The sequence below is a fragment of the Myiozetetes cayanensis genome, unplaced genomic scaffold (assembly GCF_022539395.1).
Source record: "Myiozetetes cayanensis isolate MyiCay16 unplaced genomic scaffold, myiCay2020 scf4, whole genome shotgun sequence".
Classification (NCBI taxonomy): Eukaryota; Metazoa; Chordata; class Aves; order Passeriformes; family Tyrannidae; genus Myiozetetes; species Myiozetetes cayanensis.
Genome location: NW_026087631.1, coordinates 58,458,572 through 58,602,750, shown reverse-complemented (window position 1 = coordinate 58,602,750; position 144,179 = coordinate 58,458,572).

Sequence of the window (144,179 nt, the reverse complement as noted above, 5' to 3'; positions counted from 1 at the left end):
TAAATTTTTTTTTAGTAAACACTAATTTCTCAAGACATTTTAAAACAATCTATAATTAAGAGCCAGTGCCCATGGAATAGAATATTATCATAGGTTAATTGCCTCCTGCTGGTTCATGAATGCGGAAGTGTTTGTTTTCCAAGCAGCAGGTGCTGATCCTCTGACGGTGTTCTATTATATAGAATGACTATAGTGCACTGCAGATTTAAACATTTTATCTGATGGGTATGGGTGCACTGGTGTGACAGATACTGTACTATGTTTGACCCAATGCAGTTTTACAACGTGAAAAGGCCTCTCTCCAGGTCCTAGATTAATTACTGATTATGAATGGACCGTGTTATTTGATTGGGCTATCTGAAGAGTACTTGTTTTGATGTTTCCATTCTTTCCTTCCAGTCCATTTCTCACAAAAACCCAGTAAAAGTTAAACTTCTAGGAATTTATAAGCATTTCCACAAAGCAGTTCCAGCTCGTTTTTGGAAAGGGTTGGGAAACAAGAAAAGAAAAATAAGAAGTATATCCCCTAAAAAGAAAACAAGGATTAATAAAATTATATGTTACTGAGATTGCTTGAGGGGAAACAGTCTGTGTGCAGCATGAGCTTTACTTTAAATCTTGCCTTCATTACGATTCCCAAAATCGGTCAGTGCCACGTTAATAGGAGTGAAGCGAGAGGAGTGGTCTGTGCAATCTTACCTGTTTTTTTTTCTTTTTTCATGTATATATACCTGAGATTCAAGTGTCAAAAATAAGTGGTGAAGAAAAAATATGGGCTTATGCAACTGTCAGTCTGATAACCAGGTGAATATATCTTCTAATACAAGGTATATCACTGACACCTTCTATCACCCTGAAGACTTCATTGCTCTGTCTCCCTGTTTGGACTGTGGTTGTAGTTCATTAACATTTGTACAAAATTTCAAGGTTCAAGGAAAAATATCATTAGCAATAGTTTTTTTAATATAGTAGGAAAAAAAAACTGGACAACAGTTACAGGGGAAAGAAGTCCTCTTAGATACTGGGCGCTGAACATGGAAACAAATCATCTCAGAGGATACCTTTGCAGAAAAAATGCCATGAATATTTTTTTAATCTTACAGAACAGGAACTGTAAGTGAATGGTAATGCTGTGAACTATTAGCATGATTAGGCAAGCAATGATTATGAAATTTCATAGTTAATGGGCTCTCCTTATACCTTTTTGATATGAATACTGTTACAGATGCTGCAAAAACTCTTTCAGTAATAAAGGGTAAACTATCATAGCAACTGAATATTCTTTTGGTTCTGAAATACCTTTCCTCTTTGTCACAATCCCTCACTCCTTTGGAAAACTTTTTGAATCAGCTCAGGTTCTGAGAGTTTCCTTTGAAAGATATTTTTGAGTAGAAGTTTAAATTCTTTATCAAAATGTGGGCAATTCACTATTTCCGATGTTGAACACTATTTGGCCTGCATTAAATTAATTAAAAAATACTCCGTTTTTCTACTAGGAGAAGGAGAGAGTGTATAAGAAAGCAGGAAATGATCTTTACACATCAGTCTCTCTTAGGGAATAATTTAATGCTAAGATTGCTGACCAGGCTGCAGCTATAATGAGCTTTTATTAACTTTTCTATTAGTGCTTCCATTCTTCGTCTAGTAAGATCCCCTCCCTTCATATGGCAGCAATCCCAGGTGGATGACCATGCAGAAAAGAGTCATTTTTGCACAGCTAATAAATGTGGAAATAAGAAAATGCTTTCCCTGAAGCTTAGCAGCATTGTCTGGAAATATATCCTTTGCACACACTATTTCCAAATGTCTGGGAACATTATGAAATCTGGGTTCACATCAGTTAAAGTTTAAGGGTCTATTATAGATTAGGAAGGAGTTGGGCTGTTGCTATGGGATCACAGTCCACAGTTAGAGGTGCAGTAACACTTTTGGTGTTTGTTAACAGCATCTTTCTGAAAATGCTATGAAACTAATGGCTTGGTGAGATCTTATGCCATTATTACTCTGGTGCATCAGTATTGCTAAAAGCTACTCTAGACTGAGGCTATCAGGAGCAGGAGCATGACTGAACCTAGGTTTCTGGTGAGACAAAAACTTTGTCTTCCTTCTCATCCAAGCAAAATAACTTCATGGTTTTTTATGGCCAGTAAGTTCAAAGGCAGGAGATGAATTCTGTGGAGAGGTGTGGAAAGATCTAATTCATTCCTGAAAAAACAATGAAGCTCATGGGAGAGTTATTCCAGTTTAAGATAACTTATGTTTTGTACTACAGATTGCAGAGAAAAAAACCCGTGTACCTAAATACCCTGGATATTAGCCAGAATGTTCTCCCAGAAATACCTCTTCAATAGGAGTGAATGAGAAGGCAAGACGAGCCACAGAGAGTGTGCAAGTTGTACAGGAAGCAGGGTAAGATGTGCCAGTATAAATGGCTAAAGAAAACTTGAAGCTGAACCTCACAGCTAAGCACAAGTCTGCTAAATCCTCCTGGGAAGATCTCACCCACATCTCTGGCACTTCCATAGCAGATAACCTAAGTTGACATTCACCTTGGCTGCATTACAGAAGTAATATTTTCAGCCGAACAAATTGTTGTTGAACAGCAGCCGTATTGGATTACTCATGCTTTCCATTAGCCGGCATGCATGTTTTCTTTTCCATAGCAGGCTTTTTTTTTTGTTTTAGTGCATACTAAGATACTCTTAGTCCCCCTTTCCACTGTTAGGTCTTGCTAGATTTACTTCCAAAACAGTCAGTTCACTTACAGTACTTTGACTGGAAGCAAATCATCATTTTGTAAAGCTGTTTTGTAAGTGTGTAAGAAGTAATTGTGGGGAAAAGTTATTGCTCCTGTAACTTTGCCTTCTAGTTTTTTTAACTTTATAGAGAAAATGAGGGCTTCATGGTTATTGATACAACTCTAGTAGGACCAGCCTCTCTCCATCCTGGCCTACAACAGACAAAAGCCTAGATATGAACCAGAAGAATTGCAAAATGTTTGCACAATGGGAACTTTACTTATAATAGCATCAAAATTATTGGATTATTAAATTGAATAAGGAATCATTCAGTTGCCCAGCTGACCCTGGAAAAAATGTTTAGCGAGAAGGGCAGGATGGTTTGCACCAACATTAACCTCCCAAAAAACTGTCAGTCAACAATGTTTTTCTCTCTTCTCCTGAGAAACAGGATTCATCACACTTCCTGAGTCAGTGGTGTTTAAAATATAAACAAATTAAATGAAAAAACAATAGGTGTTTTTCTACAAAGAGGCTATTCATTTGTGCTTGGCTTTTCAAAAAAAACCCCAAAAAACCAAAAAAACCACCAACCTTACAAAATGTCTAACTACTAACCTGTGTAAAAACATCCTTATGTAAGGGAATATCTATTTTTTTTCCCATCAACTTGCAGCTTTTGATTGGTCTACTTCTCAATCAGCTTGGTGGGTAAAAAGTCATAAATCTATCTACTTCATTGTACTCTGATTTTTGTGACACTTCCTCCTTTCAATCAGTGTCTTAGTCTACGAGTAGTTTAAAATTAGTGGACCCATGTGCATAGTAAGGCGATAATGTGCTAGGCAGATGATAGGATTTGTGCTTTTGTCAGTCCTATCAACTGCAGACAGGTACTGGTGAAAGAATGCAGAATTACAACTCTGAAATTTGTTTCCCAGTTGCAACCATTTTATAATCAGAACAGTAATACAAATATAACACCCTACACTGAAAACACCTAACAAAAGTTCCTACATAATCCCATGCTGTACCTTTGAATATTAATATGCTCTCTTTCATCCAAACAACCTCAGTCTCACAAACACTGGTGAACAATGCTTTTATTTTCATGTGTTAGGAACAGCCCAGGGCTTCATTCAGCTGGTTCTTGTTTAGGATATAATGCCTTTGTCACTAAATGAAAATTGCCTACTACTATCAGTTCATCCACTGTATATAAACGTAAGCAGAGGGACAAACACAAATGAGAACAACCCACATCCAAGCTTTGGGTTGGTGGCTGGAATTTTCACTTGATTGCAAGAAAAACTCATGACGCATTTTTCAGTTCTCCTCTATCTAGCAGTGAATTTGAACCCTTCAACCTTGCTGTAAAGCCTCAGTTCATGATGTAAAAGGTCATTAGAAACTCTTATTCTTACAGAAGAACAATACATCTTGGTGAATAGTCCTAGGAGAAGCAGGAACCTTGCTCCAGGTAACGAGGACCTGTCTCAGATGTTTTTCCTGTAGCTGGCCAAGTATTCATTTTACTACAAGGGTCTGGAAGTGTATCAGCACGGGTTGTTCAGCACTTTCTATTCTGTCTTCTCACTGATTACCATTTCTGCTTTCCTGGTTGAAGGGAGTCTGTCAGTCTGTGAGTATTCTTGTGTGGAGGCTTAGTGCCAGGCTTGACTGTGGATGTGTCATAGGGGTGTGCATCAGAGTGCCAGCAACTGGAGAGACTGGGGTGTCTGCATGTTGTCTGGGTGTGTATGTCAGTGTATTCAGTTGCTAGCAAACATCAAGCTGGATTAGTGGTAAATAGGGTAAGAGGTTTGGGAGCTGTGTATTGGGGTGGGACTACTTGTGGTCTGGGTACCATTGAGACCAGAAGCCCTGAGAGTTGTTTACTCTTTTACAGCTACTTCAGAGACCAGGGGTCTGAGCTGGTTAATAGTAGGTTCCACCAGTCTGAACGAACTACCAGCGACAGTTGTTTGTGTCTGTATGAGAGTGCATGAAGCAACTGGGAGGCAATTGGGTTCAGAGGTACCGCAGATGTAGGTCTAAGGCCAGTTACTGTAGGGACCTGTACTGAATATGTAAACATATATGCATATTGAATATATATATGCTTATATATTTATATATTTTCCACTAACAGACTTTCACACTGATCAGTAACAGAGGGAACAGGATGAGAATGTTAATGCTGTCTATGTTTTCGTAAATGCCTTTTCTATCAGTGAGGCTGGCCATGTGTTCTTGTATGCATGTATTGTGCTATGTCTAAGTGTCACCCTTCCTACTTGCTTGCTCTGAGGACAAAGATATTCCTCACCCTTGTTAGCCTGCTAGAATCAGCAGCTTTCAATGCACACTAGCAAAACCTTACACTGTTAGAACATAGACATATGGACCTTGAAGTAAGATCCTTGCCATATTACTTTTGGGAACGCTGAGGCAGAAAAAGGAAACATAAACCAATTTATCTGGTGGGCCAAAGGCAGATCATCTGTGGTTTTGAACTGCTGGAAAAGTGAGAGTCACCACTCAAAGGCAGTGAATAAAACAGAACATTCTCTGAACTCAGGATGCTGTAGGTGAAGAGGAGTGGAGAAGAACTGTAGGAGTTAACAGGGGATCTGTTAGCTCACTGGAAGAGGGGATTGACTTGGGAAACTTTTGAGTGTGGCCTTGAAGATAAGTAAGTTTTACACACAGGCTAATTGGAGATTGAGGACGGACAGTGAGTCCGTAGATTTGGTATGTGAGAACCACAGCCTTGTCCTTGGGCATCTCCAGGTGTCTCACAATTGCTGCCAAGTGTATCAGTACTGATGAGTGGCCAATTAGGATGTTGTTGCTGCTTGCTACTTGCTTGCTACTTGTTTGCTGCTTGCTTGCTGCTTTTGAAAATGATATAAAAGGAGCTGGGATTCAATAAAGAAGAGGCCTTTTCTTATGTTGCCTTGAATCAGTCTTCTTGTGTGTTTCTTATTGAACCATCACGACATGACAGTGACAAAGAACAAAAGCCGTCCAGCTCAAGCAGCAAGGTGTCTGTGAGGGGAAAGAAATTGTAAATGTCTAACACACCTCACTTCAGCAGGGAGAGATTAATATTTTGAGAAATAGTCAAAGTGAAGACATCACAAGTTTTGTGCTACTTGTCCCATATCAAATCAAAGAAACAAACAGAACCAGGACACTTCTCTTCAAGAGAGTGTCATATCTTAGGCTGGTAGGCTGTAACCCATAGGGTATAGTAAATACTATAATAATACATACTTTATCATGTCTTGTTCTATAACTGTCTTTCACACTGTATAGTTTTCCATTCTATCCTCTGCCTTGCTCCAAACCTAAATATAAATAAACCACATACTAAAGAAAGCCTTTGTAGCATTTAGCATTAAAGTCGTTAAGACAAACCACAGTGCAATTAAACTATTGTGTTGCTCGAGGTGCAGAACAACTTGGCATGTGGTTTTTCTTATACTTCACACTTAGCTTGTGTCAAGAAACAATGCCAAATGGCAACATATGAAGTCTGTGGATGATGGCTAAATATACCTTATTGTGGCTAGTCTACAGATCCTGCTTCCTTACTTCAAGCACCACAAAGCAAGCCAGAAGCTACGCAAAAGCAGGACGCCTGACTTGATTTCCTCTGCCTGACAAATCCTAGAGAGATTTCCATCCTGAGTTTGCTAGTTGGAGGGAAACTTATTAAGATTAGGAGCATTTTGAACTGGCACACATGGGATATGGTGGAGGAGACAGGAGATAAATCCTGATGTAAATTCTTTTACTGCTAGAGATAAATACTGTAACTGTTTGGAGACTGCCCTGCTGAGCATCACTGGATAGCTTTCTTTGAGTAAAAGCCACCTGGAAAATCTTCCTGACTCAGCTGGAGTATGAAAACAACTTGCCAGAACATCAGCTCAAGCTCAGCTAATTGCAATACTGGTTATTAAGCTATTAATGGAAACATGGAGAAGCGAAGTGAATGTGTCAGGAAGTGTAAGACAGGGGAGTTGGATGCTGCCTTCCCTTACTTTTGGTACAAAGGAATTGTATCATAAATTTCAGAGTGCCACATTTCTGCATTTTGTCTTTTTGTATATAGTGTATTTTAAAAAAATTGATATATATATAACTGAATACAAAATAATAATACTTAAGCTACATGTACATACATATGTGTATACTCTTCATGTGTCCACGCAAGAACAAGATCTAACAAACAGAAGTCTTCTGTGTAATTGCTTGCATTTCAGTAGAAATTGTTATGACATTATAATTCAATCACAACAAAATCAAGTTCGACTTTTTACTGTCATCCAAGTCTGCCTTAATGTGACAGGGACCACTGGAAACAGACATCCTCTTTGAAGGGAAACATGGCCCCTTCTATCTTCTGCATCAATATCCTGTGACTTGAAGAAGGCACACTATGATGACAGTAGCACCACAATTTTCTACTTTATATTTTTGAGGGGTTAAATGGCACTAAGGTTTTATCGTCCCAGGTCTCATTCTGTGTCTTAGTGATGACAAAGATGAGTTACCACTGTATGGAGAAAACAAGAAGTGGATAAAGTTCCTATTTGGGGAGAATTGTGCATACAGCCTGTCTTTTTTCTGGCTTTGGTTAGCAGGATCTTTGACAAGCATTTCAATTCTTCCCCATGCCTGTTTTGGAGCAAGTGAATTCCCCATATCATCATAAGTGGATTGTTGTAGTTGCTGGGACATATGTGTAAAAGTATCTATAATGAAAATAACTACACCTATATAACACATTAAAATAAAAGTCTGAGGAATAATGCTGTTCAATTAGCAGCAAACAGAAACCAAATGAAGATGATTAAATTTCTGTTTCTTCCTATGAAGGCAGACATTCCTATGCTTCAAATGAAGTGTTAAAAGGACTGAGAACACTTCAAGTGTTCTCTAAGGCTACTATGAGCTTTTAGAACAAAAGCTGTCTTAGGAAAGACAAGCTAGAATCTTTAATTAAGAATGAACTGGTATAATTTCCCAATAAATGGGAACAGAATGATATGCTGCTGTGTAGAACTAAATCATAGCGCTGGAAAACAGCTCTAGTTGTCTTAAGGGCAGATCCTGGGGAACAGAACTGTATAAGTTCATGAGTGCCTGTTCCCTGCAGTACTGCATTATTTGACCAGTTAGTGTTCAGAATGAGTCACAAGCCACTCTGTTTTAGGATACCTTTTAAGACTGAACATTTTAAAATCTGTGTGTAAGCGATGCATTCACTTCCACATTGTGTATATCAATAAAGCGTCCAACAACTTCATACTTACTTTATAAAGAATGGCAATTTTTTTATTTGAAAATGTTGCATAAAAGTATATTTCAGTGTTCAGAATTTGTTCAGACATAAATATTGTTAATTTTTTTCTTTCCCCTAAAAAATATCCCTGAAGTTCTTCTACTACTTTACTACTGGCCCATTTTTACAAATTTTTTTTCCACTTTTAATTAATTTTCTCTGACATAAAATATGCACACAGAAGTACACACAAGAATGAATTCACTTAGAAATCATATTCATTGTATTGTAGCTGAAATGAACTGCTCTAATATCACTTAAATGTTTTCTTGCACTGTAAATATCCTGAGCAAAATTTCCCATGAAAAGAACAAAAATTGGTATATGATAGATGAGTCCAGAACAGTAGTGATGTAAAAAACCCTTTATAACACTCCTGTCCACTGAGCCTTTCCTCTATACACCATACTGTCTCTAATAACAACTTTGAACACGAGATTTCTCAGCTGAAAGGCTCAATATTGTAGTAGGAAAAGGGTCACTGAGTCTGAACTACATCCAGCAAAGTCTAACTGCTTAACAAAGGCCTTTTGATGAAAGCTGTTTTCTGTATGCAACTGGATCCCTTTTCACTGCCTCTCTTCTTACCACCTGCTCAAAGAAATAGGACTCATGCACGATCTGAAAATAAAGAGTATCAAAATGTCACAATCCAGCACATCTACAAGTTTTGCAGATCTGTTGCTGCATAATGAAGGAATTCATATTATTTCAATAAGAAATCTGAAAATTTAATAAAAAATATAAGGGAAATCTTTTGTCAGTGGCAAAAATTTATAAAGTTTGTCATAAAGGTGTACTGAGATGTTGAAAATGTTATTTCCTTTAAAGCTGGATAGTCATTGCACAATAAGGCTACATTTTTAACATTTGAATTTGTAATAAACTGTTGAAAACATTTAGGGGGCAGGTAGGTTGTGATTGTAGTGTTTTAGGAGTCTGTGTGTTTGAGTTCAGTAATCAGACATTCTTGCTACATAGAAGAGAATATGATCCTGCACTGGAAGCATTCAGTGAGAAGTGAATGTTTTCATTAAAGAAATTCTGAGAACTGATTTATGGCCCTCCGGTTGCATCTCATACTGGAAACAGGAAACTCTACAAAAAAAGTTGCTTAATGGGAGTTCAGTATACTTTCCAAAGGGCCACCTAAAAAGTTTTCTTTTAAACTAAATAAATTTTGAACAATAACATTCATTTTAGCTGTTTTTCCCTGTTTTAGCTGCTTTGTGACTGTATTCCTGTATGACTATATTTAAGTTTCTGATAGAGCTTTCTGAAGACACAAACTCCTAATGAAAAGACAGATGCTAAACTGATATATCAGATATGTAGGAAAACACCTGGAAGTATCTGTATTTGCAATCTCAGTAAGGTCTGAAGATTTACCCATTAACTGAGATCCTGTTTTACTGAGTACTGTTTAAACACATTGCTGGTCTTTGGGTGGTTGCTAGTGGGGACTTAGATTTATATTAATCAAAGGTATTACAAGAAAATGGGTTTAAAAATGTATTCTAAATGGCCTAGAGATATGAAGAAGTGAAGTGAAAAGAAAACAAAAACAGAAACAAACCCACAAGAATTTGTAATATCTTACTTCAGAAGGAATTCTGTCATGTCTAAAGACAACCTACAACACCGTAATGAATTTTGTGTAACTGACAAAATTTGTTTCTCATGAGTAAGTATTTTGTGTGGAGTTATATAGTGAACTAGTTTGCATTTCCCTTTTCCGTATTAAGGTCTGCTTCTGAACAGTTTATCTTCCTAGTATATGTAAATGGACAGTGTGTCTGAAGTTGATAATGTGAATAAGAAAAAAATGGGAAATTTGCATATGTTTACAAATCTACATCCTGTCCAAAAACAAATTAGTTAAGCAAGATCTATAAACTGTGTTTTGCCTCCCTGAGGTATTCAGGTGAAATAAAAACTCAAGGTCTTGCTCCAAATGCTCACTCTATTTGGAGAAATTCAAAGATAGAACCAAGCTCCTCTGCTGTTTCTTTTCTGTATAACATACTAAACCAGTGCCTCGAATAAAAACACTCCTGCCTAGAGTGGGAGGAAAAAATTTGTGTTGACAGGGAATGAACCAGATAATTTTCAATGCAATATTCCAGAAAATATATCTATGGAACATATCCAGTTCCTATTTACTAACCAGAGAACTAGCTGCACCTGTTTATTATGACTGGTTGTGCCTGTTTGATAGTGTGGAATCATATTTGCATAAAGATAAAAGGGAAGGTGATAGATAACAGAGTTTTACCATGCTTTTACCATTAATTACAGGTCATTTCAGGGAAATTAGATATAATTTGTTAAAGAATTCTTTCCAGTAAATAGTAACTCTGATTTCACAATTACAAGACACTGCTTGCTGTGGTGATCAAGGTCGTACCTGAGGGGGTAGTATCCCTCACTAGACAGATCTAATGTTGCTGTGAAAGACAGATGTTTTACTAGATTTCAGCTATACCCTTTCCCACCTGCAAAGCCTTAACCACAGCAGATGGTAATGAGGATCAGGTGCTTTTTCCACTCTCCAGACAAGGAACTGGCTTGAGTGTTACTGCATGATGTCTGGGAGTCTTTCATTAGTCTCTGCAGATGGGCTTTGAGATTTGCCATAAGGTGTTTTTCAAACTGCTAATGTGGAAAGAAGCTCAGACCTGGAAGAAAGTTCAGTGGAAAAATCAGGTAAGGTCAGACAGAGAAAATGTCAGCATCCAAGCTCATGACAAACATATATGGTGGCTATGCATGGAGCAAGCAAACGATTCACAGTAAAAAAGGTACTTCACTAAGGGTGTGCAGATCCTTTTCATGCAGGGATCTGGGGCAGGGACCTCAATATAGAGAAAATAGCAATAAAGTAGCTATAAAAAGTGCTAGATATATATTGAAAAGATGTCATATTATTGACAGCTGCCAGATAAAGTCCAATTGAAGGGCCTTTATTTCCTTAAAGTTTGAAAGTTTGCTATTTATTCTGGAAAATAATGGATGCCTACAGTAAAGTTTATTTTTAATAAAATAACAGACTTTATTTTTGATTGCACCTACATAGTTCTAATTTTCTATTATGGAATATGGAAATTTGTTAAGGGGAATTCTTAACAGAGCAATTTCTCCCACTTTGTTCCTTTGCATTTCCATGAATTATTTTTGACATTCTCCACTCCCTGTAATTTATGACGGTTAAGGAGAAGTTAATAGTGGTTCTGAGAAGGGGAAAAAAAGAAACCTACTGAAAGGGAAAAGGAATGGGAAAAGGTCTACATTCTCAGGAGCAGCTTAGTTAATTATCTGACTCCTTCAGAGCCACCTGTGGCACATGACACTACCTCAGCAAAACAATTAGCATTTCTACACTGAGGGGAAAAAACAGGAATGGCCAAATACCAAAATGTTTGACACAGTGCTTAACTCTGAAGTCCAAGTTTAGTTCGAGCAGACCTGAAGGACTGCAGATATAGGGCTTGTTGTTTTCTCTTTGGTTTTAAAGATTACAATCTTGCCCTGAACCTACAGAGCGGGAGGACAGGAGAGTTTTGTGTAAGGTGGAGTTTAGAAAAGCTGTACTGTGGTGCAGTGCATGTAATGAATCTTATTGTGCTGTTCTGTTTATGAATCCTCCTGTACTGGACTCTGATACAGCAAAGAAGTGGAATGACCCTAGTTCTTTCTTTCCCTGCTCATTTGTTACTGACTTTACTCTCTTTTTGGGATGCTTGTGTAGTCCTTAGCCAAAAATTTCTTGGGCTATAATATATTTAAACCATTTGAAACCAACAAATCAATCTGCATATACAGTTTGAGCATTGTGGATCTACTTCTTTTTTTTTTTCCCATAAGTCAGTCAACCTCATCTTGATCCCTGGGAAGGTATGGAGCACCTACTCCTCGAAACCATTTCCAGGCACACAAAAGATGACAAAATGATGGGAAAATCATCAGTAGCATGACTTCCCACAGGGAAGTAATGACTGGCCAACTTTACAAACTTCCACAATGAAATGACTGGCCTAGTAGATGATAGGAAAACAGAGGATATTGGCTACATGACTTCAGTAAGGTTTTAACATGGTCACCCTTAAGATCCTCATAGACTAGTTCTTAATGTTGGGCTGAGTGAAGTCAGTGCTGTGGGTTGAAAACTGGCTGAATGTCCAGACCTGGAGAATGGTGATCAGTGGAACTAAGAGTAGTTGGAGGCCAGTAACAGTGGTGTAACCCAGGAGTCAATACTGGGTCCAGTTCTATAAAATATCTTATGTATCCTCAGCAAGTTTGCTGCTGACACGAAATTGGAAGGAGTAGCTGATCCTGCTCGCACCCAGAGGGACCTCAACAGCCTGGAGAAACGGGCCAACAGGAACATCATGAAATTGAGCAAGGAGAAGTGCAAGGTCTTGCCCCTGGGGAGGAATAAGCCAATACACTACTGTCTGCTGGGACTGCCCAGCTGGAGAGCAGCTTGGTAGAAAAGGACCTGAGGGTCCTGGTGTACCCAAAATGGAACATGAGCCAATAATGTGCCCTTACAGCAAAGATGGCATCCTCTCTAACATTAGGAGAAGTACTGCTGGGAGATTGAGGGAGGAGACCCTTCACTCCCCCTGTACTCAGCACGGGTAAGGCCTCATCTCAAATCCTTTCAGTTTAAGGCCCCCCACTACCTGAAAGACATTGAGGTACTGGAGCATGTCTAGAGAAGGGCAACAAAGCTGGCAAAGGGTCTGAAGCACAAGTCTTAAGAGAAGTTGCTGAGGTAACTGGGATGGTGTTACCTGGAGAAAAAGAGGGGAGAGACCTTTCCAGAGAGAGCTTTCTAGAACTACTTGGAAAAAGGTTGTGGCAAGGTGGGGTTCTTGTTACTTCTCCCAAGTAACAAGTGACAGGACAAGAAGAAACAGCCTCAGGTTGTGCCAGGAGAGGTTTAGAATGGATTAGGAAGTTTCTTGCTGAAAGGCTGGTCAGGCATTGGACAGGTTGCCCAGGGAAGTGGTGTAATCACCATGGCTGAAAATGTCCAAAATGTGTGTATATGTGGTACTTGGGGATATGTTTTAGTGGTGAATGTGGTGGTGCTGGATTGATGGTTGGGCTTGATGATCTTAGAGGTCTTTTTCAACTGTAATGAATCTACAATTCACCTCTCCTCAGCACTGGTGAAGCCACATCTGGAGTGCTAAGTTAATTTCTGGGCTCCTCAGTACAAGAGAGACATGGAGATTGTCTAGCAAAGAGCCACAAAGATCATGAAGGAACTGCAACATCTCTCCTTTGAGTAAAGGCTGAGAGGACTGAGAACTGCTCAGCCTGGAAAGAGGAGGCTAATCAGGGAAATTATTAGGTGTATAAACACCTAAATAGAGAATGCAAAGACAGAAACAGGCTGTTTAAAGTGACAGGACCAGAGGCAACAGGCACAAACTGAAACACAGGAAGTTCTCTGTGAACACCAGGAAGCACTTCTTTGCCCAGGTGATCAAGAACTTTTTGGAATTTCCATCACTGGAGATATTTGGAAACTCTCTGGACATGATCATGGACTACTTGCTCCAGGTGGTCCTGCTTGAACAGGGCAGTTGGAGCTGCTCGATCAAGGTAGATGATCTCCAGAGGTCCCTTTCAATATCAACCATTCTTCCGAATATGTAATTCCACAGTTCTGTGATTTTTACCTCATCCTTCCTCTCATCACTAACTTGTTCAAGTCACACAGCAGCCACTGCCTTCCTAGCAGCAGAAAAAATCCTAAACGAATACAAGTGTAGATGCTATTTATGTTAATGGTCTTTGGGACAGCACTTAACATTGAGAGGGAGGTCTAATTAAATGGTTTGTCCTTTCCTTCAGTGACCTCTGAATCAAACATTTTTGTACAGCCATTATAACTCCTTAAGCTCCAGCCAGCATACATTCTAGGACAAGAAAATCATAGAGTCAGCTGGGTTGGAAAAGGCCTCTGAGACCATGAAGTCCAGCCCTTGATCCACTACCACCGTGGTTAAAACATGTAATAGGAGCGCAATATATATACTATATATATACAAATACAAATCAGGCAGCAATCATATGTAACTGATTAATTAATCTTTTTCTGAGTTTTCAGGTAATTTTATTGTAACTATCTAAGATGGTGTTTTATTGTTTTGGGGGTGATTGGGCAAAATTATGCAATATGAAAATATTTTAGTGAGCAGAAAATGGAGGTACAGAAAGCTTAAAGGTTATGTTTTATCTAGATTTTAGGATATTAAAACATTTATCTACATGGTTAAACAACTAATGGTACACTTTTTAAATATTTCTGGTTGCCCCAATGCCTTTTTGGCAATTGAGAACTGACTCATAGATAACCAGCAAAAGACTGTGACAAAACAAACCCTGAAATGGGAAGAGGAATGCTCTCCACCTGAAGTGCTAATCCTTCTTTCCAGCCTGTTTGAAGGCTGCTTGAAACTCTGGTTCAATGGAGTTATTTTGGAAATCTTTACAGAATCTCTAGAACTTTTGTATAATAATTATAGATGTAGAACAAAACCGTGAACCACCTAGGCCCATCTTCTGTCTATAACAATTTCTAAGTGTCTTCATGAATGGCATAAATTACTTGCAAGGCACAAAAATATGAGACATTTTTAACCATTGGAGAAGTCTTTTCCTAATGCCAACTTATAATCAGTTTTTCACCAAGGCATGAGATTTTCTTGTCTCAGATACAGATGTATCTTGTGCTTGTATGGCAGTGACACCCCTGTGTCCAGGTTTCCTCCCACGGAGGCACAAAATCTATGTTATGTGTTCTTACCCCAGACAAAAATGAACTCCCCAAATCTTCAGTCAACAGCATAAAACACAATTACAAATATTCATACTACACCCAGTAGCTGATTTTCACAAGAAGGACTGATTATGCCCTGAGGTATCTTGCACCTGGACCTTCAAGGGTTTCCTTCTAAAACAAACACTGCAGCTGTTGAGAATAAATTCCACTTGTTCTCGTCATCGTTTCCTAATGCTTTCTTCCTCCAGTCTCTCCTGTTTGTTTTTTTAACTGCCTGTAATATATGTGAACACAAGGATAGATATGAAGCCCCTTATTATCTTCCTCTGGTGTCTTTGAGTAGGTTAAAATGAAAGAAATGGCATTGTGTGTCTATGTGTCTGTGTTTAAACCTCTACTGACTAAAAGTGAGAATATTGCAGTTTGCAATTATTCTCACTCATAAAAGAGATAAACAAATCTTTCTCATGATTTAGTGTCAGATTCATAATAATATTTTTGCTCTTTTTTTTTTCCTCATATACTTCATGTACATATACAGACCCAGCATGATCTGACCCTTGTGTCTTACTGCAAGTTTGGTAACTGACATCAGCCTCTAACAAAGTAACCAGTATTCCTTGTCCTCACATTCTGTTCTGTAATGTATGTAGTTTTTCTTCTTTTACTAATAAAACTTCTGTTGTACTATTTGCTATGTACCCATGTCTATCTGAAAACTAATGCACCGAATTTTAGTGTAGAGTGGTATTTCAAATGATGACTCCTTCTACAGTATCCATCTTTCCCTCAAAAAAATTTATGCAACTAGTGTTGTTTTTATTCTTTTTGCTCACTTTCCTGATGCTTGGAAAATGATGTAAGGTTTTGCATTTCTTCTCATGTGCTGGTTATGGCATTGAATTTTGCTGTTTGCAATTGCATGGGAACTTGTACCTGGTTAGTATTTTTCCCTGTGATGAGGAGCACATAAAGATTTTCCTTTTAGTAGTATTTTGAGGTTATTAAGAGTATTCAGTGTCAGAACTCTGTTGGCCTTCAGCTTTGGCCTCAGACAGATGACTGTCTTATATTGCTTAACTCTAGTTATTCCGGTAGCTATTTCAGAGCTGTTCCTTCCAAACTGCACTATTTAACCCTTCAGCTTCATCTGCTACTGCCACATATTTTCTTCTCTTTCTACCTTCTGTTTGACAGACTCTCACTCATAAGTGTTATATAACTTCTGACAAACCCATTTGTTACAGTTCCTAGCAACTCTGCAAGAGTTAAATGAAAAATCGGGGGAGAACTTGAAATTAAAAACTAATATACATATAAAATATATATATTAAATATAAATATATTACATCTATATATATTAGTTTTATATATATATAAATATAAAAACAAATACATCAGTCAAGGCTAGCTCTGAATAGATGTTGTCATCTTTTTTTACTGGGACTCTTGTTTGCAAATATAGATGGGAATGCAAGTCCTTTCTTGGTTCATCTGGTTCTTCGTAGCGTTAAGTGATCACTCACTGCTTAAGATACTTGCAGGAGCTAAGCTTTATTCTGGTGAGTGAAGGACTTCAGCTCTTTCTGAATAATGAAAACTGCTTTGACACTGCTTCCTCTGAGAAGCTTAACTGTGAGTGTACATCTCCAGCGTAAGAGAATATGCCACTCCCTGGTCTGTAAAAATTCTTTCAAGAGTTAGTGAGAAAGGTCATAATCCTCAATATATTACTGGAACCAAACTAAATAGAAGTTTGAATATGAGGAAATCATCTCCCAGCGTGAGAATAGAAGACTTTCAAAATAAAAATGATAATGATAATAGTAGTACTGATAATAACAGTAACAACAATAACAACTCTAAATTTTATTAAAAAAAACAGTTGGACATTTAGCTTTTGAAAGAGAAAAATTAATGTCAGAGGGATGTAGAACAGGTTTCTTTTTTAAAAAATTTTAAAAAAATATAAAAAACCCAAACAAAAACAAACCCAAAACTTTTCCACTTCCCACTGTGACCTAGAATGTAGGTCCCATACTTGTTGTGAATCAGTTTCCATAACCTTCAGAGTTTTGGTGACACTGCAGCCTCCTCCAGTCACCGACACGTTCTTTCTGTCACATCTGACTTGCATGGCTGCTGACTCAGCATTTCCCAGGGCACATTCCCTTCCCCTGCAGCTCCCGGAATACCCTCCCTTACTTTCTGGAGGGGCTCACCTGAATGTTTCTCCTAAAAGGAACATAGTGCAAACTGAGAAATAAACAAACTCAACCTACTGTCTACCACAGGCCCTTTGCCTATAGCTGTGAGAAGAGAAGCATAAAATCCACAGACACAGTGAGACAGTGAGTTACATCAGTGTTTCATTATTCTCTCTGAAGTCTACTTTTCTCTCCAGGCTGTGTTTGGTTTTTGTTTTAAGTCAAAGATTCATGAAATGTGCATTATCCAGTGTAAATTCAGTTTGGCCTTCAATCCACCTGCTGGATTACAAGCGTTACCTTTCCAAGTACACAGTTGTTTTTAATTACCCCTTCAGTGAAGCTGAACAAATGGCAGTCAGGTCAGACTATCCAGCATGGCTCATAAGTTTTATGACCTATGTTGTACACCACAACAATATGTCCAACCAGCTTTCACATAACAGCACACTAGCTCTCAGCCAGATACTGCTTTTACTCCAGATGGTCCTAACTGCACATCTTCTTGCATGGCTGTTGTGCAAATTAAATATCCACCAAGCAATGAACATAAGCTCCCATTACCATGGCTTTGTCCTAAATTTCAAACAGTGCTTGGCACTTTTCACCTGTAGCATACATGTACTGTGTCATGAGAAACTTAACACTGTCAATGAGAAAGGTAGTCTAAATATTTAGGGACTATGGTGAAAACAGCCTCCTATCTCTTCCACATGGGTTTACTGTGAAGGTAACAAAGACATAGGTTGCTCATACTTTTTTCCCAGCTCTGACATGTTTTGCTTTCAGATGTCTGAGACTTTTGAAGTTCTCTTTTCCACTCAACATACTTTCTCCATTTCTGTATTTTCATTTCTTGGTAAAGTTCTTATTATTTGTTTAGCGCCAATGGCTTAGGTGCATAAGTAGTGCTTCAACTGTTCATAGCAGAATGTTTAAGAACAACAGATGAGCAGGGTTACCAGCAGTTGCTATCTTTCAATCCAGATTTCCATTAGAAAAGTGGTTTTCAAAATTTCTATTTTTCATGTAAGAAGTGCTAATAGTGAAATTACTGCTCAAGAGTAAATGTCAATTAGACATAGGCAAAAGAAATCTTCAGGTTTTGCTTTCTTGAGAAAAAAAGGAAAAAAAGTGTGTGTGGGGGGGTAGGTGCATGGAAAGAGAAAGAAAAAAAAAAAGGAAGGGAGTTTCATTTCCTGCTAGTTCTCACAGCAAGGATCAGTGTTTCTTAGCAGTATGGCAATAGTGTCCAGAGACTGCAGTGAGGATCAGACTGTGCTGCTAGGCAATGCATGTGCAAGCAGGATACTGTCTGTTTTAAAACAGGGCCATAGGCAATCTCTAAGGTCTTCCCTTGAGGTCATTCTCTCAGTAATATATTTCAGAAATCAGGCTGTTGCTCCCTTCTAATATAGATATCCTGGTTTTTATCTCAAGGTTTTGGGACCTGGCTGAAGAGTCCCTGGCCCTCAGAGTCAAGGAGGCGAATGATGTCCCATCAGCCCTGATCTCAGAGCAGTAATAAAAATAAAAATGGCATATGAAGGTGACAGGGGAGAGGGATGGGAAGCAGGGAGGGAGAAGAAATATGTTGAATTAATTTACCATTGGGAGTTTTACCCACTGTTTACAGGGATGGTAAGGCAGTTAAAGGAAAAAATGCTGCAAGGTTCTAGACGGGGAAACCCACGGGAGCAAGACAGTCTGAAACAATCTTCCAAATCAGTATATGCAGAGGGCAGCAGAATGCTGAGCTTTTACTGTAATCAGTGTCAGCTGCAAGTTGTAACTTCATGCTATTAGTTACAATAGAGCATACTTCCGGAGTGTTACTGTTGTGTTGTTCTGTTGGCATTAAAATTTCCTCTTTTCCTTTTCCTCCTGCTCCACTCCAGCCCCCACTTTCTGAAACAGGATCAAGTTTCAAACTTGAAGTAGCTTGTGGTTTTAAGGGCCTCCTAAGGAATTCTCAGTGTGGACCCCCTCCAACTGCAAATGCTTCATCTATGAATGCAAACTTTATGGTATCAGCTCTAATGTTATGTCTTTTCAGAAAGGATTAAATCACTATTCAGTGGACAAATTGCCAGACAATTCCCCCTTGAGTAATTTGTGCCTCAGACAAGTAATGAGCCAAATGATTTGGAGAGAATCAGAAGGAACGTATAGTTTTAACACTTTGAATCAAAAACAAAGTTCAGTTTGAGGTTTGGGTTAGAGATGTACCCAAACCACTGCCCTTGCTAAAAATAACTCCACATTTTAGAGATATATGACGTAGGTTTTCATCTGATTTTGGGGTTTGGACTCATGTCAAGTTTGGTTTTTTGTCATGTCAGATGTGTTGATTTGAAGAAAAGTAGGGAACGTTACTTCTGTAAGCAGGGAAATTTAATGACACTTGTCAGTACACAAATCAGTGCAGGTGCATTTTTTTTTCTCCAATTCATTCTCAGAGACAGCAAAACTACTGTGAATCTGAGGAGAGAAGCAAAAAAAATTCTAATTGTGTCAATGGAAGAACTTTATAATAAATAATATTTATACAGCAACAGAGCTGAGCATCTAAATATTCTATCTTCCACTTAAAGTTTAAGTTACATGCACTAGTTGCTTTACAGGAGCAGGGTGTATGGCAGTCTGTTCTACATCCTGCTGAGTGGTAGAGGAATTCTGATTTGAATGGATATGAATACTACTTATCTGTCAACATGCTTTTGCAAGAAATACCAGAATGAACATTTGCAATGATGCAGACCTAAATCGTGGGGAACATATGCCTCACCATTTTAATATTCAGGTACAATAAAACCTCAGGATAGGTAGAACTTTGCCATATCATATCTTTACCTTGGAAACTGTCGGGTTTGGCAGCTGCCTCTTGCTGTTTCTGATACTTACATTAAATTAAAACAGTTGTTTTGCACCTTCAAGACAGAAAAGAAAGGTCAGTTTGACCAGTCTGAGACACTGCAGGTCAGAGTCTTTATGAGTGTCCAGAGTCTGGTTCTTGAGTTGGTTTTGAAGACATTAAGCACATTTTGAAAATCTTTCTTAGGCTATGCTAAGTTGAATACTGTCAGAAATACCTTTAGCTAGAAAGAAAACAATTTGTTGAGGCACTTCAATAATATGATACCGATGCACTCATTCATAAGGTAAAGAATTTTTCCCTGTGATAGGTTGCTTTTTATTGTAGGATAAGAACTTCTTGTGTCTAAAATCAACTATGTAGTTTTTGTATCTGTTTTTCTTCTAGACACATTCTTATACTGTAGCAGACATTAATAAGAAAAAAAGACAGAAACAACATGCATTTTGTTCAGTTTTTATCTGCGTAAACCCACCTGCAAAACAGTTTACACAAACCAAATGTCAAGAGAGAAATCAAGTAAATAGAATATTCATTTAAAAATTTACTTCAACTGTGTTGGAGTTCTGTTTTTTTGTTTTATTTTTTTAAACACAGAAAAATCCTTTTCTTGTTGCACATAAAATGTTGGTATATGGAGCAGACATGGAAAAAGAAAAGTAGATAGGTCTGCTGCAAAACCTGACTGGTTGAAGGGGCCAAAAACCCCACTAGTGTGGGGAATTCTCTTGGGAATAGCTTTTGAGTTGGCACACCTGCTAACAGTGGCTCAAAACTGGACAGGCAAGATGTATATATTCCTTCTTTTCAGTTGTTCTCCTACTTGGCTGACTTAATACGGAGGATTTGTGGAGGGATGTTTTTAATGGCAGGATTTCATATAGTAAGTATGTCATGCAGGAAACAAAATTTGGCATGTTGGCAAAGGCATTCAGCTCATCCAAATGAATGAAAGCCTGACATGACCAAGATGATGCTGTGTCTTACAATTTTATCTTAAAAACTTAAACTAATGCCCTGTTGTGAATGTTTCTAGGGATACAGTCTCTTTGCCATGCTCTAAAGGAAAGCTGAAAATGACAACTGTCAATGATATAAGAGTGAATTTTAAGTAAAGCAGAGTCCCATTTGACCCCCCCCTCAAATAGTTAACTATCATCAAAAGTTCCAAACTAAACTCTGAAACTTTCTGCATATGTTTGAAATACTCTATCCAAATGCCTACTGAAAAAACTTGTTTACAAAACTTTACAGCTGCTGTTTGGATTTCATAAGCCAGTTTATACCTACTGAGTAGATGTCATCATCCTATTAGTTAATTCTGAGTATTGTCCTAGTGAAGTGTTTTCATTCTTGCCTACTTTATATGCTGATACAAAATTGATTTTATCCTTTTTCCTGCAATTTTACATAGCAATATTCTAATTTCAAAATAGGCCTTTTGACAAGTCTCAAGATAATAACAAAAAATGAGCTTTAAATCTTCTGTTGTTCATGTTGCATTGTTCATTCTAGAAAGGATAACGTCATCAGCTTGTGTTTCACAACAAACAGCCTCTAAAAAAAACCTGAAAGGTTTTAAATTTTTCTCCATTTTTTAGGAGTGAAATTGGGAAGCTTGAAGGTGTTTAAACTGCTTTCAGTGCTTATCTGCTTGGTAGTGCCTTGGAGGCTTTTTTTTTTCATACCTCTTTGGTTACAGTAGTGGTAAAGCATGGAAATCAAGAGAGTTTCTGGGCAGGCTTATAAACACACTGGTATATTCTGTTTTGTCAGCAAGCTGTTGTAAATAGGGATGATTACATAGCTTACATAGTTCCTCTGTTACCCCTAGATTTGAAAAGGGACCAGGAAACCAGATTACCTTAAAATTAGAAAAATTAAAAGAAGATAGAAAATATTTATTTTGGATCAAATGTGTATTTCAGAATGTTGTACGAAAATAATATTTCACCTTCATTTTTCTATGCTAAATTTTGTAAGTTATTAATCTATTTTGCTTAGAAGAGTTTTTACTGGATTATGAATAGTTTCCCTTTTAAGTAAGTATATGTGTGTTTTTCCAGGAGGTTGTTAGTAAAATATGTAGTTAAGGCTTAGTTTGTAGCCAGAGAAGTATTACTTAATGCTCATTTCACTTAATTCAGTTGGCTGAAAATTCAATCATCATTCAAACATATAAAGCTAGATTTGACCCATTTACAAAGAGATGCCTTGAGTCCTGCTTGAGAGAAAGACCTGCACCATATGTGTGCTTGACAAACTGTAATGCAAGGTCAGTTGCTTAGATTTTTAGGGGGGAACAATTTTATACCTGAAACTGAAAAAGAACCCAAACCTTTGAAACCCAAAGCCCCTGTTTTCTTAATATCAGAACTTTTTCTAGTGACAGAAATTTTTGAAATAATTTGTTTAGATTCTCAACCAGATTTGGCTTTTGTATGTTATACCACCACTATATGAGGGCTAATTATAAAGAAAGACAAATGTCTGAGATTTTTTTAGTTTCCATTGCATTTAAAATTATCAATTAACTTTGTTCCAATTTAAAAGATGAACAGATTTGGAGATATTGGGACTCTGAATTGAATAAAACCCTTTTTGTTAGTTTTCCTTATAACACAGATCCTGAACCAGGCCAGCTGGCATGCTCTTATCTTGAAAGGTGTCTGCACATCTCTTGGAATGCCTGAATGCTCTATGGGTACAAATAAACACTTAGATCTATCACACACTGGTATCAAGCTCTGCCTCATCTTGTGGTCTGGCAGCTGTAGCACTTCCCCAACCTATCTCCCCACCCTGATTTGCTGAAATGCCTGAGGGATATCAAACTGCAGCAAGCCAGGTGCATCCACTGACTTGTGGATAGCGATGTGTGCGTTTTTTGTTGCTGCTGTTTTTGTAATGAGCTGTAGGTTAACTAGATGGAAATGATAAATTTTGTTTTAGGGGTCTACAGACATCTATAGCTATACCATCACTTTGAAGTGACTCTGCTTCCTAGTTAAAAATTTGCTTTTTCAGTGTGCCTTGACCATTCTCTCTTCCTCAAGAAGTGAAAACGCTGTGAGAGGTTCAATTTGCTCTTGCATTGTGATGTGTCTGGGAGGTTTAAAGGATCTGCTGCAGCCCTCTTCTAGGGGTCTTAGTGGTATTCCAGTTAGTCAATTAATTGTCAATTTGCCATTAATAAGGTGTTATTAGTGGATCAGTAAGAAAACCCCTAAACCAGATAACTTAACAATCAACTCGGAGTGTAGACATTTACTACACAGCTAACCTGAGTGTTTGGCATGCATATCTAACCTGAAGTAACACCCAGGATTCCAAATGTTCCCACAGTAAAACCCCACCTCTGATATCACAGCGCTGTTGCTTCTGCTCTTGATCTCTTTGGCCTTGAGGATATGGCATTTATCCTAAGACACCTCAGTATTTCTCCATGATCTTTACAGCAGTTCTTTCTGGAAGAACTGTGAAAAGTGAACTAGATGACCAAGACCACTTTAGAATGCTTGGACACACCAGTCTGTATAGCATAGCTGATACTATCAAACCTCCAGATGTGATTCTGAGAGTTTTCTAGAGGCATGATGCAAAGATAGATAGCAGTTGAATGCAGACTTTCTGGCTGTCCCTCACAGGGGAAACTAGTTGCCATAAAGTTAAGTGTTACAAATCCTCTTCCTTTCAGAAACCCTGCTTGGTGGCATATATTTTCACCTTGTTTTTTAATCACTCAAATCTATTCCAATGACTGCTGCAGAACCTGAAGAAGTTGGAGATACCAGACATTCTCTAAACAAAGAGTTGTTTGGTCTTGAAGTAGTTCCTGTTGAAAGTCACTATTTAGCTTAGATTTGAAATTCAACCCCACTGCCAAAGCTTCAACTTGTAAGGAAGCTTCTTACTACCTGCAGCAGGAAGTTGGAGAAGAGCTGTGGGAGGTGGTGAGGTGAAGAATGTTCTAAGAGCAAATATCACTGCAGAAATTTGAAGAAGGAACTTGGAAAAAAATGCAGATTGGTACTATTGGAGCACATCTTTTTGCCTCACTAGGGAAAGCAAGGAAGACTTACCAACCTGCTGTGGAAACCCTAAAGCCATGTTTGCACTGAATTAACACTTTGAATTAATAAAATTTCTATGTTTCCAAGGTGATCAAATCAACCAAATTTCCATTTATGACAAAACAAAAATAGACTTGTAAGAAGATTCTGAGAGAGAAGTGAGTCACTTCCTCCAAAAGGCTTTTCTACCTCTTGAATGAACATTGGTGAAGTTCAGTAACTATTGTATTGGGCAGTGTCAAGCAGCTGATTGGAGATACGAACTTGCACAAACTTATTTGGTGAAATCACTGATTACTTTTTTTATTATCATTATTCTGAAAAATTTGTAAGTCCTACAGTGATTGCTTTTGTAAGGAAGGCAGAAAATCAAAATATTTACCTATGTGATTTCATGTTGACAGTTTATTGTAGTGTATCATGGGAAGATGAGTTCCAAATCTTTTTAATGCTTTATTAATGAATTGCCTAGAAAATTATTCACTGAACTTTCATTTCTTTCGCTAATCTGCTGCTGCTAGTTCAACCTTTAACTCTTCGGATTCTCCCTTTGGGCAGACTAGTTCTTCAGTACATGAAATTGCATGGGGTGTTTCTTGTTGGCCATAGATTTTCTTTCTCTTCTCTAGCAGTAATCAGTGTATTACAAGCCTTGTTTCTCTTCTAGTTCCATGCTGCAACCTGTGATACTACAATCTATGGATATGTATGGATAATAGACTTTCCTTCTCAGTTAATTTTTTTCTTTTTGTTACATTTTTTTTTTCGGTATCTGTTTCTTCTTAACTGAGTGATTCTATACTGTTGAGGGTGATTGTCTTTTGAATAGCTTTTGTTATTAATTGTCTTAAATTAAATGATAATGAGATACACTACTCACATTTTAATTTTCTTCCCTGTAGAACTCAGTTCATACTCAAATCCAGTATAACAGCAAAATAATCACAACCTCAGTTTTCGCAGGTACTCTTGCAGGAAGTGCTCTCATAAGACTGAGTAGCAGTCTTGTCTTCTAGGTTTATCCCAACACATTAGCAACTGTGTGGGTCTTCCTGTCAAAGAGGACCACACCTACTTCTCTGCTGTTTCTTCTTCTTTATGCACGAAATTCTTGAGCAATTACAAACCTTTTCAAAAAAGAACCTTGTTTTTCTCTGTCCTTTCCACAGGACTTTTCTGTTTCTTGTGGCATTCTGCAGACCCCTGAGATTCAATTCACCTTTGATTTGAGTGATAATGCTTTCTAATAATTTCTGGCACAAAAGCTGTAAATAACGGACACACTCTCCACAGAGTGCCTCATTATCTCAACTTGCATTCATATGATGACTTTTATTTCAGACAATCAAACAGGCTTTTAAAATCCTAGTCCTACTTTATAAGAAAAAATGTTTCCCTACAACCAACACTAAAATGAGACCACCATCAGGATGGAATTTCGTCGTGAGAGGGGTATTGCAGTGACCATATAGAGGAAAAGAGGGCTTTGAATGCCCAGTTGAACCATTATACTTACACAAAGTGATGCAAGATTTTAAATTCATTTAGAGGAAAACAAGTCCCTTCATTTTTATGGTTGACCGTGGAAGAATAATTAAAAACTTTCAGGAATTCATATTATTGAAGAAATAATGACACCCCAGTGATATACTAATAACAGTAACTATTGAAGAAATGAGGACTGATTGAAGGAATTGAAGATGGAGTAACCTCATGAAGTTCAGCAAGGAGAAGTGCATTTGGGGAGGAACAACCCCTTGTGCCACTATATGCTGGGAAACACTCAGCTGGAGAGCAGTTTTGCAGAAGAGGACTTGGGAGTCCTGGTGGATCCCAAGTTGAACAGGAGCCAGAAATGTGCCCTGGCAACAAAGGCAGCAAATGGGATCTTGTGCTACAATAAAGTACTGCTAGCAGGTTGAGGGAGGTGATCCTTCTCCTCTCTTCAGCACTGGTGGGCCACACCTGGTGTACTGTATTCACTTATGGGCTCCCCAGTAAGAAGAGAGACATGGACATTGTGGAGACAGTCCAGCAAAGTGCCACAGAGATGGTAAAGGAACTGCAACATCTCTCCTATGAGAAAAAGCCAATATTTAATGATAACATTTAGGAAAGTCTTTTGGTTTAATCCTGCTCAGGGTTGAAGGGCTGAATGCCTTTGGTACTGTAGTTTGGCTGAAGAAAAGTACTTCTTGCATTTTTTTGTTCCATCAGTTGTACTCTGTTTCCACATTCTTTATTTGTTTTGATGCATATTGTACATGAAACAATTTTCTAATTCCTACAAAACCATAGTTCCTTTGAGTGAAGGAGCATCTTTGGTCAAGCTTTCTTTACTAGATTTCGGGGTAGCTTCGTACTGGATGATATTTTGCTACCACAGAAATGAAGGCAGCTTTAACTCTCAGAGTGCCCTTGCTGACCACTATGCATCTCTTGTCTCTGCCTCTCAGCACATATCTTATGCTGATGATACACAGTTAGATGATCTTCCCTTTCTGCAGCTTAAGAAATTTGAGAATATTGCAATTTTCTCTTACTTTTTTGTAAACTAGGCTGGGTGTGCTTTCAGCAAGACAGTCTTACTAGATATCACTTTGGATTCCTTAAACAAGAGACCTGATGTGCAAATACATTTCCATGATTTACACTTATACTTCTTATATATAGAATCATAGAATAGATTGGGTTGGAAAAGACCTCCAAGATCATCAAGTCCAACCCTTGATCCAACTCTAATTACTATATCATGGCACTAAGGGCCATGTCCAATCTCTTTTTAAAAACTTCCAGGGATGGTGAATCCACCACCTCTCCGGCCGGCCAAAGGGGACATAATGTATATGGTTTTGTTTGTTTTTTTTTTTGTTGTTGTTACCTCATGAACTGTTAAAGAGTAACAGATAATATTCAACTATATTACCTCATCTAACTGAAATCCTCGTAACTGATGTGAATGTGATTAAAGAAATTCCTTTCCCCTGAGGGTTTTGAGTGAGTTTGTTTCATTTTGCTGACTGATAAGCATTGTCATATTTGATCTAAGATCAAAAGTGTGGAGAGGGAAAGTAGAAGCAAAGCAGACTATTTTTTTTTTTTTAAACTGAGTATGTAATTCATAAGTTACATGAGTACAAATAATTATGCCTTTTCACACTTGTTGAGATGTGGAGATGTTTTATTCTTGGGGGATTTTGAACAAACAATTGCCACCACTGGGTTGGATTGCTTCAATTAGTGGCCTAGTTCCATATAAAGCACATAGCCTATAGGTAAAACTGACGGGAAGAGAAACATTAACTGATTTTTTTTAATTACAAGGGACATTCATTTTTCTACCCTGGCTGTATTCACAGTTATTTCTAAGCACTTTAAATCATGGATATAGACATATCTTTAAAAAGCTTCAAACAGAAATTAGAGATTTCCCCCTTTAAATTCACAAAATTTGTTTGCTTTTTTTCTTTGAAATCATTGTTTTCAATCCTGGTTAGGGATGGATAATAGGGGATAGTAACCATTTAAAATATATGGGCTAGATTCTCACATGGTGTCACTTTGCATTCATTTTTCATGGTAGAGGATCTGATTTTTATGACATTAAACCGACTGAAAGTAGTGGAATTATCCGACCTCATCAACTATGCCGGCTCAGAGTACATACAGTGGTGTTTCTGAAAACAAAGAAAAATACACAAACATAAATAGCCAAAAGGTTTGTAGTGCAGATGGATTGAGGAAGATGATCCAGTTACCTGTTTATATTGTAGTACTAAACACCATCATTTCAAGATAAGATTGTGAGCAGAGATTTTGTATCTTGACTGCTGTCTCCTTGCTTCAATGTAATTAATTATGACTACAATGATAGGACCTAGAGGCTTAAAAAAAAAAAAAAAAGTATCTCAAAATTGCTCTGAATTACTTGTTCTCCAGAAGAGAGACAGAGAACAGGACAGAGAGCAGACTCAGCTGCAATAAACAGCATGAACAGTGAAACAACAGCAGATGCCCCTGGTGTGATGAATGGACAGGGAACATGTGGTGAGGTCAGGAAGTGTACTTAAAGGAAATGAGATGAAGGCAAGGAAAAATGAAGGACAAGGTCAAATAAGAAGAGGATAGAGGGGCAGGTGTAACTAAGGAGAAAAGGAAAGGAGAGATGTGTCAAGCTGATCACTTTCTTATTATTCATGAGGGATCCTATCTGCACTTTTGCAGCCATTCTCCATAGACCTCTCCCCAGGGTGAGTTCTCTAAATCCAGTGGCATCTCTCCAAAATATTAAGGGTTATGGGAAGGAAGCTGAACCTTGTATTGACTGCTGCTCATTTATTCTTTTTTTCTCCCTAATTTTGCTGCTGCATCTTTCAACTAGTCATCTTATCTAATCATGAGTCTCAGCTTCTCCAGGTGTGAAAGCAGCTATCACATGAAGATGAAAAGTGCTACAGAAATGCTCAATCATTCTTGTTCATGTCAGACTTTGCAATGAAACTTGTTTCTCACTTGTCACCTGTCCGTGCTTGTTCTTCATAATCTTTTTAATGAATCTGGTATCATCAAACTGAGCTCTGAGATGAGCTCTGGAGTATATAATATCAGCCTTAAAGAACTGAAGGTGAGGATGACTCTATCAACTGAATGGTTTTTAACATTCATTGTTTTGGAGGGCCTTCTATGGCTACTGGTTGTAAGCTTTTGGCTAGACTAAGTAGTATGCAGCTACTGTTCCACCATCTAACTTTATCTGAAGCTACAATACAATTCAGATAAAAAAGACTTGGTAATTTTGAGATGGGTGAACAGCCTCTTAAGCTCTTTAAATTTTTCATTAAAATACTCATTGTTTAAAACTTCAGTCTTCTGGCACAAAAATAAAGTGGTAAAAGATTCCTACGTAAAAACTTATGGCAAAACCTTTCTATCTACAGGAAATAAATATACAATCACCCTACTGAACATGCCTATGATAAGCTGACACTTGAAAATTAATGAAATATGTCATTAATTACACAGCTTTGGAGAAACCTACATGTAAAGGCTTATACCTGGAAATATTTGTAAAAGTCCCTTTTTCTATTGTAGATGGGCTAAGGGGGTTTTTTGAGCATGATTTTTCTGTGAGACAAGTTCTCCACTACTAAAACTAAATTTAAAACTAAAGAAAAAGAAAGGCTTACTAATAGAGGAGTCATTGTAATTGCTGTGATTATTGGAATTTTCCAACCTCTTCGTCCTTCAGTTTGATATTATTCCTATGTTGGCCTCTGAATAACCCCAGACCGTATGTCAATGTATCTTTTTTCACTTCTCAACACAAATCATAGTAGTTATTGGATGAAAATTTTATACTGAAAAAACTTTAAACTTCCATTAAATTTTATGAAGTATGTTCCTTTACTTATCATAAACCATGTACTTAGCTGCCTAATCCTTAAATTCTGCTTATTTATTATGCAGGATCTGGGTTAAAAACTTAGTGATACTTTAATAAAAAATGTTTCAGTAACTTAAAAGTAACTTATAAAAAGTAACTTCAGTTATGTGAATTTTATAGTTTATTTGAAATGGTCCCAATAATCTTTAATTTTCTAGGATCGCAATGCACATTTGTCATTCATGATCTGCAACATACATTCAATAATTCAGAAATATAGCAGGTTTCAACATAATAAAATTTAGAAAGTACTGTCCAGCTGAATTAATGCTGTTCACTTCAAGTCACCTACTCTGGGTCAGCAGCAATAGTTTTCTGACACCGCAGTTGGTATGAAAAATATTAACTACATTGTTTCAAGGCTGAAGAAACTGTTTGAAAAACAGGATCTCCTGAACAATAGCAATTCCCTCCTTCCATTTACTGTGCCACCCATCTTACTTGGATGAATAACCTGTGCTTTTTAAAAAGACATTTTGTCTTTCATACCACACCTGTTATTGCTGGACTCAGATGTGCAGTGTTTCACTCATATGTTATTACTATTTGCATGATGACTTTGCATAGAGGATCATTCTCTGCACAGACAAAAGTTTTGTTGTTGGTTAGAAGATCATGCTCATCCCTATTTCTTTCATTTACTTTAATTTCATTAAGTACAGAAAAGTGAGAGAGTATGAGCCACTGGCAGTATCGTGTAACATCAGAAGTGGAGGCAAGACCAGCCCAAGTCCTGAGCACTGTCCCACTGTCCAGACATGACTTACAGTGATTAAAACCCTTCTGTGTTTTACTGCTGTTGGAGATATGAGGAGCAGTATATTTATTTCTCTCCATATAAACTATTCTTTCATCTTCAGAAATGTTTGGGGGATGACTCCTGAAAAGTATATTTAATGATTTTTCTCATTTTTTTTGTGCTGCATTTTTTGTTGCTGTCATGACTGCAGTTGCCATGTGGAAAAATAAGTCCACTGCTTGCTCTTGATGCTAGGTATTACCATACAAGTAACACAGCATCAGAATAAACATTTCACTGTTTTCATATTGTTAATTTTCTGCAGAGTCCTGAAAGTCTGTTGGAAATTTAAAACATGCAGATAATGAAAGTTGCTGTTTGTGTGCTGTTTTATCATGGCTGGGCTTCATGAACAAAGATTTGAGAAGGGCTTGCTACAAGCGCGCTGATGGCTATAAAGGCCAATGCGAGATAGACAAGTCCGGTTGCAGAAGGCACAGCAGAAAGACTCCCCAGGTGATATTGACAAGACACGATTCTTTCTGCGCTGTCTTTTCTCCTCGAGAGTGATCCTGCGTGTGTTCTCAAAAGCAGCAGCAGCGTTATAGATGTTGTGTCTCCAGGCCTCCCGATTGGAGGCCAGGGCAGACCAATGGTGGTGATCAATATGGCCAAGGCTGAGGGATTGTTTCAGGCAGTCCTTGTATCTCCTCTTCGGGGCTCCTCTCTTGTAGCAGCCAGTGGCAAGTTCCCCATAGAGCACGATCTTAGGGAGGCGGTAGTCCTGCATCCTGGAGACGTGCCCTGCCCAGCACAGCTGTGTTCTCAGCAGCACGGCCTCAATGCTCGTGACTGCTGCCTGTTCAAGGACAGACGTGTTGGTCACATAGTCAGTCCAGTGGATGTTTAGGATTGTATGGAGGCAGCGCTGATGGAAGCGTTCTCAGAGACGTAAGTGGTGCCGGTAAATGACCCATGATTCAGATCCATATAAAAGAGCAGACAGTACAATGGCTCTGTAAACACTGATCTTTGTACTTCTCTTCATGTGTTTGTTTTGCCACACTCTTTTATGGAGTTTATCGAAAGCTCTGCCTGCCTTTGCTAATCTGTTGTCTATTTCTGCATCAATCTTACCATCCGAGGAAATGATGATTCCCAGGTAATTAAATTGCTGAAGTGATTTAAGCTCTGTTTCACCAATATGGGGATGGTGGAAGACTTCCTGAGGTGCAGTCTGATATAAAACTTCTGTTTTCTTCAAGCTGACTTCCAGCCCAAAAAGCTCAGCAGCCTCTGCAAAGCAGGATGTTAAATGCTGCAGAGCTGATTCTGTGTGGGCAACGAGGGCAGCATCATCAGTGTAAAGTAGCTCATGGACAAGATAATTTAAGGTCTTAGTGTGGGCCTTCAGTCGCCTTAGGCTGAATAGGTTCCCATTCGTATGGTACCGAATGTAGATACCGTTGTCTTCATCGAGGTCTGCCGTGGCCCTTTGGAGCACCATGCTGAAGAAGACTGTGAATAAAGTTGGTGCAAGAACACAGCCTTGCTTCACACCTTTGGCTATTGGAAAGGGCTCAGAAAGTGCATCACCATATCTGACTTGACCGTGCTGGTCCTCATGAAGCGAGATGATCATTTTGAGGAACTTGAGAGGACATCCTAAACGTTCCAAAACCTGCCACAGACCTTTTCTGCTCACAGTGTCGAAAGCCTTGGTGAGATCAACAAAGGTAACATAGAGTCCTTTGTTCTGTTCCCTGTACTTCTCTTGCAGTTGTCTGAGAACAAATACCATGTCTGTGGTACCTCTGTTGGCTCAGAAACCACATTGGCTTTCAGGTAGAAGATCTTCTGCTATGGCGGCCAAGCACTCCATGCTAAGTTTCATGAATTTGTGGTGTGCTGCTGGGAACGAGGTGAACTGCCTTCAGACCTTTGTGATGCTGTCATCGTCACCTTGTACAAGAGGAAAGGAGATAAATCAGACTGCTCAAATTACTGAGGTATTACTCTGCTCTCCATTGCTGGTAAAATCCTTGCAAGAATTCTTTTGAACAGATTAATACCCGCCATAGCAGAAGATCTTCTACCTGAAAGCCAGTGTGGTTTCTGAGCCAACAGAGGTACCACAGACATGGTATTTGTGTGCTGTTTACTTCTTTTCTAAAACCCGATAAGATTTACTTTGTCTTAGACTCTGAATAGTCAGCTTGACTGCTCTTTTGTTGAAAATCTGTCGTGGTTCAAATGGAGAGCCAGTCTTGACCTGAAGCCTTTTTCTTTGTATATGCATTTTAAAATACTCATTATGATCAGTACTTAATAGTCAGGCCTTCTGCATTCAAAGTGGATTTAGCTTGTATTGCTGTTGAGTAATAGGCCACTGTGAAATGCTTCAAAACTAAGTTACCAGCAAAATTATTTTAAGCTAGAGGACTAAAAAAAAAAATCAGTCCAAGGTTTTTATAACAACAGCATGTTCCTTCTTCCTCATAAAGCAGGCAATGTCTCCAAGACCATTACTAAGCTGCCTCATGTGCATCTAGAAACATGAAGGCATCTGACAGGGTTGTCAAAAGCCTGAACCAATAAACTGCTTTTTCTGGGGCTCTCTGAGGATCTATGCATGTGTAGCTTGTGTGGAAGAGATTACGAAACTGAGGTCTTGGTCATCACAGCTTGCTGGGTACTCTACTCCAGGGCATCCATACGGTATTTGAGTTTTAAAAAATTATCCCACACTCACACTCTTCACCTATCAGTTAAAAAGTTTAGAAACCAACTGTAATAAATGTGATATCTTGCATTTTCTTGACTGTAATACTCAGATTAACCTTAATGAAAGCTTGAAGAAATAAATTAAACTTAAAAAAACATGTTTAGCATCAAAATTAAAACAATCAAACAAATTGCATCCTACTCTGTCCCCTTAAAGTATCTTCTGAGAAGAGCATTAATGCATGTCCTCAACTCTGAATGCTCGATGCCTATGCCCTATCTTCCGTTTTAAATAGCTAAATTGTGGGACTGAATTTTCACAGCAGGGAGAGAACCTTGTACAGTTTATAGACCAGAGATGCTGACTCCATGCAGAAACCTGGAATAAGCGTGCATTATTGATACAGCTGAGTTTCTCATCAATATGGGATGTACTGTATTGTTCAATTTAAATATAGATGTAACACTTAGCTGAAACAGGACTTGAGCACAACTTTTGAAAGTTGAGTGTTTCCACATATGTAAAAACTAAATGACTATGATTCAATTCACTGAAGGATATTTATACCTCAGAACTTACTGTCCTAAAAGTGCCTGTCCCATTGGAAATATGATTCAGATGCCCTGAACTGAATAAATATTTTCCTTTTTCCTGTGTAAAATATGAAACAAAAGACAACCGAAAACAACCTCATTAAAACAGTTCCTTTGTCCTTCTTTGACAAAGTGAATTGTAATGGTATGTAGCAGTTTCCCTACATAGGTGGTCTATTTTATGTACTAACCTCATGATGACTTCTGAGTTATTGATGGGTCTTGAGGATTTTTAATCTGCTGAAAATCAACATGTTGTGCAATGAGAGATATCAGGTTTTCAGTCTATTAGAGACTAAGTTTACAAGTGCAAGGGATTTCTTTCAAAAACATTGCTTTTCTTTGGTCATTTCCTCCTGTACTTGAGCTAGGTAAGTTTAACCAGGATGACTCCTCCATGCTGGGCAGTGTTCCCTTACTTGACCTTTCAGGAAGACACAAGTGGGTTTTCATGATCAGTTGCAGGGAGCTGATTTCATCAATGTGTGCATGGATGGTCTTTAAATATGCTCCAGGATGACTACCAGAGGTGCTTCTTTTTTTATTTAGTGGTCCTAGAATATTTTACTATTTTTTTATTGTAGGGTGAATGTCTCTGCATATATGAAGGCAGGCAAGAGAATTTTGGTGAGAAAAAATGGATACCATGGGACAGACCCTCAGCTGGCATGAATCATACCTGCTCTGCTGAAGTCACTGGAGACATACCAGCTTATTTCACAGAGGAAGCAGCCATGTGTTCTTTCTGACTTTCTTTTTTAGAAACATCTTTATAGAGTTGCAAATGTGTTTCATATCCTTGGTCCTGGGAGGAGAACAAGCCAATACTTGAGTATATTACAGCTTTTTCAATATAGTAATTTAATGGTGCCTGTTAATCAGCCAGTTAACTTGCATGGAAAGTCTTTACAAAGGAGAAAATAGAACTTTCAGTTGTTAGACTGTTAGACTGAGATTCTTTTTTTTTTTTTTTAATATACTTAGTGTCATTTTTTTTAGTGCCAAATAAAAACAAAGGCATTTTCCACCCTCTAAATCTTCTAAACTATCACTACCCGTAGTCTGAGACAGTTGTGAGAGAGGAGCTGAACTACTTCACGATCTAATGTGGTCTCTCTGAGGGCTGGGTCTGTCATTGCCCAGTGTTGCATTCATTAGTTTTTGGGCTGGTAGAGCTTGCTTATAGACACTTACTTACATTCCTACTACCTGTATAAGAAAACAATTTTTAATAGTAGATAGCAGAGACAGGATGGAAATGTTCTTGCTTGAACTGGTGCCACATGGCTGCATCAGCCCATTTAGGGGTGAGCCAGAGGCAGAAACTCCACAGCCTTTCATCAGTCTGCCATATTTATAGTTGATTGGCACAGAAATACTGCCAAATTAGCAATAAATGGGAGGAAAAAATATCCCTGAAGGTATGTTTCTGAAATTTGTTTTCCTTAGATCTAATAGGCCAGGGAGGACCACTATATTACACCATCTCACCTTCTGTACATCACAGGTCATTAAAACTTCATTAAGTTATCCCTACACATAACCCCAAAGCTGTCAAAGGGTTTAAGCGTTTCTGCAGTCTGAAGGAAGCAAGGGTGTTCAGAGAAGGAATATGAAGGCCCCTGGTACTGCTGACACCTGAAGCTCCAGACTTAGCAGTGCACTGTGTGTATGAAAGCGTTGTCCACACAACCTCAGAAGATGAACCAAACTCCACATAGAAAAGTAGGGTTTAAAAACTCTTGCAAAAATGGACCTATTGGTCCTTGTTGATCTAGGATCACAATAAATTCTCTCTTAATCTCTGTGGATATGAAGATGTTTCAGGTAAATGCCTGGGGAAAGGGTCATAATATAGCAGACCTATAGTATGTCTGCTAGGAAGAACTAGACTTTTTACCAAATGACAAAGCATGCCTGGACCATTAAACTGTCTTTGGCAAGGTTTAACATAATCTCCATAGTATGGGATGAACAGACTTGGAACACCACATTTGCACCCAAGTGATATTACAGGTCTTTCCCAGAACAAGTTACTGTGGTTGGACTATAAAAAAATCTCTGTTTATAGCTGTATTTGTACACCACGTGAAGGACAGAAACATGATTAGAATCTACAAGCCCTGTGAGGGAAGTCTCATCTGTTCTGATTTGCAGTCAGAAACAACATGTGCCTCTGCGCTGCCTTGATCTTTGCTAAGAAATCCTTCTCAGTGACATGTTATGCTCTTGCCTGCTTTCTTTCCCTTCCCCTGCTCCTCACTGGTTTTGAAGCCAGATCTGAATGTTCCTGTCAAGCTACCAGCCAAGCTGGAAACATTGATACTGTATGGAACAGTATCAGCATGGTTATGTATATGCAGACGTAAAACCAGAAAGGAAATAAAAAAAAAACCCCAAACTTCAACTGCATCACTTTTAATCATACACCTAGATTGCAGAAGTTGAAAATGGTCATGAACAGCACAAACCTAACCAAATCCTCTATGTGGGCAATAGTGTAGTGACACAAGGGCCACTTCAAATTAAGAAGTTTCTGCCAGTCCTTAGGCTGCTAAAAGAAAGTAGAGAAAAATGGATAGGGCACAGCTGGGTGACAAGTTGACCTGGGTGAAGAGGAGCTCATGTGAGATGATCAGCTGGTGAAGTAAATCTTAGTGATCCTTGCTTCTTTTCTCAGATAGCAGCACACTGAGTGACTACACCACAGTCCTTTCATAAGTATGGGATCAGATTGCCTTATTTCCTGCTATAGTCATCACACTTTATACTGCTTTTACACTGATGTTTATAACACACTACACATGTGCTCTTCAGAATCAAGTCCACAACATGCAATTATGAAACACCAGATATTGTGTTCAATATTGCCTCTTCCAGTATTTTACATTGCAGAATGTGAGCTTCTGCTTCTTTCCACATGAGAAAAGACCCAAACACAAACAACTCAAAGGAATTTATGTTTGTATTATTCTGTGAAAAACATATGTTGTAACTGATATACCAGACCCAATATGCCTGTTATTGTTCGACTTCTCACTGTAATATGGCCATTAGGTGGTAATTTGAATTTTAGTTCTCAAAAACTCATAAACCACTAATTAATTAAGGTGGTTATTTCTCAAAATAAAATAACTAAAGACTACTAAAATATCTGTAATGAGGAAAAAAGAGTGGTGTAACTTTCAAAGCTATGACAGTGCTCTATAACACTAATGAGTAAACACCAACTGATTACAAAAAGGACAGAAATACAGAGGGTTAACAGCTTTGAAATTAATAATGCATGTTAATCTCTAGGTAGGGTTTAATAATAATTTGATAATTATTTAATTTACAATAACTCTCCATATTAAATCTAATGAAATATTATGTTCCCTATTTAATATTTGTATCTTAAACTATGCTACTGGGAGTTGGGTAGCTAAAACCCTGTTCTTAACATTGAGACTACATAATCTGAATAGGAACCTTAATTAAGTATTAGCAAATGTATTTTACTTGGCATTAGAAGGAGAAAGACAAAGTCTTGGATCTGGACGGAAGCCTCAGATCTACTGGCAATGCTTTGGGGGAGGAAGGGCTGTGATTCATGCTTGATTTGTTTTGTTGGAATGAGGTGCAGCAGCTAAGTTTAGATACTTGTAGCTTGGGCCAAACTTTAAAAAAAATTGGGGGGTGGTATAGAATAAGACAGAGAGAGAGAGAGAAATCAATCAGCAGTTGACTTAGGTGTCATTCTCATGTCTGTGTCCTACTGCTTAACAATTCATTGTGGTTGTGAATAGTTTCTGGTTGCAGGTTGTATTCCTTTTCCCATCCATTGACATGTTAAATAGTCAGCAATAATATTAACTGGATGAACTTGATTCCTTTTCAATTACAGAGCGCGTAGAGTTTGAAAATCAAATACAAAGTTTAACATCTTAATCTAAACGTCTTTGTGTTTGTGAATCCCTTTTCCCTGTTTTTATTACCAGTTCAAGCTTACCAGTTCAGTTTTGGTAGAACCAGTAAAACAACGGGGTCATGATTGAATACAATGTTTATGCTAACACTGATGTGCTGCTCAGCTATGCCAGAATATTTAAGTACTCCTGTCTTTAGTCCAGCACTTCAAGTCCTGCTGTAATCAAGAAGCAGAGCATAGAAATGGGAAATGGATTCTGTATTGCTTCTTGCATTATCAGTTTACCAGTTCTACTTGATCTGATATTCCCTAATCAAAGTGGAAGAGCTATTGCAAAGTGCAGAATGCAAAGCCTGACTTTCTGATCTCAAAATCTGCCGTAATGGGAATTAAATTTGTCATTTCCTTGGGTTGCAGAACAACACAACTAAAAAGAAGGAATCCTGACAACCCTAATAGTCTTCTACATTTTAAAGACTTTTCTTATTTTGTATGCATTGCAGAAAACTCAGCAAACATTCTACTTTATTACTGTATTACTCTATTAGTGTAGTACATGAAAACATATGAGCCAAAAGTAATCAAGTATGTCAGTGAATGTGAGTACTAGCAAACCAAATTACCTCTGCAAAGTTCTTTACCAGATAAGGAATATCTTAATTTTTTTTATTTTCTTACATCTTGTTGATCTTTTATAATATGAGCAACAACAAAAAGCTAAATCATTTAAATTGCACAGTGATTAATTTCTGTAGCATGGAGTGATTTAAGCCCAGATGGAAATTAAGCATCATGCAGCCACTTGCTCAAACTCCCTCTCTCCTCAATCCAACCCAGTGGAATGGGGAGGAGAATGAAAGGAAAACTTTTAGGTTGAGGTAAGAACAGCTTAATAATCAAAAATGAAGTAAAAATACAACAATAATGTTAAATGATAATAAAAATTATACTAATGAATAAAAAACAAGTGATGCACAATATAATTGCTCACCACCCTCTGACCAATGTCAGATCCGTCTTTCCAAACTCAGATCAGCCTCCCTTCTGCATAACTCCCCACAGTTTAGATGTTCTGTGGTGTGGAATATCCCTTTGGTCAGTTTGAGTCACCTGCTCCAGATATACTCTTACAGTTTCTTTTCTGTACCTCCTCAGCGGCAGAGCAAGAGACAAGAGAAAAGTCTTTGACTTATAAATATAACTTAGAAAATATCATTATGTTATCAACACAATTCTCATTCCAAATCCAAAGCACACACTGTAACACCTACTGAGAAGAAATTAACTCCATCCTATCTGAAAACAGGACATTTTGTCACACTGAATCTTGTGAGAACACAAGGAAATACAGTAAGAAGTTTTTATCTTTATCCAAGGTAAAACAGTCATCATGCCAAGAAATTACAGAACAGAACAAAGAATTAGAGTGTTGCGATTTTTTTTCAACATGGGAAAAAACCTTTTGGTTGAATAAGAAAAACTCTATCTTCCAGACAGAGACTATACTCATCTCTCTTTTCCACTGCTAAAATGCCACGCAAAACTATTTCCAGCTACTTTGTTTTGACTTCCTGCTAAATGATAAAACCCAAAACCCAGTAAAATTACTCTTTTATGTAATAAAACATCTGCCAGGAGCAAAAATGTGCAAAGTGGATGAAATTAGCAAGCAGTCTTAGTAATTAAGAAGAGTAATAAAAATACCCTAGAGAAAATTGTTAAATTATTCCAGGTTAATAAGAAAAGCACATCTTTTTAATTTTATTTCTAAAACTTTGTAATGAATGCTGCTCAAACTCCTACAGAAATAAGTATGAAATTCCAATAAACCAAAGGTAGAGTATTTGACAAATGCAGTGAAAATATCTTCTAAATAACTTACAAAAAATATTGGCAGATTTTTTTTTTTTTGTAAATAACTAAGTGTCAAAGTAACTATTTCATGATACTATGATTTTTTCATTGGCCTTTGCAGAAGTAGTTATGTGTATTGTTCCTTCAGAAATCTTGGCCTGAAAATTATGAAACATTTTACAGGGTAATTGGGCTCAGCTTCATATTACTGCAATGCTGTACAGATAACATAAATTCATATTATAGATGGAGAAAATAGTTTAGTTGGGCTGGTCATCTAGCAATCCTGTATTAAAACTATGGCTAATTCTTTGTTCATAATATCAATTCTAGACTACGATGACTAGACCAGTTCATTAATATTTAATTGCTATATTGTTCTTGATTGATTATGAAGTAAGTAAATACAAATAGGACTTGACAATTTTACATGTTGAGTTTGTCGTAAGAAATATGCTAAAATGAAAAGAAAATGAGTACTAAGTTAAGAAGAATTATTTAAGAACATCAAAAACAACTGAGTAAAAAACCCAACATGCAAAACTCTTTTAATAATATTATTTCACTGCACATATCTAGTGCAGTGTCCTCTTAGTCAAAAGACAAAGTGAAGTGCCTTTCATGCCTTTTATGAACATTTTCTCTTTCAGTTGGGCATATTATTCTGAAGAAGCTTAAAATACTTTTAAGTGCAGTTTTTAAATACTGACATTAACACTTTCAGTTTCCTATTATTGATAATCATGCAACCATAAAATTATTTGGGTTGTAAAGGACCTTCAAAGACCTTCTAGTTCAAATCCCACTGCCATGGACAGGGACAACTTCTGCTAGACCAGGTTGCTCCAAACCTCACCAAATCTGGCCTTGAACACTTCCAAAATGGGCACTGTGGTGTTGTATTCCCTGCACACTCCCATGTCCCCTAACCCCCCACAGGCTGCACTATGATCTCAGAATCAGCAAATCTTTAAGCAGTGTATAAACACTTATTCACAACAGACATCCTGGGCAACCTGTTTCAGTGCCTCACCACCCTAAAAGTAAAGAATTCCTTCCTAGTATCTGACCTAAATTTATCCTCTTGCACTTTAAAACCATTATCACTTATTCTAACACTATCTGTCATATAAAAAGTAACTCTTCCTCTTTTTAATAAGCACCATTTAAGTACCAAAGGGCTTCAGTAAGGTCTCTCCAGAGCCTTCTGTTCTCTAGGTTGAACGACTGTTCCAGCTCTCTGATAAATTTTTGGCCCTCCTCTGGACAGGTCCATGTGTTTTACCTACTGAGGAATCCAAAGCTGGATGCTGCAAGTGGAGTCTCAAGAGAGCAAAATAAAGGGGCAGAATCACTTCCCACAAACTGCTGGCTTCTTTTGATACAGCCCAGAATAATATTGGTTTGCTGGGTGGCAAGTGCACATTGTCAGATGATGTCTCATTTTTGAATGGCCGATATCCTCACAGTGCTGCTCCTAATCCATTCAACTCCTTGTGATACTGGTGTTAGACCTAACCTAAAGTGCAGGACCTTGCACCGGGTCTTGTTGAATTTCATGAAGTTCACATGTGATGTGGTTTTACACTGATGTTTTCCAAATGATATTTCCAGATGATGTTTCCAATGTCAGGGCTAGGAGTTCACTGGAAAGTGTTTCGGCAACTTTTTTTCAGGAGTAGTCTGTTGGAATTGCTCTACTTAAAAGGTTTGGTTTTCAAACAGATTTTCCTTGCCAAAACCAGAAAAAATAATGCAAAAAAAAAAAAAAATCATTTCTGTTACCAGGTATGGTCCAGTCATGTTTATGAAGACTTGAAGACTGATCTAAATGTCATAAAAACTGATAGAAGCTTGTTGTCTCCTAACAGAGAAAATTTATCAGCCAATACTTCTCAGTCACTCTGCAGAGGACACCATTTTCCATAGTTTTCAGGAATGTACCTTCTCCTGTTGGTGTAGTACTTGTTGAGTGAAACAAGATTTTGCCAGGCATCTTCTGTCAGTCTGAAAAACCCTTCGTGTAAGAGTGGTCAATGAATGTAATCCAACCAGCAGGGATTCGGACGGATATTTTTGTTCTCTTTTGTTTGTGTGTGGTTTTTTGTTTGATTTTCTTGTTTGTTTTTGTGCTGGTGGTTTTTCCTCTATCATATGGGATTAAGAGATGTCCATTTTCCTGTCAGCTTCTTGTTTTTTGGAAAAGACTCCACCCCCTCCCTTCCCAGCCCCAGCTTCTTTTTACTTACTGAATGGCAACTTGCTTACTGTTTACAGATGTACCCTTGAGTAAGAACCTAAAGCAGCCCTGGGAGAGGATCTGAAGGTGTTACATGAGACACAAACCGCCTGGAATGGAGGGAAGAGTAGGAAGCAATCCCACCTCCAAAGTTAATGTGGGCTTCATGGAGAAATACTGCTTGCCTGAAGGGTCCTGCCTTGTACCACAAGAGCGAGAGCACTGATGTCAGACCAGGGTCATGTCCTTACTCCAGGGCTCTGGTTCTGCACAGCAGCATAAGCCCAATAACATTGATTTCTGAAGTATAATTTGAAAATAAGGTAATCATCCTGGTAAACCTCTAGTCTTTCTCCTTTAGTCTTGCATTGTCTTTCTTCTGCAAGCAGGTCCCAGAAGTTCTTTTTATCTTGGTCTTATGATAACACCTGGGAGCCAGTATGCTAGAGATGGCTTTCCTGTCCTGGCATGCTTGTGTGGTAATATTAATAATAATACAAGAAAACTAAGTGTGATATTATTAGGACTATTAAATTAATCTGATTTGAAAAGACAGTTTATCAGTTTTCACAAGACAAACAAAATAGGAAATAAAAGTATGCAGAAAAATTTGAGGGCATGTCTGAACTTTACTAAGCAGCACTGTCATCCCACTCATCGAGCAGGAAGCAAAAGAAATTAAAGAATGTTCTTCGTTTCCAAATTCCAGATTGACAGCTCTGCTTTTAGACATGTTTCAGTCTCCAGTTGTCTGGAAGGTGTTTTTTTTCTGTTTTAATATATAATTTTGCATAATCATGTAAGTAAAACTTTTTATGTTCAATATACACTTCAAATTTTCACTCTAGTAAGGTATGAAAAAAAAAATCAGAAATTCCTGGCTGTAGAAAAAGTTCAAAGTTCATCTCATAATCATAAGCAGACATCTCCCTCCCTCCCCTTCCTCCCTCATTCTCTCCCCCTCCTTCTCTCCACTTTTGTTTCTTTTTCTTCCCTCCCCCCTCACCGCAAAGTGGTCAGAATTAAGTATTCACTTTTTCTCTCTTCCTCTGGATGAGCTCTGATTTCATAATATGATAGTTTTATCAAGAAATAACAACTTTGATTTGGCGTAGAACTATACAATTTTATAAAATATAAAGTAATAATTTCAAAGTTTGGACTAAGGAAGGAAGGAATACTACAGCTTAGTGAAAGCATATGTTGCTTATGGGGACCTCACAACCACATTCAGATTCAGCTCTTGCCAAAGCACATTACATTGCTAGAACTCCTTTAAATTTCCCCAGTGAGGCTCATATGGCAGGATCCATGTTCCTGCTACACCGTATTAAGGAGGTTTCCAGGCCTTTCTTTACGTTTTTTCTTTATTTCTTTTATCAAATGATTATGCCATTTAGACATTCACAAATCAAGAACTCATTTTACCTTTCGGGTTTTTTTGAGAGCGTGATTCCTGAAAACAGAGTTTCTAGAAGGTGTGATAACATTTGAAAACACTTAATCACATATACAGACAAATTTCTGTTGAGCTCTGCTGGAATCTGATGGCTCTGTTTTATAGTGAGGCATACATAGTGTGTGTAAAGTATATCTGACCACATCAGAGCTTGAAATCTGAGTACAGCAGCAATGAAAGATCTAGAGCTGTTCAGAACTATCCAGGTTTAGTTCAGAAAGCATCTATAATTTTTATAAAGACCTACTTACAAATTTTTCTGCTGTTTTTGTAGGTACAGGCTACTTTAAAAACTAAGGAAGAAAAAGAAAAGATGTATGAATCCTTTTATTATTGTTATCTTAGACAAAACCTGTAAAAATAATAGATTTTTTTTTTTTCAATGAAGAATCCACAAATATTCTGAAAAGTTTTATTTTCTGGGAAGATTTTTTAGACATATTTTTTCCCCCTTATTAATAGTAGGGAATATTTAAGATCCAAATCTAACTGAAAGCTCAGAGGCCTCATTATTAATAGCACAATGTCAAAGCAGTGTGCCAGCTGACTGGGGACATATTTGACTCCATGCATGCTATGTGTATGCTTACACTAGCAGGATAAAAATAAAATAGACAGTACAATGAGAATGTCACTCTGATGAATCTGATGCAATTTTAGGTGGAAAACCTCTAAAGCTTTGAATGCACCTTTAATTCATCATAGATAATCTTTTGTTTGGGACTTACAATTCAAATCGAAGTCACATGCACCAAAACTTTATTCCACACTGATAACCCTCATAAGACCTGTCTTCTAGTCTTTTATAAAATTAAAAAAGATATTTGCAAAAGATCTACCTTAATCTAGAATTTTTGTATACTAATTTTTTCAAGTGCTATTTAATATGCTATTGAATTGCAGATCTATGCATTTCCTTCCCCATCACTGGCTGACAGAATAGAAATATATGGGAAAACTAAATGTTTTCTCAAAACATATAGTGCAAATGCTTCTGTTTCTCTAATGAAAAAGAGAGAGGAAAGAAGGACAAAATAATTTTTGCAGACTTTATGGACTCTTCCTATCCCAAAGGAGTTTGAGTTGGTCAAGCTATGAAAAGACAAAAGTCTTTGAGTTCTATATGGATGACAACTTGCAAGTCTTGTGGTTTTGCTGAGAGAAAACCTACCTTGCAGTGAAAACTACCAATTAGTTCTGCCTTTTGGCCTGCTTTTTATTTAGCAGTGGAGATGAGGAAGATGACCCTGCTCATGAAAAAAAGGTTAGAACTAGATGATCTTTAAGGTCACTTCCAACCCAAAGTCTTCTATGGTTCTGTGATTCTATGATTGTATAAGCATACAAATTTGCGATTATGCTATGTGTCAACTTAAAACCTCTTTTTTAGAGAGATTTACCCATAGGAAGGGCTTTTGGTGTCCCATTATCTTGGTAAAACCCAGTCTTTCTGAGTTTCCTGGGAAATAATCAAAAAAAGCTCATGTTCTTAACAGATATTTCACTGGATCATATGGACCCATGATGCAGACAGAAAACCCTGAAAAATTCACTTGACTCTACAAATATTACTGCTGGACTTTGGCAACAAGTCAGCAGTTGGGAAAGCTCTCACTGCATCATAATAAAGTCAATGTCACCACAACAATAAATGTTTACACCTTTTTTCATTTGGCAGTTTATTTTTGGTGTATCCAAAGGTGGATTTGCAGTGTTAAAATGAAAAATAACTTGCTATTAGAATTAAAATCCCAGCCTATTTAAGTTCAGGTTAGTAAGATGTATATTTTCATAATTTTAAGTGGCATTTTATAGAGGTTATGTTGAAGATCCATCCCACTCCATTCAGAAAATCAGCATATACAGTAGTTGCACTTAAAGGTGATCATTCTTGTGGAGTTTATCCTGCTTCTTGCAGTATTTGCCATCTTACATAAAGTTTTATGAAGCATTTCTGAAGTGGGATGAAGTTCAAGGTCACCTTTTATATGCAGCTTTCTAATTCATAAGCAAAAGTTTCTTGATACCTTTAACTCATAGGGAGGCAAAATACATACAGAGTCAAGAGTTAAAAGAATGACTAATTATTTTAGTAATTTGCAGCATACTTGAAGCCTTAATTTGAGGCATCTCATATTTTTTACCAAAGGTGACCCAGTAGAAGGGCAAAGTGCCTACCCTATATGAGTTCTGACTTTCTGAGATTTTCATTCAATGTTCTGTATCTTCAGCTGGAAGATAAAATATCAGAATGTTGAAAATATATATATACTGTATGTGTATATGCACTATATACTGTGTAATGGTGTATTCATGTTGAAAGAAAATTTTCTGGCAAGTCTGAGATCAAATATGTGAATTACAAAAAAGAACTATGAAATTACAAAATAAATAAGAAGAAATCCTAAATCCTGAATTTTCCACCAACATTCCTGCTCTGGAAACTCATCCAGTTGTCTAAAAGCCAACCTTTTTCTTTGCTAGTGTAGTCCAATAGCCCAGATACTAAGCAGTGTGCAACTAGAGCCAAGGTGTGAACATTTTATCAGTTATGTCTTAGCTAGAATATGGTTCATTCTCTAACAGAAATACAGTAAAGAAAAGACAATTTATAGACATAAGAAAATAAATTCGTATGAGGTCAGAATGCTTCCTATGCAAAGACCTGTTGAATTTTAAGTTACTATTTTATTTATATATTATTTGCATATTATTCTGACCGTGACCATGTTTTCAACACAGACCATATGTGGTTTAAAGAAATACTTCAATGTCACATATGTCTCTATTGAGAATGTAATTAATATCAAAGCAACTTACAATATAAGAGCTGAATCTTGCAGTACTGCTCTTTCAGTGCTGATGACGTGAATTACCGAGTTCAAGGACACTTTTACTTCTGCACCGACAGAAAATAAGCAGAATCCAGAATCCATGCTAGTGCTTTTTTCTTTACACTGACAAAAAACATACGGGTGGGAAAAACTTACACTCCAAATCAGTGTGGGTTAATATGACAATGTAAACACAATTTAAAACTCTCCTATAGCACCTTTGTCTGCAGCTTCTTACTAAAGAGTGAAATATACGGAGAAAGATTTCTGCTTTGGAAATTTTCAACTGACTTCCAAGTGATAGCAGAAATATTTCAAATATGAATTGCTCTCAGAGGAGGTACATTCTTGAGGTGTTCACAACTGCAGGGCACGTACACCTCTCATGAACATCAAGACAGACAGATTATTTATAACTGTGACCTTTGCTAACAGAAAACTTTTCATTTGCTAACAGAATTTCTCACAATGTGGATGTGTTGTTAAACTTACAAACAATAGAACCTGAGAAATAAGAAAGGATTTCAAATCAAACTCCACTTCCAATGTCCCGTATGACAACTCTTTTCTGTGGCATTGTAGTAATGGAGACTTTGTTGGCTTTAGAACCTTTTGAGAGGCAAAGCAGGATGCAGTTTTGAATAAATGCTGGAGTGTAAGTACAGAAGGAGCATCAGCACAGTCTGGGGAAGGTTACTTTCTAAAGACTATCCACATTGGTTCTACATACTTATAAACAGTCTAAATGAGATGTATAGTGACTGTCATTATAAGTGACTTTCTTCTCTGGGCAGCAAAGCTGATAGAATGGTGTGATTCACAGCAAATGTCCAAATGATGTCTTTTATGCTTAAACTTAGATGAAAAATTACATAGGTCTCTAGTGAACTTGAAAGGTTACTGACTGCACCAGACTTGGACCATGAAAAGTGTATAAACACCTGCTTAACTTTGAAAATAGTTCCAAACCACTCTTGCTCCAATTTAAATCCTGTGTAAAGGAATTGCTTGCAGATCATCTGCAATCTTTGTAACAGGAAACAGTCTGAAGAAATAAGAACTGGAACAAAGCCATGACAATTCTGGATGTTACCACAGATAAGAGCACATCCAACTGGCAATCAGTTTTAGAGCAGCCCAGCTACTCCACCAGTAGTAGCAGTTGGTTTCTGCTGCTGCTCTGCACTTCAATGTAAGAAAATTTAAATGACCATGTGGTTGCTTTTGTGTAAGGATAAGGGAGCAGCTTGCAAAGAGCAAAGGGAAGGGATGGAAAGGCTTACTGTTCTAGTAGATGGGATGGAAAAGCTTGCCGTGTCTTCCTATATTTTAGCCAACCACAACAAAAATTCAAGGACATAGTCATCCTGACCTTTATCTTTCTAATGGGATGTCTGTTGATTCTTTCCTGGGATCTATTTGGTATGCAGCCACAGATTTCTACATAAAAGTAGGGTGGCATTCGTGAAACTTGTACAAACATAAACAAGCCATGGTTGTTTCAGTTTTTTCTAACCCTTTCTACAAAGAGACTGATTTGTCACTTTGTCTATAATCATCAGAGCAAAATTTTTATTTATTAATCCTTTGAATTTTGAAGTAAGAGAGAAAATATCATAAAAAGCTACGGAGTATTGTTAAGGCCTATTTTATTTGACTTTAAGGAATTCAATGAACCCCAGTGATTCAAATTATTAATATTTCAATTTATAAGCATTTTAATTATTTTTTCTGAAATTGATATTATTTCCTAGACGTTACTACAGCTGTTAACCCTGATGAATATAGATAGCTTCATCACCTTTCCCATGGTTTCTATGACCAGCTGTCTCCACAGGAAGAAAAATATGTTAGTCTTCAATATTGTTAAAATCTGTTGTATGTACATTACCAATTTACAGTTCATGGAATTCAAAAAAAGCTGGATATTCAATAAGTGTTTGGTTTAATAAAAACCCCCCAATTCTTATTTGTCAGGAATTATCAGATAGTTCTATCTCAGGTATAATTGTGAGATTACCTTTATAAGCAAAGCTAATGAAGGAATCTCAGAAACAATTGATCATGGAGAGACTGGGCAAGAATTTAAGCCAAAGACCTCAGCCATAGGTACCTGCAGCTCTGTGTTTAGCGGTAATATTTTATTGACTGAAGAACACAAAATTTTTGATGGGATTTATCTATGACAGTCAATGGAATGTTTTGGGAAGACTGCAGTCAATATTCATGCCCACAAACCATGGATCTATTGAAATGCTAGTATTCATACCATTTGTTCGTAGGAAAGGGTTTGTAGCTCTTCCAGAATAGCTTCCAGTGAAATTAGTTTTGTTCAGGTAAGGATGCCAGAACCTGGCCACTTGTAGTCTGCATGATACTTAAGTGAGTTGGAAATGAATTTGCATGCATTTGCATATAAAAGTATTCCTGCGTGTAAGGAGTGAGATTTAGTTCTTGCGCTATGGCGTTGGATAACTTTTAGACAACACAACATTTAGTCAGTGCCTAATACTTTTTTTGCAGTAGTTTTTTAATTGTCTTTCATAACTTTAAGCAGTAACATTCTTTTGGTTAAACACTAAAGAGAACCTTTTATCACACAGAATTCATTGAACAGAAAACAAAGACCATACTGTAGATTGTATATAAGTCTTCATGTGAGAACTTTATATGCAGCTAAGCTGTGTTCACTATATTTGCTGTAGATTGCATAAGGTAAGAATGTGCATCTGGAAAAATTTACTGGTCTCTGAGCTGCATATTCTTAATTTGTGAAGCTTTACATAGAGGTGCAATGGTGGTTACTTGCTAGCAGCTGATATAATCTGCCAGTTCTGCATAAGTTTCCCCTCTGCTTTGTACTACGAGTCACTCTGCTCTATGACTCACACTTGCTGAACTTGAAATAGATCTTTTAAGAGAAGTAGTAGAAGATATGTTCAAACTTGAACATGTAAAGCAGAAGGAATAAAGGCTACTCTTTCCTTTTAGATTTTAGAAAGTTTTTCTTTGACTTCTGACATGGTAAAAATATAGTTATTAGTCTTTGCATTATATTAGTTTGATAAGGACTCTCAGTTCTGTACCTACAGGTTTGTGTACAGAGACCTTGCTTGACTGTACACTGTAGATATTACACTTGTGTATGTCTGTTTGTCTGTATGCACAACATACCCTGAATATATCTTGCCTATAGTTTCAGTAGTGTCTTACTTCCAAAATGAGCACAGCATTAGGAGTGAAATGAAAAGCTTTACACCCTTCACAACACCATGTATAAAACTAAATGCTGCCAAACAGCATCACTGTTATAATTACAGGGGTTGGGACCAGTTTATCACTATATGGGTATAATCAAAATTGTGTGTTCTACACCCTCTGTGTCATTTCCAATGGATTGTTAATAATAGACCATTTGCAGCAGGTGCCCAGGGCACACTTGACACCCAGCTACAAGCTGGCTGTTAAAGAAACCCTGGAGGCAGAGAAATGTTTCTTTGTCTTCATGCCAATGAGCTGTGATAACTCCCTTCGGGGAGGCACAAGCACCTTCACACTCAGCTGAGGGTCATCTCTGCTAATGGGCCACAATGGACTGGAGTAATAGGCAGCTGCAATGACCTAGACCGTCAAAGACTCCAAAAATATCCCATGACTCACAGAGTTCAATCACCCACTCTGAAACTCTCCACCTTAGTGGAGGTACTGGACATTTCCACCTCAGCCTGAGCATATGTAATCTTGGGCTTTTGGGACTCCTCGTCAGATCCAGAGGAGGACAAGAACTTCAGCGGGACTGTGACTGTCACTCTCAACGAGACCGCGATCATTACTTTGACAGAACTATGACCATCATCCAGACCAACAGGTTTCCTTTTCCTTTTATTTAGCACCCAGGGGAACCATATGGTGCTCCGCACGGGCTAACAAAAACTGTTCTGCTCTTGTCCCGGGATGCTGTGTTGTGCATCTCTCTTGGGGGTTAAAACCAGGTGTTTTTTTTTCCCCTGTAGGAGCCCCTGGTGGTCTAGTGGTAAAGGCGTGGCACTGTCACCGCGGAGACCTGGGTTCGATTCCCGGTCAGGGCCACTCCTGGGCAGCTGAGGCTCGTTAGCCCTTAAAGGCAACCCACCTACGTCCTGAGGACCTCGCTGCCACCGTCCAAGCTCGCTTGGCCCCGGCAGATGAACCTTAGGATTAAAGGGTGGGCTCAGTTCTGCGCACACTGTTTCTCACCTAAAAAATCCAATGCGCAGGCTGGAAGGTGGAAAGACCTTCCCCGGATCTTCGCTTGCGAAGACTGGCCATTATTTTTCCCTGTATCATTGTATTTATTGAAATATTTGTAGTAAATTGTAACTCTGAGGTGAAATCTCTCTTGAGCTGGGTTCCTTTCTCCCTCCGGTTTGCTTTTAAACCGGCACAGTCCTGCTCAGTGTGGGAGTGGTCCTTAGATCAGATCCTCTGCTGTGTGTCCTCTCCATTTACATCAGCCATATCTGTCCGAGCTCCAAAGTCTCCTATTACAGTGTCTTTCCCTCATTTCCATCTTCCCCTGTAATTTTGAATCCCTACACTTTGATTTAAGTTAAAAAGTTTTGGAAGTTTTGTGTTGCAGGTTTTTTAACTCTGGGCTCTGTTATATCTAGTCCCCTTTCTAATCAAATTGAATCCAGTTGGTAAGTCACGTGTAAAAGCTGAATTGCATAGCTTTCAAATCTGGTGCTTTTCTGTGTCAACTTATATAACCAAAGTACATTTATGATACAGGAGTACAGGGTCTAGCCTTTGTTTCTTATAGTAGACTGCTGACCAGACCCAAGATTTAAACTTGGCATGTAGCAGCCCTTCCTCCTCCAAACAGTTCCAGTCGGACAGGCTATAGAAGCAAATACAGCCTAACAGAAATTCTCCTCACATCAATTGCGTGGGCCTCTTGAGTAATCAGTTACTACTTTCATTTATTCTTTCCCAGCAAATTGGATTTCAAGGACAATGTGAATGACTGGGGACGAAGAGAAGTGGTTTCTTCTTTTTAGGACCTTAGAATTAGGACCTTAGGCATTGAACACAACTTCAGCTACAATTATGTCTTAGAATCTTGAAGCCTGCATCTCTGTGTTCAGTGGGATACAAAAGCTCATGATTTGATGGAGACTGGAACTAAATTCCTTCCTTGGAAATTGCCTTTCTGTGTAAGCGTGGATCATAGGATGTTTCCCTTTGCTTCCATTCCTTGAAATATGATGAGGATAAAGTGCACAGGAATCACAGGACAATGGAGTCTGGAAGGGGGGGAGGTCTCAAGACCAAGCCACTGCCCAGAGCAGGTTCAGCCCTGGTTTCATGCTGGGCTCCTCAGGGCTTCTCCCTGTTGGACTGTGAAACATCCTCAGTGCGGCAGACAGTTCAACCAGTGCGGGCACCTGTCCAACCTCAGGGCTGTCCTGATGGACAGCCTGATTGTCTCCAGCCTGATCCATGTTTCAGCTTGTGCTGCTGCTTCTCACGCTGTCACCAAGCCCCACTATGAAGAGCCTAGCTGTATCTTCTCCACCCCCTCCTGCCAATGCCAGGAGTGTTGCTGGATGCCCCCAAAGCCATCCCTTCTCCCAGCTGAACCAGCCATGGTCCTACAGCCTCTCCTTGCAGAACAAGGACTCCAGTCCTACCACCTCAGTGGCATCCTCTTACCTCCAATCAGTTCTGTCTACACTGAGAAGGTGGCATGATAGCTGCAATAAAAGCAGTAAGTGGTTGGATGTTACGGTGATAAGAGACAGCCAGGATGGGGATATTTTCCCATGCATTAAAGTAGCAATAATTCTCACTGCCATTAGAGTCTTATGCTCCACAAAAGTGACCTGAATACCACCAGCTGGTATAATTGTACCACCTACTGACAGAAAAAAGAGGATATATTTCTCCTAAAATCTATTCAAACAGATTTTATGTATGATCAACAGCTAATTGTTTATGGTGAGTTACATGCTACTATTCTCACTGATGTATCAACACTCAAAAAAAAGATGAAAGCCAAAGATTTGTGCAGCACCACACAAACGTTATTTCAAGAATTTAATTGGAGCTCAATGAGCTTGCACACATGGTGCTGGCCCTTTGCATTTGGGTTACTCTAATACCAAGTGTGTAGACAGTCTCACAGACCCTTTTGAAGGGATTCCTCAGCTTCCTCTCTTTAACTGAATCTTCAAGCATCCTTCAAAGGAGGAGAACCCCTTCCTTCCCCTGCCACTTCAAAAAATTCCCCCCCAGCAATCAAGGAGTCCCCATCCCTTTCCTTCTCTCTCTCACCCACAAATGTTATATGACAAGTCTGAAGAGACATTTGTTTTCAGTTGTTGGATATGGTCAAGACTGTGAGGAAGACAAGGATTCACCTGAGGACTGGAAAAGCTGTTATGAGGACAATGGTATAACCGTTTGAGACTGCTTTTTAGTAACTTTAAAACCTTAAAACCTATTTGTAGGTTGGTTTCTCCATTTTGTGTTATTCAGTGGGCATTGCCTGTCACACATAGTGACAGTGTCCCATTGGCTGGTCTACCGTGAGGTACCAGCCAATCACTGTTCTCTCCAGTCACCTGGTAGTTTGTTGCCACCCAGTTATGTTTATGCATTTACCTTTAACCAATTCCTGTGAGAGGATTTGCATGCTCCTCCTATTGCCCTCCTACTTTCCAGATCTTTCTCCTACCAACCCTATAAACCCCACCATTTTGTCAAATAAACCCAGATCAGCCTTGGCTGTTCACCTGTTCACACGTTCGTCTCGTCTCCTTTTATTCTGGGTGTGTGGCAGGTGTGGGATTGAGCTAGCCACTGACTACTGCCTGCTACTAAGACCTACAGCCTAGTCACCGAACCCCGAGCTGGTCCGGTCCTTTCCCAACACCAAAACCACGGCATTCAGTGACTGAGTCCCATCTGAGTTTGTTCTTTCCAGTTGGGGTCTGGAGCTTTTCAGTGTTGGAGAGGAATAGTAAAGTATTTGTTAGATATTGTGGCTATAATGTAAACATTTTTCAATTACATTTTGAGGAATTTGAGTCCAACCACAGTCCTAGGACACAACCACAAGTAAAGTCTTTCCAGTTGCACTACTGTATGCACTAAATCAAATGAACAGTGCCGTGACAGTCCTGGGAATTTGGTTCTCAATCTCATGTCAGTGCTGGATGCTTACCACTGGAAATAAAACTGCAACTTTGTCACTTGAGTCCAAGAAAATTCTCCCTGAGCCATTTGGGGAAAGAATACAGAACCAACTGGAGAAGCTCCTGTTCAGAGGCAAGAGAATACCTTGATACAGTACAAGACAAGTGTGGAACAGGAGCTGTGACAAAAAGAGCACTAAAGGAAAAGATAACAGGTTTATGTCTGTACACAATGAAGGGGGTGGAATGCAAAAGAATATAAATTAATGGTCTTTCTGAAATGCCCAGAGATAAACCTCTTAACACCACTTTGTACAAAGATTTCAATTGCAGATAAAGAAAGAAATTGCACCAGAGGTGTTAGATGCTCTGGAGCTCACCTAGACTATTTTCCTGGACAGAGGGACAATTCTTTTCTCAAACATTCCTTAATTTTGAAACAGAAATTAAGGTAAAAGGCGAATCTGACCCACTAAGCCCGTTTCCCTTGTCCATTCTTCAAGCCAAAAAAAGTTGGTGGGAGTAATTTTTGCTGTCTCTGAGTACATTTGGAGCACCTTCAGGTGCAAGGGCATGGCTCCAGCTCATGTGACCAGTGGCCAGATTCATCACTGTGTCCCGGGAGTTGTTCACAGATAACTCTGTTTTAGACCTCCATGCCTGGCAATAACAGAGGAACAGCACTATCAAGCTTCAACAAAGTAGTGCAAAAAGCAAGGGATAGGAAAAATCTGGAGTACTGTAGATTTTAGGCCCTTTATTAGTACCTGATTTCCGTAATGTGAACATATACAGACTGTGCTTTGCTACTCTTTTTTATGATGTCCTTCTCCCTGCCTCCTATTTTCAACCATCTTCAAAATTTTTGTCCTGTGCTCCAAGGCCCTTGTCAGCTGTTTGCATGATCTGCCTCTTAGCAGGCTTCATGCGAGGAGGTGGATGGTTACATTTCTGTATGTGTATGTGAGTTAATCCTGGTCACTTCTCTATGTAAGTTAATCCTGGTCACACTGAGTCTGAACGCAGAGGGAGCTGGTGGCCATCTCTATGAAGTGTAGCCCTATTGCCATTCAGAAAGATGCAAAGAAGGAAACACATAAAGTTTAGCTTTGTTAACAGAAATAAAGAGTGACTGACATCTTGAATAAAGGAAAATTAGGACATTAGGACATTCAAAGTTAGTAATTATAGTATCATAGAAAACTTTAATTAAAAACCACATATTGCAAAATTCACAGTAAAACTGTTGGAGTTACCAAGGCTGGTGGCATTTACAGTAACAGCAGCTTATATCCCTTGTGGTGAAATGGTTGGCATCAAACAGAGAAGAATCACAAAGCAGGGCACATAGGCTCCTCTAGAGCAGAACTGAGGGGCTTCACCCTGTGGCTCTGAGTATGAAGTTGTAGGGAAAGACTCAGGACTTTTTTATATGTAGGCAGGTGGAAAAAGGGGAGGCAGATATTCTGAGATGGAGAGTTTGCCTGATAACAGGTGAAATGCAGAGCCTACTTAACATATTAATAGTTGCTCATAGGTGTTTCATGGAAATAACTCTAGTTAGGCTTCAAAACCATTTCAGTCTTGAAGTCTTTTCCCATGTTTGCAATTGTTATGTCGTCAATAGGGAATACCAATAGGCTATTCTGCAGATATAACTTATCAGGTAGTGTGTTTGGTGTAATCCTTGTGACTCACCACTTGAAAGCTTACCTCTACTTCTGCTCTGATATAAAACCATCAAACAGTTTCTTTCCAAGCTGTTTAACAATGCAAAGCAAGCTTTCCAATGCAAAGTCAACAATGTCTGTATTCACTTTTATGAAACCAAGTTTCATATTATATATGGGATATATAACAGAGATGCTCACGGAAATCAGATTCTGAAATCACATAAGAGATAAATGATAGGTGACAGGGTGAAAGAACAGGATCGGTACTTTGTAGTGCATCTTAAAAAATGCAGCTGATGAGCTTGACTTGTACTGCATAAAGAAAATCATTCTCTCCCCTCTCCTCACCTAGCTTAAAGAAGTCTAAATTTCTATGTTTATATAGCTGGTCAAAAACTGTTCAACCAAAGACTTAAAAACTACTTTGTTACACTCCAGAAATGAAGATTTGTCTAATTCAACATTTCTTTTGATGCTATGCATAACTACTCCTGTTTTGCACTGGCCTCAAGTAACAACATGAAAGTGAATAAGTTAGACTGGCTACTTTCTGGAAAGCAATTCAGATATTTGGACGTTATTTTCTGTGGCACTGAGGTTTTTTAGTTTCTTTAGACTCAATGCAGAAGATTATTTTCAGCAAGCTTGAAGTGTTTTCACATATAAAACCACAGAGAATAATTTTGTATGTTTATATTTGTCTTTTGGCTGGAATAGAGTTAATTTCATTCTTAGCAGTCGATACATTGTTTTGGATCTGGATGAGAATAATGTTGCTAACACACTGATGTTTTGACTGTTTTTAAGTAGATTTTAGCCTAAGTCAAAGACTTTTTAGTGTCTCCTGCACTGCCACTGAACAGCTGTATAAAAAGCTGTAAGGGAGAATAGTCAGGACAGGTGGGAACTTTCATACCATAGAACATCATACACAACTGAGGGAGTTACTTGGAAGGAAGCCTATTACTCTAAACTGTGGGGAGTTGCGCAGAGGCAGGCTGACTGCTATTTAGGGATGGGCTGGGTATTGGCCAGCAGGTGGTGAGCAATTTTTTTGTGCATCATTTGTTCTTCTTGGGTTGTGTTACTCTCTCTCCCTCTCCATATAATTACAACTATTACTATTATTATTGTTTTTGGTTGTTTGTGGGTTTTTATTTGTTTGTTTTTCCCAGTTATTGAACTGTTCTTATCTCAACCGAGATAAGCATTGCTGACGATACCTTTATATTTTCACCTTGCAGTGTTTAAGAATATTCTATTATAAAAGGAGATATTCCTAACACAACATTTCTGGAATTCACGTTAACCATTAAAAAAATGAATCTTCTTAAAGAAAGTGAAGTGAATGTGAAGGGAAACAAAATTAAAAAAATATATTGAGCAACAGTGAATTATAGGCCTACTGAGGCATATACACACGAGCTAGTGGATGAAACTTTTGTAATTTTTCAGCTCGTTTAGTCTGAAAGGCCCACATGCTGAGTTACATAGCCAGAGTTCACATCTGCAGTTTCGTTGGTACATGCCTCTGGTGCTGGCATTAGCCCTGTGACCACAGTGGCTTCTACTGCTCAGCTCTTTTAGTGGCTTGGCATCTTTCACAGTCCCTCAGGCTCTATGGTAGAGCAAGCGGACACCCACACTGGAAGCCAAGAGAGTCATCTTAATGAATGACATATTACAAGCCTTGTGAAAGTAATTTACTTTGCTCCATGGTGTAGTTGGCTAACTTCCTATTACTGTAGATTCAGGCTAAATCCAGCTCTAAAGCTATGCAAATTCTCTCCTTTTAGGCAACATAATGCAAGTCTTATTAGAAGTAATTCTTGCCTTTGTTTTCTAGAATGAAACTTAAATGTTACACTGCTTTGGGAATGACTTATCTACTATTCCATGTAATGGATAAAGAATTCACATCTGAATATTTATCATTTTGAGAGCAAGGTATGCCTTTTATGAAAGGTAAAACAAATATTCTGATAAAACCTTGTTTTCTAGGCCTATGATTTGATGAGGAATGCTATTAACTGTGCGACACTGACCATTAAAATGCTGAGAGCGCAGGGCAGGCAGCTCACTCTTCCTTCAGTCTATGCCTCACTTTATTTCCTCTTCTCTCTGTACAGAGCATCATCGGAATACAGCAATTCTATGACTTGCAAATATGTGTACTGTAGGCATTCATTACTTCCACAGCTCAGACTGTGGAGTATTTTCTGCTCCAAGTTCTTGTTTCAGTCACTTACTACTTTGATGAAACATTCAGCTTTGCCTGAAAAATCTGCCTTTGCTTCCTTGGCCCTGACTTGTCCAGAAAAGACATGCATCAGGGGGGAAAGATGTATGTATATAGAAGAAACTACTTTTTTTCTGTCATGAGCATTAGGCCTAGGTCTTTGTAGGAGGGTCAATAGGGGCTTGAAGATAAAAATTGGCTTTGATTTTACTGAACTCTGAAGGTCTGAGAAGAGTATTCAGTGCTGCTTGTTGTGTTTATGGTTCCCAGTCAGCTCACACTATGTGAATCTGAGAAGTGTTGAGCTGTGCCAACATGTGAAGCCAATTTAACTGGGTAGTGAAAGTGTGAAGAAGTTTTGTCAGGCAAAGCCAGGATCTTCATCTTCTTCATTCCTGAGGGCATGGTAGGAAAGATGGCTGCACCCTTCAGGCCAAATTGTACCCGGGCTATGACTTGAAGGCATCATAATGCAGAAAAAAGGTTTTTTTACTTTACTTCAGTGTTAAAGTTACTCCTTCTTTTAACTCCATAGTTTAAACAGCCTTAAAAATGGAGTTCAAATATCATAGAATTGCTGTCCTATTGTTACTGTCACGGTGATTGCTGTAAGATTTGTTGAAGCTCTCTCATTTTTAAAATGTCATTATTCTCTTAGTTTTGAGGGTTTTCTTAATGCCATGTTTCCCTCTCATCCTACCTCTATAAATAGTGCTGAAAATATTTTTGTCCTAGGAACTTCCTGTAGTTTAGCTGTATCGCTAATATTGCAAGGGTCTGAACGGAGACATATGGTCACCATCAGCATAGATATTTAATTTTGAGATGACATTCTATTAATCCATCTGAAAAGGGGGAAGCCACCATATAATTGGTTGTAATTAGCCAAACCACAATTTTCTCTAACCAGTTCAGTCTAAACCAAAAACCAAAATAGTATTTTAGAATTACATCACTCCCAGATTTGCATCTCTTGATGAATTCCCAGGGTTAAAATTCATGCCATACTGTGAAACTAACCCTCAATTATAACTTTTAAGAGAGAAAGATCAGTGGCAGGTGGTGCCTGATATAAAAGCCTCATTAAAACACCTTCTGTTTGAATATCACAAAAGGGATTCACCAGATGGAGGCACAGATACACATGGTAGCCTTACCTCAAATGAGAGTTTCACCTGACACTTTGGGGACAGCAGAATTTTTTTTTTTTTCCTCCAACTAACAAGCCACTGTGGTTCAAGAGAGGATATATTAGGATTAATTGCTCTTGATCACTAATCCATTGTAAAGCCATATGCTAAAGGCATTGTTCATTGTCAAACCAAGAGACAGGTAGGGCCCCTCTGGTAATGTAAACTGTCCCTATTTCCATGCAGATAACGTAATTTCACCTCCTTACAGACCTCAGATTCCAGTAAAGATATTTACCTCTTCCTTCTTTGTCTCGTGATGTATTTTTGAATGGTAGCAAATCTGATATAGAAACTAATGATGCTGAAATGTGGTGACTGATTGGAAAATTATTTTTCCTGATGTTACTTGCTGAAATGAGGAAAATATTGAAAGGATATTTATTCAATTGTGCACTCAACCTGTTGGTTCAAACAGCCAGCTCTTCCCTGTTCAGCCACACAGTTTAACTTTTCACAACTCCTCTCTCTGCTACTCACAAAAAAGCAGTCAAAGAATATGTAATTTACAAGATGAAAACAATTGTCAGGCTAAACTGTGTGAGGAAAGTTTATGTTTTTTAGAGGAGGTGTTGTCACCTTGCACAGCCCTTGGAGTGGGAGGACTTTTTCAGTGGTTTGGCTTTGGGACTGATCCAAACCATAAAGTGCCAAACAGTGTAACCAGAGAATTTTTCATAGTTCTGTTCCGTGTTTTGTGTTAAGCTACTTTAAAAATTGCCACCCACCAAGGCCTTTTCTTGAATCTAGGAGGTCAGTTGGATTTAATATGTAGTGTGTGTATTCACGGGAAACAGGAGAAATTAAGATAGGTTATAATTTTTACCAAGTGATATGTAGCATCTTATATAATAAAAGGAAAAAAAACCCCAAACCTGCACATTTTATAGACATTGTACCACCTATTCAGGGCCAAAATATGTTTTTATACTAATCTATTCAAGGGCTAGTCTACTCAAATTGAGAGAGTAAGAGATGAGTCAAGGTTTTGGTATAAAACATCTCATCCTGTGTTACCTCCTTAAGATTACTCCATACTTACAAAATGCCTTCTGTTCCAGAAAGTACTCCAAGTGTGCTGCCAGCTGTACACACTAAAAGATCAATTCAACTACCAGTGAAATGCAATAATCTCTGGGGTGGAACAGTGCAACTCCTCCATTCCACAAAAAAACAAAACACTCTTTTTAGGAGGAGGAAGTAAAAAATATCTACTCCAACTGCAATTTCTAAGGGAAATTGTGCTGGCAGAGTATAATTACCTATTTTAAAAATTGGCCAAGACACTGGAGCTAACATTCTCCACTCCTGCAAAACGTTCCAGTGGATCTTCAGCAATGATGTCATCAAGACCTCAAGTTTTCACTCGGTTCAAAAGGCATTGGATTACATACATGACCAAATTTTTCCTCTCCATAAAGTAGAATGACAGGCATCTCTAGCATTTCCAATCCCACCTACTCCTCTACCTCCCCAATAGCTCTGTTACACAGAGTGCAAGTTCACCAAAAAGATCAACAGGACCAAGTCTACGTAGTCTACTCCCAACATCTTTCATGTTTAATGTAAATTTGGCTTTCTTTTAAATCAGTATTTTGATGGCATTTGCATACCACTATGAACTTGTCATTGCCATTTTTCACTGTCTCTTCTAAGGAAATCTCTTTCAGTTATTTTGGAGTGGTAGTTCCCAGTTAATTGGGAATGTGTCCCACAGTGTAGGAAGAAGAGAGAAAAAATTAAATGTAGTGATTAAAAACTTGACTTACCTAAGGTGCAGTAGTCTCATATTCTTATTTGGTTTCTGTCCTGTTCTGTTCTGGGCTTGAACTCAGTAGTTGTATATTATGAATTAAGGGTAAAGTAGCCCTCGATCTCCACTGTGTATTGGTCTTCATAGATATATGTGTGCCGTCATCTTGTTCTGTCGAAACAAGTGTCTTGTCTTGGTCACAGATGAATGGTTCTGGCAGAATTGTGATAAACAAATGATCTCCAAAACCAAAACCAGACCAAAGATTGTGTCCATGAATAACTACTGAGTCCAGTGTATTCTGGTTGACTGAGGCATGCTATTCAAGGGTGTATAGACTATCCTTGGGTACACGGGAACAGATCTTGAGATTCATAAAGTCTTGATAAGATTGAAAAAAAAAAAGTGTTAAAATTGCAAGTGTGCATTGATTTTCTTTAATGATTTGTTTAAAAACTAGGCAATTTAGTAAGGAAACAGGGAACTGACTTTGGGGATCAGTTGCACAACAAGGAAAAAGCATCCTTAGCTATGTATGATGACTGTGTGTGCAGGTTTTGGCTTCTAAAGGTGAGATGGGATATGACATACCTTGGGTGCTTTACGAACTATCTTTCTTGTAAATGTAGTGCATTTTAAAGCTATTTCATAATCCCTGTTACAAGCCGCTTAGCAGTACCCTTTCTGGCTATATGTTATAGTCTTGGAAAAAAGTTTCAGAGAAATCACAGGTGGCCATTTTTCCACTTGTTGAAGAAATGTGACTTGCAGCAAAATTGTTTCAAAGAAAAAATTCTACCTTTATAATAGTTTGGAAAATTTTGTTGAGATCGAAGAGACAAGATAATGTGGACTTGCTGTTAATTTCAGTTTTGAAGATAGATAAATCAGAATAGCTGCAGGTCATTTTCTGCCTAGCTACCTCTTTAATCCTAGCTGACTCTCAAGATATACTAGTCCATATAATAACTCAGAGGGAGGAGTTTGTTTTTTCTTCTATCTCGTCCTCCTTATCAAACACTTTGGTCTCATTAGACTAAGACAAGATGCTAAACAGGATTAGACTCAGCACTGACTCCTGGAGTTCACTGCTAGTTACTGACTGTCAGCTTTGTTCCCTCTGATCACCACTCTCTGAGTCCAGCCATTCATTCACTTTTTAGACCACATCACTGCCTGCTCATTCAGCCTGTACATCAAGAGCTTATCTACAAGGATCTTATGGGACAGAGTGTTATAAACGTGACTGAAGCCCATATAGACCTTATCCACTGCTCTCTCCTTGTCTGCCAAGACAGTCATTTCATCATAGAAGGTTATTAAGCGGGCCAAGTGTCCTGGTTTCAGCTGGGATAGAGTTAATTTCTTCTTGTAGCTGGTACAGTGCTGTTTTGGATTTAGTGTGAGAATAACGTTGATAACACATTGATGATTTGGTTGTTGCTAAGTTGTGTTTATCCTAAGTCAAGGATTTTTCATGTCTCATGCTTAGTCAGTGAGGAGGTACAAAAAAAAGCTGGGAGGGAGCATGTCCAGGGCAGGTGACCCAAACTGGCAAAAGGGATATTCCATACCCTAGTACATCATGCCCGGTATATAAACTGAGAGAGTTACCTGGTGGAGAGGCTGACTGGGTTTCAAGAATGGGGTCTGGCACTGGTCAGTGGATGGTAAGCAACTGTTTTGTGAATCCTTTGTTTTTCATTTTTATTACCATTATTATTATTATTATTATTATTTACTATTCTTAATATGTTTTAAACTTTGTCTCAATTATTAAAATGCCCTTTTCTCTACTTACAGGTTTTACTTTTTACTTTCCTTCCCATTCCCCTGGGTTGGGAGAGGGGTTGTGAGTTAAGAGATACATGATGCTTAGCTGATGTCTGAGCTTAAACCGTGACACCAAGCAACATCAAAGATCATTTCACACTGGTGTGGTGGAGACGTGTAGAAAAATATGTGGACATGGTTGGCATGTGTAAAACTGTACTGTTATGCAGTGACCTTAAAAAACTTATGAGAGTTAAATTAGTGATACTTAAAAGGGAGGCTGCTTTGAAAGATATTATGCTTCAAAAGTCAGATAAGACCTACTTCAATATCTTAATTTGTAGTTCGGGTTTGGATTATTGACCTATGAAATTATTTCAATTCTTTTTCTTCAACAGAATGAGCTGAGGATCTTGAGGGTGCAGGAGATCCTCCTAGGGTAAATCAATTAAAAGGTTGATAACCTTTTAAACGGTTAATAATAGTATTAACCTTCTAATAATAGCATTTCAATAATTAACCTAATAATAATAATAATAATAACAACAATCTTTTAAAGGCTTAATAACCCTTTAATGCGTTAACTTTAAGCAAGAGCAAGATGGATGTCCAATACTTCATTATTTCCATGTTACAGTTGTAAAAAATGGTATCAGCCATTTCAGGTTTTCCTGTATCAGAAGTAATATGCAGCTGGATTGTTATATTTCATCTGTGTTTCAAATTGGAACCTATAACTGCTTAACTCAAAATGGGGAATTTCAATAGCCCATGTATATATATTAAGCCAATTTTGCATGGCATAGTGAACCTGGGGAAAACCTGTTGATGTCTGTATGTTTTATTTCTCTCAGTTACTGGTAATTGGTTTTGCCTCCATTAGAAAGAATTTCTAGACTTCCTCCTTTCTGAACTTCATTTGTGTGCTGTCTGGTTCTCTATATTCAGCTGTTTCCCTAGTATTTGCATGCCTATTCCTAGACTCTGACCAACAGACAGGGCTAACAACCAGATGAATTTGTGTTTGGGAGAATGGGGATAAAGAGGTTTTTGCAGATCCTACCTAAGAGTATTTTCGTATTAGTAGGTACATGTCTTTAAAATTACTAAATGAATTTAAAATCAAACCAATGTCCTTATAGTTACTATTTAATCAACAATATTTATATTCTGTGCAGCTGATTTCACTGTTGTAATTTTTATATTACTGTTTTTGTGTTCATGGAGCCCCTGGTGGTCTAGTGGTAAAAGGCGCGGCGCTGTCACCACCGAGACCCGGGTTCGATTCCCGGTCAGGGCCACTCCCGGGCTGATGGAGCTCGTTAACCCTTAAAAAGGCAATCCATCTACGTCCTAAGGACCTCGCTGCCACCAAGCTCGCTTGGCCCCGGCAGATGAACCTTAGGATTAAAGGGCGGGCTCAGTTCCGAGCACACTGTGTCTCACCTAAAAAATCCAATGCGCAGGCTGGAAGGTGTAAAGACCTTCCCCGGATCTTCGCTCACGAAGACTGGCCATTATTATTATTATTATTATTATTATTATTTTGTGTTCATCCTTTACCCTAATCTTTTACCTTACCATCTAAGGGACAAAGGCATTACAGTTCCTAACACTATGTTAACCCAATTGCAAGTAACATAATGTTCCTACAAGGGACAGAATTCAAACATAGCTCTGGCTCCAGATATTATTTTTTATGTCACCTTAGTGTGACATAAATAAATCTTGGTTTTCATAAATGCAGAGGACCCAGAGTCCCTTTTGCTTTATCTGACATTTTGAGCCCTTAGGAATCTATATTAACCAAACACTTGTGAATACCCAAGAAGATAGGCTACTTTTTATATTTTTCAGAAAAAGTAATCTTGTGATCTATTACTATATGAAAAATCTGTTCTTCTTCCAATACAAATGAACAGACTTCTGTGTCATCTTTACTTATGATCTGCCAGGAGGGTGAAATAATTAAATATCCATAAATTATATTACATTTGGATAATGTTTTTGTACTGTGCATAAGAAACAAAGCTGACAAACTGAAGCCATTGTATGAAAGGTTTAGAGCTAGCAAGGACTTACCTTAATTTGGTGTCCTACTGAATGTGTGTATCCAATGAAAATGCAGCAAACTAAAAAACTGGAAGTAATGAATCCACAGCTGATTAGTACATCACTACCTCACATTAATTATTCTGTATCTCCCAAAGCAGAACATGTGGCTTTACTGTGTTTTGTGCACACCATGTTTTTTCACTTTAATCTGACGAAAGCAAAGGATTCCATTTTTACTAACAATATTTTTGGTTCTGAAATTATTAGTCATAATACTTTATTAGTATAAATATTCAGATTTGGTGTTTAACTCTGAAGTGGCACACTTGTATATATGTGTTTGGCAAAAGTACTGTACTTGTAACATTATGCAAATGATAAGCAAAATAAGTCACTGTGTTTTCTCATGCATGTTTTTTTCCTTTTTCTTCTCCCTTTCCCCCTCCCCCTGTGTTCTTTTCATGTTTCTTTTCAGTCTCTCATGGATTTTGTGTTACACTGGTCATTTTTGCTTTCAATAGCTTTATGGCCTTTCACGTTTTCCTGAATTAACCAACTTTCTGTTTGCTTTCTGTGCTCTTATTTTGTTGTTAGCTCCATTCTGATGTTTGTAGGTTTTGGAAATCTGATTTTTTGTTATTTACATTATCAGTGATCTGACCTGAGTTGCCCCAAGCAATGTTCCAACTGTTCTCAGGTCCTCAATTACTAATTATGCAGATGAACAGATTGTGCAAACTTTTTCCTTATGGCTGCATTCTGGTAGAGTTGTTTTTATTAAATTTGTGCTGCATTTGAATGTTAAGGAGGTGCCGACCAGTTCCTAGTAGTTTTTTTCACATGTCCTTTACATCTTTGCTCTGGTAATTTAACAAGTGGTAGTTACATGCACATAAATAAAAAAATCAAACAGGTAATATCCAAAAGTGACAAGCTTCTAAGTGTAAGTAAAGGACAGAGATTAAAGCCAGATATCCAGAGGAACAGCTTCTTCCTGAAGATCACCAGGACCACAGACAGCCTGCCAGTAGAATACTTGGAGCTGTTAACATTACTGAAACAAATTAATCACTAGTGACCATTGATGAATGTCATTACACTAATGATGTTCAGAAAAAATTAACTACTGAGGTGAAAGAATTCTGCTATGTTAATAATGCTTTGTCAATGAGATAATGCTCCAATTTTGAGAAGCAAATCACAGTGTGACATTCTATGCAAGGAAATTATATCTTCATGGAAATTTTCATCAATGTCTACTATCCCTGGAAGAATACAGAACTGATCCTATCTTGAGTGACAATGCTGGGCATGAGATTATGGTTGTACCTCATCTTTCTTTTTTCAGTGTGCTACAGTGGCATCCAGAAGACATACTGCTTCTTTGTGAACAAAGTACATATTTATGATAATATTTTGCACTCTAGTTCATCATTTGAACTCACTTAGTGACTTTGGTGCATGCAGAACCCTTGATCATCTGTCAGTATGAGCATGGATTTGTAAGTCCTCTAAGGAACCAACCTTATGCCAAAATACAGACAAGGCTGTTCAGATACCATGGCAGAATATTGGTCATTTTCATCACAGAAAAGTCTTTCAAAAATTAGAAAACAAAGAGTTTATTCTTTTCCTTGATTCCCTTCTTGGAGTGGAAAAAGGTAGGATAGAGCAGCTAGACAAATGAAAGAAGGGAACATCATAAATCAGAAAGAAATTTTATGTCAGTGAAATTTGAATACTCAAGATTTTCAGATAAAATATCAAAGTGAGATTCATATTGCCAATAGCATCATCAAAAATCTGCTAATAACTTCAGTACGGACAGATTTCAGTCTTAAACATTTTGTTACCAAATTAAATGGTCAATTAAATTTTGTATATAATTAAAGAGATTACCTGAAAGAAAAGGAGGAAAAAAGGTTCAGTTTAGCAAACTTACTGCCAAGTCTTATGGCAATCAATGCAGTTTTGTGTCAAGTTTAAAAAAAAAACAACAAACACCTGATTTTTCTTTTTTATGTAAAAAGGAAACTTCATATAAACAATGGGAAAAGTTGACTAAAAGTAAAAATATCTGATAATTACTAGAACCATCAAAAGTACAAAGGTGTTACCTGTAACAACAGGAGGTAAAAAGGTTCAGAGAAAGAGGGATCTGAAAAAATAAGATATTTTTAAGCAGCAAATATTGGGTGATATTACTGCAAATAACTTCTTCTGTAAGCACAAAACTGACTGTTTGTGGATAACTTTTATCAGTAGCTCTCAAAATATTTTGCAAAGTGTCATCAGCCTCAAATTACATTGAAATGAGAAACACTGGTAGTCAAAGTGATTAGAGTTAACTCATCAGACCACTGATAAAGGTGGGAGGAGGGCCCTAACTTCCTTATTCCTTTTTTTATCCAGTATTTACTAAAGCACAAAGTCTTGATGGAGGAGTGTTCCTGAGTCTAAAATGTAAAATGTCTATGTAATAGGTCTCAGACACAACCATCAGCAAATTGTAATCAGGAGGCAATGGAAGGATGAGTTAGGTCAACCAGTGTTAGTGAAAACACTTTAACTAACTTTAAAGATGAGTGTTAATACAATTCTGTTCCAAATAGGTTTCTCAGTAGAATCCTACCCAAAATTTTGTTCCATTGAAAATTTATACATTCTTATTTATAGTCAATGATCATAAAGTCTGTATTTCAGGGGTCCATTAACAAAGCATGTTACAAAGCAGGCTTGTAGGTTTCACTGCTGAACAGAAAAAAAAGGCAGAAATCATTTTTTTTTGCATTTTATCTTCATAAGACCACACCTGACTAATAAGCATCTGCTTGGCTTGGGATCTGTCTACACAGATTATCTTGGCAAGCAGAACAATGGGGGCTACGAAAGATATTTGCAGACTGAGAAGGGTGTAGAAAACAAAGACTTTTTGGGAAGAAGCAGCAGCAAACTGTTCTGGCCTTGCCCTCTGAAAACAAGTTTTTTCCTGAATTGTGACATCATGTTATATAATTATGAATTGCAGTTACAGGTGGGAGTCATGTAAGGAAAAGAGAATTATTTTTCTTCTGCAGTATATTCTTTTTGTTTAAGTGAAGCAGCTCAAGAGCCATAACACACTTTTATATAGTAAATAGACGAACATATATATATGACCAACTGCAGTCAAAACCCCAGAATTTGTTACATCCCAGTTTTCAGAGGTGATAATCTTAACTGATTAATTAATTAAAGAATGAATTAATCTTTAGAGAAAACAGGGAAGCTACAGACTCAAGTTATTCATGCTGTTAGAGAAGAAGGTGTGATACCCCAATGCCACTTCATTCTGGGTTTCAGGAATAGGATGAGAGTAAAAGCAGTTGTGGCTTACTCTCCCTTCCTTCAACACTCCTCTTCCACTCAGCAGACACACGTAAAGTCTTCTGGTGTGGTGTCATGATGGAATACCATAACACAGACATCAGATTGATAGGACAGGTTAATCTACTTTCAGTTTTAGTTGGCATAAAGTCAAATCCCCTCTGATTTCCTTGTCTTATTTTGCTTCTAAAATATTCAACAGTCCTACTGGCTAACAGGAAAACAAAGAAAAAGATAAGAAGCATCCTGGTATCCTGTTGGTGCCTGGGGAGGAAGAAGGGTGGGGAAGTATATCTGTCAAGAGATAGGATTGATATGCATAAAAAAGTGATCCTAGTGACAGGTAAGTTCAAAACTCTTTCAAACATTGCCCAGGATATACAGATTCTCACAGTTAATTTTCAAGCACCCTTATATTCTCAGAAAATGTGAGATTGTACGACTGAATGGGAAGTTGTACTTTTCCTCTATGTTTCTTTCCTCCTTTAGATATCTGCAGCTTTTAAAAACTACTGGAGTTTATGTCTGTACTTTATTGCCTGGAGTCTGTAAGAGCTGATTTCCTGAATTTTTCTTAGAAGTAACACTCTGACAGATATTATTTCTTTGTTTATTTGTTTATTTTGGTTCAAAATAGGGCTAGGAGAATGAATTATAGTTTCATGTGGTACAGTGGTATTTGTTTGAGAAATACAATCTAGGTTCTCATTATGGCATCAAACATGAGTGTACACTAGGACTACCACTGCTTAGACTTTCATATTTAGAGAATGAAGTTCTAGGAAGTTCACTAATGCTGAAAGTTTGATATATTATTATATGGAGAAAGATGACATAAAGAACCCTAGTCATAATATAAATTTATTCTTCCTGTAGACTAACAATTTTGAACTGGAAAATGATGATTTTTCCCTTTACCATCAGAACCCAGGGTTGGTGTTTTCTGCGTTTACTATAGGGATAATTTTAACTTCCTGTTTTTCCATTTATAATACACGTGGTACCCTCTGAGTGCCACACATACTCCTCTAAGTACAGGGCCTCTTTCTCTATTCCTAATATGGTGTGAATTGTTATTGAGAGCAGAGGCTTTGAGGTTACCCCTCTTGTAACACAGGATAGGTCTGTGAACTAATTCTGTGTTTTGCACCACTGCTATGAGTAGCTTCCCAAGAAAGTGGGCAGTGAGATTTAGTTAAAGTCATATACACAGTTCCAATTTATGATGAATTCACCATAACAGGTTGTCCGAGATGTGATGCTATTGGATGTTGTCTTTCATTTGAAGGTAAAGCACCAAGTTCAGCTTTTGCAAAAAATGCTTCACAAGTTTTCATGTCTATATTTAATAATAGTTGATAGCCTTCCATCTGCCAGGCTAGGGGTCCCAGATGCCTTCCAGTTGTTATTTGTTCCTGGGTACAGACAGTGTTTCTCATAAGCTCAAGGAGAGCTTGATTGCCCAGGAGCCATTAATCAAGTGTGAGGCTTAATAAGAATTCCTGAGACTGTGGTGTTGCCTAAGGAGGAGAGGGACAGGTGCATATACAGGCCTCTGTTAAAACCTCTGCTGCAGGCCTGCAGGGTTTTTTTCTGCTCCCTATCTGTTAGGTGAAAGATCCTAGGTCTTGAATGAGAATATTGGGGGTAACTTGAAAATGGAATAGGATTTTGCTGTCTGTACTCTTCTCAGGTTGATGTTCTAGTCGTTCTTGTCTTGAGGTAGTACAAAGCAATTTTTACCTTTGCCACCTCCTTTTAGATACAGGTGATAGTATTATTACCTCTGAAGTGAAAGCTGCAAGATCATTTTTTGATGGAACAGAAGGTTTCATATGATAAAGAGCAAGAAATCAGTTAGGGGCCAAAATCTGTCCTGATGGTAAAGAGAAAATTTCACAGAAAGCTGTTGTGTACGACATACACATACTTTAGACAGCTGGAAAAGTGCAAAGTTTCCCTAAACAGAGATCAAAACCATAGAGCATTCAACAGAATTATGTTTAATATTCCATGCTCTTTATTCTCTCCTTTGCTTTGGATATGGATTTAAAGTGCCAAAATACTTAAAGGAAAGCTTAGGTCTCTTCATATTATGAGACAGTTCAGATGTAGAAAGTAGCAAAAATCTCAAATGACTTACTGTTTTCAAACTTTTCAGCTTCTTCTTTTTTCTGTCCTAGAAAACCTAGCTTGTACAGATGCATACAGATGAGGTAAATGTCAAAACTGTATCATTTGTCTTTGAAAGACATATTTTTACAGTATATTTAGAAGTAGAAAAATTAAATCACAGTCTTTCCAACTATTGTTCAATAAAGAACAAATATAGTAATGCTTCTTATTCACTTGTGTTTTTCAGTACATTGGACATGAAGTTTCATAGTTTAAGACATATCCCTTAAATTACCAAACAGCATTATGACTACCAGTAAGGACGCTTGTTAAATACAGCTTCAGATTTTTGTGTCAAAACCAGCAGGCACAATTGTCTTTAATCTAGAAATCATACCTAGTGACTTTTAATTAAAACTCCCACTGAAGGCCCTTAATGAAAAGCTGTGTTTCACAGTACTTGTGGCATTTCTTTTGTAATACACCACATTCTTGAACAGCTTCTCTGGGGAGAAAGTCCCATGGTACATGTGGGCATGTCAGGAGTTTCCTCTCTCATCACAGTCTTGCAGCTGACCAGCATTCCTGAAACATTCTGGAATATAATGCTTCAGGCAACCCTAGGGACCACAGCAGGTTTCCAAAATGTTTTTATTAGAACTTAATAAACAATTTGATAGTAATATATTAATCTTGATGAGAAAATATGTTTTTCATTTAAAACAGCAGTTTGGTTTGGAATGAAATTTTTACTCTGGGTGGTGGAATGGAAAAAGATTCCCAGTTCTTATTCCTATGAATTCTTCTACTTGACCAATTGAGGGTATCCTGACATCCCCCTTGGTTCTATTTTTCTCCCATGGCAAGTTTCCCTCTACCTGTCTAGTCTTTTTCCTTTAACCCCAACTGTCCTAATATGACATTAAAACCCTTTAGCAAATGCTGAGTTTTGTATTTCAGTTTTTTCCTGACTTTACTTGGTATAACTTACTTCAAGTGGAGCACATGGATATATGGGTTAATGGAGAGGAGGTGATATGTGGGAAAAAAATAAAGGGGAGGGTTTCTTTTGAGTAAAGAATATTGTACCATATAGACCACATATTTCTGACATCTGTGTGCATCTTTATTCCTGCAAAGACATGATTTTTTTTTTTGTTTTACCTTTTAAAGGGGGTGATGGCTAGCAAAACAGGCAAATTGGATCAGAATATACTTGCAGGTAACTTTCACAAACATTTCAAATCCAAGCCAAAATGCAGACTTTAGGCAACATTATAACAGGAAACACTTCAATTTTGCAAATTAATGTTTCCTTTTAAAATTTAGAATTTTAGGAGTATGTATCCGAAGAGCAGAAAGATGCAGAGATTCTCTCATTTTAATTCATGTGAAGACCTTCTGTGGCCTGCATCGCCTCATATGTCTTATTTCTAACCCACTTACAATTAAAAAATATTCTCCCAACCAGTCTGTACAGGCATTTTTTCAAGTCCCTTTTTTCTTGCAGTGTGATTCAGGAGATCTTTCTGGAAGTAGCATTTTATCATTAGTATTCCCACCCCAAAAATGGCTTGTCATAACATTGACTTTCCCATATGCTGCTACTCAAATTGTAGTTCTCAAGTTATCAATGACATGGGCATTTCACAAAGTATATGCTTCTTGAAGCATATACTCTCTCAGTCACACAGATTTCACAGCAATCAGTGTAAGGCAAAAGCAGAAAGGGGAGGGGGGCTCTAACTCTTACACAAGGTTCACGTGTTGCCTTAAAATTGGGAGCCAAAAAACTCACCAGGCTAATTTAGTATAGATAAGATGAAGAGCAGCTCTTTAATGAAGGCCTTCTGACGCAAGGAGTACGAAAAGGTGCGTGCCCCCCTGTCCAGGCGTTCCACAATTTATGGTCTGATCTGAGAATCACCCACCTCCAGATCTGCCCCCCATCATGCCTCCCAGGAAATTGAGCCAGAAGACCCAAGGTCCCTTTCTTCCTCATCTGCCTCTTCTTCACAGCACGTGCTGTCTTTGGAGCTTCTCCAAGGTTGCAGGCCTGAAGGTTGCTTTGACTTTGAACAACATCTTGTTGTTCAGGCCTGGGGTGGAAATGTTCTTAAACAAGATGTGTTTACTATAGTTTTGCCTTGAAAAGAGCCTAAAAAAGCTTAAAGAATTCAGAAAATTTGATATGAAATAGGGGAATAGGGTTTGATGAGTGTTAACTACTATTCTAAAATGTGACAGACTATACAGCCACATTAGAATCTACAAAAAGCTGAAAATCCTAAAAATTCAAAGGCATTAACCCATTCAACTCTTCTTTCTCTGTCTTCCTTCAAAAGTTACATTAGCAATGCTTTTTATTTCCTAAGTGGTAGCCTACAGCAGGACTTAGCAAACCTGAGGAGGCCAGATTGCTTCCAGCAATGACTACTAGTTTATCCATTAACTCCCCTGGCAAACCACCATTAGAGCTGACATGAGTGAATGGTGAACTAACTTAAAATAGATCATCTTCCAAAGAGTAGCTGTGCATCTCTAGCTCTGCTTTCAGTGCTGTCTGTGTCTGAGTCCCTGCAGATGGTAGTATAAGTCGTTTTGCACCAATTTGATCCTGGGTATCGTCTTGTGCCTAATGTGGAGCCCAGATGAGCCTTAGGACTCACTAAGATATGTGTGATCACTGCCTGGCTATTCCTCTTCCTGCTTTTGCTCTGGGAGTAGAAAAGCCAGCCTGATTCCTGCCTGTGTTGTAATTGTGCTACATTCCTGTCCTCTTTGCACCCCTAGAACAATACCAGGGACTCAGCTGCAAGGTTTGGATATCCAGCTCTGCACCATGTGAAGGCTGGAAGGATCTGGAAGGAATGTTCCTTTTTTGAGGCCTCTTATAGCCTATCAGAGTCCTGTGACAAGAGTGGCATTTGACATTGTAAATTTTCAGCATAGGATATTGTGGCCTACTACTAATCAATATAGTCCAATAAATTATGTTATATAAATAAATAAGAGTTGTAACCACAGATGGTCTAAAATGGTAATTTGACCTCAAACATGTTTCACGTATAGAACTTTATCTGGGCTTTTAAACTATAATTCCTGCTGCTTTTGACATTTTTACTGTGACTAATGTATGATTTTCCCCATAATTTACCATATCAGAGTCCAACCCCAATAACATTATATGTTATAAAATCACTATGCCTACATGTGTGAGACACAATTATTGTATGGCAACCTTCTCCATCATCCCCTAGACAAGGGGAGTCCCCCCAAGAAATGATCTTTTTCAAACATTCTTAGTACATAATTTCTGCTTTCGAGTCCTTTTCTTACTGGACTGACACCTACTCTATAAAACTGCCTTAATAGCACACAGCAAAGCTGACTCAGTTAAGATGTCCCACTACCTAGAGAGTGATGTGGTCATGTGGCAATGATCTACTGTCAGCTTAGAGTCACTGACAAGGCTAAGTGACAAAATGTACATTATGGCTGTTGGTACCATACCTGAAGATGTACCTACATAGAGAGGACACAATTTTATGATGCTGCAACTAACAACTTTGAGCAGAATTACATACTTGGAAACACATGTCCAAGCATCTTTTCCTGTGTGTTTTATGTTTAAAAGAGAGGGGAATGAAAAAATATGTGCAAATATAAATACTTACATATGTTGTGCATATTCTATCAAAAATTGAATTAAATCTTTGTTTCATAATACTTCTATAATGGAAGCAAAAAGACCCACTGTCACTATACTTTACATTAGCTAATATTTTAAATGATACTGTATTTTAAATGTTGCATGTACGTAAAATCAAGTGTTTCACTGTTTGTATTACAGCACTAAAAATACTTAGCTGTTTTTAATTTATAAATCATGCTCTATGAAGTTATTTCCATTTGATGCATCTTGTCTTCTTTATGAAATGAGTTTTCACTCAAATACCCTTTTTCTCAGCTCTTCATTTTTTATCTTTTTTTAAAATTATTTTTAATTTAGTGATCCAATGGAAATGGGTTTATCTTTTTAATGGTCCTTTCCCTGAAAATGATAGAGAAAAAATTCTCCAGTTGAGCTACATTTATATATATGTTCATTATAAACTGTTTAATCTTTTACATCAATTGGTTTGGAGCCTCAGCTTTCAGTGCCTCCTTGTAGTAATACAATGCATTTCAAAATAAGGTGTAAGACTGCTGCCTCTAGACAACCCAGTGAGTATAAACAGGTTCAGACAGACTGGGCATGAGCTGAATTGGTCAAGGGAACAGCTAAAGTAACTTGTAGGCAGTTGTTTAGGTAATAAAGCTGTGTGAAATAAAATGCAGAAGTTCTTTTTTGAGAGGATAGGTTAATAGAACCTATCTAGCTAGCTTTTACAGTCTGGAAAGAAGGTGTTAAAATTCCTGGAGTTTGGGTTTTTCTATGAGTGTTCCAGAACTTCCTTTTTTGATTGAATCACTGAAAAATCATAGATTCATAGAATCAGCTGGGTTAGAAAGGACCTCTGAGATCATCAAGTCCAACCCTTGATCCACTACCACCACAGTTACTAGACTATGGCACTAAGTGCCACATCCAGTCTCATCTTAAAAACCTCCAGGGACGGAGAATCCACCACTTCCCTGGGCAGCCCATTCCAATGCCTGATTATCCCCTCTGTAAAGAATTTCTTCCTGATATCTAACATAAACCTCCCCTGGCAGATCTTAAGACCATGCCCTCTCGTCTTAGTTGCCTGGGAGAAGAGACCGACCCCCACCTGGCTACAATACCCTCTCAGATAGTTGTAGAGAGTAATGAGGTCTGAGCCTCCTCTTCTCCAGGCTAAACAACCCCAGCTCCCTCAGCCTCTCCTCATAGGACTTGTGCTCAAGTCCCTTCACCAGCCTCGTTGCTCTTCTCTGGATCTGCTCCAGCACCTCAATATCCTTCCTGAACTGAGGGGCCCAGAACTGAACACAATACTCAAGGTGTGGCCTCACCAGCACTGAGTACAGGGTAAGAATCACTTCCCTGGTCTTGCTGGCCACACTGTTCCTGATACAGGCCAGGATGCCATGAGTCTTCTTGCAGTGGTCTGACTCCAGCTAAGGAGAGCTGAGACACTCAAAACTGTTGAAACACATGAAAGCAGAACTGCTAGTCTTCCCCACTTGGCTCTGGATGGGGTGGCAGAGACAGCCAGTGTGAATGATTCTGTGCATCGGTAAAGGGATGAAAAGGGGAAAAACCACTATCACAGCCTGCTCTTCAATCTGAGTCCTTGAGCTTCTCCCCACATCTACTGTATATAATATCAAGCATATTGATTGCACCCTTGGCCCTGAAGCAGAAACTTCTGGTTCTCATTCCACAAAGTACAAGTCCTAAAATGCTTTCAGACTAGATTTCCACTCCTTGTTTCTAAACTCTGACTGAACTCTCAAGCCCTCAAGTTGAGAGATCTGTATGCTTGGGATGGTTTCAGTTTTATTTTATATTTAATCAGTTTAATTGTTTCAAGCTTAGACCTCACACTCTTAAATTCAAATAAGTCAAAATTCTATGGATTTGCCTCTCAGTTTTTAACAATGGGCCATATGCAGGTCTCTCAGGGGGCACAGAATTTAAATAGAATCAGACACAAAACCTATGACAGAAGACCACAAGAACTTACAGGAAACCAAGAGCAGTGCAGTAGATTATCAAGCCTCTCTTCATGTGACAGATGCTCCATTACGTTTATCATCTTTGTAGCCCTGTGCTGGATTCACTCCATAATGTCTATGTCTCTTCTAGGTGCAGCCTCAGTAGTGCTAAGTAGAAAGGAAGGATTAGCACAGAAAGGATATTAAAAGAGTTACGTGAGGAAAAAATTTATAGGCAGGTTAAACTTAGAGCAAAAACACACTAAAAAAAAAAAAAAGAAAAGGTAGTAAAGCATTTCAAGGACAAGAGGTACAAAAACTCGTGAACTAAGGGTATGACATAGCAAGAAAAAGAAAGAACAAATGTAAGAGAGAATATTCAGCTGGAAATATTTTGTGGTTTCATCTGTAAAAATTGATTAAAAACATTACAACGGAAGCATGCCTCCTGATATGTACAAGAATATACGTAGGTTACAAAAACTTCCGTAACCTCAGCTAATGGGTTGAGTCACATGGTCAAAAAATGCTGAAGTTATTGCTCCCAGGGTAACATTAATTACACTTTCTCATTTTTATTTGTGATATAGTCAACAGTTCACAGAACATTAAGCTTACTAAGGAAAAAACACATGTACATGTGAATATCTTTGGGGAAGAGGTGCAGTTTAAGGTATCTTAGATCTTAGTTTTAATCTCCACCTGGCTTTTGAATAGAAATCTAAAACAGTTGATGTGTATAGCATATAATTAATTTCAGTATTGACTTATCTGTGAAATGAAAAAATAGTATTTTAAGCAACTATGGGATGAGGATAAATTTGAGAAACAATATTGCTTTTGAGTACAATCTCAGAAAATAAGAAAAAAAGAGAGGATTTATGTGGGATTAAAGTTGCCCATTACACTGCAGATTTGGGTCCATTAATAAATATAATAAGTGGTTTAGGCAACCAGATCTTCATAATGTCATAACATTACTGACACAGTTCCCAAGTAAAGCCTGTTCCAAGAAGAGACTGACAAACTGGAAGTTTATATGATACCAGTTTTGGATCTATAAAACTGACTTGTGATTCCTTTGTTGAAGTTGCCCTAGCAAACTGTATACCCTTGGGTAATACTCACGGTGTATATTTAAACAAAAGGGTAAGTGATTTTAATCACTAAACTTCCCTCCTTTCCCCCTTCCTGTTTTCTCCCTCCTCTTTCTTTTTCCCCTCCACCACACTCTCTAGAAAAAAATGTTTGTGAAGGTGAGTATTCAGCCCCATTTGAAAATCACGAGATGTATATTCTCTAATAAAATTCTGTTCCCCAGGTTAGCATAATTGACAGGAGTACCATGGCACAATCCTTTTTCAGTTCATGTCTCTTTAAGGTTTCTGTAAATAAACATATTGAAATTATGGTGCTGAGAGAGGTCAGAATAACAATATTTTCTGGTTTAATGGTCTCCCTTTTTCTTTTCAGTTGGCTGGAATTCACATTGCTGTTAACCACTTTTTAATAAATTCCAAGTTTTGAACAGTGTGCATTTCTATACAGCTTGCAGCTGGAAATAAACAGACTCACAATGGCTGAAGATAATTCAACAATTTTAAGTGTTTTTTACAAGGATAATGAAGTGAGAGTTTTTGGAAAAAATATCTCTGTGACCTATTTTTTTCCAGAACCTTTTGCTTATTTGGAAGATAATGTCCACTCCTTATAACAGTTATGATTTTCAGTAGATCGTTTGATTATTTTTTTCAGTTTAAAAAACCCCACCATATTAAAAACTTTTAAAATTCTTTCCTACTTCCATTTCTCAACCGTTGATTATAAGGATGGATCATGACTTATTTTGGCAGCTATTCAGTGAGTGCAGAGCCTGGTTTGTGTGCAGCAACTTGCTTTTACTTGTCTTCGGCACCGACTGTTTTTCAAAAGACAATCACTTCTGTATCCTATTATTCTTTGTATATTGTACTGAGCACTGCTTTTCTGATGAGGTAAAAGTCCCTTTAGCCTACAAATTTCCCTTTAAACTTCTTGAGAAAAAAAAGATTCCAGAGTTCTTTTTCTGAGGCTGCACAAAAATGTGTGAATTGCTCTGCTTTTTGGCTACTGGGATTTTGGAGGTACAGCTGAGAAACATGAAACATTACTGTTGTGTGGAATTCTCTGATGACGTCTAACAATGGAAAACAAGAAATTTAGGTGGATTCATTTGCATGTTTTTCTCATCTCTGCTTTAATGCTTTTCTGTCTCATTCATTTTATAAATGTACAAGAGACGAACCTTTTATTTAATAGCAAAATAGGTACAAAAGCATGGAGGCACTAACATTGCAGGGTTTAGACTGTTGTCCTCATGAACACCAAGCTAGGACAGAAAGTAATCTTGCACTCCGGACTTTAATAGGAAGGGACCTGAGGGAATAACCAGGGGTGAAAAAGTTTGTACTCCCTTACTTCAGGTGCTGCGGTTTCCCAAACTAATGCTGACTCTTACTTTACTTGATTAACTTGTTTAATTTTTTTATGCCCAGCAATTTTTGAGCTATAACATAGCTGAAATATTTTTAATTTTCTGCCCTCAAAGGAAGTATCTCTAATAGTTTTTTTCTGATTCTTCCTGCATCGTCTAACAGAAAGCCTAAGGTAAAATGCAGAAGTACACATTTCATAGTATCTATTGTATTCTAGATTCTCAAATTATTTTATTAATACTAGCAAAAAGACTTCTGAGTTTTATGCAAACATTATGCCTTTTTTGCTATTTAAAAAAACTGTGGTAAAAACATATCTCGTTGAAGGCCAGTAAATAACCTTGGACTGGAACTAGAATCTAAGTATCAAATCTATGCAAACAGAGTTCAGGGTTTGTGAACTCTGTGATGATGAAGGTTGAATCAAAGCTATTTGAATAGCTCTAAAAGCCCCTTTCTATTTCTGAGTGATTATCCTAGTAGTCCCTCATGAACACCTCCTTCTTCTTTAGACTTCTCATAGGGAAGAGAGGTTTACACTGGTAAACAGGTTTGGGAAATTGTCTGATGGTGAAACTTTTGGGCCTATTCTTTGGAGGTCATTTTAACTACACACTGTTAGCAGATCTTTCCTTACATTATTAGGCCTAACCCTGGGAACTGTATGGTGGCATTAATGAATGCCGCTGTTGAACCAACACGGCAAGACCAGTACCATATTCATGGTGACTGCTGTGACTGCAGGGTTCAAGAGACACCCATTTAAGCACTGCCTGACTCCAGTCAATGTCCTGCTCACCGGGCAACTGCATCAGCCTGCTAACACCTGTGACAATTGTGAAAGCATGCTCAGAGCTAACCTGAGGTCTCTAACACATTACCAAATTGTGTTGTAAATAAGTATCTCTAGCCCTTCACCTTAGCTGAGGGACAACACTGAGTCAGAAGGTATGTGCAGGTGTGTTTGACTTGGTATGGACTTAGAAGCTTAGAACTCATTGCTGCCTTCTTTTATACTGAGCCTTTTTACTTATAACACTTACTGCAATTGCAGAAGATGATGAGACGCTTGCAGTACTGACAACATCAAATAAAAAAACCCCAGGAGGTAGACTCCCCTGACTTCTGCAAGAGGTATATGTTGAAGGTGTCTCAAGGCCTTAAAATTTGTTTTGCTGTCTTTGAGGAGTTGAAGTAGACTTGCCATATATTTTCAGCTTCTTTCTTCAGTTATAAAGGTTAGAGACTCACTTTTATACATCTGAAAGCTGAGATTCCCATGCAGCTGCTTAATTCTGGGAGTGGCAGACTTTGAAAAAAGATGAAAGGTTTGTTATTGCAAATTACAGGAACTGGTGATCTGCACTTAGGTTTATTCTAAGTTTGGTATTTTTTCATAAAATGCTGCTGCATGTCTGGGATATGATAAGTTACAAACAAAGCTTCTTGAGCAGCTGAGAATCAAAAATAAACTAGCTGTCAATGTAAAATGAAACAATTTTACACCATGTCTGTACATACACATGCCACACTTTCTCCAGAAATCCTGGTTCTTTGGCTCCATTTAGACAGGCAGCCATGTTTATAGTTGATTCTGTCCTGAAAATTACCAGCTATGTTATGTTAGATTTAAGTGGCTCCAGAGAAATTAAAGGAATACCATAACAAAGCTGCCAGAATGAACAAATCCAGTACTTAACAGGAAAAGTAAGCCATTATGTCAGTGGAAGTGCGTTTTGAAATTCAGTGCTTACCATTAAATTAAGTTCACTTGGTCTTGTTTTAAGCTGCTGGCCTTCCCACAGGGAACCGGGAGTTGGGTCTTCCTGTATGAATGGTTGGAAGTATGTCTGTTTTCCTCCCCTTTCACCACTCTCTGAACTGCTGATGCAGTTTGCTTGAAAAAATGCCGCTATTATGGAGTCCTTTTCTTGTACAGATTCACTTAGTATACAAGCTGAAAAATGGTGGTGATGGTAGAGAAATTTACTCTGCATTCAGCTATAAAGTGTATTTGGACAGATGAGGAAAACCAACTGACAGTCAGTTATTCAAGAATTATTGCAGAATGCTAACTTGGCAAGCTTTGATGTTACTGTACAATGTACTGAAGTTAACTGTAAAAAGCTTTCTCGCACAGAAATGGAGGTTGTAAAATGGGTACCTTAAGTTCTAGAGACCATATTTTGTTCGGAGAAGCACTTGAAATTTAAGGCACTCTTCTGAAATTTATTCAAACCTTTCAATTCCTCAAAATTGTTCTCACAGTATTGCTATTCCAGGCTCTGCTTGCTAGGTTGTTTTTGCATTTTTTCATTCCATTTAAGGTGGTAGTTCAGTCTTTTACATACCATTTTCTCACATATGCTTGTGATTCTAGAGTAGGAAAAAAATACACTGTGAAAGCTTGCCAGAACTGTAAGATTCTGTGCTCTCAATAATTTTCTGCCCAAATATTTTTTCTAACCTCTTCTCCCTTTCCTCCATAACATTTTGGCTATGCTTTGTCGTCTGGTGTTTGGCAGCTAGAGGTACTACAGTAAGGTAAAAAAGCTAGGTGATTTAAGCTAGTTTGATAACTGTGAGATCTCCTTCTTCACCTGTTTCTTCTCTCACATACCATATTCCTCTAAGGAAAATACTACTCTGAGATGTTATTAAGCATGATGAGTGCACTGGAAGCTGAAGTAGCCTGGCTGCAATAAACGGCAAAAATACCCCATTGTAACTGTCAGAGAGGACCTGTGCATTCTTGGAATAGATTATCTCAGGAGAGGGTATTTAGGGACCTAAAGGGTCATAGTTGGGTTTTTGGGATAGCTGTTGTAGAGACAGAGGAAATCAGACAGTGGAATACCTTGCCTGGTCTCTGAGAGGACCCTTCTCCTGTGGGACTGCTGAGGGTCAACGAACAAGAGGTACTGGTTGCTACCACACCAGTGTGCCATCGACACCACCACACCAGCTGGGAGTCTGTGACCCCCATCCATGGGATGGTTTGTGAACTGGACAGCCACGTAGTGCTCAGACTCACCCTTTAGTCCTAAATGGTCAATGAGTGATCCCAGTGGGGGATGGACACTGGCAATAGACTATCGTGGCCTGACCAAAGTCATACCACCAGAGTGCTGCTGTGCTGGACATGCTGGAATTTCAGGACAAACTACAGTCCCAGGCAGCAAAGTGGTGCCTCACTGACATTGCTAATACATTTTTCTCCATTCATTTAACAGCAGAGTCCAGGTAACAGTTTGCTTTCACCTGGAGGGCATCCAGTACACCTGGAACTGATTACCCACGGGTGGAAACAGAGCCCCACTATTTGCCATAGACTGATCCAGATTGCACTGAAAAAGGATAAGGGTCTAGAACACTTGAAATACATTGATCACATCATCATATGGGGCAACACAGCAGAGGAAGTGTTTGAGAAAGGGGAGAAGATAATCCAGATCCTCCTGAAGGCCAATTTTGCCATAAAAGAAAGGAAGGTCAAGGAAATTCAGGTCAAGACTCAGGAAATTCCGTTTTTAGGAGTAAAATGGCAAGATGGACATTGTCAGACTGCAATAGACATGGTCAACAAATGAGGAGCTATGACCCTTACAACCATCAAGAAAGAAACACAGGCTTTCCTAGGCGTTGTGGGTTTTTGGAGAATGCATATTCCATGTTACAGTCAGATTGTAAGAGCTCTCTATCAAGTGAAATGGAAAAAGAATGATTTCAAGTGGGGTCCTGAACAACAGCAAGCTTTTGAACAAATTAGATAGAAGATTGTTCCTGTAGTAGCCCTTGGCTACCCAGCACAGGACAAGATGTGAAAAATGTGCTCTACACTGCAGCCAGGAGAATGGTCCTTCCTGGAGTATCTGGCAAAAAGTATCTGGGGACACCCAAGGATGACCCCTGGGGTTCTGGAGCCAAGGATACAAAGGATCCAAGACCTGTTACATCCCAAATGAAAAAAAAAAGAGATCATGGCAGCTTATGAAGGGGTTTGAGCTGCTTCAGAAATGATTGGCACTGAAGAACAGCTCCTCCTGGCATCTCAACTTCCAGTGCTGTGCTACATGTTCGAAGGGAAAGTCCTCTTCACGCATCATGCCACTGATGCTACATGGAATAAGTGGATCTCACAGTGAGCTCAAATAGAGTCCCAGGAAGCTTGGAAGTCATCACAAACTGGCTTGAAGGCAAAAATTTCTGATTATCTTCAGAAGAGGAGGAGGAAAAGGTAACACGTGCTGAGAAGGCCCCACCATATAATCCACTACCAGAAAATGAAGAGGGATACACTCTATTCACTGACAGTTCCTGTTGTATTGTAGGGATACACTGAAAATGGAGAATGAGTTGCAGAAGCTATTGACAGACAAGGTGGATCAAGTCATACTGAAGAGCTGAAAGCCATCTAGCTGGCTTTTGGTATCACTGAATGAGAGAAATGGTCAGTGTTCTACCTCTACACTGACTCATGAATGGTAGCAAATAGTCTATTGGGGGTTGCAGGAGCAATGGAAAAAGACCAGTTGACAGTGCAGAGATAAACTCATCGAGGCCGCTGAATTGTGGCAATACATCGCTACCTGGGAAGAGAAGATGGCTGCAAAAATATATCATGTAGATACACGATACACATATACCCAAGAGTCAGGCTACTGAAGAACATCACAACAACAGACTGGTGGATCAAGCTGCCAAGATTAAAGTGTCTCAGGATAATCTGGACTGGGAACATTATTGAATTATTTTTTGGCTCAGTGGGCCCATGACATCTCAAGTCATCAGGGAAGAGATGCAACATACATATGGACTTGTGATCAAGGGGTGGACTTAACCTGGACACTGTCTCCCAGGTTGTCCATAACCATGAAACATGTGCTGCAATCAAGCAGGCCAAAGGGGAAAAGCCTCTCTGGTGTAGTGGATGGTGGTGAAATACAAGTATGGGAAGGCAGGTTGATTGCATCACACTATCCCAAACCTGCCAAGGTAAGTGCTACATGCTGACAATGGTGGGAAAAAACACTGCATGGCTGGAGACGCACCCTGTGCCTCCCACCATTGCCTGGAACACTATCTTGGGCCTTGAAAAGCAAGTCCTGTGGCAACATGGCACACAGGAAAGAACTGAGTTGGACAAAGGTATTCATTTCAAAAATAGCCCCAAAGACACCCAGGCCAGCAAGCACAGTATCGAGTGGGTATATCATATGCTCTGTCCTGCATCAGCCTCTGGGATGATTGAATAGTACAATGGACTGTTAAAAAACACATTGAAAGCAATGAGATAGCAGGACCTTCAAACACTAGGATCTACATTTAGCAAAGGCCACCTGGTTAGTTAACACCAGAGGCTCTACCAGTTAAGCTGTCCCTGGCCAATCAAAACCTCCATGTACTATAAAACAGGATAAAGTCCTACAAAGTCCCTGTGGTGCATATAGAAATGTGCTAGAGAAGATGGTTTGATTCGTCCTTCCTCAAGCAAAAGCAAATCCGTCTGTGGAACTGTTTTTGGTCAAGCACTTGGGTGGGTAATGCGTTACTTCAGTAGGTAGTGCAGAGGGATGGGGAAACACAATATTTATCTTGAAGGGATTTGATTCTTGGGTGAGAACCATCTGTAATGTTGAACTGTATAATACTGGTTGCTGAATTACACTGCCACTGTATTCCATAACTCCCATGGACAAGGAGGATGGACTGTTCCAAAAATATCAGTCATGAACTCTTGATGCAGCTTGCAACCAATCGACAGTACACAAGCCCTCCTGCACTGGAAGACATCTGGGATGGATAGTCATGGGACTGAATAAACTCAACAGACATCTTGGAGGGATGACCACTGACTATGGAAATTATACATAGATGGTAATAAATAACAGGTGGATAATGTCCTGGTTTTGAGCAGGACAGAGTAAATTTTTTTTCAGTAGCCATTAGAGGGTGGAGCCTGGAGCCATATGGGTGTGTCTAGTTTGTTATTTTATACCATATTGCAAAGGGGAATGGAAGTAAAGGACTCCTGCTTCCAGGAAAAAGGGTATAGCTTCCGATGGAACAAAATGTGGTGTGGTAGGGAACCTGTCAGCCCGTGTTCATTGCCTCAGGGTTGCACTGCTTTGGGTCAGGCTCCAGGAGCATTTTTGCATGTAAATCACCTCCTTTTGGTGCACTTTTGTTATTAGTATTGTTGCTGTTACTGTTCACTTCTTTATCTTGTTGCTGCTCCCAGTAAATTCTTTCTTATCTCAACCCATCATCTCTGCCTTTTGTCTCTCTCACTGGAGGGAAGGGAGGAGGGAGGGCATGGCTCTTGGTTTTCTTTTTAGTGCGAGTACTAAATTGGGGAATGCCATTGCTAAACCATGACAAAAGTTGGGTACCATTTCAGAACTGTAATCAGAAGAGATTTTTCTTTATTAATTAACTAAACGAGTTTTTCCCTGCTTCTTGTACATAGCATAACACAAAAGAAGTAGTGACAGAGAGCTGGAAGCATTTCTGTGGCAACAGGAATGAGGAAATGAAAGAGAAAACAAAAAACCTCCACCAAAAAAATCACCTTCCGATCCTGAATTTTTCCTATAGCAGAGTGCAATCCACATCTTTGCTCTATGTTAAATATATAAAACATTCATGAAACCTGTATCTTTACTAAAACAAAAATCTTGATTTTCAATTTTGTCTGTTAGAAGAAGCATTCTCACAGTTAAAGCAAAAACTTTGAAATGGGAATCAAAATAAGAAAAGTAAATAAACCTAGCCTGTCTAAAGTTCAGTCTATTATTTTTTTTAGAAAACATAAAACTGAAAATTTATGAAGGACACAGAACAAGACAAGGCAATGCAAATCAAGGTACAGATGAGTTGCTAAAATGTTGATTGTGCTCTGCAGATTTACATCAGCTCATGTTCAACCCTCATTTTATCAACATCTAGGTATATCTCATCCAGCTTACACTGTGAATAGGATTGCTGTGTTTATGCATATCCTGTGCCAGATAATTGAACTATTCCTGACATGTATTTTTGTAGCATATTTTAACATGCTTATGATCTTATTTACCATTTGTTGAGATAGGTGAGGTTGTTATGGAGCTGAGGCTCTATAAGGCTTCCTTATGAACTATTAGTTTTCTAATAGTGTCTGGATTTAATTCTAAAATAGAAAGTCTCCACCTGAAGTCAAACTTGTTTGGATAAACTTAGTGAAATAAACCAAAGTGTACCTGCTTGTATCAGTATTGCGCTTTTGGTCAGCAGTATCAATAAGGAAGATCAGCAGAAATAGAGCACCTTCTTTCCTGTTACAATGACTGTTTCAGCAACCAACCAGGGAACATATTTCTGGATGGATTTAATTATGTGCTCCTTAAGGTTAACCACAAACACACATTTACCTAATTATACAATCTACAAGTTGCAGCCTGTGTCAATGTAAGCGATGCTCCATCAACCTGCTTTACCATTCTGAGTGGGTAATTACTGAAACCTTTGGAAGACACATGCAGATCCATCTGGAAACTACCATCACTACTGCCTTGTTCTTATATATTTGTAGTCATAACTTGTTCCCAGGATGCACTCTGTGTTTTTGGTTTCTGGATTTATTCTCTTCACTTCAGGACATGGTGCTCACTAAAGTAGATCTACAAGTTTGGGGATAAAGGTACCTGTCCATTCTGGCATATCACTGAGACTGTTAAAATTATTTTTAAACTCTCTGCTTAGTCTTGTTAAGCCAGTGTCTTGTACTCAACTGCAATGTAGTACTGACGCTTATTGTATTTTTCAGTATGCTTTAACTAAATGACAGCTTAAGAGAGGACTGCTTGTAATTCAAGAAAAATTCCAATTTTATTGCCTCAGCCTAGATTCTGCCTTTCACTTGTCCCATATGTTTGCCATGCCTCTTTTCATTATGTTGTGTTCCAACTTTCTGTTCACTGTATTAATTCTGAACAGATTTTAACTTTCAATATTAGGGGAGATGCTTGTGGAAAAAAGCACTATCCCTCATGTCAAACAGGAGCAGGATCTGGGCTTTTGCCTAAAAATCCCCCTGTGCTCTTATTTCTCTATAGTGAATCTTACAAACCTATGCAGCTGACTAAATCAAACTATCCAGAACTAATGACACCAAGGTCAGTTTTCAGCAAGATGGTTTCCAGAAGCAATGTGTTTAGAAATCTTAATTCTATTTCTATACATAATTACACAAAATATTTCAGAAGTGAGATGTTTAAAAAATGGATGCAGCCTTTTCCTCGGAAATGTATGCCAGTGTCTGAGATGGTTACCCAAAATAGAAGAAATATGTTCTTTAATGTGCTGGAAAATAAGCTGATTTCTTCTGAGGAACACAGATGGTGCATGTACTGAGACAAAGCATCTCATACTGCCTCTCCTATAATTTTGTTCTTGTGGTTTGGTCATGGGAAGTAAACCATTCTATAATTCCTATGCTGTTCTTCACTTCTTGTGCTGTGAAGAACTTGCTCATGAAAGTAATCTGTTTTGCAAAGACAATGTGTTTTAGATATTGAAGTGTGTGTGTCAGGGTTGTTGTCTCATTTTATCTTAACCTGTACGAGATCATGAGGAATATGAGACAGATCTTCAGATCCATGGTACTGTGTACCATATTGATTTCTAATCTAGTTAGTGTTCTCTTGGGTATCTGAGATTACTCAAATTTTTTAACTTTACGTTAATTGGCAATGTTGAGATTAGGGAGTTTAAAAAAGGTTATGAATCATGAGTAGACTACAATGATAGGTATGACCTTCTTGTGAAGAAAAAGTTATCTGGATTGAGGCAAGAAAACCGTCCATGAAAGTATCACCAAAAAATGGACCTTAATATACTCTTAAATATATATTGGGACAGTGCTGAAATTTTCCTCACTTTCTCTCTAAAAGAGAATTTTTTAATGAATGCTTGTGTTCAGCCAAATAAGTTTCACCCAAGCAGAACAGAGTAGAAAAAAAACCAGTACCATTTTGTTTGTTAATACACCAAGATTGGCAGTGTTCTTTTTCAACAACTCTAGTGCCTTTAGTGTGTAATTAAGAAAAAGATAATAATAAGGAGCCCCTGGTGGTCTAGTGGTAAGGGCGCGGCGCTGTCACCACCGAGACCCGGGTTTGATTCCCGGTCAGGGCCACTCCCGGGCAGGTGGAGCTCGTTAGCCCTTAAAGGCAATCCACCTACATCCTAAGGACCTCGCTGCCACCGTCCAAGCTCGCTTGGCCCCGGCAGATGAACCTTAGGATTAAAGGGTGGGCTCAGTTCTGCGCACACTGTGTCTCACCTAAAAAATCCAATGCGCAGGCTGGAAGGTGTAAAGACCTTCCCCGGATCTTCACTCGTGAAGACTGGCCATTATTTATAAGAAAAAGATAAAAAAAAAAGAGTAAAATTCAGAAGGGGAATTGGTTTTGTTCATTAGCATCTGTCAAGTGTTTTGCTGGAAAAACATTTTATTTGAATAAATAAAAAATTATACTTTTTGCGTGTGCAACAAATTCATAACAAAAGCACTGTGAGGGCCACTCTGTGCATTGTGTCATATTCTAGAAAAAAAAAAATCCAGAAACTGTGCATCTTTTCTTTATGTTCTCCAATCAACATCATAGTTATTCTAGAAATAAGGTTTGTTATATCCTGATGTTCCTTCTTGAAATGTTAATGCCCTTATACATGTATTCGAAGAGATCAAGTTTCTCAAACAGCTGGTGAGTCAAGTTTTTCGTTTTTACTGTACTGAGGAATTTAAAGCAGAAAGATCACTTTGGAATCAAAGGCAACACAATTTATGACAATGAGTAGATTCACAAGGTAGAAGAAGGAGATTTTATGCAACTGTTCACTCGATACTTATGCCTTAATCTGCTGTGATAAATTATCCCTTAGCTGCCTTTTGTTATCATTCATAGGAAAATTAATATACATTTCATCCAGGAGAGTGCCAACATTTTGTTGTATGACCAAAAGCAGAAAGAAGGACATTGATAATAGTAACAACAGAAAGCTTTCAGACAGAGGAAACTACGTATTCAAGAATGTCTGATGCAGCCTGCAAGAACGTTCTGTCATGCACATTAAACAGGAGTGTGGAAACAAGAGACCGAGCCCTCCCAAAACTCAGTATGGTATGAGTTAAGTATGACTTACTTAAAAATTTGGGTGATTTTAGAGGAAATATCTTGATCCATAGTTGAATAAAATGAAAGAGCCAGTCCCATGGTTTATTGCCTTTCTTGTTCTTGTTTCTCCTCATGTGTACGTGGTTCCAGAAGACTTTTGGGCTGCATTCTGGATTCTGTGATAGCTCTGTGATAACTCCTTTCATATCAGCTGATAGAGGGATCTGAAATCCCTCTAGTATAGTAAAAAGAGATGTAAGTGGTACAAGAGAGCAGGATTCATGACTCTGGAAGGAAGCCCTTTCTGAAAATCCTGGCAGCAGGACTGAGGTAGTTTACTGGGATTTGAGTGTGGGGTAGGCAAGGTAACATGTGCATGGCTGAAACAAAGGCTTTGATCCAAGCTGGGGGGCTTGTTCTATTCTAACAACAGAATACAAGATTGGATGGTTCTTGAACCTGAAGATTTATGATGTGGTTAAATGTAGCAGAGAAGAAGACTGGGATGAAACAATCTTCGATCTGATAAGTAATTGCCAAAGAAGAAGCTGTAATGGAATTCTTATGTCTAACATATACCGGCTGAAACCAGGTTTCATCTGACCACTCCTGAAAATTTGATGTAGTGCACATTTATGCTGAGAGTATAGTTACAACCCACTCGGGAATGCAAGGGTAACTCAGGTTAACGACACTGAATGACTGGTGTTTGTAAATATATATATATACAGGGCTTATTGTAGAACAGTTTGGTTGCAACGCAAAGAAGGTATGTAACCATTTGGGTTATTATTATCTATAGTAATATAGCAATATGAAAGTATAAAAATATTACTTAAGAAAATGTATAAGGGAAAAGAAAGACATAAAGAGAGAGAAAGGATAAAAGTAAAAGCTACCTGTAGATCTCACAGGGAGACTTGACTTGCAATTTTGGCGTCTATTGGTTGAAGTCATGATCTTGATCCATCTTGATCTGTTGGGGCTGGAAGAAAAAGCCTGACAAATACAAAATCCAGCGTGTTAATATAATATATATATATATATATATATATATATATATATATATAATAGGTTCATGTGGGGATGCTCAAGCACCTCTCCTGAGAAGGGGGAGTTTTCAGAACTCTGATGGAAGGCTGTAACCACGTGCGAGACCCAGTGGAAACTTCACACGCACCAATGTGATGTTTTGGAAGCTTCATCTTTATTGGAAATTACACTTACTTTTACACAATTCAATAACTATCACATATTTGACTACTTAACTTATTATTGGTCACACACACAAAACACACACTGTTCACATGATTATTATTGGCTAGCCAACATACCTTATTTTCTAAATTCTTCTCCTTCTAAATCTAACCACAACACTTCTATTCACATGCCTCCTGGCAGGTCCAACTCAGCCTCCCATCACAGGTGCTATTTTTCTTCCTTTTTCCAGATGTCCAGTTCTCAAAACACTTGTCATGTTCTCAAAATGCTTAGTCCTTGAGATTCTTCAAATTCCCATGAGCTGGTTTACTCCTGCCTTAACCCAAAAGGTCTCTGATTCTCCTACAGAAGGCCTCAGAAATGAGTTTGGGGGCACTTTGGGTGTCTCTGAGGGTTTATAATACGATCTAAGACATAACAGCTGCCTCTCATGTCAGTGCAGTTGAGCCCTCTATGTCCTATTAGACCTTCCCCAGGTGGGGAGATGGAATTTGACAACTGAGTTTTGTGAGACACATGACATTACCAAGACAAGAAACACCATGCTGCCTTACAGGATCTGCCTCAAAGCCTGGCTTGTAGCTTTCCCCTCGGGGGATGCAAACCTGGTTTAAGCAAAGTGCTCTGGCACCTCCACAATTGTTTTGCATCATTAACCATTAACAGTTAAGTTTCTCACATATACTTACTGTATGAGTAATAGAATTGAGATTCACTGAGAACTTTTGCTCTATAAATGTGTAGATGCACCTGTAGCTATCCCTACAAATTGGATTGCAATGTAACAGTGACCTAGATAACAGCTATGTGGTGTGTAAAAGGTTCATTTGTTCTGTTTGTTTCTCTGTATTTGGATTTCACAGAATAATGAAAACTAAAGCATTTTTTTCAAACATGGATTTTTTGAGTTGCTAACTGTAATGTGAACACTATACAATAAATATTATAATATATCCACTCCTTTCTGTTCCACAACATTAATAGTTCTTCTGCTTATAAGCACTAGCCTAGCTGAAACCAGAAAATCAAAGCTAATGTTGCTATGTTGTCCTTAATTTATCTTAGTTTGCCTTTTTTTTAATCCTCCATAGTAGTTTGAATTGAGAGGTGCAGTTCTAGCCTTAACTTTGAATGTTCTAGACATTGACAGTGCAAGACACTTCTTGACACATTATTTTTTTTTTAATATTGGATTCCCCACTCCCACCATTTGTATTTAAGATTATTTTTAACTGCAGTGTCAACCTTGTTGGACATCAGGGGAGTTGAAAACCATTCAAGTAATAATAGCTGAACAACCTGCTCCCCTGTGGACAACCCTTAAGAGCCTGTCTGGGAAAGATCATTTTCAGCTGTGACAGTGTTAACGTTCTTCTTAGTAGCTGGTGCAGTACTGTGTTTTGGATTTAGTATGAGAATAATGTTGAACTGATTTTTTTAGTTGTTGTTAAGTAGAACTTATTGTAAATAAAGGACTTTTCTACTTCCTGTGCTCTGCCAGTGAGTAGGTGTACAAAAAGCAACAAAATTCCCATTTCTTTTTCTTTGACTCCGTTTGGATTTTTTTTTTTTCCCAGGGACAGTTCAGCAAAGGAAGTTGTAAACAACTGCAAACCCAGAGTCAAACCAGGGGCTAATGCCATGCTAATTAAACAGCACTTATTCTTACATGAACTGGGTCACCTCCTGCAAAAAGGGAATAATTAATACAGGGCCTTATTCCTCAAAGCGCCTTTTAGGGAAGGTCTTCAGGGAATTACTTCTTTAAATATGATGAAAAATAATACTACTTTGTTTATTACCCTCCGCTTGCCGAACTTGAGTCTGTAGAACCTGCCAAATGCTAACTTTAAATTTAGTAAACTGAGACACTTTCCAAATGTTGTCATACTCTCAAAGGCAAGGGTTGTTCTCATGGGCTCTGAATTGTCCTACATGGGAAATATTACCTATCTGCTACAACAGTTTTTAAGAAGAAGAACATTTTTAAGGAATATATGATGAAGATGGAGTATTATGTGACTATCTTTTGGGACGAAAACATGTTCCCATTCCACTTGTATATTATTTTAAAGGAACAATAAGATCACTACAATATTTTCTTTTTTTCCTCTCTTCCATTTTTACACAGATGAGAGGAACAGATATATAGCACAGTAATAATTCAAACTTGCCTGTGGAACATCTCCTTCCATTTTAATAGGATATAATATTACAAATTTCAGGTGAGACTATTTAATTTTTCTCTCCCTGTCTTTTTCTGCTGTGATTTACTAGTGCCCACATTTACATCTAATTAATGAACACTCCTGCTGGTGTGGGTTATTTTAATAGAGCACATTTTATTATTCTGATTTATTTTTAAAGATTTATTATTTTAGTGATGCTTCTGGCAACTGAAGAGAAGCATAACTCAGCAAAAACAAAGTAAAGAGAGCTAAGAGAGAGAGAGTAATGAAGAGAAAACTTAGCACAAGCTTTATTTCTTGGGTATGAACAGAAATTCCATTTACACAATAGTAAAAAAAAAATCATGCTTGTAACAAATCCAAGGAAAATATTTTCAAAATAAATCTTCCACACCAAGCCTGGACAAGAGGGGAGGTTAGATTTAAGGCTTGCATTCAAAAATGGCATCAGCTTTGGACTCTAGTTATTTCCAGATAATGTTTTGAAGATTCTGTTATAGGTGGCATTCATATATTTGAAGAACTGTCAAACTTTCGTGCCCTTATCTGTTAGCCTGAATTAAAAAATTCATTTAATTTCTCTTATTTGGTCTAATCCTCTGTGGTCAATACAACTCAGCAATGCTTTTGCCTCCTGCTTCTGATGAATAGTGCAAATCTGTTTTTCCTGGCTTACACATTTTGGAACTTTTATGCTTTTGCTTAAATGATTGCAATTGCTAGCTAAATAATAGATTTATATGTGAGTGTATCCTTGTTTATTTTTGATGAAGACTAGCCGAATATGCGCTTTGAGAATTTGAGACAAGTTACAGATTTCATATCTTAGTTTGTTTTGTTTAATCAAAAGACATTTTGCTGGAGTAGAGGAGACAATGTGTGTGTAGAAATAAAAACTTTTCTCGTTTCTTCCTATTAATGGACAACCAAATCCCAACCCTTTTGTCAAATTACTCTGTTGTAGTATATTTGGAATGACAGTGAATACTAGGCTAGCACACAAGCCATTAACTTGCCATGGTTAGAAGTAGTGAAAACCAAGAGAACATACTGCGTACATTTCAGTGCTTTGGTGTGACTGCAGTACCCCTTAGCACTTTCAGGGCCTTGCCTGGCCACAAGCTTTCTCAACAAAGTGAGTCTATGGCCCTACATATTGGCCTCATTAGTATGTAATAACATGGGAAGTTTAAGCTCAGAAGAAGCTTTGAGACTTCCTGATTTCATATTTAGTTTTAAACAGAGCAAGCTCAGTCAAAAAACTCAGGCAGGTATATGTAGTCCACTCAGCAAAAAATTAGCACCAGCTCAAACAGTTTAATAAAAACCCCATGGAAATTAAAGTTTCTCCACTCCCCAGTGACCAGAAAGTAAATTCTCTTCAATACAATCTCTTGGCCTGTATTGCCTTATATTTTCAGCACATGGTGGCTGGACTAGGCAGAAATGCATGTTTCTGCAGACATCTCAATAGGTAGGCAATGTATGGATGGCACTGGTCTACAGTAATTGTGAACTGGTTAAGTTAGAGATACACATTACTTTTGCAGCTATATCAGCCTCTCTTTTAAATTACTACATGCAATAAGGGGTATAAAGGAGAATGATTTAGCTTTCCAAGGTGTTTTGCATCTTCACTGCTGAAAAGATGTAGAGAAAATTGACCAGACAGTGATACCAATAATACCAGAATGTTTAACTTCAGAAAAACATCTTGGTTATGTCAGCTTTTTTCAAATAATTGCTACATGGGATGGTAGTCAGAAACCACTAATTATAAAAACCTTTAAGGATGTGCCTTCACCTGCTGCTTTAGAGGTATAGTTCAGCATCTAGTAGTTGGATTCTAATGCTGGAGAAAATGCCTGCACAGGGGCCTTCTCATGACTTCTTTTGGCAAAGAGTGAAAAGTGACAGATTTAGAGTGCCTTAGCAAGTGTTTTTGGTGGCACGAGAATGAACAACAGAGAATAATGTCTTTACATTTCATGCAAAAAAGATGAATTTTTTTGTGGAAGAGCTCATGCTCTTACGTTTATCTTTCAGCCCTAAACACTGCCTAACCCTGGGATTATGGCAGTTTCCTATTGCCAGTACACAATTGGTACTGTTAGAAATCTTGCATGAACTGTGGCAGATTTTTGTTTAAGAAAGATTTCCTTCTGCCTTGGTAAAGTGAGATTTGAGCATCCTTCTCCCAGTTTTCTCTGCTGTCTCCTGAGACGGATAGCAGTTGTTTAGACCTAAAACCAGTTGCTACTATGTTCTCTAGCTTGCAAACCGTTTGAAAGGCAGGTCCAAAGTCCAACCTTTTTGCTGATTTGGTAGCGATATACCTCAGGGCCAGCACATACTCTACTATACGTTGTCAATCAGCCATACAGTGATTTCCGCTACAGCTATTTTCAGACTGGAGGCTGAATGGAATGCTAACTGTACCATCTTGTTGGCCTAGCACTTTTTTTTTACTGGTGTTGATCTGCTCCTATGAAAAATCCACACTGACTCTCATAGATCAGGTTCAAAAGCAGAACTTCCATGATCTACAGTCCATTTCCTCTCCTTGGGTGAGACTGGCAAGCAAAATAAATGGTAAAATGTGGGATAATATGTCTAATGCAGCTTTCAAAAGGAAGTGTAGCTCACTATAAATCTGTAATGTCTGTTAAAAGACTTAGGAAGCCTTTTAGTAATTGCCTACAATGCTTTTTACTTTCTTGGCAAATGTCAAACAGGCTTCACAGATTTACCATCCTTTGACTTGTGTTCATCTTTGATAACTCAGTGATAGGGACAGAGTCAAGTGAGCTTACAGCCTGTTCTAATAAAGTCAGAGAGGCTGTTGTGGGGAGAAGAAACACTTGCCTCCATAGGCAAAGTAATGGCTCAGTACTGTCCAGCTGATCAACCATGTAGTCAATACTAGTAAGAGCAGTGCTACTGATAATTACATGAACTGCTCTATTGTCTGGAAGCCCTGGTTAAGATCAGGACCCTATTTTATTAGTCATCTTAACAGTGAAACTAATTTCCTGATGGCTCTACCATCTACCTAATGAAGATAGAGTCACAGTGAGAGACCAAGTCTATTATTCCCCTCTGCTACTATTAGACAAGTGAAAGCATCCAAGACTGCACAGGAGTTCTGTGGCACTGGAATTAGAACTTCATATGAGTCCCCTTAAGTCTGAATCATTCCTTAACTACATACACGATCTGTATCCCACAGCCAAAGGTAACTGAGATGTGTAACACAGGTACATCTTAAGACAGGATTGTTGTGGGACAGATGTTAGGAAGCTCTTCTATATCTCTTAGCTATTAATTAAAGGGTTTTGTCTCTATAATTGGGCCAACCCATCTCTGTAGGCTTAATAACACAAAATAAAATGGAAAATAAAGCTTAGTATTGAATTCTTGATTTATTCTATTTATTTGACATGAGAAAGAGATTTCTACTTTTTCTTCAGCAAGTTGCATAGAAACTATTTGTACTTTGCATACTGGAGAATGATTTTGCATTTGGGAAACTTCCTATGTCAGTATTTGTGTATTTATAGTTACTAGCCATGCATTAACGTGTATTTATTATCCTGACTTCTCCCCTTAAGTATGCAAAAGTATTTTCTTAAGAAATTGCTTGAGAGTTTTTGTATATAATGTAGTGTTGTTGGGTTTTTTTGTTTATTTAATTCTGGTCACATTTTTCATTTTTTGAATCTCTCTAAATGTTTCTCTTGCTGTCTATACCTATGTTTTTGCTGAGTAAGCACTTAAGGATAGAACCCCAGAGCTGTCTACCTATCACCGACAGAAAACAAAGCTTCAGGCAATGCAGACATTTCACTGACACCCAGTGTCTGCAGGTGCAGAATTACAGTTCTCGTTTGAGTACCCTGACAGTGTTTATTTAGGTGCAGTGACTTATTTAGGTGCAACAATTCAATGACTGATGATTTTAGTATACCTGGATCTAAAGCATGTTTCTTCCTAGCATAATGTAGCAAGAGAAAGACCAGAAAAATTTAATGTGCTACTATTTTGTTTGTATCACTTATGTTCAGCTGACCGGGGATATTGTAAATATTTCTCCAAGTGCAGGGAATTACCTCCAAAGTTCACTGTAAAGCAGTTTCGTTCTTGTCTGATTAAGCCTGGGATAGGTATTACAGAAGAACAGGTTTACAGGATTCAGTTGCACCTCTGCTGTATCGTTGATTTTGGATTTGGGTAAAGCCTCTCTTGATAAGTTCCTATATTTACTTAGGAAATATTACATCCAGATTCTCAACTAAATCTGCAAACAAAAACATTGAGAAAAGGCAAACAGTCAAGGGGACTATGCCAAGGCAGGAGAGAGTGACAAACAGGGGAACAAAGCATTCATAAAACTGAAGGTTCATATCTGAAGAAATTTTGTAAAGCAGATATACTTCATGAGAGTTATTGTGGCTATATTCAATGCCAGTGCACTGTCAGCTTCTATCCTTCCCTTGGATGAATAAACCTATCTATCTAATGTACAAGTTAGAGCTGGTATTGCAGTTATATAAAAATTGTGAAGATGAATCTTCTAGGGAGCAGTTACTGTTCTGTATGATCATCTCTCCTCAGCCTGAGTGCATGAGCTTCTACAATTAATCAAGGACTGCTAGTGAAGTCTAGTGGTGTGTGTTTGGGCTGGAGGTCAGCCTGGATGAAAACAATGACCCCTCCTGACCTTAGAGCCTATGGACTTTCTGCTTAATAAGGGTGTGGCTGTTTAACAGATTTATTCCCTGGCTCCACATTAATCTATACAGACAGCTAATTTAATGTCATGGAAGAAAAGTGAATCCAGGATGAAATAAAAATACAACATTTTCTGTTTTTCTGGATGGACTACTTGTCAGTTTAATAGAAACCATAATTTTCTTTATCTCATAACAAGCAAGCAGGATTTTGAATTTGTGCTCTTTCATGTCATGAATAATAAAGGAGTGTGCAGGTAGAAGCAGGTCTCTTCTTTGTGACACCTGTGTAAGCACACAATACCCAGAAAAATAAAGATATAAATTGATACTTGTACAACAAAGATGGATACTGATTGTATGAGACACCCTCCCCCTTTTTTTTTTTTTTTCGGATAGACAGGGACATCTGCAGTGCTCAGCAAATATGCTGACATTTATACAGTAAATGTTAAAGAGAAGTTAGGGTTAGTTTTTTCCCCAATTCTTTTAGTAGGACATTCTCTGGCATTGAACATCCGTACTGTTTGTCTGAAGTGGCTGTGCTTGCCAGACTAAAAACACCTCTCCTTTGAAGAGTACACTGTTTTGAGCACCTAAAGAGTATAGTGGCATGTTGGTGACATCCTGTACACAGCTCATATGCAGAGATGAACACACACCTTTCTATTCCTTTGATTATTAAAACATCAGTACTTTTCCTTTGCTTGAAAGAGAACAAACTTCTGATTTACCTACAGCAAGCTTATTGCCAAAGACAGATGAAATGTTGAGTGAAACAAAAACAACAAAGGAAAGTAAGTTCAAGAAGTTTAAGAAAAGGCTTACTTAAGAAATAATTCTAAGTCATTTACTATGGGTTTGTTTGAGATTGTTGAAGTTCTGCTTTTACAGTAACTTAATTCATACCTTTACTCCACTTTTTTAAATTCCCAGAAACCACACAAGTTGTTAGGATTTTAACTGTGCCATATGGAAGAAAACTATCTTTTTCAACATACTGTATTTTTAATTGCAGGGCAGTATTTATTTTCAGCTGCATAGATTTCTTAATTTTATATGTTGAAATATCTGTCCTATGTAAATATTCAATAGGAAATTAGATTTCTAATCTGTAATTCACTGTTGTAGACACTTAAGCATAAATCATTTTCCTGAAATTTAAATAAACAAAAGACTAAATTTATGATCTAAATCAGAGAGAAAAATAAATAATACCTGACAAAGAATTGTTCCTATTTTGCAGATGGGAAATAGAGTCAATGAAAGATTAAGAGATTGGATGTGACCAAGGTCATGCAGGCAACCTGTGGCAGCTGTTGGCATTGGATTGCTGACTGCTGACTGTCAGAAGTTCTCCTTAACAACAGGACCATCTTTCTTTCCGTGATACTTTCTCTCTTCTGAACTTCTCATGATTTGCTCTAGTAAGTGGACATCATAGGGTGACCGAATGCCTGGTTTATCAAGCATTTTTCATTAAGAACATGCATCAGAGCTAGAGTACTTCCAGTGAAATCTCATCTACATACTTCCCACACAGCTTTCTAGAAGACATGGCTAAGCACCAAATGTCACTCTCATTTCTTCTCCCAACCATTTTGCTAGGCATGTGTTTTCCTTTCTGTGGTAGCAACACTAATGTTCAGACTTTGCCCATTGCTAGACAGATGTTAGGACTTGTAAGGAAGAGTTCCTCTGTGCAGCACTGGGTCTTTTTAAAATGCAGAGAACAGGTCACTTCCATCCCAGTACTTAAATGGTATTTAGAGCATTCTTAGTTGTTTTTTTGTCACAAGGAGAAAGAAGTGGTAAACCCTACTGCAGAGCTGCTTGATGTGTTTTAGGTAGTTACTTTCTTATGAAATGCAGTATGGTCCTTGTCTTACAACAGGGCTTGCCTGGTGGAGTCCTACATCCTAGACTACCAAATTCTGAACTGTTCAGTCAATTGTCACAGAATTATGCATGCAATAGGAGTAGTCTTTGCTGTGAGCACAGTTGCTCAACACTCTCTCCTCATCTGCAGCGTGGAAAGATTTTACAGTAAGCAGCGTCAAGGGGTTAGAGAGCAGAGCCCTGTCACTGATGGAAATATTACACTTTAGATCTGTAAGGAAGGTACAGTACTAAACAGTAAGTTTAGTACTGCATTTACTAAACGCAGTACTAAACAATGTTATCATCAGCAGACTGAAGGAATGCTTTTACTTCCTATAATGTTACAGAGTGGGCTGATCTCAGCCTGTATTCAGTAGTGCACAGCACAGATTTGCATTAGCTAAACTTTTTTGACCTTTTGTCTGCTGTAAATGATGTGCCTCACTGCAGCTGAGAAAGAAATTCTCTTCCAGTCTCCCCAGTTCTTCTGGCAGAGTCAATGCTATTGCACTGTGCAGGCTGTTTATACTATTATAATATTTAGTTTATACTAGAAGTGTCCAAATAAATCCAACAAGCAAGAGAGAAGAAGGTAGGTTCCTTAATACATATCCCATTCTAGCACTGAGCACCTAACTGCCCTGTAGACTACATTATCAAAGTCCAGCCCAAGTGAATGCACAGAGGATGAAATAGACACCCCTGCTGTACTTGCTAGATTTCAGGTTCCCAGGGAGCACTGGTATCAGTCTGGACAGTTTGATGTAATCCTACTAATGTAGCTGAAGCTATCTGGGCTCAAGGATTTATTAGTTGTGAATGTTCATTTTTGTTTTTACTGGGTTAGTGCCAGTAAATAAGTCACCAAAACCACTAGCTGAGTGTCATATGATAGGAAAAGGCTGGGATCACAAGTAAGCCTTCTGTCTTTTAACAAAAAAAAAAAAAGTACTGAGGTAAGCATTGTCAAACCCAGCTGCATCAACATGATGGTGGGAAGACAAATGAGAGCTTTCACTGCTGGATACAGGGGATAGAGAGCCCACAGCTCTGAAAAACCTCTTCATATCCCAGAAACAGCTGTCATAACTGAAACTGTGAGGAACTGCTTTTTAAACCACGAGCTTTGATAAGGAGAATTTTCTCTCCAATCCTTTCTCTAGACGATAAACACACTTCTAGCAGCACAGTCCTTCTGAAAGGTGACTAGAGATTTAAATAACTTTAAGTTTTCCATCCCCCTCTTTTTATAACCTCTCCCAAATGCTTATGTTGAGCTCCCAGCTGGCGTTTCTGAAGTGTCTATCACTATAGTATCTGGCTGCTGAGCCATATGAGTTCAACAATACTGTGTAAAGTAAAACTTAGATTTTTTTTCCTGTGGGACACTGAATTTTACAAAGTTAGATCTAACATCTACCTTGTTATTGGCAATAGTGAATTATTAAAATAGATGCAGTAGAAGGGACATGGGGTCATTTTAGAAAAAATATTCAGGCAATGACAGTTTTGAAATATTCTCTTGGCCTCTTGGTGTGTATTCTGGAAACAGGAGGTCACATGAAGTCAAGGGTGATGAAATGCATGTGCTCCTGTCTGACCTGCTACAAAGGGGGAAGGTATGAGCGACACGAAAGGGTCTGAGCTCTGCATGTGCAAATGTGTTTGTGTACGCACGTGTATGCAACATTTGTGTGGGGGAAAGAATGGAGAATCGTGAGGTGGGGGAGGGAGATATGTGTTGCTGGTGGTGGAATGAATTCCAGACAGGGACTGCTTTCTCTCCACAGGGCCTGCCAGCTCCTTGTGGCTGTTGCCTGGGCAATGGCTGGGGAATTATGAGGAATGCTTGGAAACGGTATCCTTCTGTTGGGCTCATGGATGGCATAGAAGGGGGTGGATGGTTTTTCTCTGTCTATTTCTTTTTTACATTCAGCAGATTAGACAGGCAAGTTGCTGTGGCGACAACACAGAGGAGATCTCCGGCACACTACACCTGCACCACAAACAAGGAGTACTGTCAACACAGACTTAAGGAATCCCAAAGGCATATTTTAATTTTTTCTGGTTTTTTTCCTGTCTTTTTTTTTTTTTTTTCTTTCCTATGGTAAGAGCACAAGAGGAGGGAGAAGGGAAAAAAAGAGGACATGGAAGAAGAGGGAGGAGAGAGAGATGAAGAGAAGGCCAGTCAATAGTCAATCAGCTTAGCCGAGCAGAATTGCATGGTATTGTGAAGTAGGGTGTACATAAACAAAATGAGCGAGTTACCCTTAGGAGACAGAAAATAAGTTTTATTTTTATTTTACCTACGGAGTGTTCTGCATTTCATGATGTCTCTGATGGAAGCCTAAATAACTTTGGAAGTGTCAGAACTCAAGCACAGGACACAGGTTGGGGTATGTAAAGCTAGAAACTGAAATTACTCCTTTCTATCTGGATAGTGTAGACATATTTGTATTTGTGTCTGCACTTAAGATTCCACTTCTTAGAGGAATCCTTCCTTTAGAGAAAGCTGCAGTGCAGTATGAAAATTAACATTATGTGCCTGCTTTTTTTGTTTAAAGAAAGTGTCCAATGGAGGTAGACATGGGAGTCAGGAGTAAAGAAAAAAAAGAAAAAAAGAAAAGAAAACCCTTATAAGCAAGGGGTCCTCAAGACAAATGTCTTGGTCTGGAATGCCATGGTGTTTCTCTTCTTGTAATGAAGTAGTCAGCTTCATGCGGAGATACTATCCTTGCCTCACCTCTCCTGGACATCATCCTTCTCCTTCAAGGCTGTCTCTCTTCTTTTGCCCTTGTCCTTTTTCTCTCACCTATCCCATTACAATCCCCTTCAATAATTTTTCACATTATCTTTTCCCTACATCTAAAATGGCTGTTTGCTGCCTGCAGCACTATCCAATGTACATACAAACAAATTACATAAAATTAAAAATGCTTGTATAGAGAAGGCATAGGTGAGTTTTTGTTTCTGCATATGACAAAGCATGGCTGTTCAGAGACTCGTTTCCCTGCTTTGCAGGTGTATCTTTTCACTGGAAGGATGAAGGTTCCCACCAACTAAGACGTATGGAAATAAGAAAAAAAATGGTTTAAATTCTCAAACTGTCTTCAAACAGAAAAAGCTAACAAACACCTGGAACCTGTCATATAAACAGTGAAGGAGGAGGCAAAAATGGAGATCCAAAGGGCGCAAGGACTCTCTCATTCTTGGATGCAGCAGATGTTAGGAGTATTTACCAGCCTGTCAGGGAAAAGAGCATTTTGCTGTTCTCCTTCCTGCCCCTGTCCAGTTGCTTTTTTCCACTCATAGAGTTTCTTGTATTTAGAGAAGGGTGCAAGAGAGAACTTCCTGCAGGTAACAGTGGTAATGAGCTTACAATTAGAGTTTGGATGACTCAAATATACTGAAATTCCTTTGTTCTCGTGATCAGTTCCATCTTTGTAAAGAGTTGCACAGTCAATTTGTGAGATGAAACTAAGAAAACCAAGCTTCTCTACTCAGATACCAGCAATTTTCATGGAAGGTTATCCACATGGAAAACAATGGCTTGTTCCAGTCCAATATTATTTCCTTGTCTTTGTTCCTTTTTAAGGCTGACTCTCGCTTTTCTTCTGGATAAAATGAATTGGTATGGCATTGTCTAATGGCAATGTTTATAGAAAAAACACTTTGTGGATATTTAAAAACTACTTTAAATGTAAAATACAGCCTATTGATCATCACTTTATTTGTATTCCTAGAGTTCATGTCAATAATATTTAGAAGAACAACTCTGAAAGACACTGCATATGCTCTGTTCCAGCTAAACTCAGTATGTAATGCCTCATTTCTTCAGTTGGAAAGCTGCGGGGCCTCACACAGAGATGTTTTGTTTTACTAGAAGATGACTGTGGGTATTTTAATGTCCTCTATTGTGCTCTGCTGAAGTGATATCCCATGCTGAACTCTATTCCACACAGACAATTCTAACAAAACCATGAGAGAGTGAGTATATGATCCTAGGAGTGATGGCAAATGGACGGACTGTCCAAAAGCTCATATTTTGGCCTTTCCAGAGCTGGCTAAAGTCAGTGGGAATTTTGCTTTTGTTGTCAGTGGATTTCTAATCCACCTTTGTACATTCAGCAAATAAAGTTGAGTGTTTTACTCTTTTCCCTCTAACCCCAAAACTTCACCTGTAAAGAGTGTATGCAAGAGAAAAATCAATATGCAAACCATGATTATATGCAATTGAAGGTAAAAAATCCAATGGGGATAACAAATCAAGGGAAGTAAAGGAGAATTCTTGGAGGAATTACCCTTCTCTTTTCCTGGGGCTGGCTTCTGTGTTTGTTTCTTCCATTTCTGAGACTCACCTTGACCTGCCAAGTCTACCCTATGTAAAACACTCAGAGAACATGGGTACTCCTCTTGCTCGGGAAATATTGGGATGGTGTCTAGCTGGCAGGTCTCCTGAGCATGCAAATATCTGTATCCATCCAGTGCTGGGAACACGCACTGAGAAAGGCATTGGGGTTTTATGAGGTGATAGGCACTGGTCAGGTAAGAATGAATAAGGAAACCAAGATCTGTAGAATTGGTAGCATTCTCTGGCATAAACAAAGTAAAAAAAGTGCAAAAAATACCAGGTTCTAAGTCACATTCCAGTCTAATATTTTATAAGCCTCTGTTCATGTTAAGGGAGTCATTCCAAATGTACAGGAGAGTAACTAGGTGGAAATTACTCCCTGCTTATTTATCAGCAATACCTCTTGTTGGCTTTCCTTTCAAAATACTGTAGTTATCATAAAGTACTCCAATAGTACTTTAACTGTAAAGCAGCAGCAAAGATTGATACAAGTAATTTTAATGGTGGTAGTATCAGTCTTTGCTTATATTTCTACTTCCTTGTGTTCCTCTGTGTTTTCCCACGCCACAGAAGTAGTTTTTCTGTATGTCAGTTTATGATTGTGTATATGTTTTTATGTATATATATAAAATTTAATTTTTTAGGAGGCCTCCTTCAGTGGACAGTACCACATTAGAAAATGTCAACCACAAACAAGATACCAGAATTCAACTTCTCTGAAGTGTTCCCATGAAAAAGAATTCTGAATTAAGAGTGTCTTTCAACTGCATGTAATAAACACAGAAAAGACAACTCACTTTCAGAGAGAAAAAAGTGATTTTGATTAAAGGAACATTTGGTCAGTGAGCATTGGTTTGTTTTAGTTACATGAAAAAATGATGGATTGCTTGTTTATAGCTGAACTGAGCTGAACTTTCAACTGTCCTTGAAAGTTAAATTTAAAAGAGTAAGATTTGAAATGGTCTGTGTCTGAGACAGAAATGCAAATTATTCAGAAATCTGCATAAAACACCTATTAAAAGGACATTATCCTGGGATCCCAGCAAAAAAAAGGTGATATGTTTTTCTTCTAAAATAGTTCATGAACATATATGATGTTAGCATTTTACATCCTCTTGTACTTCCCAGGAGATGAAAAACCAAGGGGAATGCAAAAGCCCTTGTGAAGCCAACCATGTGCAAAATGAGGTTTTACAGAGGCCATAGGACTTTACTACACACTGTTTAGTCTGAAAGCTTTTAAAAAGCCAGATATAGACACCATGGGTTTTTAAAGGATCACAGTCATTGATCTGGAAAACTGAAAACATCCAGGCTGAACAGGTATATGAGCAGGAGATCTAGGAAGGAGCTACTTAAAGCTGCTTGTCCTGCTTTTCATATCTCTAGGTTTCTTCCCAAGGAGAATAAGGAAATGACCTGGTCTCTTCTTAGGTGGCCCCAGCTCTCTGTGCAGAGAGGAATGCAGTTGGTGGATGTACTGCACCACACTAGTGGCAGTTTGTAGAAGACTTTATTGTCTAGTCTGCTTTTCTAGTTGACAGCATAGGTGCAAAAGTAGGTCTGAGTGGAAGGGAAAAAGGGGCATACAGTAAATCTCAGGGCAGGGCTGCATCTGGAGCCCCAGACAGCTTGAGCTGGTGTGAATTCCCTGCAAATAGTGTAGGAAAGGAATGTGAGTTCTCATTACTCTCTCCCCATGTGTGGCCATCACATCTAGCATGCAGGGTTCTTCAGAGTCTCAGAGATGAAAACCCAAGTTCTGCAGCTGGCTGACACCCTCCTTCACTGCACATGAAGAAGGGGAGATCTGTTTGTATGGCTCCCCTTAGACCGACTTGTTCTGGAGTTATAAATTGCTTCAAGGCTCTTTAAGATGAAGGACTATGTAAATGTGAGGCAGTTATCAATGTAGACGGAATGCACATGCAAATTAAATACTATAAATGTGTTTGGAATTAAATCAACGTGTTTTTGCTTGAAAATCTGGCATGTGATTAATCAAGATGCTCTGAATGACCGCAAATACTAGTGGTGCCTATTGCCAAACTATCTGAGCAATTTAGTACCCAGGTAAGGTATCCAACTACGTCCCTGTAAAGAAAACTCACTATTATATGAATATTCTCATGAGACTTCTTAAAAACATGGTTTTAAAACTGAACATTGCCGAAACCATCATGTTCTACTTTTAAGCCTGTTCTGAAGTATAACCACGCCTGGGCTGAGATCTGCCAGCTGTTTAGCAGTGCCCAGTTAACCCTGCCCTTCCATTTCAGAAGTGAATAACAGAACAAATAAATTCAAACCACAGAGGTTTTTAGATTAAATATTGGAATTTATGTCAGACTTTGATTATAAACAAATTTAAAGAAACCCTGATTATTTAGATATTCACTGAAAGGTAGATAATACTTCTGGGCTAAATAAGTTCATTGAAAATCAAAAAACTGTTAAGTATTCTACCTTCATTAAATCTTTCATTCCTTGTGAAAATTTTGTTTTCCACGTAATGTTTAATTTTACAAAATATGGTAGTGTTAAATACCTTATTTTAGGTTTTACTAATGTCTTAGCTTGATACTGCTTTTCTAAGGGATCAGTTGAGTCTTCAGTACCTTTTCCAAATATTTTAGTTTTTACCTGCATAAAAGTAAGTAGTTCTTAGCAGTGACAAATTAATTCTATATATGTTGATTCCTTTAAATACCACTCTTCTTGCACACTGTCTTTCTGCAACAAATTGTTATTATCTAGTAATGCTAACTGTTATTACAGATTCCCTCTCTTCCAAAGCATTTTGAGAACTCACTGTTACTCTGGAAACTGCTCTGGCTCAAGCTTCTCTGCCTTTTTTTTTCCACCAAATGTAATGAGGGAGGAGAGGAAGGGAGGGGAGGGGAGGGGAGGGGAGAGGAGGGGAGGGGAGGGGAGGAGGGGAGGGGAGGGGAGGGGATGAGAAGGCCTATAAGCATGTCCTGTACTGCTACTGAAAGGTGTATTACTGTTAGAATTGTTATTGAAGAGCTTGATTTCTTGACCTCACCAGAAGTATTCCAGATGTATCTGAATTTAGCTGTGGGCTTTACGAGCCAATGGACCGTTCTTGCACTGTGAGATCAGAAGTAGTCAGCAGTGTAAAGCCTACTGTGGATATAGTCGAAAGAGGTCAAAATAGTGTGAATTTGGAAAATGTGGTTCACATAGGGTTTGCAGAAATTCATTTCTGGTCATCTGTTCACAGAGGTTCAGAGGCCTGTCATTTCCACTCAATATTTGAAGCTGTTCTGAGATAGAAGAAAGATAACATTTCTAAATAAGATTAGTCAACTTTTTTTAGGTTGTCTGTGATGCCTTTTAGCTTGCATGAAACTCTATCTGGGGTTTATCTAGGACACCAAACCTGTGATCAAGCACTTCTGGTACAAAGCCAAACTTGAGCCAAGCCCATATTTTGTTATGAAATCTATTCCTATTTTTCAGAGTCAGCAAGACAACTATCTGCTTCATCTATCTTACAAAATAAATTTTCAAAACCAGGAGTATGTCATACTTACTGCTGCACTTTTCTGTGTCAGCTACATCTCTGAAACACATGCAAGGGAAAATGGTGCTATAGCCCTACTGCTCCATCTTATTTGGTTAAAGGATCATATGATGTTTGCCAGCATTTGTAGTTTGGTATGTTTTCTACCTCCTTTGTGCAAGTCACCTTTAAACTTAGGTTTAATGGAGCATGGATTTGTGTTTAAATTCAAAGCTTCAAGCAGAAATGTTCTTAATGATCTCATTCTGCTTCTCTGTTCTTGTGGCCCAAGCGCTTGGCCAAAAATCAGGTTATTGGAGGTTGTTCTGTAGTATGAAGCCAGATATCTTTCTTGGCTACAAAAAGGATAGATGCATTTTTCCCCCGCTGGATATGAAGACATCAAACAGAAGGTAGCTGTTTACTCACACCTTCAAACCTTTTCCACCTCATAATAAAAACCATTTAAACTTGTTCTTTTTTCTATTCCCTGATGATCAGGCTTTATATACATGCCTTCTTTTTCAAGATTTTCTATTTTCTTTGTTCTTTGAGGCAATTAATCCTACAGAGAATGAATTCCCATCAAATCACTATGTACTATTGCTCTGGGCAACAGAGAGCACTTGCGTTGATTCAAGGACCATATCTGTTTCAACTGTAAACATACTTAACAAAGCTCAGTGGCTTCTTTGCCTGCAACCTCTCTGTTTTGTTCTCAGACCTTAATTCTGGTACTATAACCAACGCCTGACATTACCTTCTAGCTGAATAACTGATTTTTAAATAAAATAGGGAGAAAAATCTCTTAAACTATTGCAGTAGGCACATGAACATTAACATCCAGGGTTAAAACATAGAAAGACGCATGTGTCAAGTCCAGTACACCTGGTTTCTAGGCTTCAGTCTTAGAGTCAGTGTTTCTCAAATACAAGTGGGGATAAAATACATGTTACAGAGTTGCTTTACTCTTCCTTTAACTAAACATGTGGCTCTTCTTCACCCACATTGTACTTTTTCAAGCTTTCTCATAGGTTAACAATGAAATAATAATCTGGATAAGTAGAACAGGTTACTGCTCACACTGCTGCTAACTGCTTGGGCTGTTTATTTCCTCCCCAGCCTCCTCTCCAGCATTGCTTTTGTTCCTGATGGTTGTATTGTAACTGTTCTGCAACATCCCTTTTATTTACTCAAAAAGTTAGGGTACACTGCTCTTGCTAACTTCTTTGCAGAAGGACTTGGTTCAATCTTGGTGAAAGTCAATACAAATCTTTTGAAAAACTGTAATAGGCTCAGGCCTTACTGAAGGAGAGCATGAGATCAAAATGTCCATAAGCTTCTGTTTTCTGTTCCATGCCAAAATGCTGCTGCAGTGAAATTTAATTCTTCAACCTATCCATGCTAAGACCAGTAAGACAACTCTTTCCCACCCAGAACCATTTGTGGAAGGAGTATGGAGTACAGGGAGAAGCTTCAGTAGTTCAGACTATGAAAATCAGATTCCTTATCTCCCTAAATGATCTAGGAAGACCTTCAGACAACACACATAAAATATAAGCTTTAAATTTCCAAAGAAAATATACTGTGGAATTATTGCACATCTGTGGCATTTTCTCACTCTCTGCTGAAGTGATGCAGTGAATTCAAAAATGTCCTATGGGGACCAATTTTTTATCCTACCATACATAGAATTCTGGACACAGTCTAATGATTACCACGTTGTTAATAGCTCTGAATTTGCATTGAGGCACTGGAGATCCAACTGAACTGTGATCTCTAAGGTAGCATGGAAACAGTCTGCCTGTGTTGAATACTTAAGCTACTTGCCACCTTCTTTGTCTTCATTTTCTTCTATATTTCTTTTTCCAGGGGAGCATTACAGACTTGGAAAAGCAGAAGAGGAAAGACACAAAGGCAACAAAATAACTCCAAGGTCTAGCAGCTTAGCTATCCTACCATCTGTTTAAAAGGATAAAACATTAAAATAAAACAAAACTTGTGGTTCAGCAGCTACGTCTGCAAAGAAGAAACAGTGCTATAGTTTTGCAATTCTATGCAACACCCTTTGGATCAAAATATTACAACAAGAGATAGCAGTGACCACATTTAATGGATACTCAAACAGCTAGGGCATGACTCAGACTCCTTACTGTTGTGTGGAACTGAAACCCGAGAGTGGGGAAGTGAGGGAAAGAAACCTTGTGTTAAGCTGGCACGGACCAGTGAATAAATGGCTGGCATTTGCAAAGCTGCATTGCAGGGGAGCTTTTAACAGGTTGCCACTGCCAGCTGATGTCTCTTTAAGTGTCACTGACAAGAAGCCAAAACTGGAAGCAGGTGCAGGGGTAGAGGAACTGAATGTGGAAAGGGAGAGAAAAAGAGGAAGAACAGAACTTCTCTTGTTAAAATTCTCTTGCTTTCATTAAAACCTAAACAAAGCTTTACTTTAAATTTGAATAATAAATTTTAGTGTGATAGACTCCTGCCTATCCAGTTTGACAATCCTCTTACATTTATACACTAGTCTAAAAGATTTTTGTTGAGCTTTTTTTTTTCCCCCTGTAAAGCTTTGGATTGACTGAGATAATGTGGTGTACTGATTATAGCAGCTTTTTTTTGGAGATCGAGAGCATCTGCTTCTTAATGCCCCTTGTTCCACTCCCCCAAGAGAACGGCTTTTTACACACTCCCACCCCTATTAGTCCAGGGCCTGGGAACAGAGCTATTTCCCCAGATCAAGTCTCCATCTTCCCTGTGCCACGTCACTAGTTCAGGACCTTAGTATATTGCTGTCTGATAAGATGCACAGCATGAAACATTAGGTGCTGAGTATTTACATTCTTAAATACACTAATGTAATGGCCACTGGTGATTTTGTGAAATGTGTTGAAATGTCTTGTGTTCTTTTTCTGAAGATCAGTTATAAAAATCAGGGAAAGTCGGGTACAGGCTGCACAGTGGGGTTCTGGTAAGTTCTGCAAGTAACTTTATGAGAGGTCTTTGTTGCCTTTGGGATACCTCAGAGGGGAAATAAAAATTGTAAAGAGCAGAAGGCCAAAAGAAAAAATGTCTTTTAATGATGGCAAACCCACAAAACCTTGAAATGCACATGGCAGAAGGTGCAAAGCTTGTCTTAAATTCTTTGCTAAGAACCTTGATTTGTGATCACTTAGTAGTTGCTGTTCCCACATTAGAGATTAGATGAAAAGTTTCTAGCCAGAGCTCTGAATTTAGGGGTCTTTATTGTTTTCTACCCTTTAAGGAATTCCTACTACTGTCAGCTAAAAGATTTTCCTTCCTGTTTTGTTTTTGCTTTAGAATAAAGGCAATAGCTAAAGCCACACTAAAAACAGTTTAAAAAAAAAAATATATATCAACATGTATGAGAATTTCTGTGTGCCTTATGTTTTAAAATCATTCACTTCCCAGGTTCTAAATACTGTAATTTTAAATCACAAACTGTGTTTTAAAGCAGATCATATTTTATTTTGTTGGTTTTTTTTCTTAGAAGAGATCGTTGAAACTAATTTGATGACTGTTTAGAAGCAACACAATCTTGACAATACCTTGCTTTTTCAATTATACAGACTGTGTTTTTTGAAGGAAAATAATTCCACTTTTTCAGTTTATATTGAGTTAAAACACTTTTGTATTTTTACTGACAGTGAACTTTATTATCTTTAACTTTTACTTAATATCCAACTACTTCTTAATCTCCTTTTTCAAAATGTTCAGGAAATTAAGAACTGAGATACAGATGTGTCTGTATTTCCCTTTGTAACTCACCTTTATAATGCTGTCTTCTTTGGAGAGTGCTAAAGGACTGCTTTAAAGTGGCAATATTCTTCTGGCTCAAAAGGAAACTTAGAGTCTACCTCAGGATAAAATGTGTACAGAACACAGTGTGGTGCAAAAAAGAATTTACAAATCAACAAAGAACTCGAGCATTCATTGCTCAGTAAGAGTTAGCAGTCCTTCAGTTAATGAAATTTATTTTCAAAATACCTGACCTAAGGTTTCAAGCTGTTTCCTCCAAATCTTACAACTGGGGAGAAACAGTCTTATTCTCACAAAAGCTGAAATTCTCAAAATAATGACTCTCTTAGCTAGAGCTTTTTAGAAAGACACCAAAATGTTTGGATAAAAATAGAATGGAAGTCTCTGATCTTTTCAAAAGGGGAGAATAAACATAAGCAAATCTATTGTGTTCTCTGTGAGACACCATTACACATGAGATTGGCCCCATATGTTAAAGCATTGAGGCTTTCTTAACACACAGAACGGGCATGACTGAGTAGAGAACTGCTGGTCAAAGTAAGAAGAAAGGTGCAAATGCATGTGCAGTGAAACCTTGGACAGGTAACCTGGGAAGAATATAGAGGTGAAGCTTGGTTGTGTAGGGATGGGGTGAGGAAAGCCAGGACAAAGCTGGAAACTGAACCTGGCAAGTGAATAACAGGAAAGCCTTTTACAGGTATATTAACCAGAAAAGGAACGTCAAAGAAGGCCTGTTCTGATAAACAACACTGGTAAACTGGTAACATTAAACGAGAAGAAGGCTGAGGTACTAAAAATCTTTTCTGCTTCAGTCTTGAATGGCACACTCTCTACACTTCTCTAGTAGATGAACAGCAGGATGGGAACTGGAGGAGCAAAATCTTTGGTGTATTTTTCAGAACAATTCAGAGCAAGTGAAGGATGTCAACTTGTTGGAGTGAGTGTAGAGAAAGGCCACCAAGTTGATTAAATGAGAGGAACACCTCTCCTATAAGGAAAGGTGGAATTATTCAGCTTGGCAAAGGGCTTTCCACTAACAGAAGAGACCTACAAGAAGGATGGAAAGGGATTTTTTTCCAAGGGCATGTAGTGACAGGACAAAGTGGAATAGCTTCAAACAGAGAGTAAGTTTAGATTAGATATTAAGACAAAAGTATTTGTTGTGACAGTGGTGATGTATAGTGATCCAGAGAAGCTGTGGCTGTTTCATCCCTGGAGGTGTTCAAAGGCCAGGCTAGATGGGCCTCTGAGCAACATGGGCTAGTGGAAGGTGTCCCTCTCCACTGCAGGGGGGATTGGAACTAGATGATTTTTAAGATCTCTTCCAACCCAAAACCATTCTATGATTCTATGGCTTTCTCAAGCCCTATAGATTTAGCTTGAGATAGGTAGTTTTGACAGGACAACAATTCTCATTAGGAATCAAACTGAAGTTGGTTCCAAGTGCAAGTCCCATGTCTTTTCATGTGGAACATAAGCCAGGCTATAACATGAGAGCAGAAGTCTTTGATCAAGCTTCCAGATGAAGTTGTCCAGAGTCTGTGAGCTTTGGAGGGAGCACAAAAGCAGTGATATGCATTCATATCTGTTTCAAAGTATGATGAGAAATAAATTCTACAGGCTTCTCACCACACTCTCTGTGTAGATGATGTAGTCTCTGTCTCAGGATATGAGGTCCAGAGGAGCCAAACAGAGTCACCTCTTTCTGCTGCTCTTCATTGTATCCTTGAACTGACATCCTCCTAATTTTTTTTTCCAGGAAAATTTACACTGATTTGAAGATAAGATATATTTTAAAAGATTACCAGCAAAATGGAACATTGTACCTTTAAGCACTTGATCTCTGCTAAACACTGCTATAACTTCTCTGTTTTTATTTCTGCAGCACTCAAGCAAACATTTGAAATTCTAAGCACTTTGCAGTTCTTGTGCATGATTAAAGTTTAAAACAATGAGTGTTTTAAGAAAAATATATATATATTTGTGCATAGATAGATAGGTATACACAAAAAGACATGCCTATACTCTAAAAAAAGCACAATAGCTCATTTATTAAGTAACAAAACTGCTAATGGGGTACATTTTCTATAAACTGAACTAGCTTCTAGCTATATATATATATAAAATATACAACCAAGGCCTATTAAATGAAACCATAGATGAAGTGAACTTATGTCATCAGTCTTTGAATTTTGTACATTTTGAATACTATCCAAAAATTATAATCCACTGTTTGAAATACTATATCAGTGGAGAAGGAGAAATGATCTCCCCATTACAAACTTATAGCCTCAAACATTCACATCCTGCTGTAAATACATCACATACTGTATCATGTTGCTTATGGAAAAAGTATTTTTTTTTCTTTTAATTTGCTGACTTTTTTGTGGAAGATTAGTGTTTGGGAAAGTAAGGGCTCTAATTGTTCCTTTCCATTTTACTTTGTAGGAAATAATACTCTCTCTATTTTGTATTTACATATTTATGATGATCTGAGTTGTTCAAATGATGAAATTCAATGCATTTTGTGGATCATATGACTGTGTATATGCTTGTTGTTGCTTACTCTCTGAATTACTACTCTTGTTTAGTGTATTGTTACACTTCATTATCTTTACATTTATAATGCATTACTTGGGTGGACCCTAAGTATTGTGTGTCTACAAGCATAAAAATAACAAACTAAATATATAGTGAAAGGTCAGGGTATCTTGAATATGACAATAACAAGACTAAATAACTCAGTATGAGAAAAAAGTCTTTCTTACTAGCAACAAGTGTGTTCATCTCTGCATATATTGTGCTGGTAGAGTTTCAGCAAAGAAACACTGAGCACCTTCAGAATGGGATCCTCAAGCATATGGGGCCCAAATTTCTACAATAAACCACAATATTAGGTCATTATTAGTTTCTGGCTCATTTTTAGTACATGAAATCAAAACCTTACTTTGAGATATTCTTGCATTATATTCTGATAAATTGCTACAGGACTATTCCTCTGTAGCATAAAAATGACTCCACTTACATTAGCAAAACACTTGTTTTATTTCCCATTTCAACACTTTTTTCAGCAAGTATTTTATTTTTTAATAGGGATTTCTTCTATGTGGAAAAGTATTTACTCACTATTGAGTTTGGCATGAGAGAAAAGATTCGTAATGACTATTCTCATTAGTAGACTTTCATGTTATAGTGCATTTCCTTACATTCATGACCGGTCAAAAATGTTGTTCTGATTCTGTACATTTTGGGCAGCATCATCTCTCTGATGTTTTAGTTGTATATCCTCTGACTTTTATTTGTGTTGTTTTTACCATAATAAATTTTAATATTTTTTTCTCAGAGCCTGTGACATTGCATCAGCACCTGGTAATTGTCACATCTGATATTGTTACAAGAGTGGATGGAGGAGGGTTTCCCATATAAGCAAATGGGAAGTCTGGCAGCAAAATGAAAGAACACAGAACATAAAAATTGCAAAGACAGAATCCTTGCAAGCCAAGATAGATAGAATGGTAGTTGTGGTTTCAACAGAGGTGAAGCCAAAATGAAGAAAATAATACTACTGCAGATTTTTACATTAATTGAAAGGACAAATGAAATTAAAAGTTTTTTATAACTCTTCACTCTACATAAATAGAACCTGAAGTGTCACGTGCATTAACACTGCATAAATTTGCCTTGGTATTTGAAGGTGATTGTGCTCTCAGACGTGGATGGCTTTTGTCATTTTTTTACTTATAGGTGTTGCAATCAAGAGAAATGAAGAGGAGATGCCTGAAGAGAAATATTTGTTTTTGTTCAAACACACACTTTTTCTGATAAAAACTCTTGAAGAAAGTCTCAAGCAGGCACAATTCCGTCAAGTTAGCTACTATACCTGTATCCCAAAGTAAATTCCATCATTGGGAGCACATTTTTTTGGCCCCAAATACCATACTCACTTCATGTTCTGTTTCCCCTTCACATCTTCCTTCTTTCTTTGTTAGCCACATGTATCCAAATTTGCTCATTTCTTGGCAACAAAACAGTGTGTTTCAGCTTATTGTACAGCTTCTTTTTCCAAAAGTGTGGACACTGTATTAATACTGGAAGTATTTTCAGCTATGCTATAAATGCACTTTTGCTCTCTGCTTTCTGAATAAAGAAAAAAATCCCCAAAACTTCTATATAGAGAAGACAGAATATCAGGAGCAATTGCAAAAATAACTGTATGGTTATTTGTAGGCAATATACTATGGCAGAAGACACGTAGTCTAAAGATGGCCTCTGCAGAGAGTTCTTAAAATGAAGGTATCACCTAACTCCCACTTGCTACAAGAAACTTAAAATAATTACTAGGCTTTGTGTGCAACCGCTTTATAGTGGGAAATATTTTTTGACTGTACAAGAAAAAAAAAAAACCTGAAATATTTTATTGCCTTACATATTAGTGCTAAAGCCACATGTTTACTATTTTCATGCATTTTCATGGCAAAAAGAGGCCTAGGCCCTAACTTTGATCCATTTTTTTTTCCCCATATTAGACAGTGGCTTGACTAGCTAGATCCTTTTTGTTGTTTACTGGAGAGCTTCTGCTTATTTCTTCTGCTCACTAGTCATAATTTGAACAGTTGTTTCTCAGGGTTTTCAAATGATTTAGAAATTTCAGAGGGGCATACATGACTGCAAACTCTGTTATGTCAACAATTCAACACCTTTTTGTTTGAGTAGAACAAAAAACTGTAAAAACCTATTATTTTTTCTAATTTGGGGAAAAGAGTTGTCTCCCTCAAAGAAAAAAAAAAAGCATTTATTCTTTGAATTTGGATGGAAAATACTGCGCTATGTACTTCTTTTACCGAGTGTTAATTATAATTTATAAATTACTGCTGAGTCAGAAATCACCATTTCAGAAAATGTTCCAGTCTTCCCCCAGAGTCTGGGAGGTGTTCAATTTTGGTTCTTTTAATGAAGAATGAGAACGTTCTTACAAAGTACATTTCATCAGTAAATCAGATATTTTATGAAGTAGTAATGATCCTAATTATATGGATGAGAAAGTAAGAAACTGTCACTCAGTATCAGTTCTGGGACAGTAACTCTGATCGACTGAGTATCAGAAGGAACCATCTGCACTTTCTGAAAAGTAAAACTCTGCAAGTTTAGCTTCGGTTTGGATAAACCCCTCAAACTATGAATACTAGTCTAAACTAACCTAATCTATAACACTTAAATAATTGCCTGTCATCTGAAGGAAAGTGGAACATTGAGTAGTGAGGCAAAGCAGATGCATTCTAAAATTAATGAAAAATCATGTTTTGATTGCTATGTATTCTGCATTTTGAAATTTTGTCTAAAATAAAAATTTTCCCAAGGCAATACTTTTCTCCAGTTCTACTGGTGTGTTTCTAACCAGAATATTTTTAATTTTCCCCCAACAGTTATCCAGTTTTTCCTGATCATTTCAACTTCATCATTGCAATGGAAACAATTTCTTGCATTCTTTCATTACAATGCATTTTTTTCCTTTAGAAAACACAGAAATACAACAAGATTATTCTATGTATTACCCAATTTTCTAAGAAATGCTGTTTTCTAAATGAGCTTGGACAGAATTTCAATTGCGTTTGGGTTGTAAAGTAGATGTACAGTAATTCAAAATGGTAATGGTTTCAAATCAACCACCATGTTAAGCATTTTGCAGATTGTAATTTTTTCTGTGGATCCAGTAATTTGTATATGATAACAGGGACATAGATATTTTTCTTTACAGGGAGTACCTGCAAGAGCACAAACTTGTGTTAGTAGCAAGCTGACAGGACAAGGCTAATGCCTTTAATGTTTATTCAATGACTCCATGCCAAACAGGCATTTTTCATTCTAGTGTATCTAAAATGGCTGTTCAGATAGGACTCTTGATGGATGATAAAAATGAAAGATAGACCTCTGCTTAGGTTACTAATATAAGTTACAAAGAATTATTACAAAACAAACAAACAAACAAACTCAGCCTTTTTTCTTAGTAGGGACTTGTCAGCATTGTATTTCTTAATAGGTTCAGCATCATAAATTGCTGGAACTCCTTCACTGTCAGAAATATAAACCTTATGCATGGGTCAAATTATGGCCATAAAGAGCTATTTTAGCAGGATGTACTGGTTCATTTTAGAAACAAAACTGATGGCCATTTGCTAGCATTTAAAGACAGAATGAGAACAAAAACAGGCTGAAAAACACTCCTACTCACTCCACATGCTTATCCTCTGCGTCAAAGATTTTGTGTTTGTTGGCAAAAGTAAGGATTTTCAAAATTATGACAGCTAGACTCAGTTTGTCTTGTAAGTACTTACTTATGTCTGGTTTTTTCCACGAATTAATACTTTCAGAAGAAAGTATCAAATTCAAACTGCTCAAGGAATGTGAAATTTTGAAGAAGTTTTACCTGCTTATACAACTTGCCAAGTGTACAAAATTGTAATCCACCCATGCACTAAATATACTGTAATAAAGATAGATATTTGTGTGAGTAAAGATAGATCAAATTGATATAATTAATTCAAACTCAGACCAATTAAGAAGTGATTCTGCTCAGAAAATTGAGCAGAACTGGCAAGGGGGGGAATTAAGTCTTAAACATGGGCTAAATTTTCCAAGGGGAAAAAGAAAGATAAAAGCCGAAGAAATAGAAATCATTTCCCTAAATTTAAACAATGATCTAAGAAAGAAGTTAATCAGTTTCTCACCTATCATTGTTATTCACAGTATGCAAAATAAAATCTGTTATGATACGTAACTTAGAAAGTGCTTCCACAGGAAATATGCAGTGGTGTATTACCTACTGTCTTAACACACAGGACTTTTTCAAGCCCTAGGGTCCTGTTTTGGCTATGCATGGATAGTTTTGACAAGGCAACAGCTGTCTTTAGGAAACAAAGAGAAGCTACCCCATGTCTTTTCATGTGCAACAGGCTGAAACATAAGTGCAACAAGAAATACTCTGCTCCTGTGGTTGAATGAGCTTCCAGGAAGTATCCAGGATGAAGTGGAATGGAGCAACAAAAGCACTGACACACATTCATGATCCGTGCTGAGGTACAGAGGGATGTAAGGTAATAGGAAAGCCAGCAGTGCCACAGGAGCAACAGGCTGTTAGTCTCTATGTAAAGAATGGATATGAGAGCCAGAGCAATCAAATCAGAGATGTTTTTTCTGCTCTTCTCAATGGGAATTTCTCTTCTTAAGTTTTGTGTTCTGAATGGCTATGAAATAAAAACCATAAAAGCATTTCTTGTTATTACTAACATACAGAAATGTGAACCTGAATGTTCCAAAAGAACACAGTTACTGGAAAAAAAAAGCACAGATTTCACATAGTTGGATTTTTTTTTTTCATAGTACTAGTATACTGCTAGTATTTTTTTTTTTCATTTAAACTGCCTAAAAGGGCTGCTAACAGTATAAACAATAAAATAAAGTTGGAGTGAAATACTCATTGATGTCAAAACATATCAGTAGGTTTTCTAAAATAAGTTGCCAGTTAAAATAAAGCAGTATTTTCTTTGGCATACTAACAGCTCCTTATATATCATTATTAGCCTAATTTTCTTTGCTAAAATTTTGCCTAATTAGAATACACATTGCAACCTAAGATGAAATCAAGACAGTACTTTGTAGTTTAACTGCAGATGGATTTGAGTCAAAAGTTTGGAAAAAGTTCCAAAGTTTTTCAAAGCTTAGGGATGTTTGGATCTGGTTTTGTGGTAGTTTTGTGCTCCAGTGCAGCTAATGGAGGCATTCTTTTAGAGTTACACAGGAGTTGGATCAGGCTCTCAGAATGTAATGTAAATGGACAGTGCCATAAATTTCTGTATTAAAAGAGCATGAACTGTAGGAAAAAAAATTTAGCATTGATATTTTTCTTAAAGTGTACTAAGATTTCCAGCTGAAAAGTTCTGTTTAAAACTGTTGCTATGAAAGCAACTAGAAAATAATGATCAAAAAGTGGAAGATGTCAGACTCGTCTGCTTACTACACCACACCAACTGAGGATAAAACTAAAATTTGGGGGAAAAAAAAGTTAATTTACATGGTCATTAGATTAATCTATTCTTTATAATAAATACATCGATCACAAAAACTTCAGCTCTGTTAAGATCCTGTAACAATTTTCACTTCCTAATGAAGCTATTTTTCTAGCCAGAGGGAAAAAATAATAGTACCATATTCAAAATCTGTCCAGAATGAAATGTTTTTTGATCTTCTGTAGCTAAGAAAATTATTCAAATCAATTTCAATCACTTTTTGTTTGGCAGAGACTAAACAGCACACCCATCTCTGAAGATAAATTCTGCTTGAACAAAATTTAAACAGCAGTGAGACTGGAGCTCAATGATAAACTCTCTCACCTGGCATTTCTTAGTAGAAAAAAAGGAATAATTTGTGAGTATGTGTATAGTGTAGGAATATTAACCAGCTGCACATAACTAGGTAGCTATTAATTATACAAGCTGGGTCAGATTTTCATCTTGAGATCTGTAATGTTATTTTCCTAACTATTTTGTATGTTAGCAACAGCTGACTGTCTTGTTTCGTCTGCAGTCTAGTGTTTATGCAGAAAAAAATGCCAGCTATTTGTATATCACAAGATGATTGTAGTAAAACATTTGCAGTTCTAGGCATGCCGCTAAGGAAACATCATATAGAATTCGCTTTAGTACTTTTTCAAAGAAAATTACTTCCATAGTGGATATGTTAACTATGAAGAAACTGAGAATGGGTTAAAGAAAATATAACTTCAGGGAAATGAGTGGAAAAATCCCTCTCGTATCATCTAAAGATTTACATCATGGAAATGGAAAGATGCAAGGAGGCCAACTATTAAGTTGTCATTTGACTGAATATTCATGCTACTTGGAAAAAAACACTGAAACATGCTGAGATGCACCTATTGGGCTATAAATACATGCAGGTCCACATTAATATTTGACTCAAATATTCTGCATTTTTTATTCTTTTGCAAACTACATAAGAATTTTCTATTTCTTCATTTTGAATTTTGAAAATTTCACAGAGAACTGTTCTCTGTCTAAGGTGCATAAAACTGGTTCAGTCTGTCCATGTGGTGTGCCAAGGCAATGAAGTATTACATTCAGAGAGTACACACACTCTGGGCAAAGGCTAGGCTGTGCTGTGGTCACCATGTGACACTAAAACCAGATAAAAACTGTCCATTAAACTTTGCATGGAGGTGGTAAAAGAGTGAGTAAGCTCTCTGACCTCAAGAATTGGCCACTAAGTTACTTGGCAGAGAGAAACAAGCATAAATTTGTACCACGGTAGGTTTAAAAATATCTCTTGTTCTTTAAAGAAGTTAGAAAGAAAGGCAAAGAAACTCTTCTGAGACTGGAAGCAGCAAGATTGGGATGGTACCATAAGGGAATATCAGCTGGGAGATGCGGGTAAAGGCACATCAGTACTGCTGGATCCCAACCAACAGTCTGTGACAGGATAATGTTCCCGCAGTCAAGGCAGCCTGAGGATTGTAGCTTAGAGTGGGGTACACAGGAGCCTCTGCCTGTCCTGGTCCCGTGATTTACCTCAAGGTGAATGTCTCCACAGCTTCCACCCACAGCAATTAACTTGACTGAGGTGGGCTGCAAGCAAGTGAGCATCTGGGCATTCGTATAAATTCAGAAGCCACAAAACTGTGGACGCAGTGGATTGAGCAGTGCATCTACCCCAAAAAAACCATGATAAAGAGTACTGTGTAGCAGAGTGCTGCTGCAGGTATCTCCAGACAACACTGCTTTTGCAGTGGTCTGGGCATGGAGGTTTCTCATGCCAGTGGCATTTCTCAACACAGCAGAAGCACGATCCTCCCCAAAATCTGCATCCTCACTCTTGGATGTGGGATGAAAGATGAAGTTGGTTGGTTCCCACCTCCATGGGCTTCTCCTCTCTGTGTGGTAAATTGAAGAAATGGTGGCTGGCCTTCCCCAGAGCTGTGGTGCTCTCTCTCTTGCACGCTGTCAGATACGTGTCCAAAGTAACAGCCAGATTCAAGAGCTGACTCAGGCTCCACGTGGCTCTACCCTGACCATCTTGTGACTGAAACCTTTAGTGCTAGCATGTAGTAGGCCACAAGGAGTTATTTCGTCCTAGCCAGTTCCCACAGCCAGCTCCATGAACCAGATGATGCTGTTGGTGACTGACTGGCTGCTCTGCTGGAGCTCCAGCAAGGGAGTCTCTGCCATGGCTGTGGGATTGCTGTTTCCAAAACACTGTTCCAGAGCACTTAACTGGGAGCCCAGGGCCTGGGGCAGGTGGCATTTCCCTCTGCCTGAGAGGGCACCCAGCTGGCCATATCAGGGGGACAAGAAATAACTGCTGAGGATGGGCTAGCATCTGTCATGCAGGTAAGGAGTCACAAAGCACTGAAGATTAGATTTGCTTGGCTGATAAAACTGTGTTCCCTTCACTGGATCCTCATTAAAGTATTTGTGGAAGTGGGAGACAGGGGTTGCCCTGGGTTAGGGTCAGTTCATGGGGCTGTGACCTGCTTCTGCATCCCAGATCCTTTTCAGACAAAGTCCCTGGCAGATGAGCTCCGTGGGACACAACTATGGGTGCACCCATCCTGGCTGTGAAGCCAAAACCAATTGTGTCTGTCTGTGGGGGCAGCCCTTAACAAAGCCTTGAGTTCCATCCACCAGCTACAGCTCAGGTCCCATGTGGATTTTTCCCAGGACCACCAGCAGGATGTGGTGAGAGCCCTGAATGGACCCCACAGCCCTAGGCTTAGAATGGTGGTCATACTGACCTGTATATCACACAACATTGTGGGAAGGACACAAACAGATAAATTTCCATTTATTTGTGTGGATGGATTATTCCAGCAAGGTTTCCATTTTTCCACACTGTCCAGAGGCAATGAGAATTTTATTTTGGTTGGATAATACTTCTGCATGGTTGGATAATACTTCTGCATGTGTAGTGCTTATGAAATCACTTTTTTCTTACATTAAAAACCCCAAATTTCCCAGAAGTCATCGGAGTGTTGTTAGATTGTTCCAGGATTGTGTTGCCACATTTCAGTCAATTAAAAAAAAGTCAAATGAAGACAACAGAGCCATCATTTATATTTAGGTAATGAATATCCAACTGTTAATAGATTTTCAAAAGCTCAAGTGCAATGAAAAGTGAGATATTAGCAATAAAATGCTTTCTGCCTTGAGGATCTACATCCCCAGTGCTTTTGGAAGCAATCTCTTGTTTATTTGCACAGGTGTATTATCCTAGACAGCACTCTCTTGATGTCTTTAGTCACACTAACATTTTAGGGACACAGGATACCTGAAAGGAGTTATGCCATTCTCCCAGTGCACTGAGTTCCTATGTGGGAAAGTGTCATCAAAGGGGACACAAATCGTTGAAAGTCCGTGTTGAATCCTAGCCCTATGTTAGTATCACTACGAGGCCCCAAATGCAGAGCAGTTTCTGGCCTCTGCAATAGGAACATTCTGAGGCTTCTTTAATAAATCTGCAATGGATCACTGCTACTCCACTCGCAAACCTTATGCTCCAATATTATTTATGTCTGAATTATTAATGATCTTTTAAGTAGGTATTTGAAAGTGTTTCTATCACACTAGCTGCAAATGTATTATTTTCTCAGTCAGGCTAAAGAAGCTGAAGTAAAAATGGCAATAATTTTTACTATAGCTCTGCTACCTTCACCTTCAACCTTGGCACCTCAGTATCCTGTCTGCATTATGTTAAAAGCAAGTCATTGACTCAAATATAAACCATTAAATTTATGTGTCCTGCAATTTCTTAAATTTCATACACTGAACCACTTAAAACTTGCAAGAATCGGATTTTATATAGCAACTGTCAACATAAGAGGATGATTCTCTGATTTATAATTAGAAATAAAGGCTAAAGTTTCAGTGAGCCGAACTGCTCACTTGAAAAAGCAGTAACTACAGCAGGGAAAGAAATAGAAGAAATTCTCAGTATTTACAGTCATTCCCCAATGGAATAATTCTGTGCTGATTACTGTTAACCCCTTTCATAGGCTACTCTGCTTGTAGAAAAGGACTATTTATTCCTAAGTAGATATTGACTGTGAGTTACTCAGTGTCAAGATCATTCTCAATGAAGAAAAATTATGTTAAAAAAAAATAAATCTTGGGAGATGCCAGCTGTTAAAAACCTTATCTCCTCTGTGATAGCTTCTACAATCATGTAGCAGTTCCTATGTCTTGAGGGGACTATGGAGCTATTGCTTTTGTAGTCAGCTAATAACTTATGAAAAATATGAACTTTACTCAAATTGAAATTATTGCTAAAAACTAAATTGCATAGTAAAGTTTTATAGTTTGTAGCCAGCTCCATCTGAGAGGGCTGGGACGACTGAAGAGTTATCTGCTAGTCATCTTCCCACTAGAGGCAAAATAAACACAGAGTGCTTGACCAGAAACTCCTCTTTAATCAGAAAACCCAGTCCACTAAGGAAACACTGATCTAGGTACCTGGATGAGAGAGTCAATAGATGAGTAAAGGGAAGAGCTGTAACGGAAAAAGAAGTCTTCAAAATAAAGCGGTAGCAAAGGTATAGAGATACAGTAGCAATAAATGCAATGTAACTGTCAAATGAAAAGTCATTTCCAGCCAAAACACAACTGAATAATAGTTCCAAAACCACAAATGGAACAGAAAAAAGTCATAGATGCTAGACTGGAACAGGACTTTTTCATTTCATTACACCAGAGGGAAGCAACTTCTATTAATTTCAGTATGTCCCAAGATTTTGTTACTAAGCTATTCTATGGTACTTTTAAGGAAGTCACTCCACAGTTCTTACTGCCCAAAACTACAACTATTTCAGAAATAAAAATACTGTCTTGTTGAGTTGGCATCGCTTAACTCAGACTCACTACTACGTTATCCCTCTCCCTCCCATCCCATATTGCTGCAGCTCTGTAGGGGGAGAAGGGCTGCATAGTCCTCAGTGGAATTCATTCTGTCACTTTCTGTTTGCTTTGTGTTTCCTCTGTTTTGCTCACACTTCCCTCATTGAATGTCTGTAGGGACATTTTCTATCTCTAACTGATCTATACTTCTTTTTTTGTGTTGTTGGACTAATAAGACTTTGGTGATGTGGTTAGGGTTGCAAATCCCACGGTCTTTGATGGCAAATGCACTGTTTTTCTTTTGAAACAAACTCTACCTAGAAGCATACCTGTTTCCTGCAAGTTTGAACAACAGAGAAAAACAACTTGAGGCAATTTTCCCCCAGATCCCACGTTGACTTTCCATGCCTTCCACAAAATCGTGCCCTAATTAAAAGGTTAGGTTTATTTACCTGTGAAAACAGTTCTCCTTTGGGGAAATGGGAATTGAATGCAAGCAGAATTTTATGGAACAAATATTTTGCTTTAAAAAAAAATAATAGAAGGTGTGTCTTCTGGAAGACACAAAGAATGCAAGTTTTCTGAAGTACATCATAGATGCTAAAGAATGAATCATAGAATCATAGAATTAACTGGGTTGGAAGAGACCTCCGAGATCATCAAGTCCAACCCTTGATCCAACCCCACCATGATCACTAGATCATGGCACTCAATGCCACATCCAGCCTCATCTTAAAAACCTCCAGGGACAGCGAATCCACCACCTCTCTGGGCAGCCCATTCCAATGCCTGATCACTCTCTCTGTTAAGAACTTCTTTCTAATATCCAACCTAAACCTACCCTGGCAGAGCTTAACCCCTCTTGTCCTGCTGCTGATTGCCTGGGAGAAGAGACCAACCCCCATCTGGTTACAACCTCCTCTCAGGTAGTTGTAGAGAGTGATGAGGTCACCCCTGAGCCTTCTCTTCTCCAGACTAAACAACCCCAGCTCCCTCAGCCTCTCCTCATAGGACTTGTGCTCAAGTCCCTTCACCAGCCTGGTTGCTCTTCTCTGGACCTGCTCCAGCACCTCAATATCCTTCCTGAACTGAGGGGCCCAGAGCTGAACACAATACTCAAGGTGTGGCCTTACCTTGCTTACTCCTGCTGACCACACTGTTCCTGATCCAGGCCAGGATGCCATTGGCCTTCTTGGCCGCCTGGGCACACTGCTGGCTCATGGTCAGCTTCCTGTCGATCACCACCCCCAGATCTTTTTCCACCTCACTGCTCTCCAGCCGCTCTGTGCCCAGCCTGTAGCACTGCAGGGGATTGTTGTGGCCAAAATGAGATACAGAACTACCAAGAAGTCATGGAGAAAGGCTCAAATGGCTCAAATGACTCAAATGACCTGCTGCTTCTGTGTTTTTTCTATTTTCCAGGTTTTCATGGGTAACATCTAGATGGCTGTTTCCCAAGGTACATACCCTACTGTTAGGCAAGTCGAATAGCAAATACACCCAGATAGACAAGGACAAAAAACAATACTAAAACCAGTAGCTGTGAATTTTGTTATTTGTGCAATTTGGTTGCCAGGCATATCTAACACAGCTAATTTTTAATTTCAACTTCCTCCTATTATAAAAAGAATAAGTTTGAAATTGCATTGAATCTTCACATGGTTAAAGTAAACATGGGCCATGGATCAGTTTAAGACCAGTGAGCAAGTCCTTATATGCATAGAGACTGACCTGCAGTTTCTTATTTTCTGCATGCAGACTCTGCAGTCAAAAAAAAAAATAAAAATTTGAGCACTGAAGGTATAGTAGAAGGCTGTAGAATCCAACCATGGCCATACTCTAGGTACCAGACTAATCTTAAAGTAGCTCCTGACAGATCAGTAAGTCAGGTGGAGCATAGCAGCTTCAATTCCTATTCTAGTAGAGCAAGTGAACTCCACAAATGAACTCCTTCATGATAAGGCAAATATGGTATTTTCTCTTAGCTTCATATCTCAAATCCTTCTTATCCTTCCATCTGGTCTCAAACTTAATGGTGAATCTATATTTAACAAACTCACACCTGTTTCTGACACCTCTCTCTCAGCTGTAGCCTGGCATGCTCTGTCTGATCTAGTTCCTGCTGTGTCTTACCAACCTACTCCAAACCTGGAGCTCCAGCTTGGTTCTAGCTCTCATTCCAAATCACTAGGTGAAACAATCTGGGCTCAAATCATCACATTTGGCTGAAGACTCCTTCTGCTGTTAGTCCTTTATCTGTGAGTTGTAAACTGAGGTGTTGGACTTTATATCTCCTTTTTTTTTTTTTTTTTTTTTTTTAAACTACAGAGCTGCTTTCATGTACCCATCTGGTTCTCTCTCTCTTCTGCAGCACAATTTAAAGAAAATCTGTGGTTCTTACAAAAGTCTGGCAAATATAGTTGTCTCTTAGAGATATAATTTTAAAATGTTCTCAGCTAAGGGAAGTACACTGTTGGAAACCAGTTCAGGATTATGGAGCAGACTGGAATATCTACTTTGTATTCCACCAGACTGAACTTACCCAAACTATTATACTGGACTAACTATGCTACTGTTAAAAGGACATGGCATGTTTATTGTTCCGAGACAGTCTTTTATGCTTTCGTGTTTGGTCTCATTTAACATACCAGCCCCACATTTGCAAGTATAGATTCATCTTACAACTCCTTGTAGAGTGGCTGAGATGTTGTCTGTGCTTTTGTTTGGGTCTAAATCTGACTTCTTTATAAAAGTGCTTTGAAATGCATTTTATGGGAATTGAAGATTCCTGCTTGTGCCTTGTTTTTGTTGTTACAGTGATTAAGTTGGTGTTGGTGCAGATAAGTGGAAATCAAATCACCTTGCACTAGCAGGAGTTTAAGATAATTTGTAGTATTTCTTGAAACAGGCATTTTGGGTGAACCTGTCTGTACACTTATTTGACATACACTCTTGCAGTGATAGATTTTTGCACTCATCTAATTATTCAATTGCATCAGTAAAATTAGTTCACATTTTGTTTTTTAAAATCTTAGCAGTTACTACTGGCAAGCTACCACTGAGGAATAATTTCAGCTGATAAGGCTACCAGTGCTAATCATTCTTTTACTAGGGTCCTAACTTTTCTATTCCCTATTTGGAGAATATTTATAAAGTTCAAGGATTTTTGCAGTTTTGTATGAGAAATAGAATATAAATAATGTGGTGTAAAATGCCTTTTCATTGCAACCCATTGTAAAGAAGAGAAAAGGTGATCAGAGGTGATTTCACAGCTGTTTTGCACAGAAAATTTTACAAGTGGAACTTCACAATGTGACTCTTACCTACAGTAGACTGTAACTTATTACTCTTTGTTCCAGGAGCGGCTATTGCTCTGGAAAGTTGTAGAATATTTTCCAAGGTACAAGTAGTACTCCTCACTCTGTGTATGTGAGTGTATGCACATGAATACATGTGTGTAGATACAGATATGTAGATACAGACACACAGATATAGATATGTATGTATGTATATCTCCATGTGTACCTTCAAAAGTTTTCTTGATTCTTTCTTGAGAGCTCCCATCTAGATAAACTGTTAGAACACGGCCTTAAGAAAGTATCAATACTTCTAATTTGTGGTTATAGTTTATACCAATGCAATAGAATGTGATTTTCGTATTAATGTTGATAAAGAATTGTTTGGCAAAGTGTTAGAATAAAGTTCATGCACGTTGGAAGTCTGTCAGCTATTTCAACGTGAGGGAATATTGGAGTGTTAGTAGTTGTTAATTTTTCCGTGTTAATATATGTATATTTTCAGACTGCTAAAATGACACACAATTTCAATAACTCAATCAGCAGTATCTTTGAAATATTATCATAGAAAAGAATTAACCAACTCCCCCGCCTATTTCACAGAAAGTGAATTTATCTGCTGATTCTCTCACCATTTTCCAGATCTACATCCCCATAGAACTGGTTTGGAAATTGTCCACTAGTTGTGATGCAGACATGCAGCTGAGCTGTTTAGGAGCTGGACATGATTTTAATTCCCACATCTCCCTTTATCAGGTAAATGACCAGCCCATCCAACTCTTGTTTGCCACTGGGAGTATTTGAGTTACTCTGCCCTGTTATTTCAGGAACAAACACCATCCTGTGTTTGCAGTTTCACTGAGACAGGTGCATTCTTATGGAACAGTTTTTTTGGTGTTGTTTTGTTGAATTGTGTCTTCCTATAACAAATAGTTTTGTCAAAAATTAGAAAACTTATTTCTGCATTAACAGCATTTCCATTTGGAGAAGTGGGAATTTCTGTTTTCAAACTGTAGTGTAACCAGACTCAAGTGTTAGTGCTAGTAAAACTTAATTATAGCCAAAATATCTCTGCCTAAATTCTACCTGCTGTAGCATTTGTGGTTTTGATTTACATGCCATAAAGCATGTTACCAGGAGTTTTAAGTTAGAAACCTGCATAAAAAAAGGATCATAATATAATTTTGATCTTCACATTTAGCAAATATCTTCTATTTTTAAAAGATGCGATAATTGATTATTCAATAGATAATGCCTCAGTGACTGGGAGATAAGGCTGTGAAGGAATCAAAGGAGAAGAGAAAATAAAACCAAGGCAGTTTAAGTCCTGAAGTCCAAATTTCCAGTAAAAATTCTGCAATTTCTTAGGGTAGATAAGACTTGGAAAAATGTTCATCGTAAGAAATAATTTATCAGATGAAAAAGGAATAATTCATCATATGCTAAATGGAATAAGACCTGTTCCTGGAGGAAAATTACATGAAGGAAAGATACCCAGAGTTTCTGGAGCACTGATTCAGGCTCAAAGTAGTCAGCGGACTACTTCATCCTGTTTTATAGTGGCTGCAAGATTTGTGTCCTCCCTAAATGGAACACTGCAGTGTCATACTTGATTCTCAGAATGACCACTGTATTGTCCTACTTGGTTCTCAGCGTGGCCACTTTATCATCCTCACAGATCTCTGGAATGTGTTGTTGAATCCTAATCAGGACTTCTTTGCCACATCAGATAGTACATGTGACAAAGGACTCCTGTTTTGTTTGTTCATATTAATTTCTAAAATAGTCTTATTGGTTAATTAAACAAAACTGCTTACTCTGCAAAACTATTGAAATATATCTATTTACTTCCTCTACAGCTGCCAGAGTCATCTGCTGTTGCTGCTTCTCAGCAAATTAAAACCTGGTTATATGTTTAGGACATCTCCTCATCCCAGGAATGTCAGAATATATCTTTAGTTACATACACTTTTATGAACAGATTTTTCTGCTTCATTTTAATTTTGAAAGTCTTAAAAAAAATAAAATACTTTCTTTTCAATCTGAACAAAGAATTTTACTAAAATGATAAAACAATTTAATTTCTAAAACCAGACTCTGATTAATCTCCCCTCTGTCCCTTCCTGTTTCATTCCCTGCTGTTTTTTAGACTCTAACACACAATTCCTTGCATTTTTGCTTATTCACTTCTTCTTATATCTCACAATAGTATTTTAAACCACATTTGCTATTTAGAACACTCATTACCATATGCTAAAACTGTAAAATCATGTTTAAAATGTCAGTAACCTTCTTAAAGGTATAAATTTCCATCACAATGGCATTGGGGTGAGTAGTGTTGCTGAACAGAATCACATAGAAATTGTATTTTCTCCCAGGCCGGGCTGGGACACCAGGTGTTAACTTCACCTGTCAGAAAAAGGAACCTAAAAAAGACAGTCTGCTTTCTGGAGTTACTTAGCAGCTTGAGTGTTTTATGGTGGAGTGAAGTGAAACCACTTTATCTTGTCTAATGGGGCATAGTACAGGAATCAAATATATTAGGTAGGAATGCTTGTTTACAACCACACCAGTTGCCAGCCAGCTAGATTGTATTTGGGAAAAGAACAGAAAATGCCTACTTGATGTAGAAAAAAAAAAGCAAAACCAAAACAGAATACCAGTCCATCCGTTCCCACTTTCTAACACCTTTTTACCTTAGGAGAGAGAGAACTGTGAGAGCTGCTCTGCCTTGTGCAAAGAAAACGCTGATACAATCTCTCATGTGTTGGTGCAGCAGTGAACCCACAGCTGTGTGTAAGCAACTCTTCCCTCTTTGCTGCACTAGGAGGCAAAAAATCCTTCCCTCAGAAGAAAAGCATATACTTTTGCCTAGCTTTCATTCAAAGCCAGGGAGAGGCAGTCAAACTTTGGAAGAAAACTTATAGTTCCTGACCCTTAGGCAGGTGAAAAGACCTCTCACATTCTCTTTGCTTCAGGTCCTATGTACCCTCTTTACCGAATTGGTAGAATGACCAACTGCAGTCTTCTGGGACATCCTCCTTTCAGGACCTTAAGAGGTTCTTTGTCAGTCTCTTGATTTTAGGGTTTTCTTTTTCCAAGAGTCAAGGGACAGCCATCTGTTATTAGAAACATTTTTGTGGTTCTATTAAGAAACTTTTTCTGTGATGGTTATTGTCTTAATTGGTCTAGAGATGCTCGAGCTGGAAATTCAAGTACTGGAATGCAAGAGAAATATCTTTCTGCCATCTGGAGAAGGAGAGGTGGGGATAGGCCACCAAGAAGGGCTGGCTTATCAAAGTAAATCTAGGGTTCCATTAAAAGGAAGGGGAGAGAAAGAGGTAAAGGGACTGGAAAATGTAGTTGTCTGGTTAGAAAGGGATAGAGCAGAATGAACAGGAAAACAGAAAGAGAAGAGAGGCTTTGGAAGAAACAACTGAAGACAGCAGAAAAAGTGTTAGGAGTGAAGTATTGTATGGGAAGTGTTAGAAATGGCCAAGCGCTAAGGGAGAAGCAAAGGTAATGTCAAGTTCTTGAGAAAGAAGGAGAGGAAGAAAATTTAAATTGGAGAATTTGAAAGAAGGGAAATTTGTGATGGTAATAGAAATTGGGAGTGGGGTGGTGTTAGAAATGAGATATGAAAAGAGGAAGGAAGAAAAACCCATACTTTACACTGGCTTTAATATCTCAGTAATTACAGTGGAATGGTACTAATCTGGAGCCCTTTTCATTAGAATGCAATATGTCAATGAAGGACAAATTAAACATCTGATATCTGGAAATCTTGCAAGTGGTGAATTAGAAAGTTAAATATATCTTGTGCAACCTCCATGGGTTTTTACTTGTAATACCACACCAATTACGCAGATCTTTCTATTCATAAAACACACTTGTGTAAGCATTACCATCATAAATGACCCATTCTTCAAAGATGACAAAGAATACATTGTACAGGGCTTTATGAAACAATTATAACAGGTGAAAAACTTCTGCATTCCTTTTTCCTTATGTCTTATGCACTTCTGGGAACAAGAAAGGTACTGAGTTGCTTACATGCTTAATCAGTGCCGTGCAATTTTGAGCCTGACAAGCTAGCTGGATGTCAGCTAAGCTGAGAGAGAATAAAGTCCTCATTGTTAAGCCAGAAGGAAAAACTTACAGCTGCTATATGTGTAGGTAAATACATGGAAAATGGAGATGATTTTATGCACCATGAAAACCACTAGTTTATGCATTCTACCATTTCTGGCCACATCAAACTACACATGGTGTGAAGAAGCGCAGATTTCAATTTAGGTAATGTATATACAATTGGAGTGGAGCAGGGGACCGTGACCATGGCAATCTATCTCCTGCAGATTAATGCCTGGTGCAGGCAGGTATGTCATAAACTATGGCTTAATATGGAGAACCTCTCAGTTTTACCCTCATTTTCACTAATGCATTGTGTGTGCTTGTAAGAGATTCACAGTAGGTGTAGGGCTATTGCTTTTAAATGTTGCCTCTGACCCAGATAATGTCAAAATGTCTGAATGCAGGCTATGCTCTTTCTGAAAAGAGCACCTCTAATGTAATGCAAATGCACATTGTAGGGAAATTCCAGCTGAGAAAATGAGGCCTTATATTTCTAAAACTATATACATGTCAATAGCCCATTATTCTCAAGTTTTAAATGTAATTGCAGCCCAGCTTGGAATGAATTCCTGAAATAATAAAATACACTGAGTAGCAGTTACTGAGTCTTCCAGTTATTTTATGCTCCCCCCTGCCCTGCAAAATGAAAAAGAAAAAAAGAAAGGAGAAAAGTGAAGTGAAAAAGTGGAGGAGAGAATGGAGTGAGGAAGGGAGGCAGAAGATAAAAGTGAAAGTCATATCCTTTTCTGTAACAGTGTTATTGGAACACTGTGCAAGAATATGCTGGGCTCCTAAAAGGCATTACAACATCAATGCATCTGAAGCTTTTCTATAAATGTATCTCAGTCCAATTTTGTATGACAAATTATTTCCAGGCAATTAAGAATATTTATAATTATTTTGGCTGGAACTTTCTTCTATTTCCAGATTTTTTTTAAGCTAATGTTTCCTATAAAACCTGAACAACTGTCATTTTGAAAGAATTCTTAGCCATGTGAACAGCTCCTTGCAACCATCTTTTTCTGATAAATTTAACATGTGCATACTACAGCCTTTATCTCCAATATTGTTGGATTTTAAGGTATCATTATTTCATTGGAGCTTCCCCCCTGCTCCCCTTTCTTGGAAGAACTCCAAGACACAGTTTCTGTGATTAAAAACAATATAAATGAATACTGAGGTGGTGCTGAGCTGCTGTATTTTTTTGCTTTCCTTGCTCTCTTTACTTCCCTCGCAGGTTTGCCTTCTTAGTGTGAAACCCTATACTTCTCAGAAAATGAAACATAAATGGTTCAAATGCCTAGTTACATTTCTGGGGTGAAGAACATATACATGGAGTTCCTGAAAAAAGACAGTATTTTAGCAACTGCTCAAGAAGCAAAAGGATTATTATGCAGTGAATCCATGACAAATACCTGTTTGGAATACTGAATTTGAGACACAAGTGTGTGTGTCCTTCTAAATACCTTCTGAAGACTCGGAAATGAGAATTTAGTTTGTCAGCAGAGGTGGTTTTGCGGAAATGAGCAATTACATAAAGAATCAACTTTCTTTTTCAGTTTCACACAAAGCAAGAGGTAGCTGCTGATAGCATTCAATGTGCTTTATTCCCCTTTCAGCCTTTTTTTCCCTTCAGCTAAGGGAATCTTTGGTCTTTCTATCTGACTTACAGAGGTGCTGTTAATTATTTAAACCTTTCATCTTTCTTTAATTTATGTCATAATGTAAGCATAAATTTCAGTTTTTATCTGTTTCTCATCAAGCTGCATTTCTGTCATTGTTTGTAAGCCTGAGGATAGACAAAACTGTAAAATTAACTGTGCTTCAGTCTTTGAAGGAAAAAAGTACAGATAAAACCTCAGGACTTAGTGCCTCTGGTAGTTGATTAGTCCCTGCAGTAGGGAAAATTAAATTTTGTGGTTGAGACCCAGCATGCTTGGATGGTTTAATAATGCTGTGGCCATCATCCAATGGCTGACAACCAAGAACTGAGGTACTTTCTGTTCTTTACTCCCTCATGCAACACCTGAAAATCCTGGGGCAAATCAAACAGCAAATTAAAGCTCAAAAAAACCCCATCACCTGCAAAGCATGTATAAGGAACTCATTTTAATGCTTTCAGGCTGAAGTCATTGGGACAGAAGCCCAAAAACCAACGACAAAGGTATCTTGGTAAGTTCTTAAAGCACCTTTCTCAATTTGTTGTAGCTGCAACTGTGCTTGCTGTTTTAATCTATTTCTGCTTCCTGTGCAGTTAAAGCCAAGTAGCTACTAAAAGCAATCAAGTCACACGAAGCACTTCAAAAAGCCAAATCAGCAATTATGACCAAAGATATAAATGAAGGCTGTGGCTTTCCAAAAATAGTGAGAAATAGTGAGAAGTCAGCTACCGTGGCATTGACTCTAGTATTCTGAAGACAAAATCAGAAGGATGATGTTGGATTTGGATTATGCTACATACAGAAAATTCACAAAACACAAATATGAAATTGTGGGGATTTTATCCTCAATAAGGTTTCTGCTGCTTTGTTGTTAGTAAAAACGAAACCGAAACAAAACCTGCAGGAAATCTGGATGGAAAGAAAACAGCCATTTTATGCTTCAGTGCTGAGAACACTGGTTATTTTTCTTTCCAGGGCAAATAGCTTTAGATTCACAGTTTTGGCAAGTTCTGGTTGGCATTTTGCTAAATTTCCCCTTTAATGCCACATTTGCTGGGGGAGAAGGTGTTGTGGGGTTTTTTTTGGTTTTTTGTTTGTTTGGTTGGTTTTTTGTTTTGTTTTTGTTGTTGTTGTTTTTTTGTGTTGGTTTTTTTTTTGTTGGGTTTTTTTTTTTTTTTTTTTAATCAGATGTATTACCAGAATAATCTTGAAGAAACAACTGTCACCTTTGTTCTGGTTTAGGCTGAGGCTTCAGTCACAAAGAGAGAAACTTCTTTTTTTATCATTCTCTACAGTAGTATCAGAAAGCTGCAGTACAAGTGCTGACTTCAGAACAGTACCCTGGTGCAGTTTCTCTTTACTGTTTTTCTTGAGTAGGATTGGGTGGAGAACAGAAATGAGACCATATACTTTGGTGTAGTTCTTTCAGTCAGATCTAGATTATGTCCACTGAAATTGTTTCTTTGCCTTTACATTCCTTATATCAGGAGCGCCTGGGGAAAAACCCTGCACAATCACATTGTTCTGTCTCTTGGTCTGTCTCACCCATCACACTTACCAATTTCGCAGGCAGTGGTCAGCTTCAGAAAATTTGATAAAGACAGAAGATATTGTGTCTCCATGGACTTTTCTGTCTGGAGGAGAAGCAATTGCAACTCATTTCCCTTTCTATACAGAGAGGCTGCCCCATCAACAAGTTTGCCCAGTCAGTTGAAGTCAGAGACTACCTTGGGTGTTCTAAGTGTGTCTAACCAACCTCCAAACAGGCACAGAACAAAGCTGAGAAAACTGTGCATGTGAAAAATCAGGAAAAGATAAAGGTACTGAGACATTTGTATTTGTGAATTTAAAACACAGAATTACAGAAGAGTGTCATGGCTTTTTTAAGTTGTTATTTGAAGGCATTTCTACACCATACAGTTGGATAGCACTGCTCTAGGAAGTAACTGAAACCTGAACTCAAATTTTATCTTCCAAAGCCTTTCTGCTTTATATCTTTAGGGAGCTGAATACCTGGGCTGTTGCTCAGCAGCTCCCCAGGTTTAAAATGCTTAAAATCCCAGTACGGTAATAAAATTAGTAGTTTAATACTATTTGGTTTGCTTAGATTGATATTTATCTCACTAATTCCTTGTGGCAAGCTCTTTCCTTCAGCAAATATCCTCACAATTACTGCTTTATATAGAGATGTAAGGCCATTCTTATTTTGCAGGTGGTGAATGCAAAGAATGGGACCCCATAAGTGATGTTCTCAAGGTTGTAAAAGGCACATTCAACATAGATTTAAATGTCTGCCCTGAATGAAAGTCAACAATTTAATCTGATGTGCCAGTTTTTCTAGACTAGTCAGACTATCTTGTGTGGAGACTTCTACACCCAGGAGTCTGGTACAGTGATTAGAAACAAAGGACTCTCACAGGAAAGTCGAAGACATCAGCTCCCAGGGAATTCAATGTGTAAAGCCATGTTTCCTCCCCACATATATCTGGACCAAAGTATACAAATTGAAAACTATGCAGTTTCCCCCACATCCCCTTTTTTATCATGTTAAAGTGGTGGGAGTTTTAGTTTAATTCCTTTATTGATTTCACCGCTAGTTTCTATAAGCAAGCAGTAAGATTTCAGTACTCTCTTCAGACATGTTTTGCCCAGTTTGGACAATATTCTTAAATCTTTACCCAGCCTTCTCTTTGTTTAATTTTTACCCTGAGTGGCAATCTCTGCCACTCAGGAAGGTTTATGTTGTGCACTCTCAAGGGCGTTTGCTAGTGTAGTCATTCCTCAAACTCTCAGACCTACTGGTAATGCTGTTTTCACAAGGATGATTTACATTCAGTTTAGATTGAAGTCCAGTATGTGCCCACAAAATAAAATATGCTTGTTATGAATGAATCATATGCATAGCCTCTTAAGAATTCACCCAACATAATTAGATACACCCTGGTTCATCTAAATGTTATCCAAGGGCTAAATATCTGAAGCTTTAATTGAAAAAGCTCATTAACTTTAAATACAGCTAAAGTTGTTGAAAAAATCTCAGTGGAAACAGTAGATTCTCCATGAATACCAAAAATAAAAGAATTAGAGTCTGAAGCTATTAATCATAAAGTTGACTTGCATATTTGTGCTACTTTTGAAGTAAGTCTGAGTACTTAATTAAATTAAAAAAAAAAAAAAGGAAACTTGTGCATGCATGCTAACTAAATTTTGTTATTTTTCTGCATGTTCAGTGGATTTCAAGTGCTTAAGGAGCCCAAAATAAAAAGAACTGCTTGATGTAGGAGCTCAGCAGGCAGCTCAAGAGTCAACTTGAAACAAACTGATGATTACATGTGATACTTGTCCACAATGTATGAAACCAGTAACCATTCCTCTCAAATGTCACATTAGCAAATAAGCCACCATCAGAAGAACATTCAAAACATGGAATTTATTATCACACCTAAAAGAATTTTGTAACCAGAGGTAAACAGACCTCAGTAAAATAAGTAGTCTAGTGCGCAATGGTGAAAGCAGAGAATGCTCTGATGACAGAGATTGTTTTGACAATAAGCCTTCACCTGGAACAGAAGAAGGGCAGAATACCTGTTGAAGGTGAGATACTAGTAGAGGTGACAAACTTGCATAATATTTACATGTGCTACAGAATGACCTGGATTAGCTGTCACTGATTTAAATTTCAGAAATATTGATGGGTAAAAAACCACCCTGAGAACGTCAGAAGAATTTGCTGCAAAGTTGAGTTGACATTGATGCAACTGACATAGAACAAAATGTTTTACTTGTGAAATACAACCAGAAATACAGTTTTCAAAGCTTCTTTGAAACCCTTTTTTTATCCTTCTCTCATGAACTAAAGCAGAAATGAAAATCAATTGGTGCTGTTATAGAACTGATTGTGAACATAGCATCAAGGCAGATTCAACACTACAGGTCTTTTTTTTGTTGTTATTCAGGTGCACATGGATTAGTCTGGAGGCACATACCAAACAAGTGAAGAATTAGTTATTAATATTGGTAAAGTGTAAATGTGCATTACAGTATCTGGCAAATCTAGGATGGGAATATCACAGGATTTTAAAAGACTTTTTTAATATCTGAGAAGTATTCCTCTACCAGCTTTTATGTGCCAAACCCCTGAACTATGGCAGTGTTCAAAATTCATCTAAAAATCACTCTGCCTTAACCTAAATTATCAAGAGTTATTATTTTCAAATTATTTCTATGGGAAAAAGTTAATATAGAACCAGACTTGAAAGAACAATTGTCCTTCCTAAAAGAAAGAACCCTTGTCATTAAAATAAAAATAATAAAATATGAACGCAACCACCCTTCTCCATTCCTTTCCCAAAGACTTATCTATTAGAAATACATTTTGGAGATAGAGATATATGTAATAGGTCATTGTAATGTACTGTACAAACATTAATTAGTAAAAATGAAATTAAAGATAATAATTTTCAGGAGTTTCAGTTTTAAAACCATAAAAATGTAGTGCATTCATAAAAATTAATAGCACTAGAATAGTGCCTTTCATTTGCTGATTTTTATGTAGTATCAATACCACAAAAGAAAGATTAATAGGCAAATTTTGACTTTTGCTAAACTTCATTTTCAGACTTCCTAAATGAAAAGAGAAAGCCTGTCTTTAAAACAAGAGTCTAAATATAATTAATAAAATTATAGACATATACAAAACATGATTTAAACAATTACAAATATGATATTTGTTCTTCAGATAATTAAGCCATTCTCATGATTTTTTTGGTATATAGGGACTTGACTTATTTGTTCTAAAGCTCTCAATTCTACTATTCCCTCTCATGCTCCTAACTTTCACACATTCAGATTCTCAAGAAAATATTGCACCTATGTAAGGGTAGTCATACACAATCCATGGCTTCTAAATAATGCTTATCTTTTCCTGATAGTCACATGGTGTGAAAATGAACAAGTTTTAAGACTGCTAAAAATCTCCTAAATATATTCAGTGGCTGTGTTTAGTAGATATTTGGTCGACATTTAGTAATTAGTATATATCTTAAGAACATGTAACTGACACTGTATTTAAACATGTCACAAAGAAACTGAGGTTCTACATTTATGATTGTGAAACCATATAGTTATCCTGTAAGAATTGTTTTGAGCATGTAGAAAATTAATATATTTCACCAAAAATTTTAGATTCTTATAACATCTTAAACTAGGCTGCCCAAACAACGAAATTAGTGCCAAATGGGATTGCTAAACCTAATCTGTGGTTCAGAGAGGTCCTTTTTGACCTCCTTCCTAGCAGATTTTTAGTATTACTAATTAAACCAGTGGCGCTCATGAAAATATATGAAGAAAAGAGAAATACAGGAATTTTCTGTTGTATTTGATGAAGTCCCTAGTTATATCTGATCTTCATACACCCTATTACTTGGTTGGAATGTGAAAAAAAAAGTGAAGATAAAGTTTATTTAACAGTTAATAAATCTAGCTTATATCTTTCTCCTGTTGGGAAGCATATCAAGTATTTTTCAATCTGGCATTCTTGTATATAGGCAAATCTAAAACTTTCCTGTTTAAAATACAGAAAAAAAAAAATTCAGGTATCAAAAATTTTCTTTAATGTCTCTTTTCACTCCAAAGTGGATTTTCAACTCTTTTTTCTTGGAAGAGGTTTTAACTTCATTGGTTTTGCTTCATTTTTCCCCCCTACTCTCTATGCTTGTAAGATGAAGTGCCCCAACTGGAAACAGAAAATGCACCCATTAACCTTCAACAGAACTAAATACTGAATTCAATATCAAATGCTTGCGGAAGTGCTGGTCTTAAACATGTACCATGGGACTTGGCTTACCAAAATACTTCACGAGGACATTTAGAAAAGTTAAAAGGAAGCAGCAAGCACCCTTCTACCATCATGTTCAATCTGCAATAAATTTATGAGGATTCCCACCCAAATTTTACTTTGATTCTAGAGTGTAGTCAGTAAAACAGTATTTGATTTAAGAATGGAAAGTTACTTATACATAACGTTCCCTGAAGTTATTACTTTCAAGCAAACATCCTGCCTTTTTCCCACTTGAAGGATGGTTTATTTCATTTTCAGTTAATGTTCAGATTGCAAAGGAACTAGGTGTGATATTTACATGCCTCAAGGTAAATGTATTAATACACGCCTAAACAGTTTTGCTGAAAGGTAAAGTCTTACCTAATCAAATCAGAAATCACACTCCCTGCACCCTATGCTGGAGTCTTTTAAGACACAGAAAATGTCCAGAAAAGTCTTCCTTCAGACAAAGAAAAAAACATTTCCTGGACACTTTATAATTAAACTTTTTTTAGACAAATGTTGATCTAGAAAATGCTTGAAGCATCCCATGAAAAGGATTTCTCTGTACAATCCTTAAGTTACCATGGGTTAGATTTTTTGTTTGTTTGGGCTTTTTAGATATTTTGTTAGGTTTAATGTGCATGCTTCAATCAACAAATATCCTCTTGAACCCTGAAACAGCTCGTGGAGGAAGGATTGGGAAAATAAAAATCCAATACGAATGAATTTTTCCTAATTTTAAAGTTAGCTTTGAGAAGATGCAGCAAAGAAGATAATAGGTGGTGCTGGTTTTAAGTGTGTTTTATACTCTGAGCTTTGTGCCAACTTTATACCAGAAAGGCTGTCACTTGGTGCAGTTAAGCAGGTTGTTGAACTAATGAGTGATCAAGCACCATTAGATTTTGTCATGTGAGCTCATCCTACAAGTGTTGAACAGGAAGGAAATCTGTTTCAGATTAGGCATCCCTGCCAGCCAGTCTGAACTCCCTCCCTTGTCAGAGAAATAGGATGTGAATTTTGCACAGCAAATTGTAGAGTATTGTTACTAGAGAGCCATTGACTTTCCATACCATGTTTTTGGTTTAAGTGTTCCTGGTCTGAAGGCACCAATGGGTAACAAGAAAAAACTGATCTCTAGAACTGGATTAAAGTAATTGCAGCAGGAACACAGTTGTTAGTCCAAAAGACTTAAAAGAGTAATAAGAACATCTTAAAAAGTCCTCATGAAATTATTCTAAAAATTGGAGTTTGCTCTGAAAAGCAATATCATGAAAACTGTCCCTATCTCATTTCTAAATTAGATCTATTTTTCAGTCTAAATTCATCCTCATGTACACTTTACCTCAAGGTGAGATTTTATTGTTTAATGTGTATGTGATTTCCATCCAAAGATAGAAAATACAATTGGGAAACAGTCTCTATCTATGAAATAGAAATTGAAATGTAGGCTGGTTTTTTTTTTTTTCTGTCTAATTTTATTCCTTTTTTCTGTATTAACTAAAAATCTGTCACTGTAAACACTTAACAATTGTGTTGATAATGCATGGATCATGAAAGAAACAAGCTTATTGTCCCCTAACTGGATCAGTTTCTGTGAAATAAAGAGAAAAAAAAAAAAGTCTATTTATGTTCAAAAAACAAAGCGTATGTTACTCTGTGCAAATGTCACGCATTTCTGTTGCATACACACTATTTCTACAGTTATTCTTCTGAACATAAACACAATTTAACATGTAATTTATGGGACAAACTCCACTATGTATTCAATGAACAAAAAAAGACAAAATACAACCCTCTTGCTAAATTCACTGAGTCAAATTCTGCTTCAGTCAATGTGTACAGTGGGAGCTGTTTCACCATCTGTGAAGACCAGAGATGACCTTCACATGCAGCTGATGATAATCAAAACCAGGTGATGATTTCTTCTTCAGTGATCACCTCTTCAAAATAATCCCCATTTTTCTCATTTTTCTGAAACAATAGGAACACCGACATTAACAAATATCAGAAGGAAAAAGCAGAAGGAAAGACCATAATATGCATGCAGGGAAGAAGTGCTATTAGTCAGGGGTGTCAAGCAACTGACCTTTGAAGCAGACAGGAAACCAAGGAAGCTAATTAGCTGCATTTTGCTTCATGTTGTGTTGTTGGGAAAGGGTGCAGAGAGTATTTGGATTCAGGCTACAGCAGCTATTGCAATTTTGATCATTAATGCCTTTGGCTCTATTCATTTCGATGGATGAAGACAGAACCAAACCTATTTCTAGCAAAGATCCACAGCAGTGTAAAAAAATTGTGATTGGTTGCCTAGAGGATGTCTTTTATTGCTTTGAAAAAACTGCTGGAGATTCTAAATATTGGCTTCCTTGGGTTCTTTAACTTGTGATAGACTTCCTTTATTTTTAGGAAATACAATACTGCCTAACAATCTTATCTGTTCTTTGATGTAATTTTGTAGAAGTACATTAATCTACCTTAAACTTACCCCAGGGAATGTTTTTTTACACAACTGGTTAGAAATTAGAATAAAAGAATACAATTTTTAGGAAAAAAAGAGATATCTGGTAGGAGAATTGGAAGCAAACAGGCTTGGCATAAGTACTCAAGTAATTCTGACTTACAGTATGAACATAGACAATTGAAAAGTGATACCTCTGAGAAATACTGGTTTGTTCTCTTACGACACTTGGTCCTGAAATTTGGGATATCTCTTTACAAGAATTCATGTTTTAGAAATAAGTGAGAATCCTTAGCTATTGGTTGCACAGTCCTGAAGATCTCTGATGAGTCAAAAAAGCTCGCCCTGCCATGGGCAAGGGTGTTGGCCCAAATAATCTCCTGTGTATGTTGTAGTAATGGAATACCCCAGTCCTAGAAGCTATGCCTAAAGTAGCTCATATAACTTGTTCCTACTTGACCTTAGCTGCTATAGGTCCACCTCATGTTTAGACTCTTCAATCCAATGCAAAGCACACACAGTATCCACTTTTCTGTAGTACCTCATGCATCTACCCTGCTTTCAGATGATACGATTTTTTAAATGCTCATCCATTCTGAGTCCTCCTCTAGTTAAACAGGAATAAATATTGGTATTCTACATCCAAGGATTCACCTGAGATTTTCAATCAAAAATATCAGAAAATCCCTTAGACAAGGGATGTCTTGTCCCTTAGACAAGACATAACAAGTTTTAATTCTCTCCACCAATTCATCATAACTATGAATTAACAATCTGAATGTGGATAAACCTACCAACGAACCAATAAACCAAAAACCTCCTGAAATATTAAAATACATTCTTTGGTTTAGCCAAATTGTTGAACTAAGGCTCTGAAGACGTGATAAAAATGCCATCTTGTGACACATATGCCAGCTGATCTGATGTATGTAACTTAGTTTATACATCTTTGTCTTTAAATCAGAATAATGCTTCCCTAACTCAAGTTCATGTGGTAAGGATAAAGCTAATTAATCATTACTACCCTTTTAAATATTGGAAATCAGATAATCCTGCAAAATAAAATGAACCAAGCAAACTGCACAAATGTGTAAACCAGTTTAAAAATATTTCTTAATTTCTACTTGCATAACTAACTATATTTCCTTAAATTCTGTGTCTATACCTAGTATTATTTTGATAACTGTGACACTGACTCACTACAGAGCCCTCTTTAAGTCAGGGAAGTGACCACAGAATCAAAGCTCTCTGAGTTCAAGAACCATTTGGACAACGCTCTTAGGCACGTGGTGTGATTCTTGGGGTGTCCTGTACAGCACCAGGAGTTGGACTTGATGATTCTGATGGGTGCCTTTCACTCAGTATGATTCTAGGGTGTTGTACTCCTTCTTATTTAATGTCACTGTCCTCATTTTTCACATATGCTTCTGTGTACTTCCCACTGTGCACAGTTAGTAAATTATATTCAGAACTGCTTGGTTTTATGCAGTACAAATGTAAGGGCATGGTAGAGAGAATAGTATAAGGTAGAAACATTGCAAAAGCTATACAGACATCTAGATGCAACAATTCTAATCCTTAGAGTAGGATCTTGCGGTTGCTGCCATCACAGAAAAATATCAAACCACTTGAATGAAGTCTGGGAATTACTAATAGGTAGATATGCTCAATACTTGTGTGTTTTCCTCTTGATTCCTAGATGAGACTTCTGACTGTTCAAGGTATTACTGAAAGCTGTACTCCCATTTCAAAATGTTTAACTTTCAGACTCTGGCAATGCACAGGTATAAGGGTGTTTCAGTAATGCTGAGAACACGTCACTATTTCTTATCCAACTGAGAAAAAAAAGACATCAATGTTTGAGAGTATGTATTTAGTTTGCAAAAATACATACTCATTAATAAAAATATGTCCCTAGTCACCAGATGTGATTAATATATGTTTGTAGGCAACTGCACTGATTTAGAAAAGAAAGAAAATCCAAAAAAAATCTCATATATAATGTCTCTAATTCCTCTGAAATAGCAGCATGAATGTACACTGTAAAAGCTACAAGATCAGTCTCATGGTCTGATTCAGATTTCATAGCAGTACAAATCAGAAGTCACTCTAATTATGCTAAAAATTTAATAGTTTTCAAAAAACCCCGTTCTGTTCCTTTTGCTTTAGTTTTTGATTAAATGGAATTTGGAAAAAAACCCCCCACATCCTCCTTTCTACTAATTTTTAAATTTGAGGCAATTGCTTCTGTAGAAAAACGATGACTTCTTGTTGGAAATACGTGGTGGCTTATTACAGATTTTTGGGGTGTAAGAAAATGAGCAGAACGGAGAAAAAGAGAGAGAGAACATGTTGGGACCAGCTCTAACAATTAAACTGTGCCAGTCAAACAGAGAATGAGGATTCATATTTCCTTCAAACCAGAAAGCAGGATCATACGTAATGTTGCTGTGCTAACAGCAGGTATGTTACATTAGAAAATAGCCCTGGAAAAAACCTTCTTCATCATTCTCATTTCTAGAGGTTTATATATTCAACTGTTAGTAAATGTCTTATGAATACTGAGAAAAGAGATGATGCAGCTCCTTACTTAAGAGTAATACCTATATCTTTACTGATTGTACTGGTATGATACTGCTTCTGTTTCTTAACCTCTGATCACTCAAGGATTGGAAGCAATCAGTCACTGTGAGTTTGGCAACTGCAGAATCCAGATGTGTAGCCCTTGGAATGAATCTCCGTCAGTGACAGTTGGCTACCACTTTTGCTTTTCTGTTTTTCTTAGCAAACGCGATGTGATTGTGCTTTGCATCACACCAACATTATTCATTTTCACACCCTTTTTTTGGTAAAGATGGGGAACTGACTCACTGTGGCATGTTTTTGAAGTTGAAGGGGAAAAAATTATAGACAATACTCCTGTTTCTATTGCCTGTGTTTCTTTACCTTCTTTGACCTGACAGGATTTAGCCTTGATTTAGACAGACCGAGGAGAATAAGGCTCATAATACATGGTAATCCTACACCAGCACAGACCAAATTCAGCCTGTTTTTTAAACAGTGAAGAAGGTTCCCTTCAACTTTCAAGGAACCTAGCCTGAACAGTAACTAGGACTGAGAAGGATATTCCTCTAACTTCTGAAACAGTTTGCCACCAGACATTAAATTGGAGTGAAACTAATTGAAGTAACACTTTAAAGGAAACAGTTCATTTCAGTCAGCTTGAGAAATATAGATTGGGATGAAATGTAATGGCCTGTGCAAAAATAAAGACATAGATAAGACGTGAAGAGCAGAGCCCATGCGAATAGTCTACTCTACTTATTACACATGTGGCACTAGGCATGGATTAGTAAGGATAAGCTAACCATGGATAATCCAGAGTTAACTGCACACATATTTATTGTGTAGTCCTTTGTTCAGGCTTATTCCCTTCTTGGATTGCAATCAGTTCAATGACATGCAAAACAAGAATGAATTAGACTTAATTCTCCTGGGTTGTCTAATTTAAATCAAATTTTAACTGAAATTTATTAGGGAAAGATAAAATCTTACCAGTCATTTTCTGTTAATAGTAGGGGATGCTGTGAATTTCTGGGCTCTTCACTAACTGTTACTATGACATATGTAACTGAATTATCAGGATTGTTGTCTGCAGTTCGTATTGGAGTGTGCATTAGTCATCTCCGTCCCAACTGCTTAATCTAAAAAGTGGACAGAAAAGGAGAAAAAAAATCATGGATTTTGTTTTTAAATACATTATCCTAGATATAATTGGAATACTTTCCATCCATCATTCTGGTGGCCAGATTTGATTAGAATTAATTTTCCCATTCATCTTTTTAATTAGCCTAAGGAAGGAATATTCTCCTTTCTCCTCTGTATATTGCAAGAGTGTCTTACACTGGTGACTGACAGTGACTCAAATCTGAAGGCACAAGTGCATGGGGATATATGATCAGGGCATGTCTACCTGCATGTAACCAATCCAAAATCATCCTTTGTTCCTGGCTCACAGAAATTAGTCTTGAAATACGGACTGTTTTTCTTCACATCCTGTAACATAGTGTGTGTATAAGAGGAAAGAGCATACATCACTATCTTTGATACAGAAATATGGAATATTTCTCTCATGTCTCTCAGCATTTCTTGGAAAATAGTTTTTACTTGGCATGGTAAATCTAGCTGTCTTCGTTTCCTGACTTACTTTTACTTTATGCACCCTGTGCCTTTTTGCTGGAGTTAAATCCATGGACTCCCAACTCTATTAGGGTTTGTTTCCATATCTTGATAAAGATTCTAAGAGCATACAGCTGATGCCAAGCTTTGCAGAAGAGTTCATTTGCAACTACTGCAGACCAGACCAAAAGCTCAATAAATGTGGCTTAAACAATGTTTTAGCACACAGCTTTCTTCAATTCATTGAGTTACCTCCAAACAGGAAGACCTGAGCCATAGGATCAAATGGACAATCTGAAAAGTCTTTCCCCCCGCTTCCCCAAGTCCTCTTTGTTCTTGTTTTGCTCTTCCTGGTCTAACAGATAAGAGGTAGACTTCTGCTCTTTTAAATTCTGGACAATGAGGTAGACGACTGTTGGCTTTTAATATTTTATGAAAATGAGGTGCATGGAACAGTCTAACAAGGCTTTTCCACTGAACTTGCTGTCAAAATAACATAGCTAGAAGTTAGATGCTTAGCTAGAAGTTAGATGCTTCTGGCAACATTGTACATTTTTAATGTGCAAGGTGTGGAATGCCAAAAAAAAAAAAAA